General features: G+C 41.2%; 1 protein-coding gene and 1 long non-coding RNA gene across 2 annotated transcripts; both read right to left on the bottom strand.

Moving 5' to 3' along the window:
* Positions 1-12,277: 12,277 nt before the first annotated feature.
* Positions 12,278-14,145, bottom strand: LOC122978865. The gene is made up of 3 exons (XR_006402760.1): positions 13,383-14,145; positions 13,100-13,171; positions 12,278-12,934 (listed from the first exon to the last, which is right to left on the bottom strand). It is a non-coding gene; the product is annotated as an uncharacterized LOC122978865 (long non-coding RNA).
* Positions 14,146-31,612: 17,467 nt separating this feature from the next.
* xylt1 (xylosyltransferase I) lies at positions 31,613-111,163 on the bottom strand. The gene is made up of 11 exons (XM_044346366.1): positions 110,761-111,163; positions 67,757-68,348; positions 62,859-63,031; positions 61,976-62,178; positions 57,516-57,596; positions 55,743-55,959; positions 55,130-55,306; positions 51,440-51,705; positions 45,726-45,924; positions 39,827-40,160; positions 31,613-34,877 (listed from the first exon to the last, which is right to left on the bottom strand). Exons 1-11 carry the CDS (start codon positions 111,043-111,045, stop codon positions 34,555-34,557), a joined length of 2,850 nt encoding a protein of 949 aa, XP_044202301.1. The 5' UTR covers positions 111,046-111,163; the 3' UTR covers positions 31,613-34,554.
* Between the last annotated feature and the right edge of the window lie 13,287 nt (positions 111,164-124,450).

Raw genomic sequence — 124,450 nt, 5'->3', positions numbered from 1 at the left:
TAAAGTATGAAACGTGGATTCAGTCAAAAGAGAGAAATTTCTTTTTACTCAGCTCTACATTGTCCTCTGCTGCCATAAATCACTTAGCAGGTCACAGTGAAATGAGGGAGAAAAACAAAGACGATTAGAAAAGTGGACGTGCAAAAGTGGATAGAAGCAATTCATTTTTGGATTGAAAATTTAAACATTAAATATACTTTTAATTTTGATTCAAATATGCTGAGAAACTAAGTTTGGTGGATTTTAAATTGGACTCTTTGACAGGTTCTTTACAAGAGTTGTTTCAAGAAACAATAGTGTGAGTAAAATCTCACAGTACACTTAACAAAAAAAAGAAATACAGCTCAGTCAGGTAAAACGGAGATAAAATGAAAGGAATTATTTCAACTTTGATCAGCTCTGTCTCCTGTTGCAATAAATTAGTTTTTAAAATGAGAGTCAGGGAAAGAAAAGTAGAAATTAAAAGCACACAACAATCTTTTCTTCAGTGTAAACAACATGGAAGTGATTCCTTTTTATAGGCAAGGCTGCTTCTGCACCAACCCAAACACATCTTGTTTTTGTAACTACACCGGTGTTGCATGAGATCATATTCTGCATTGCACTTCTACTTCCAGCCATGTGATTTATTCCACCACCCAACACAGCTCCGACAGACGCCGTATCTCCAAAGAGGCGAGGAAATTCTGGAATAAATGGGCGAACAGCTGAGAAGAAGATATGAAAATGTATCTTTTGTAGAGAGAGAGACAGAGAGAGATGAGGACTGTTGTCACCACCAATGCGAATGAATTCAAGGTGAAATAGAGGGCTGTGCATTGTCATATGGTCATTTCACTGATATACTTATCTCATGTTTTTCACTCTCTGCCCTATCTCTGTCTGTATGCCTTATTTACTAGGGTGAACCAGCTAGGGAGGTAGGAGGAGTGGTGGGTGGGAGGTATGTGTATATGTGTGTGTTTGTGTATTCACGGTGCAGAGGAGTCTGGTGTGCATATGATGAATGAGATAGTTAGGAAGCAGTGAATTTATGGCTGTGAATGCAGCCATCCATTCTGCCCTGCAGTCCCTGGCTGTCCTCAAGGGCATCATGCTCCTCCGGGTCCCATCTTAGGTGGCTCACTGGGGATACCACTACTGCTGCTGATGCTGCTGATGCTGCTGCTGCTGCTGCTGCTGCTGTTGAGGCAACACCTGAGTCGTCCAGGTAAACAGCTTGTGTTCATTGCTTACTCATTAGCAAGCAATGAACACAAGCTGTTAATGTAAATATAATAACAGGGAGGCCAAGAGGTGCCAGCGAGAGACTGCCTTTATTAATCAGGCCTCTCATTTGTCCTCTGTAGATCACCTTGAGCATTACAGTGCAGTTTGGCCTCTTATGTGGATGATATACAGTATGCCCAGCAGTAAGTCACAGGGTAAGAAGTGATTACTGTTGTGGGTTAAATAATTAATGATGAGTGAGTGTGTAATGTTACTAAAGGCACAATTATCATGTCACATCACATCAGCATTTGAACAGACCTAATATGGCCTCAAACTAAATGAAACAGGCCTTTTGTCTTTGCCTTTCAAAACAACCCACATTCGTGTTTTCTGATCTGACCATTACAAAAATAATTCTCTTTAGTTAGGTTTAGGCACAATTCAACTTGGTATGGGTTAGGGAAAGACTGTGGTTTGGACTAAAGATTGTTTTTATAAACTGCAGTTTCCCAGGTCAGGGACTGAAAAAGTGCTCAGAAAAAATGAAGATTTGAACAATCTACAGTTCAACATCTGCTGAGGAAGATCATGTGATATGATCAGAAACTATTGAAAAGCTACTAAATGGACTGATATTATTTAAGCAGCACTAATCAAATGACTGTGTGTATTGTAAAAGAGAATTATCACCCAATGCTGTGGTTCCCCTAAGCTCTACAGAGGGTTTTTGCTTCTTTTAACTTTGGTTGCAACTACTCAGATAACCACTGTGCACTGCCTGCCCAGAACCAAACAGCAGAGAGATTAAGTTGACAGCCAACTGGTGAACATTGCGAAGCATTTAGCAATGAAAGAGACAAATTTTTTCCTCAGGACTTGGAGAAGACCAGACCAGAGCTAAAAGCAGAGTGAATACCTGACTTTCATTCATCAAGTGGACAAACACACGACTCCTCAACAGCTTTATAAGGTGAAAATATGTCATTGTTGTGTTTATAGCTTGTTTCTCTGCCCCAAAGGGGACAAAAATAATAATAATAATTAATAACGCTTTAAGGTACAGTCATCATATTACATCACATATGATTACTCTGGATTCAACAAATCCAGTTTAAACAACAACATAATGCATACGACTGTTTCCTGATCTGTCACCACTGTGGTCAAATTTTGGTTAGCTTTAGGAAAAAATACAACTTGATCAAGTTTGGGGAAGAATTGTGGTCATATTTAGAAGAAAACAATGTTTAGTGTTGATGGGAGACGGGATGCGAACACTGCTCTCCCCTAAAAAGCTTTGTGTGCCCAACCTTCAACCCCGATACTCTCCCGAGGAGGTTTCATGCTAATTTGCCACAAGAGGTCCTTGTCAGGCAAATGTTAATTAAGTGTGCGTTGTGCATTTGAACAAATGATCAAGGCTTTTTGGAGAGGACAGTCTCATTGGATCAAATTGCATCGCTTTTTATCATATCATATTGTTTCATATGATACCTATAGTACTGTATTGTATTGCATCACTGCATTTCATCAAATCTTTAAAGACAGAATGAGTAGGATTTTCCTAAAAAAAACAAAAAAACAATGTAAAGATTCATACAAAAAGAATCCCTCTAAATCATCACTTATGACCCACTAGAAGTGTATGCGGTGTCTGTATCTACAGAGACTCTGCCCTCGAAAACTGCAATCTCCATGGTGACTTTAGTAACACTACCCAATCACATTGCACGACAAAATATGACTGTGTCCGTGACATAACTTAATTCTCCAGGTGTGCGACATGAAAGGAAAGTGTGGAATGACACCTTATTTTGTCAAAAATACGTCATTTCTGTTGAGCGACATTTATCAAAAGTGTCGAGCGGCCTACCATAAATTACCCTTAACGGTCAGGGGCCATGCACTCTGGTGTTGTTGAGCCGGGGAGGAGGGGCCAACTTTGAATGGTGTGTTTACAAACTGCAACTGACAAATCCTGCTAATTCTACCTGTAAATACGGTGTTCCAATCTATACTCATCTTAACTATTTTATTCTATTTGCTTTGTTCAAAAGTCTAGATGTCAAGTAATCAGCTTCTTCTTGTATCATATAGACATTTTCTGTGCAGTCACTGCTGCAGGCCCCCATCTGCCTACATCTGACTCAGTTTATTATTCGCAGGTGGTGAATCATCCTCTTTAAGGACGTGTATTCTCTGTATCTCAAAAAATAAAACCTTTTTTTTTCTATTATGCCCTCCGTACATGAGCATTTCGTTTACAAAGATTATGAAAATGCGTTTTGAAATAAAACACAGCCTTCCGAAACCCAAGGTTTTTTACTAAATATGTTAATAGTCTTCAGCATTCCTCTGAGCAATCCGGGGATTCAGGGCCATTACAGAATAAAAACCTTACTGCACATAAAATCTTATCTCAAAAGGCACCAATAGGGAAAGACCTATTTTCCAGCTTGGCATTCCTCCTTAACTTCATTGTCTTATCTTTGCTTTAGAATAATCAGCCATGGGTGCACTTGTTGCTGTTTTGGCATTTACTGTATTTTGCAACAGTTATTGTAGAAATTAGTTGATGCTTTTATCAAGTTACACAGTGAGTTATACAGCTATACAGTTAGACTGACAGTGGATACACAGAAATTGAACCTTATGTTAACTGTCTCTAACCACTTAGCTGCACAGAGTAGAGCTGCTGAATCTATTTGTGGTAAGATTTTTCAGTTAGGATGCCTGTGTAATTTGGCCTCTCAACACTTTCAAGACTTTGCAAAATGACATCACTTCCAAATTACATCATCCTGCCTTTATGGGCAAAATAAACATATAAATGTCGCAGGCCATTGAAGTCGATGAGCACTTTGACTTTGTGTCTGATGAGAGTGAAGAACACTTGTGGTCTCGGGGCCCAGCTTGACTAGATGTGTGCACGTACGTGCATGCCAGCAAGCACGACTGGAAGGATGTTAGTGTTCTGGGGTGCATGTCTGTACTTTTATGTGTTTTTATGGAAGTGTGTCAGTGTATATGTATTTGTGTGTGTTTGACAGAGAGAGAGAGAGAGGTAGCAGCTGTAGGAGCCGGGGGGCCCCAGGGCTCTAGAAGACGTCAGACCCAGCTGGACGCCTCCAGGGGAGGTCAGGATGTGTTGACAGCTTCCTGAGGCAGATGAGAGAACAGAAGTGGCTCTGCCTCTCATCTCCAGTTTATGTGGATGCCTCTGAAGATGGCACAACACAGCACATCAGATTTCTCTGTAATTAACACTTTTCAAGGGTTTGTTGAGGGGTCGGTGTGTCTGATGTGTGGGCACGTGTCATCAATTCATGTAAAAATGGCTGAATTTATTTGTGTGTGTATGCAGAACAGATGTGCTTCCTTACACCCTCCATGTTAATGACATTCATAGAACAATGCCCTCTGCATTCATGCTTGCATGTGAAAGTTACAAAATGGACAGCACTGCTATCAAAAAATCATTAAGGGGGGCCTTTTATGCCAATTTTCAGCTCTACTTTTTTATTTCTGGACCCCACTAGAGTAGCTTTGCATGATTCACAGTTCAAAATACTCCTCATTCATCTTATACTGGCCCTTAATGCAGCCCTAACAGGTAGTCTTAGCTCCTGTCTCTTTAAGGCCCCCAAAGCCGGTGCTTTTTGCTCACAAGGATTACTTCTACATACATAGGGTAGTTTGGTACAGGTTAACATTGGAGATGATGATGCTGGTAGTTTTCCAGTCACCACTGATCTGCCACAGCCAACATGCCACTCTAAAATCATCACCCCGGTCAAGACCATAGGTTATACCTTATATCAGCTCAGGTCCTACTCACAATCGTATGGCACATGAATATACATGCATACATACTTCCGAGTCAGCTTATATTTCTATATATTATTCATGTATTCTTGAGTATGAGTCCATGGAGCACCTAGCCCATTATCATAGTCTATAAAGGACCAGTGTGTAAGATTTAGGGGGATCTATTGGCAGAAATGGAATATAATATTTATAAGTATGTTTTAATTGTGGTTTTGGGACCTTAAAATGAGCCCTTCATATCGACATAGGAAGTGGGTCCTCTTCCACGGAGCCTGCCATGTTGCACCACTATATTTCTACAGTAGCCCAGTACGGACTAAAGAGGAACTTTCGTGTTTTTCGTGAGTTTCACAGTCACCGTAGGCTCTCTTACATGCTTGAAAGGGGAGGGGGAGGGAAAGAGTATTCAGTTGGTTGCAATCTGCAACCTCACTTCTGGATGCCACTAAAACCTACACACTGGTCCTTTAAGGGTTGAGGCTGCACTCTCCATCAATAATAAGTCCAAGAAGTCCTTCAGCCAGTTATGTTTATTATAGCAGTCCGGTTTACAGATTTTCCTGTTCATAAGTGTTGTCCTTTTTACAGTGAGAAAGGCTAGTGCGACAATATGTTGTGTAGTTCTTGTGTGTATATTTTCCACTCTATTTTCCCAATATGCATACAACATGACATTGAGGAATATGAACATTCATTATCATCTGTAAAACATCAATTACCTCAGTCCAGAATCTTTCTACGATTGGACAGAACCACAGCAAGTGCATGAGTGTGCCAATCCTACCGCAGCCATGCCAGCACAATTCAGAAGCATTTGGGTCCATTTTTTTTAACTTATGTGGTATAATATAAGCCCTATGTGTGACCTTCATTTGGATAATTTTATATCTCACACAGTTGGAAATAGATGTTGAAGACTTCAATATTGAGTCCCATTGATCCGCAGTGAGGGGTGAACCAATGTCTTGTTCCCATTGTAATTTGGTGGGCATAGTGCTGTCAGGGAGGGATAGACTTAATAACTTACATATAGCTGAGACAGTTCCTCGCCCAGTAGTAGCATCCCTCAGTTCGCCATCAAGGACACTTCTAGATCCCAGTATGATTCCTTTAGATGTGATTTTTTTAAAGATAGATATCAGCTGTAAGTGTTGAAGGAATGCAGAATCATTCAGACCAAATTGCATTTTCAGCTGATAGAATGGTATAATATCTCCGTCCCTTATAACTTGTCCAGTCTGAGTGATATTTTTGTGTTGCCAAGTGCTCTTTGCCAGTGTTATATTGCCTGCAGTAGATTATTTCATATTAGACATGCCATTAATGAATTTGTGTATGCCTTTGCAATTTTACAAGAAATATCAATTAGCTGATTATCTATGTTAGCATTATATTAGGGGAGGTATCGTAATGACATTATAGAGATCGATTTGTTGTATTCAAATATGATCAAATATGAATATGATCCAGCCACTCCCAGCTACCTACTGCATATTGATTCTTTGTATAGCCATAACAGTGGGAATCTTGCATTGTATGCTAAATAGTAAAGATGAGCATTAGGAACACCCAGACCACCCTTGTTTATGGGCATGGTCAATTTTTTATGGTTGATTCTAGGCTTCTTCTAAAAATATTTTTAAAAAAATCATCTTTATCACCTCTGCTCTACCCTACAGTGATAAAGGTAGGACTGTCCATCTCCTTATATCCTCACTAATTACTTTTAAAATGCTAGGGCCATTTAAGTTGAATATCTTGCTTATTCCAAGGTACCTCATACCTTGAGGTTTCCAGAGCCAAGGTGGGCTGCAAAGGTGTATTGGTTAAGAGGGATAACTTCACTTTTACTGCGATTGATCTTGTATCCAGAAGTTAACCCAGTGGTTCTATGAGTTTTAACAAGTGTGGTATTGAGTGAGTTGGGTTAGATAATGTTAATAAAATATCATCAGCATTTAGAATGGCTTTGAAATCATATCCGTTCAGATTAATACCAGTTTTATTTTGATTGGTTTGAATGACACAAGCCAGTGGTTCTGGTGCTAAAATGAAAATGGCTGGTGAGACAGGACAGCCCTACCTTGTGGATCTGAAAAGTTGGAGGGAATGAGATATTATACCATTTGTTTTATCACAAGCAGTTGGTCCATGATATAGTCCTTGATCCACTGCATACCTGTCGGCCCAAAACCAAATTTAGATAGTACATGAAATAAAAAGGCTGCTCTATCCGATCAAAAGCTTTTTCAGCATCCAGTAATATTGCTACCGCTGGATGCTGAAAAGTAGAGACTCTGTACATCACATGAAGCAGACTCCTCATATTGTTAGAGGCCAGGTGGCCTTGAATGAAGCCCACCTGGTCCAGATGTACTGAAGATGGGATTACCTTCTCCAGGTGCATCACAAGGATCTTGGCAAGCAATTTATAATCATTATTTAAAAGACTTAATAATCAGAAATTGCTCATTTGAATGTGATCCTTGCCCAGCTTTGGAATTAGAGAAATGATAGCAGATTACATAGTCATTGGCATTGACTGGTCGGAGATAATATTATTGAAAATCATGGTGAGAAGTGGAGCCAATATGTTCTGGAAGCAGGGCACAAAATTAGCACCAGCCACCAGCCAAATGCTGGTAAAATATGCAAGTGGCTGGTATTTTTGCTTCACTCACCTGCCAAAAAAACTATGGTAATCTATTGAGTGGTAAAATTTGAACATTCATTAGCCATTTGGCTGGTGGGCAAAAAAGTTGATTTCGCACCCTGCCTGGAAGCTTTTATAAAACTCTATGCTGTATCCATCATCACCTGGTGTTTTCCCAGTTGAGAGAACATTAATGGGAGATTTTACTTGTTTCCAGAACATGTCTCTAGTGTCTCCTTTTCATTCATCTTTAGGGTGGGTAGAGGTCATTAAAATGGTATCCATGTCCTCATTATTGGCATGGCATTCAGATTTATATAAATGAGAGTAAAAGAGAGTGCAAAGGCTAGATTAATTTGTTTTTGTTCACATGCCACGGTCCCATTACAACTGTATATCGCTGGAATAGAATGTTTATTTTCCATTTGTTTTAGTCAGAGTGTTAGCATTTTTCCAGCCTTGTCTCCAGATTCGAAATATTTCTCGCATTTTTGATACAGAGCAAATGATGCCTCCTCATGTAAGATTGCTCGCAAGTCCGATCTTATCAGTAAAAGTGAATTCCTGAGTCCAGGGTTTTTTGGGTCAAGCATGTGCTTCTAAAATCTTAAGTTCAGTCATTAGATTTCTTTTTTGTCTAGCATTTTCTTCTTTTTTTGCATTGGAATAGTCTATTATCCCCTCTCTGCATATGGCTTTTAAAGCTTCCCATACTATTTGGACACATAGACCTGAGTTTAGATTAATGGCAATAAATTCAGACATTTCCTCTCTTATTTTAGAGAAATTCTTCATCTTTCAAAAGAGAGTTATTGAATCTCTATTGTTTTGTCTTGTGTATATTGACTAGAGGAGAGAAAATAACTGATGGAGGTGCATGGTCAGATATAATAGTACTATGTGCCTGAAAATCACAAACACATTCTCCATTAGAGCTTTTGATATGAACAGATAGTCTATTCATGAATATGAATTATGAACCTTGGAATAAAGGGTATATTCGTGTGTGTGGGGTTAGATAGGCACCAAATATCAGTCAATGGCAATGTACTTTTTAGTTCGTTAAAAGCTGCAGAAAGAGCTCCATCTGATGGAAGGGGGCGGCTTGAACGCTGGGGTCACGGTGGGGTCACTGACCATATATAATTCTCCTCCCATCAGAATGGGATCTCCAGTAAACTTTGATAAAAGTACATTCAGGAATGATAAAAATACAACTTGCCCAGAGTTGGGTGCATAAATGTTAACAAGGATACACGTTTTGATTTTGTAAAAAACCTGAGACTGGGATATATCTCCCATCCTTGTCAGCTATTTGTTCTATTAATTTAAAAGAAATTCTCTTTGCGATCAGGATGCTGACACCCCTAGCTGCTCCGCTGCCTGGGGCTGAGAATACTTGTCCAACCCACTTCTGTTTTAATTTAGGTATTTCAGCCTCTTTAAGGTGTACCTCTTGTAGCATTGCCAAACTGCATGCTAATGATTTCAAATGTGAGATGATCTTATAGCATTTGACCTTATTTGGAACCCCATTTATGTTTCAAGATATCGATTTCATTGTGTTAGGACCCATATGTATTCAAACCGAATATATTCATCAGTGTAGGAACCTTGCCTGAGAGCATAACATTAATATTCTGTACTAAGGGGCGGGTTACACATAATAAACAAATAACATGCAAGATGCCACAAGGCAAATACACACAGAACAAAAAAGAGACCGATACCATATCCTTCTCTTATCCATGAGCAAACACGCATGGGTGCAGTTATCTGCAATATTCAGACCTTTTAAAGGGAGATGGGTCATTCAGCTCTGAATGAGCTCTTCTGGTCACTCTCTTCTCCAGCTGCAACATTAAAGTGATATTACTATATTAGTAATATTACTAATTATAATCAAAATGTTTTGTTTTGTGTTCACAGGTCAATTGAATACAAAAATTCAGGGCCATACGGATCAGACACAAGTAAGCAGTCGATTCAGGTAGACGTAAAAGTGGCCAAGGGCGGGTAGTCTTGCTCTTTTTTGAGCTCTGTCAGTCCATTGGGGAGGACGTCTTGCTACTCATGCGATATCCGACCGTATCGAGACTAGCGACATGGCATTGAGGGCCATGGAATCGATTGCGAGTTTGCCTGACACTGGGTTGTTGTCCATGCTGGGTGGGGACCGAGTTGCGGAGGATGCAGAGTCTGCAGAGATAGTGGTGAATCAATGCCAGAGACTCAACGTTACCCTGAGTGATTACAGGAGAGAGAAACTCAAGAGAAAACTCTCCACAGATTCTGTTGCACAGGTGGGTCTGAACATTAAGAGGCGGCTCCTTCAACGATTAGAGGTGACCAACCACGAGTTTGTGCAGACAGTGGGCAGGTGATCATCTACGATGGACCGTCTGAACTCTAATATCAAGCTGCTAGTGCAGCATATTGTGGGTTCAGGTACTACTCATTATATGACTCCACGCTCACCGCACACCACTCACCAGAACACCTATTCATACATACACATGCCCACAAGAAGGCCCCTCCAATTCAGCTACGCATGGTGAGCACAGCAGTTCACTTGCACTGAACTGAGGATACAGAGACTATACACATCTACAAATGACCAAATATCTCCTCTGGCTGTAGTTCACACTTCAAAGCAGCATTCATGTTTGTGCCTTACTTAGCCTACATTCACACCTTTTGAATCCTTCTGTGTTTTGCTCTTTTATGCATGTTTATAGTTATTTGATACACATGTATACAAAGTTTTTGTCATATTTGTTTTTGTCACACTTTATATTGGACACTTGTTTTCATATCTCTATATAGTTGTTTTTTATTTGCTATTATATGTCACAGATACCAGGGCTGGTACTAAGACAACAGATAATAATTTTTCCTGAAAACAGGACAAATATGATGAGGCAGGGAAATGTGACTGTTCTTCATAGAATACTCCCGTATAATGCTATTCTTAATAAAACATACTCCAAATTCACATTTGATGCTTATAGCTTGCATACACATGTACTCTTTTAGTTGGGCTTTACACCAAAATCACTTTTTCTCTTTAACGTGTTATTACTATACCAAGTTACATACTTGAAGTAGATTTTGCTGATAATACTTACATACATTTCCTTAAGTAACGTTTTGAATACAGGTTGTTTACTTGCAGTGGAGTATTTTCACAGTGTGGTACTAGTATTTTTACCTAGGTAAAGGATCTGAATACTTCTTCCACCACTGCAAATGGCTGAACACACTAACAGCAGGCTAACCAAGGCTATCATATTTTAGCAAACTTTAAAACATTGATGCATCAAACAAATCCATTATCCACACACACACACACACACACACACACACACACACACACACACACACTGTTTCCTTTTCTTACAGTCACATAAAACTGATTTGAGCATCTTTCTAAAGAAATAAAATGATGCTCAAATCAGTTTTGTGTGACTAAAAAGTAAATAGAAGTTTTCTAGTATATGGTTATTTTTACTTCCAATTGTACTTTCTATAATAAAAGGTCTTGTTTGATACTTAACCTAACATCTTCCTCTATCTTGATCACATATGCACTGTCACTCAAGGATGAACTTAGTAAAAAAAAAAAAAAAAAATCAAACGCAGTTACAAACATGATTTTATTCACAGTAGCCACAAATAAAGATACTCCAATACAACTAGGCTGCTACTAGGGTTATTATAGCCAAGGTCTTGCTCTATCTCTCTCTCACACACATCAAATTTACTTAAAAAAATTAAGAATTTTGGTCAACACACATCTCACTCGTTTCCTCTCTCCTCGTTCTTCACAAACTAGTAGCTCTGTTAGGTGGTTGGGAGTCCCTGTTGTACTCTAGAGTAGCATTTATGTTTTGTTCGTTTATAGTTTCTTTGTGAACTTCACAATAGTTGTGCTGAGCAAAACAAGCATAGGTAACAAAAGGAGAATCCTCCATGTTTATGTCAATTGTCCTAAAAGCCGCAAACCATGCCTTCAAACATCCTAATGAACACTCGATTACCATGTGAGCCTTGCAAAGTGATAGCCCATAACACTGCTCCTGTGGAATAACTCCACCATTTGGGGTATTCTTTCATGAGGTACCTCATCAGGGGATAGACTGGATCACCCAGAAGAAGCAAAGGGACAAGGTACATTAAAAGAATGTTTCCCTTTCCTGTAGATGTAGGGTTATTTTACTTTGATGTGTGTGCAGTCAATGTCTCCCAAGCATTGTGGCATACCGTGTGTTTGGTAGAAGTTGACAAGAAGATCCTTCACTTTGGGTTTTGTGCTCAGTGAAGATGGTGATGGCCTTACAGACTTGTCAGATCATGACTGAAACAACTTGCTGGGATAGTCCAAATGCATCAGCGTTTTTTCAGTCTTCCCTCGTCACTCAGGTAATACAACGTGCATGCTACCTTTGTAAGTACACCCACAGGCGCCCTCATTTTTGTTGTTGCTCCTTCCACATACAGACGTAGTTTTTCACTGAGGTGCATCAGGGCTGATCTGGACATTCAAAGTTTTCTTCAGGTTCCTCAGGAACCACAAGTTGCACTGGTTCTTCCTGGCCTCACCCAAAACCAACACCCCATGTAGGGTTGATAACGCTGCTGGACACGGGTATTGTCACAAATCACTCAAATAATAGCTGTGCAGGTAGGCAGTAGTGGCATTATAAAAGGTGGAATTTAACAGCACAACAGCTGCTAGCATAAACGCTTGTAATTCGTTATCTATGTTGAATGAACCACTGGTAGTCAAAGCTGATGTTTGTTTTCTTCCGGAAAGTGTAATAGAGGCATGACAAATCAGGGAAGGGCACGTCATGACTGATAAGACCCAAACAGGAAGTAAATGTGGGTGTCTGCTTCATCGTTTCCAAAAGTATCTGTTTCTGCCCGTCCAGTCTAAAATGCAACCCCGAAACCCTGCAACTAAAACGGGGTCCGCAGCATTTTCGAATGTCTCCGTTTTAGGTTTTTGAAAACACCAGAGTAGTGTGGATGCTAGGCGTAATCGTAGCAAAAGTTAAAACAAAAAACATATTAGTGTGGATGTGGCCTCATATTGATTAAGTATATTAGTCAGTGTAGTTTGTCTGATACCCCTTCTCCCCAAGACCCCCCAAATTTCACACCCTGCCTGTATGATGATTTCACTTTGAGTAAGCATGTGCATGTCTCTCTCTCATGCTGCCGCAGCATTTCACCCATCTATGAGAGACAAAACAAAAATACAATCCATTAATTGAAAAAAAAACAAACAAACATGAAGGTAAAAAGGCAGGTGGAACATCTGCACACATACAGGTGAATTCACATTCTTCTAGGCATTTTCACAATGTTTTAGTAACCAAAATAATCCACTACAGACTTTACCATTGTGCTGATAGGTGTATGTTCTACCTGACATAGATTTCGGCACATTTTGGAGAGGATCAGATTCTCATCCTTGGGTTGCAAAACAAGAGAGGAAACATCTGTGTAACTTAAAGCTAGCTTGTTAACAGTTAGCTAACGTTAGCTAGCCAGTATATTTCATCCAATGTTTCATGTCACATGATATGGGGCACATGTTATGACATTCTAATGTTAGCATGACTGAATAGTGGAAATTAAAAGTAGTAACCTACATTATTTGTACAAAATTAACGTAACTCACTCTCTCTCAAAACTCATGAACATGCACTCAGAGTACGGGCTGAGAGGGTCATGGAGCTCACCAAAGCGTGCACTGCTACGTCCTGCAAAACCACGCCCATCTGGGTGAAATACCAAGTTTTTAGGGAGTCCCCCCAGGTTTTATCCCTTGGTTTAATTACCTTCGCCACTGAAGCAGCTGGGTAATGCCAGACATCATTACCTCGCCTCTCTCAGAATCACTCAATCCCTCTCTCACAAAGAGATCTACCCACCATCGGCACCACTGGCCCTCATCATTCGTAGCCTCCAGCTGCAAAGGTCAAAGGCAGCTGTGATCCAGGCAGCCATCCCACGATAGGTGCCTTCCTCTTCGCTTGGCAGGCTCCATATTGATTTGATTAGTTGCTAATTAAAACTTGGCAGGCTGGGCCGGGCACAAAGGAGATCGCTCAATTAGCGGGGTGTCAGAGAATCTAATTGTCTCTCTTTCACCCTCTCACTCTGTCTTTCTCCCTCTGCCTTCCTGCTCTATCACACATCTCCATTCTGTTTAATGAGTATAAAGGATGAGTGAAAAGGGAGGGAGGATAACTCTCTGAGGCAAGCGACTGAGCACGCTCAAGGAGCTAAAAGCATCCAGCCCTGTAATCCTTAAACTAATCTTTGCTTAAAGATGCAGTTTGTAAGTTGTAAAGAATGCGCCGCCTGCCAGTGGACATTTGTTTGGGCATGTTGCCTACAGCACGCCTTGATGCCTGCTACCTTCTCTTCGTCTGGCAAGACATCCGAGTAACACACAAGCTGTTGCAGTTTTGGTGGTGCGCCTCTGGGAGAAGGAGTTATGAGCTCCAAGATCCTCTCTTTGTGTCTGTCAAGACACCAGATTTTCAAAGCACTGTTGACGGGAATAGTGTTCCATTACAAAGGCTGTTGTCACGAAGGAGTTTCATGTGTTGATCCTGCTCATTTCATGATGACATATGAGATATTTTTCTGAACTTACATCTTTTAAACTGCATCTCTGAGGAAACATCTCTTTTAGAGTAACAGGCTTCTGCTCCAGGTAGTGATGTTACACTAGGAGCAGACTACTTGACACTGTAGTGACCTTTCAAAGCAAAAGAATAGCGCCAAAAATCACATCACCACCCCAAACTAGGCCGCGTTGCGTCACACTCATATCAGAGAGGTGCGGTGCTGGTTTTGAATATGGGGTGTGCCTCTCAATCTGCCACGATATTTAAAAAAACGGAGCTGTAGACTCTGTTTTAAAACTGATCCATTTTAATAATATAGACTTTATTGAATAAATAAACAATAAAGAAAGCAGTAAGGCCACTTATAATCTGACTAATTGTTTCATCTTGGCCTCATTTAATTCAGCCATACAAGTGCAATAACAATAGTTGCCCAGCAGATGTCGCCATTTTGACTGTATCAAATGCTTTGAAACAGTGAACCATTTTCAATGCAGTTGTTTCATATTGATTCAGTGCTTCAGAAAGCATCCCCAGAAGAGTCCCCCATCACTGGTTCCAGGTCCTTTTGGGTTTGAACGTGCTCCTTGCTGAATTCATTCTTTGATCCAAATGACTGACTGTCTGCTCTCTTAGATCCTGGTCTGTCTCTGTCTGCAGCCTACAGAGAGGAGATGACAAGAGAAGGGAGGTAAAATCTATAATAACATTTGTTGCTGCAGTTGCTACAGGTGGACACATTTTAGCACATATAGGCTCCATCAACTTTTTAAATGTTTCCTCTAATTCGTTCATTTTGTAAACCACATACAGTCGAATATAAGATGCAGAGAAGAACACAAGAGGGATGTATAACCGAGACTATTTGTTTATGTTGTTATCAGTTAGCAGCAGGAGTCTTGGCTTTTCTGATTCTTCTTTGCTTCTAGCGGCTCCGCGTCTCCAGAGTCAGCTCCCACATGGACCTCGGCTTTTCAATCAGCTCCCCACCAGCTTAACGGGGAAGTTACCATTGTCAAAACAGATTTAGATACTGTATGTGACTCTAATACATGTTGACATATGCAGGCACACACATGCTCACAGGCGATGACTTCCATAGGAAGAAAAGCTGTTAGAGATTTCCACACGGATAAGGAGAAATTCTGGAGACTATGTTAAAAGAATGAGCCTCAGAGAGCAAAAAGTAGCTGATTTTTAAAATAAATGGTCCACCATATCTGGTTTATGTAACATATGAATTTCATTTTGCTCTCTTTACAAGCCTGTAAGGCTGCAAATGAAGAACACCTCCCAAACTCACACCCACACAAATACATAACAGCTTTCCTAAATGTCCGTATTGTTAAGCTTGGCTGTCATCATCCTCCTGCTCCTGGCAAACTGGACAGGGCCTGCATTCATTAGTCAACTTCATACTCTTATATAATATTTACAAGCAGCAGTTTATGTGACTGCAGAGACCGGGTGCTTCCAGTGATGCTTGGTCGGGGCCCTTACTGCAGGAGAGCTGGCTAACCTCGAACCTGATTGACTGTGGCTTTTATGCTGTTCCTCCATTTACAGTACGGCAGTGCAAGCTAAAATGTCAGCACTTGCCAGCTGCGGGTGCCAATGGCAATCGCTCATAGACTGGCACTGATTAGCTTTGAATAAGCCTGAGTGGCAACCTGGTCTGTGGTGTACATAGTAGGCCATTGTCTGATGGCTGGATGCACACTAGGAGGATATCCCCTTGACATGCATGGATAATGTGAACAGATTAGTCCTATCATTCATACAAAAGGACTCAGATTATGCTACTGCCATGTAGAGCTGAGGGCAATATACCCATACTGTCTTATGAGACTATCTGGCATCCTGGTTAGTGTAATATTGAGATGTAGCATAAATGTAATGTTTTCTTATCTTAAAGGCCCTATAAAATGATTTTTTTCAGTCAGCTTCTTGCTCTGAGCAATGGGCTCCTACATAAATACATTTTTCTGCCAAAGTCTGAACAATTTCATGAGAGAGATTTCGTGTCTTCGTCTGTGGTACTCTCATGGGTTTGAAATGGGTGGGGCTCAGTTGGAAAAGTGACATCACATACTTCCTTGTCTGGGTTTTTGGCTCTTTTTCTTTTATTTATTTTTTCTTTTTTTCTTTACAATCTTTAACTATGATTGTTGCTTATTTAGTCTTTACTAATCAATTTTATAAAGAAATATTTACAATTTGAGATCAAGTTTTAAAGGGCTTAGATGACCATAATTAGACCTGTTGCTGCTGTATAAAACCAATAATGTTTCAAAAATGTATTGTGTGCTAATCATGAGCTCTGCTATGAAAAAGATTTGTTGTTAAACCATTGCATCACAAAAGATCAGTTCACCCACATTACAAATCTAGTCATTCTAGTCAATCTAGTATCTAGTCATTCAAATATCTTGGGTTTTATTTGAAATGTCTGCCCTTCAGATTTTGGCCTTCACCCCAAAACAGCTGAGATGAATGGAATTCAGTTTCTTTTGCTCACTGCATTGAAAAAACAAATCCACAGCAACATCTGTTCTTAGAAACAATGTCTCCTTTACTCTGGATAATCCCCAGAACATGCCATCGTCAAGTTTCACTGAACTATTTCCTTAGCAGAAAGCGGTTCCAATGAACACTGTCCACAGTGAGATCGTTTTCTCTTTTCTTTTCTATTTTAGGCCAGTTGTGTGTAAATGTAATGAATCATAAAAACAGAGATCAGAACACAGGCTCTGTAATGTCATTTATCTTAGTTCAAAAATACAATCTCTAAGAAAGTCAGAGTGCGTGACAGGGAACAAAAGGACATGTGAAAGGGACAAGGAGTCTATGGGTGTAATGGAGATAGTATGAGAAACGGCGAGCCACATACAGAAAGAGAAACTGATAACCCACACAGACTGTGTGTGTGCGTGCGCATGTGCGTCAGGTGACAGAGAAGGATGGGGACATGGGCAGGTCCTGGTAATGAAGGACTGATAAGTCCCTATTTCCTGGGCTTGGGTTAATTGTGCCTACAGATAAAGGGTAATAAATTGTCATGGGGTAATGGCAGGAGCCTGGGCTTGGCCCTGTTGCACATTCATCATGACTGGCTGGGCCTGTGAGCCGGGAGAGCAGACAGGATTGAAGGACTGGTACAGCCTGGTGGGGGGGAGAAAGCAGGGAGAGGAAAGCTCAGAGGGCTGGAAGATGATATGTTGGTCTGTCTCACAGGGCTTCTGTAGCTCACTGTGAAATGTTGGAACACGGACTAAGAGAGTGGGAAGTGCAGACATTTTTAGGGCAGTGGCTCAATTTTTTAAAAGAATGGGCACCTCTCGCCTACCGTATATTGTCCCCATGTTCCTGATGTTGGCACACTATATGAAATTGTATGCCCAAACAAACAAATACACACACATACACATGCTTGTGTGCATGGGGAGGAAACACTGATTTGATGATGCACACATAGAATATGAATGCCCATTTCATTCTTATGTTAGAAATGCACCTTTTGTCAAAACTACATCCAACTTGAACAAAACATATGGAGGCAATCATACTCATTAGGTATACTAGACCTGGATGTTGGATATTTCAGTATTCATTCAGCTGTTGGCTGACTGCTGCTTTGAAACCACTTTTCAAAAGAACTACTTCCCTTTGCTGCCTCCTGCAGCTTTCTCTCCCTCTGTATCTGTCGCCTCTTTGAAGAGGGCATTGTCGCTGTAATGTGCGACACTCAATACGAACATGATTGAACATTTACAAAACTGCCAACTTGCTTCCAGGTAGATATCAAATAACATAACTATCCTACAGATTATAAAGGTCCATATTAGAAGGAAATCAGTAGTACTTTCCTAAAGATGTGTGTGTTTGTGTGTCTGTTTTATATTTTCATCAGTAAATTCAATCAAAATCAATAAATAAATCAATTAAATTAACTAATTAGATTAAATTAAGAATATTAAATCAAAGTAAACTAAATTGAATTGAGAAAAATAAACGATACTAAAATAAACAGGAAAATAAAATAAGATTGATAAAATTAAACAAAATCAAATAATGAAATAATATTAAATAAATAGAATAAAATCTTGATAAATTAAATTCAAAATAAGATTAAACCAAGAAAAATAAATTATATTAAATGAATTAAATAAATTAAATTATTCAAATTAAATGGTTCCAGGTGCAACAGAGTGCAGTCATACACTGTGTTTAAGCCTAGTTACTCTTTAAGTATTCCTAATCTTGTCACTTTTCCAGACACTGCTTGAGACTTCTCTCTAATGTGGAGTCTGAATTCAAATCATTTTACTGGCACAATGAAGTCACACACTGGTTTTGTCCTGCTTTTGCTGTTGCAGAGATGTATTCACAGCATGACAACACGACACATGGTGCGACTGGTACAAAATAGAAAGCAATACACTACAACATGTTTATCTGTAGAGAATCGGTTGTAGCTTACTAGTTACTCTCATCTAGGATGTGATTGGTGTGTGTATTTAGGCAGCGGTATGTTTGCAGCTGCAGGGAAGGATAATAGGTATCTATCAGTTCACAGGATGCCATATAATGATGTCGCTGGAAACCTTGTGCTTCCAGTTTCTGTAATTGTTTTCAGGTTTTCACATGCTGTAGGATTTCTTGTAAGGAATTTATGCGACCAGCTGTGATCATTAAACATTTGCAAGGCTCATTTAATGTCAAAAATGCATTTTCATCCAGCTCGGGCTGATTCTGAGTTGCTGAAAAGTTGATTTTTGGAGACAATGATTAGGAGCTACGCTTGTATCACATGTGCTGATAGATGATAAATATATTCAGAGCAAACAGTCACGCGTGGCTTCAGTGAGATGCAGTTCATCACGTAAAGAAACAATTCACAGTGCATGTTTAGTGGGACTCTATGTGCCACCTTGCCAGCATGACAGATCACTTCTTCACACTGAGAGATTGTGGTAGTTGGAAGTTGGTGCAACAGCTGAGGAATGATGCATCTCACACATTATACAGCAGAGCTGCTCCCACGGAGGAAGTTGATGTCCCCACCATGCGATGATGACACTCAGTGCGGCGTGACATATGATGTGTGTACAAACAGTAAGCACAAGGGCTGGGCCGTCGTTCCTTCTGACTGTTTTATGTGGGTCATACGCGGAGCACTGGGGCGCAGCGGGGGAGAAAGGACGTTTTTCATACAACCCATAAAGGAAGGAAAAACAATGCCCTTGAGATGTGACTTCTCCTCTCACAGGAAATCACCACGCAGAGTTATGTGGTACACGTCCATGACATTGAACCTATGAGACGAGTTGTGCTCTTATGTATTTTCTACCCATGCATTTAGTTACATTTTCCCCTCTTACTGCTCATTGAATCTCATTTCACTAACCAGGAATGTTACGAGAGTCATTTAACAAGGAGGAAAATGGTGTGTAAAGCAAAAGCTTTAGATTTTCCTGTCATATGGTTTGTATTTCTCCCCAGGGAATGAAACAGGGCTAGGAGAAACTGATATGTGATACGCTGTGATCACAACTTCACTTTCATCACTTGGACTGTGACTATCAAAAAATGGTCAGGAAAATGTGGTCATGTAAGGGATTTTGAAAAGAAGCAGTTCCTGAAAAATGGAGAAGAGAAGAGAATCTGAAAATAATCAAAAACAAAAAAAGGAAAGAGAAAATAAAAGAAAAGACACGTGAGAGAATAGAGACATAAGCAGAAAAAAAGACAAAATAATTTAAGAAAAAGGTCTGGTCACACCAGCATTTACAACGGTGAGATTTTTCAGTAAAATCTATTTCATAGGAATCGCCTTGATTAGTGGATTCGCTCACCCAAGTTATTCATGATGAGTTCAAATTAAGTGAACTTCACTAACTTTTGAGGGGATAGAGAGCCAGAGAGTCCTCAGTTTTATTTAACCCTCCTCTGTTGGAGTAGAAACTGCTCTATAAAAGCAGAATGGTTTGCAGACAGTTGAAACAGGAGTGGATGATAAAAATTGTTTGAATGGACTGTGTGAACTTATTGTCCTAGTTAGTGACCGAGCTAGCTATCTTGCTAACTAACTGACGGTAGTGAGATCCCCTGCTCTTGATTTTTTGTCTATATTTTACCCCATTACCCCATAAAACCCCATTAAAAGATCAAAGGCCAAAGTCTACTACAGCTATTGCATTAGGTGACATGTTTCTTCACGAACACAGACACTTATTTAAAAAGATCCCACAAACACCTTCCTGTTGCTCTAAATACTCACCAGCGCACACAATCCTTGGCTGAAAATAGTCCCTAATAAATGCACGATTTACTCCTGTTTGTGTACAGTTTGCTAAAAACTACAGCGCCCGGCTGTTTTAGGAAATTATTAAGCCTTTTTTTGAAACTGAAAGTAAATATTTGTGTCCTGCTTTTAAAGATATTTTATTCAAGAGGAATGAATTGGCTTTGGGTGCCACAGCAGAAAGGGGTAAACCATAAAATGCTCACTTTTTCTAAGTAATATGACTAATATGATGAGAGAAGAGAAAAGAAGAGAAGAGAAGCTGAAACATAAGATGAGAATCGGTTGTTTTGGACAAAAAAAAAAACCCCAGCTTGACTGAAGGGAAAGAGAATTTCACAGTACGGAGGAGATGACAGTAGATATCAAGGGAAGGAGGAGATAAAGTTAAAAAAAGAAAGCGAGAAGATGGAGAACCAATGAATGCTCAAATTCATTCGTTCTCTGCCTCTCTCTACCTGGTTGCGCGCACCTTCTCTCCACTCCACCAGTCAGTGTTCACAGCTATAAATCTTGGAGTGACATTTTGGCCGGCGAGTCTCACGTAAACACGGCCGGTGAAATGTCAGTGCGGAAGGCAGACAAGCCTGACTTAAGAAGAGGGAGAGTAGAGGCAGTAATGTCACCACACTTTAACACACCCGCCATCAGTCTTCATGACATTTAAGAGATCTATCGCTCGATCCTTCTGGCCGCAGCACGCAAAGGAAAAAAGTTTGGAGAGCATGCTGCGAGGACCTGAGTTAGGGGATTTCAATAGTTTGATCTGATCACAAACAACACACATTCCTCTCACTTATGTGTAAATGTTTACAGTCAGCAGCTTTCCTAAAGATACGCGCTCTGGATGGTAAACCCATGATGCATTTTTACAACCGTTTTTTTTTTTTAACAACCCTCTCCCTAATCCAAGCAGGTCATTCGAGAACACATTCCTCACACACGCTCATGTTGTTTTGTCTTTCGATCGTCAGCCTCCCAACAGCACCGAGGACATTCTGACCTCTCAGTCCAAAACATCCACATCCTTTTCTCTAATGACTTGTCAGAAAGTACGGGCTGTTTGGAAATCACACGCATCGAAAGCTAAATAATTGATTGCAAATTTAAAAAACGAAATCACTTGAAATTCTACCGCTCTTCTCCGCTGACGTTGTTTCTTTAACCTCCCTCGCTGCTGCTGCTGCTGCTGCTGCTGCTGCATGGGGGTTGTATTGATTTCTAAATGAATAATTGAGAAAGTCGGCTTAACTGCCCTTTTCAAATCTCCCCGGCCTCCTCTCTGACTTACTTCGCCTCCTTTCTTCTTGTCTTTCTTCTCTGATCTTTCCCATATCATGTCATCTCCTCCCCTCCTACCTACTCCTCCTGTAGCCGTTTCTCTCCTCCTCTGTCCTTCCTTCTCCCTACTTTTCCCTTTCTCATCTCATCTCATCTCTCTCTCCTCTCCTCTCTTCTCCTCTCCTCTCGTGTGCTGCTGATGTGGATCCTATTCTGTGACGGGTTGTTCAGGAGGGAATGGGTTGCTCGCATGGCTGGCCAGCCGGCCTCTGTGTATCATCTGTCAGCAAGACACGCTGTTGTTTTAGAGTTCTGCTGGGAGCTGTCTCCTTGTCTCTGTCTCTTTCTCAGTTGCTTTACTCCTCCTCTTTCTCTCTCTCTGTCTCTCTCTCTCTCTCTCTCTCTCTCTCCCTCTCTCTCTCTCTCACACACACACACACCTTCCCTGTCTCCCTGCGCTGACTTATTTCCACTGTACATCTTAACTCAAACACACAGCTGATCAGCATTTTAAAATCGACCTCGGGGCTCTTTGCTCTGAGTGAATCAATGGCTGTGTTAGACTGGGGCTGAATAATCCTAATATGTTAATTCAGCAGAGTGGGCTTGGGGAAAATACCTGCTTTGTTTCAGGATAAAAGCTGCTGAAAAACAACATTCTCTCCTCTATCTTCTGCACAGGTGTTTCAGTTTAATAAGCAGCAGCATTTTTATTGATTTTTGTCAGTCTATTATTGTGTTTCAGTGTCGTCTATAGAAGGCTTTGTCTTCTGCTTCTCCCTCGCACCAGGCATCAGGCAGACATGGCCACACTTCACAATAGCATGTATAACTCATTATAAACTCATTATCCATTAATTAATAAGCGTCTTATATGTAGCTCCTGAATGACTGAATCAAGGACTGAATAATTGAGCTAAAATAGTAGATAATGACAGGTTACGTAAGAACAGAATTATTACTGTATGCATTCATGAACAATTCCTCTAACCCAAACACCTGAATCACCTCATTAGGATGATATTGTTCGACGGTGCCTTATAAAACCTTTGTAAATGACTGTTATACCAATTCATTTGAGCATTTTCCAATCTGTCACCTCTGGTTAGGTTCAGGCAACTGCAACAACTCGGTTAAAGTGAGCCTATGTAACTTTTGCTCAACACTGTAGCTACAATGGCAATTTTGGGATAATAAGGTGAATGCTGAGACATGCTGTAACAGTTGCAAAATGAGAGAGGAGTCATGAAGTCAGTGAACTGACTAAGTATGGCAATAGTCATCTTAAGTTTACCAGCATTAGCTGCCAAAAGATACTGGTCATACCAGACAAATGAGTGTTATTAATTGAGCATGGGTGTGGTTTTTCTTTCTTTCTTAAAAAAAATTTAAAAAATCATATTTTCATTTGTAAGAGTAGGAATGTGTTATTTCTTCTTTTAAAATGTACATAGTTTTGCTTTAAGTTCAGGGAAAGATTGTGGTTAATTGACAAAATGAGCTGTTGATAGTCCACTGTTGATTAGTTCCTTAAAACTCTTAAAGATTATACGGTACGTGCTTTGTTAATTGTTCCTGATAAACTCTAAATCAGGCACTAAATGCACAAACCAATTCCAAATCATTACTTCATTACGTCAGTTACCTTTAATGCAACCACTCAAGCAAAGTAGTGTATCATCCAACCAAACTGAAGAAGCTACTGAATTACTGATAGTCCAAGAATGACACCAGCCAGCTTGAATTCTCAAAAAATTCAAGCTGGCATCATATTCAGCACTAAGCCATGTCTCAAGGGAAGGATAGAGCTTTACATTGTTTTTATTGTATGTCTCTCCATCCTGAAAGAGAGCTTTTCCATTACAAGGTTCTAAGAATAGCGTAGCCACTGGTGCTTAGCTGCCATGTAGTCAGTAAACTAGCCAGTGTCCCTTGTAAATTCTATGCAATTGTCGAAAACTGCAAAATCACTTATGTGTTAATGAAGTGTCACTTTAATATGGAAATTTCTCAAACCCCAACTGTGATGTCTTTTTTTCCCCCAGCCTGGAAATAACCCAAATATAACAGATCATAGTGCAACATAATACATTACACTTTACTTTATATCTGTCACCACTGTCCACAGGCAGACTTATTATAGGAATATGTCAGGCACAAATATAAATGTGTATTTTTCCTTCATCACAGAGGTGCAGTTCAGCAGACTTCTCGCCCTGTTGGAAAGAAAGATCATCCCAAGATTAAGGTGGCACAAGCTGGCCTCCCTGGACTATGTGATGATGATCCAGGTAGCATGTGTGATCTCTGCATGTGTGAATGTGTGTGTGTGTGTGTGCAGGCCAACTTTGAACTTTCTGGGCTTTCATGGGGCACACAGGGCCAACTCTGAGTGAAGGATTGGGGCGGTAGGGGGAATGAAATTACCAGAGATGTGTGTTTGTCCTGGCTTTCCTCACTTGTTTTCATGATTTGGGTTCAGAGTTAGAAATGTATGACTAGCACTAACCCAGCCAGCATGAAAATAAACGTCAGTTGCTTGTATTCCTTCAAAGAAAATAGGATCTTTGTCCAATATTCATAAACCTTCTCCACTGTTTTTTTTTTAGATTTCATGTCTGCTTGATGTACAGCAGATATCGGCGGACACTTCCCATTCTTCTTTTCCATACATACATTTATGAATCCTGTGTATGAACTCACATTATTCTCAGCTGGGCTTCCTCACTTGTGGTCATGTTGTCTGTGAGAATAAGAGCTTGTTTCTTCCTACCTCTCTCTCTACCACTCGCACACACCTTGTACCAGCAGGTGTGTAAGTGGAGACTCGATGCTTTCTTCCCCCAGCCTCTCTGATCAATGTACCATGTGACCTTGGCTCACTCCTCGCTCTTAATGTTCCTGGTGTTGTTATCCGTCCGATTGCTGATGTTTTCGGACAGTTCCTCATGTAACACCGGCACCAACCTGTCACCTCTCCCTGTTGCTCCCACAGCGTCTAGCACCAAGCAATGCTGCATCTCATGCTCGCGCTCTCGTTCTCACTGTCTGTGAGCTGTTATTGAAATATTTAGTACCCACTCCAGCTCACAAGCATGTACTGCCATTCTTCTGCCTGGCTGGAAATATATTGGCTTGGCAGTATAAGTTGGATCTGTGAAGCATGGAGGTGCTTGAAATCGGATTTGACTGTTAAGGATCTTTTTCTCGCATTCGGCTTCTCCACAGAGAAGCAGGAGCATGCTGGCCCTGAAAGATTATGTCATTATTCTGTCCACTGGGAAGAAGATAGGAGAGATAAGTGTCATTACCAGCCAGCTGGTGATCAAAGTCTAACCATTTCCATTTCGTTTTTTAGTGGCTGATGATAGCTGCTTCAAATAGTAGTTTCCCCAACCCGCAGTTTCAGATCGATTCTCATCTCAGCTTGAGTGTTTCACTGGCCTCAGTTTAGATTTTTAAAAGTCACGAGGAAACAACATTTTCAGCATTGCTGAATGTTGCAAGGAGCGATTGTTCAAGAAGGCATAACAATGGGGTTGGACCATAACCAAGACGCAAGGAGAAAAGTCAGTGAAGCTCATCGCATATTCGGTGTAGCTGATGAAAGAATACATGCATACCCTTGAGCTGTCACAAATTCTCCAAACTGAATACATTTCAGCCACTGGGATGCATCAGTGGTGTCCTTGGAAAAAGAGCACAGGTTTTTTGGGGGGGGTTCAGTGAAAAATGCAGTGTCACTTTAAACCTGCAATAACTGAGTTTTTGGCCAATTTGGGCAAAAAAAACAACAATAAAAAAAAGCTGTAAACACAATCTTGACATACAGTATGATCACCTTTTAAGTTGATATGGCAGACGTGTTTTTCACTCACTCACACACACACACACACACACACACACACACACACACACACACACACACACACACACACACACACAAAAGCTGATGCAGGCTGGGAAACCATTAAATAGAGCTGAGAGTCAGGTGATGAGTTTCTGTGAATTTATCACATTACACTTAGTCTTTTTATGTGATGAGAGGAACAAAGAAGGGGCTGTTAGTGGGAATGACGTTTACATTTACATTTACAGGAAGTTAATTTAAAGGTATTTTGATGAAATACAAGAAAATAAACATTTTTATATGTGTTATCATTGTTCAACAGGCATACTTTCATAGTTGGGTGAATAGCTGGGTTAACTTTATAAGTTAAACTCATTTAAATAGTGTCAGATGTTCTACATTTTGTAGACCATAAAACATTTTTTATTTTAATGTGAACCTGTAATCAATTTTTTAAAAAATGTATTATTACCTTGTTTTAAACTTTGAACTTTCTCCATAAGTTATAGATGTTGGCTATTTGATGAGGAAATAAACTGAAAGCGCTGTGAGTGTAGTTTTCCACCTTCACTCCATCCACTCTCTGTAAATGAGTTCTATATTCAATAAGTTTCATTTCATTTTCAGAGTGTGTTGGTTATAATATGAGGCAGCATTAAAGGTGCACTATAGAAGAGTTGACCACCTGCACCAAACAAATAGGGGGCAGCATAGCACCAGAAAGCACAGTACCCCCACCCTTCTACCCTTCCCCTTCCCCCCACATACATCACCCCACCACCAGTCTGATAGAATTATCACTCACTGAATATGGCCTAAAGCTTACTGTTTTCAGTGAATCTGTGCTATGGTGTTGTCAAAATATCAAAATTCTATGGAGACATTAGAGTCAGCAGTAAATTACCAAAGAGCAGCACAAATCAGTTCATCAGATCATGCAGCTGACCAGCTGTCTCACCCAGCCAGCAGCTGCCCAAATTTCCAAATAAGCATTATTTGGATAAACTGACCACATATTGGGAATCGAAATGGTTATTTTCAAGCCTGAAAAAATATCAAAACTTAAAAAAGTGACATATTAACAGTCCTACAGTGAAACTTACAACACCTCTCAGTCCACCACTGCTGCTATGGTGACTTAGCGCTACTTCTTTTTCCTCTCATGTTAGGCTGAGGGCAGACTGGATGCTAGTGACTCACTATCACCTCTTAAGGTACAAAGTGGTATTACGAGACAGGATGGGCCAAGGCTAGCTGGCTAGCATGCTAACTTCAGTAGATATCTCTGCAACACAATACATAGCCATCTTTGATATAACGTCAAAACTATGACTTCTTACCAATCTGTTGATAATCCTAGCATTCTGTAGTTAATCTTTGAATGTTTTACATTAAAATTCTAGTCGAATTTTACATAGTACACCTTTAATATGCAGCTTTGTGCGCACCGAGGTACACAGTAGGACACAACCCAAACAGAGTCTATGATTGGTATGCATGTGTGTGCGCTTTGAGATTCTGTCGGTTATTGTCATGCAGTGTTAGGTGAAGAAAAAGGAATCTGTAATTTGTGTAATGTAAATCTGTAGTTTGGTAAAAAACCAGTAAGGTCAAAACGCAAATTATCAGTTGTTATTAGTAAAAAGAAAAAAAAAAGAGGAGAGAATCTAGGATATTTGTTGGGTTTGGCATAAGGGGTGAAGGACTCTTCAAACATGGAAAAGCTTCAAAAATCGACCATCTGTGTGTTGGCAAGCTGACTGCAATTAATGGCCAGATGGACACTTGATGCTTTCTTGGATTGACACTTGACTTGGCTGTGAGCTTCAAGGTTAGATGGCTGCAAGCTTTTCTGATAAAGTCTTCATTGTTTCCAAACACAAAATGGCTTTTTCAAGTCTGGACATCAAGCAGAGCTTAATGTCTGTGCTAGAGTCAATATAATATTGGAACACTGCAAGCTAACTTACCTGTTCGCCTGTTAGTTATTAAATTACAAACACTTGTTGTACCACTTAGCTTTGTTTCCATTGAAACTGTGGGCTACTGTATAGTTGTTTACAATAAATATTACAATAAACATTGTGCTACTTTTTTGCCATGAAAATCCAATTTGTAATTGTTGTAAGCTTGTGATATTTTGCATTCAGCATACCCTGATGATCCTGGTGTGGTTTAAAGATAACTTTCACTGCAAAATAGATTTGCCAGCTGGGATGTGAAATCTTGATGCTCAGTATCTCAGAACTGCAGGCTACACAGAAAGGAGGGAGGGATGAGAGGTGAAATCAATCATCAAGTATCTTACAATTAGATGTAATTTAGTGACTTTAAATATATCATATGCAATATGATTGCATTGGATTGAAGTATATCAAATATTATTAGAGAGAGAAGAGGAGTGATATAGGAAGAGGAGTGTTACTACCGTATGTATCAAATTTATAAATCTTTATATATTGCAGTTATGCAGAAAGACAGAGAGAAGGTAGGAGAGACAAAGAGAGATGAGGGCAGGGGAGAAAATCAGAGGTAACAGAAGAATTTACGTGGAAGAGGAGTGAAGAGACATGCAACACATAAGACGTCATCACTGTAGTCCCATGCAGACTGCAGTTTAAACTGGTTTACAACATAACAGTATGTATGTATTTCTATGTTAAACTCAACTTCTATATTGAAAACTGTTTTGATAAGAGGATGTGCTGCACTGCAAAATATTCAAACACGCACTAATAATAATGAAGACCAAACAAAATACTCATAAAAAAATAATTTGGGTAATTTACACAGTCCACTTCAAAGAATAAGGCTGGTGATCTGCTATATTTTTGCTATTGTCAACAAATCCCATGAATAGACCAAAACTGTCTCTCAATACTCTACACTTTCCCCAGCATGTCTGTGGCTCTAAGCCCATTGAGTCCCACTGAAGACTAATATCTTTAAAATGGCTCAAAAAATATATAATTTCTTTCATTCTTTTTTTTTTTTTTTTTTTTAAAAAAAGGCTAAATAATTTCCTAAAACAGATGGGCACTGTGGTTTTTACATCACTATTTTCAGTTGTGGATTAATACACACTTGGTGTAGTAAGTATTTATGGAATCAGGACATTGACTCAAATAATCTACAGTGTCCATGTTCATCACAATGAAGGAACAGGTCATCCAGTGCAACCGTGTTACTCACTGATGTGTTTTCAATAGCTCATAGTTGGACGATGGCCTCAGGAACAGGGGCGTGAGCTGTGTCTGGCTCTAACATTTGACAACATCTGGCAATTTTTATAGGATTTGTTGACAAAAAGAAAAATATACAATATCAGACTTATGCTTTAACCAACTGTGAGAGAAACATATTTTTTCTTTGTTATGAATAAAAAAAATCAGAATTTCTTAATTCTAAATACAAATTTTAACACTGAAATCCTTAAGAGTAATAATATTGGGTGTAATACAGATGTAAAATGTACAGCTGATTCATCAGTATGGCATTTTTTAAATAATGTATTGTGACTTAAATGTATTCAGTGGTGATTCTCCTGCTCTCTGTGTGCAGATGGCCGTGTTACAATAGTGAGAGAGATGCCTACTATCACTGTTATTACAGTCTCTCTTCGTTTCAGGGGTGCTAATTAATCAAGCAGCATGTGTGTCAGTGAGCTAGAGTTAAAAGCTGAAAATGATCATCAGTGTGTTTATCTGCCATTAATCCGAGTCATTTCCTTCCAACATCAGCAGGATAGCTTTTAGTGTTTCACATCACACTCCAACAAACACCATGCCGCTCATCCTGCAGTGGGTGAATTCAGCAGCAAAAGGCCACACATTTCTCTTCACATCTGCCTTCACCCACACACGTAAACCTGCACGATATTTTTTCTTTTTTCTTTCTCACTTAGTGACTCTCGCTTACTCAGGAAACACACGCACACACAGCTAACATGACTAATTAGGCTGCTTGTCCCAAGTCTTATGGGACAGTAGATGGGATCTGTTGGCACCGTAGTGTTCCTTTGATCAGGACCTGTCAAACACTCAACAGTGCTGCCTTGTGTGAGGGAGCCTCCGGGGAACACACACATAAAGAGTGAAAAAAAGAGACTTATTTCTCTATCTAGGTCTCGTTTTTGTTGTCAGATACTATAGTACATAAGTAAAATATCAGCTACATAGACTTACAATATTTCTCAGTACATGTGTCACTGTCCATAGATGTGTTTATGAGAGCATCATACGATTTGGATCATCTCGTTTATTTATCATCATTTATTTGAAATGCTTTAATTTTCCCTGTAGCCGCACATTAAAGAACTCTGTTACGAAGTGGGTGTTGGTTAAGAATCTCTGTGAGAGGACAATTGTTGAAACTAATTTGGTGGAAAACATGTGGGAGCAACTAGGTGTACCCACAGTTAACGAGTCAAGTACTTCAGTTTGACTGAGGAAAATACTTAGAGCATGAAGTGATGGTTAAAGACCAACATAATTTCCAACTGTGACGCATATAGGGATTAGAACATCTTTCAAGTGTTCAGTTTACTAGAAAATCCTTTTGAAAGAGGTTTTTTGTTGTTGTATAATTATTGTCATTACTATTGTTTCTGCACTAATGTTTCTTATCCTCATCCTTTCTTGCATTAATAGATTTTTTGGCAGAATGCTAAGCTAAAAACACAACACTGACATATTATCACCTTATAAAGTTGTATGGCAAACGTGTCAGCAAAAAGTTGATATACAGCAGATATGGAACAACATTAGCATCAATTTGGAGTCGCGTTTCAATCTTAATCTATATTATATAGATGATATATTATATTAATCTATATTTTTTTTATAATAAAAATGTGTAAGGTCAGAGGTGTTGCTATCACCAGACTCTGCTCCCCCCTTGGCTTTACAGAGCTTTATAGCGAGTTTCAGAAACACCACTCCAAAGAAATGCTAATGTTGCTCCATAACTAATGGATGTGTGAATAAGCAAATATTTGTTAACAACATATCAACTTAAAAGGTGATGAAATGACAGCCTTGTGTTCACAACAAGCTGGTAGTTCCGGGTCTGAAAAGTGACGGCAATGGGGAAGTGCCTTAAAGCTGCATTCTCTCTAATGGCCAGCAGGGGGTGACTCTACTGGCTCCAAAAACAAGTCAGATTGTATGGAAGTCTATGAAGTCATTTGGTTGTACTAAAAGACCCTTGAAGGAATCTGATGTTCAGTTTTCCTGGTAAATACATTTTCTTTTAATGGTTTTAAGTGTTCTTGCTGGTGAAAATTGACATTAGCACTAGTATTATCACAGTTAACTATGGACTGTAAATGCACCGTGCTAACCAAGCTAGCAGCTAGCGTTAGGGTCAGCTCCACCCTCTCGTCCAAGTATGGTCACTTCTCATCACTTCTGGCTTCAGAAATCCAAGATGGCGATGGTCACGGTGGCTTTGTCCACTATTTTTATACAGTCTATGGTTCACAACTTGTTTTTGCTGCCCCCATGTGGCCAAAAAAATCAGTTAATGCAGGTTTAAATTATTTCAGCTTATAGCAATTTATATACATTTTCTTGAAATGAATATGATAAAATAACATTAACATTTAATGATCAATGAAAGTGAATAAAAATATGCTTTATTAAATTACCCAGTTAAATTGACTTTGGCTATATTTACTAAGCTAAATGTGTTTAATGCATAACAGGAGAGTAATAGTGGAAAAAATCTTCAGTAGTAACAATTTTTATCAACAATAACATGATCACTAGTATGTCACTGCTGTAGCACAGAGTCAGTATGTTGCTGTTTTTCCATAGAATTTTATTTCCAAAAAGCAGTCAGAGAAAAGTAAAACAAGCCAGTCAAGTACAACAAAACAAATCTCCCAAAGGGAAGAAAAAAATAAAAGCTGATAAAGACAGAAGGCCTGATGATATATACAACAGCAGACATCTTTTTGGTGTTGCAGTACCAGTGAATCACTTGACAGACTCATGGTATTCTTCACATAAGGTCAAAACAAATAACAAAATAAGGATTTTTTTTCCTTAAATGGACAGAGAAGGTTCTAAAAGTCAGCTAAGGCACACAGAGCCTCCCCGGGAAAAAAAAAAAACAAGAACGGGGGAAACGTCAGTTCAGAGAAATTTGTGCAACAGTTGCTCGACAATACATTCCAGCAAGAACAACAACAATCTGGCATGAGATTTTCTCTGAGAGGCAAATATGACAAGGTTGTTGTCACAGCTGTCCAAAACACTGAAACAGGTTATGTACTTTAATCAAGAAACACCATCAAGTCACTCTTTGTGCCCAGTTATTGACACTTCAAAAACTCTGAATAATTCAATATCATTTAACCACATTTGTATTTACATGTACAATACCTTTTAAACAATATTTCAATACAAAATACCTATGTACATTTTCTTCATTGTTAATCATTTTGTTACAAAATAGGACTTTCACATTGAGTTACATTTATTTAATTCACCTTTTTCCAAAACTGTCATTGAACTTACATAATAGCATGTATTTTGTGAAGTAATTGTTCTGAGCACGGTGGCACTATAAGTTAAAAGATGGCAACAGAAGCCGTCCACTGGGGAAACAAATTGTCCTTTACAACCCGACCCCAGAAACAGTGTATGTTTGAGAGGGAGGGAGTGGTAGCAATCATAATAGACACATCCGACAGAGAGGCAAGGTGAACTTGACATTAACGAACAGTAATGTCTCTTAATTAGCCTTTGCAAAAACACTCACTTTGCTCGTGTGGTGGCTAAACAATGTTGACAATCGAATTAAAACAACTGAAACCCTAATTGGCTTCAGACAAAACTTATTTCAAAAGTAAAACAAATATCTGACCATACCTCTTGTTCAGGATGTGCTGTGGTGCAGTTCAGTGCTACCCTCAGTGTAATTAACTTGTTTGAAACGTCCAGAGATTGTCTTGATGGCAGAAAAGATACTTCAAATGTAGATAGAGTTGAAAAGGTGCCATAGATCCGATCTAATAAATTATGCATTTTGCAATCAAGACACAATATAATATTCACTTGAAATTGTACATTATTGTCACAGCATGAAGAGCACTACCACTCACTATCACTCTGAAACTGACAGGAACCATAAAACACCGAAAAGCACAGTTTCTCCTCCGATCCCAGACGCTGTCCGGTGTGTTCGATGTGAAGAGTGTTTTTGTTCACCTTCTCTGTTTGGTGAGGTTGTTAGGTAGCTGACCTCTGACCCCACAGGTCAAGGTGGCTTTCTCTTGTGATGCACTTGGCAAACAGCCATGTAGGAAACCAAGACAAGAAGATCTATTCAGACAGGACAACACTGACTAACACACACAGGTGCGGGCCATAAAAAGGTACAGTATAAGTTTGGGGTGTTGGCCTTTGTAAATAAAGGCGGCTTTCTTTACAAAAAAATATTTATCATGCTGCCAAGGCAGCGTTGCAGTTATTTAGTCACTGACTAAAAATATCAGTATTAATATAAACGTATAAATAAATAGCGACTCATGGACTCACCTCCTCTCATTCACACAATTTTGAGACTTTTTGTATAATTATGTACAACATAAAGTGTCATTGAAATGACTGGAAGAAAGTAAAAAAGATGACACTGAAAGCAAGGGTGAGAATTTTAAGGTCAGCTTGAAATAATGTGTTTCAAGTTTGAGGCAGGTTGGTAAGAAAACCGAGACGGACAAAACAACTCTTTCTTTGTCCGCTGCCTGTCACAACATCTGGGTTTTTATTAAAGAAAACTACACTATGTGAATGTTAAATCTCAAAATACTATTGTACAACAACCACAGATGAAGAATTTATAAATTTAGAACACTTAAGTGTCTATGTTAAATTTCTATTATAATCCAAATAGTTGTAATTATGCTGAGAAGGCCTCTGTATTTGCATTTCTCTTTTTCCATATTTACGAGATGTGACTGCAGCAGATGGTTAGCCCAGCCACCAACAGTTCCACATCCTAATCAGGCACTGAACTGAAAGAAGTTGTGCTGCTGTTACTGATTTAATCTACTGATTTACAAACTGAGTCACAGAACTACCAGAAACTCAGAGTTTTGAAGTAATTGAATTGGCTTTAAAATGATAAAATATTTGTTCAAAATTCTTTCACAAACACTGGAATAATTTGCTTTTATTTTTTCGCTGCTTTTGAGTCGTATCAAAATAATCTTTTCCGTTGTTTGGGTGTATCTGAACACACAGATATCATGTCAGTTTGTTTATGCTGACATAAACCTAAGGAGGCACATCAGTTAAATCAGTACCAGGTTGCCTCCTCATATATATCTTACAGCTAAGGCCTTTTTGCAGCAGAGGTTCGTCTGCTACCAGTGTCGACAACACACGCTCACATGACCGCCGTGCCCCATGCAGGGCTTTAAAAGCTGACTTCATAATTCATTCAGCAGCAAAATAAATGCTCGAAATTGCAACGTTTGATCACAGTAAAACTCAGCCATGAGAAGAAAAATAAATACACTGAGAAACTGAAATAGCAAAGCCAGCATAATCCCCTAAAAGGTGGAACCCTGTGGGAGGACCTGAAAATCATACACTTTGCTTTCTGTCCAGACTCCCTCACCAACCTCCGAAAAATCCAATTTTTCTTTTGTTTCCTCCTTCCTCTTAGGAAGAATGCTATCCCCTCCCCCACCTTTAACCTTAAATAAATAAAAATCAACAGTGAATCTCTCTCTGTGCCGTAGCCTCCTGTCCAGCTGGAGGCCTCGCTGCTACCTGATGCGCCCGTCTGCACGCGGTGCTCCCAGCTGCGATTTGGGGTCTGGGCTCAGGGAGCTCCAAGGGTTCTTGGGGCAGGCCTGCATGACAGGGCAGGCAGTAGGGCCCACGGCGCACACGTCAGCCGCCTCCCACAGCTCGCCCACCAGGCTGTCTAGCCAACGCTCGAGCTCCAGGCCAGTTAGGGCCGCGTTTCTCTTGGCTTGCTCCACGTAGCCCAGGCTGACGGGGATGTTGAGCACCGGGTTGAGGCCGTGGAAACTCTGCTCCATGTAGCTGTTCTTCACTGGCCCGTTGTGGAGCCTTAGGGTATCCTCTGGAGAAACGTGAGAAGGAAGAGAGAGAGAACAGAGAGGAAGGAGATGATGAGGAGGGGTCAGAAAGAGAAAGAGGATTGAAGGGGGAAAAGATAGAGGGGGAGGGAAAGGGATAAAAGGAAAAAAGAAGGAAACATGAATCAAAGCAGGGAATGTGATTTGCTTTATCATTATCTGAAAACCTGCTTGCTAATTTGCTTGGGTTGATTTTCATGATTGGGCTCCTTAAATCCATTTTCATGATTGGGCTCCTTAAATCCCATTCATTGTAGTGATTTGACATAGCACATGTCAAATCACTAACTTTTTAGTCAGAACATACTCAGACACACCCTCATTCTTTCTTCCCATGATGGTCAAGACCCGCAGAAAGACAGAAAATGTAGACACAACTTCTCCTTAAAACACCCTCTCCACCCTGAGCTCCAGTGAAGCTGTAAATTCCTCACTGGTCCTCTAACTGGGGCGCTAGCCATCCCTTCTAAGCGTGGCTGTGGAACACAAACTCTCTCGCACCCAGATGTGAGCAGACATAAGCGCTTTTCATGCGCTGGTGACAAAAAGATGCAGTCAGACACGAGGTGCTCCACCAGGCGAAGAGATGTCCAACCCATGCCAGCTAGCCTGTGGTAGCAGTGCACACACTATGAAGTAATGCGTCTGTGTAGATTTTTGTGTTTGTGTATAAATTTGTGTAGTTGTGGATGTGAGTGTGTGTATGTGTGTGTGTGTGTGTGTGTTTATGCATGCGTCTGCTGCTGCCAATGCGGGAGGAAGGGAAGGCCACGTCATTAAGTTTTACTGGCACTGCATGTAGGAGGGAAACCTGGTGCCAGACATGGCGGTAAATTATAGTCGGTGGACGGAACAGCTTAGATGAAAGCATGCATTACAGCACGCACACACACACACACACACACACACACACACACACATACACACACACACAAGCACACACACACACACACACATACACACTAATATTTATGTATCCATACAATGGATATAAATATATATTTTGTTTATTATTTGTGAGTTAAAAGCACAAGTTTTTAATGTCTTTGATGCACTCATGTGTGAAAAGACAGCAGTAAAATGGGCCTGTTTGTGGACTATGATCAGTTAAGAAAAAAATGCAATTTTGAGTTGCTTGTACTTCAGTATTCAGTATTTCTCTGCTGCTTTATAGTTATACTTGACTACAACTCAGTGGGAAATATTTTGCTTCACTACATTGATCTGGCAGCTGGAGTTAGTGGTTACCTTTCAGATCAAGATATTAAAAACAAAACATATAATCATCTAATAAAACATGATCCACTGCTCTAGAGAAGACAAACTGTTTGTACAAAGTAGTCAAAATTAGCTCCACTTTGACCAGATAATTGCTGTTAATGCATTAGTAACAATGATTCAGTAGCATTTATATTATTACAACATTCTGAAATGAGAAATTCTGCATAATGGCTTATTTTACTTTTGATACTTTGAATGGATTTAGCTGATAATACTAAGATAGATGTATTTTGAAGAAAGAGCTTTCAGTTGTGTTTTTTTTTTTAAACTTAATTAAGGGATATGAGTGCTCTGCCAGCAATAAATCCTACTTTCATGAAGGTTATAATGTTCAGGTTTTGTTGAAACAGTTTTAATATGTGGGCAGTAGTTTGTGGTGGTGTTGAATTTTATTGCTTTATGAGAGGTTTTTCTAATAATTTGTCCATCCCATTTATATCAGTGAATCACCAATAAATTAGCACCTCTCTGAAACAGTTTCAACAAAAACAAGTGGGATTTATTACAATGCTGTTGTATCAGAATGCATTAATTTGAGCTAAGTTGACTTAATAAACTGGCAACTGAGGTTATCTGATACATCAATAGAGAGCCAGAACATTGTGCACTTGAAACGAACCTAAAAATCCATAAACCAGTGATGAATACTTTACCCACCAGAGTCCTGATGAGACTCGGGTTAAAGACAAAAGCTGTACCTTTATTTGTTGTTTCTCCTCATCATCTACGGCTCAGTGAGATTATTAAAACGCAGAAAGACGTGAATGTGCTCGAGCTAGTGTCTCAACTCTCATGTGACTTTCAGAGCAAACTGGCTGCTTATGGATGAGAACAATGCAGTCTCGCCTCTTATCCATGCTGGCTGATTGATTTAATTGTGTCATTGTTTTTGGAGGGCTAAGTGCGCTGTTGTTTAACATATTGTTTAGTATGTATGAGCAGCTCGCTGGGTTATTAGGGTTGACTTGATGACAAACAACCGAGGTCTGCGGAGGCCCAGAGGCTTGATTAGAAAGGGCATCACTGCAAATACAAATTCTCAGTGTGTGTAAGTGTGTGTGTGTGTGTGTGTGTGTGTGTGTGTGTGTGGGCGCAGACATTTTAGAACACTTAAACAGGCAATTGTTGCTTTACAGTGAGGAACAAATTCACAAAGAATGGATAGCACCGTGAATTGCGCATCATTTGCAACTGCTTTCTGCCTCATCTCAAGGTCTTATACTTCATAAAAGATTTTGCGCTAAACACTCATAAAGTTTTGCAGCTGAATGCACTTTGCCCTTGTTTTGCATCTGATTGAGTGAGTGAAGCGGTTTCCAGTGTGTCAGGCTTTTCTCAACATTTCAGCACACAGATTGGTCCATAATGAAAACTGCACAGAGCACAAAAGCTTCAAATTGCATGTCTTTAATTAGCAGACATGCACACACACAGTCCTCCACACTCACAAACCAACTTTGATGTATTTTTGCTTCTTTTACTTCTCTAGTATTTCACATCTATAACATAATCTACTGAAATGTCCATCAAAACAGGCTACAGGTATTAATGTGACTCAGGAAGGTCTGAAATGTGTTAGATTAAAGTCTGAATCTTACAATAATGTTATTCAGGTGTCACTGAATGTATCCGAGATTTCACAGAAACATCAGTACTGATGTTCTCTTTGTTGCCCACAGCTGGCTGTGTGTCACAGCTGGCTGCAGCATCACACAGCAGCTGAAACGATAAGTGTGTCTCCGAACTGAGAGAGAGGCTGTGTGCATTTATGCTCGCGGCACAGCAGCGGTAACTTCATTAACTCCGGATCGGTCAGGATCTGGTGATAATTAATGTTCTGTGTTCTGCTACACATCTACACAGATCAGCTGTTACACACAGATTCCAGCTTTATATGGTGGAACTGTGTGTAATAATGCAGCTCTTATGGATGAATCCTGAGCTCCACCAGAGCTGTCAGGACATTTTTATTTTTAAGTAGCTGAAAGTCCAAGTTAAGCCTATGTCTGATTGAAGATTTCACCCTTGATATCATTTAATATCAATTCAATATCATTTAAGCCTCACAAACTTGAAGATTTGAAAAGATAGAGAGAGAGAGAGAGAGAGTGAAAGAGTGAGTAGGTGAGTGAGTGAGTTGCCACCAACTCTGCAGAAGCTAATAATTTCACTCTAACTGCGTGTGGCTATTATCGCTGGTCACTGTGAATTGGACTGTTTTTGCAATGAGGCTCATTTGCATAGAAAGGGGCCAATATTGTGCAAAATGTCTGCATATTATCCAATTTACATATGTGCAAATAACAAAGGTTTAGTGGCTGCAAAAGCCACACAATCCTCAATCTAATCTATAATTGATAAAGTTGGACAGTTGGTGTTTCAAAGCTAAAAATGAGCCAGCCTGTCCATCATGGATTTATCAGAAGTACTAGTAAGAGGGTTTCTTCCAATGTATTTCAAGCCCAGCGGCCAACCAGGCCTGCGTTGACCCCCCCGTCGGGCCTAAGCATTGGGGAATAAAATTTCTTTTTTTATACAAGTAGTGTAGCTCCTTTAAGGAAAAACAAATCCCATATGTGGTCATGAGAGAGAGCGAGAGAGAGAGAGAATGTGTGTGTGACGGTGAGGCTGCAGCGACCGGAGCAGAGAGTATGAAGTTAGTATAGCTGTGAACAGTGCGGTGTGTGCAGAGTCTAGGCTATTTGTTTGTGACTACATCCTACAACTCTTCAAGACCCAAGCCAAGTTCCCGTGTCCTGCTTGTTTCTGCTGAAAACAAGCACCGAGACATGAGAGCAGCTGCTCACTAACAGCTACGTGTGTTTACAGCGGAGAGCAGGAGGGAGGACAGACGTCTTTACTCTGTGCTACGACTCTGCTGCTGCTGCCGACAGTCACGCAGCAAACACTTTCAGTTTATAATTGTAGCATCAGATGTCTGACTAAGTATTGATAACATGCTTAATATTTTACAGATTAGAGTTTTTTTTATTTGATGAACATGGGCACTGATATGCAAAAATGAACTAAATGGGTTTTTATTTCTATTTAAAGAAAAGCAAAATGACAGTGGGGGCGGTGGGCAAGTAACCAAGTAATGTAATCGGTGTATAACACACACTAAGACATTACTCTCACCCCCCCCGCATGTAGTGGCCTCTGCTCTGCAATAACCCACAACAAATACTTCCTCTGTGAGGCTTATAATGCTCAATTTGCGCTCAGACTGTTGTGGATTCATCTCTTAAGAATTTGTGAAGTCTTAGTTTGTGGTGTTACAAGAACCACAAATTACAGCCTCAAAAATGACCACAGTGTTGGAGCAACTCCTCTGTGACACAGCGTCAACAGATAGTCAACAATTATAAGCTTCCCAAATATAGGATTTATTGCAGAGCTGCTGTATTAAATTGCACTGTGCACTGTGCAGATTTTATTTTACATGCCATGCAGGAAACCCATCAAATCTAGCAATGATGAATGATTATCTACTGAGGAATGGCATAGCAGTGCAATAACTTTCGCAAGGCTATTTGTACAAATAACACCATCAATAGTAATTTTCTGTTATGCTAAGCTAAAACGAATGGCAAATGCTAGTTACAAATATGCCTCATGAAAATCACAGAGGCAATTTGAACCTCTTCCTCACCTTGTCGTATGGGCTGGTGCTTATTAAAGGCCAAGGGGGCAATAAGGAAGCGCATCTCAGCCACGGGACTCCAGTGGTGCAGGATGCGGACACTCCACACGCCTGGCCGCAGAGGCTGGTTGAGCGGCGGCCGGTAGTGGGTGAACTCAGCGCTGGCGTCTATTAGAATGTCGTAGGTTGCTGCGATGACGTTGGTGGGGTCGATCCACACGACTGTGACGGTGACGTTAGGCCCCTTAGCCCACTTCTGCATGCCCACCGTCTCGTCCATGGGGCCCATCAGGCCGCCGAAGTTTCGGAACATGCGTTCTTTTGCATCCCACTCTGTGCCAATCTGTCAGTGGAGAAGAGAAGGAAAAAAGATAAGAAAAGAGTGAGTGACAGAATGGGGTAAGAAGAGAGACAAGCACATGAGATGATGATATATAAATTCACTCCAGCTGTTGTATATAGTGCACAGAGAACATAAATAAGTAACACACTCTGTGCACGCATCACCATTTGACCATACTATGAAGATAACCAATATCTGCACTGAATTATCATGGGAAATAATCTTCGGCATGCATTTTTCATCAAACAGCACCACACTCTAGCCCAGCCCTCCACACAGCCGTTATATAATATTGTATGCAGAAGCTGACAAGCCTGATTGTTTCGTCCTGCACATTTGAGTCTCTTTGTCCACGGTCGCTGGTATGTCTGAGTTTATCTTTAACAAGGAATATGAGAGGCAGGCTGGGGAAGGCGTATAACTAGACCCCAACCATTATCCCCTTGGGGTGAAGATCAAATGCATCCCGTTTGCTCTCTGAACACATATCATAGAGAGAGAGAAAGAGACGGATGGCAACCAGTATCCAGTGTGAACAGTATTTGTTCAGAATAGAAACTACAGTGGAGGAGAATACAACCTGACATCACAGGAAAAAATCCCAAACAGAGGAACACACTGATTATATGCAGACGCAGTGACCACAACCGTTTGGCAGAAAAAAGGGAGTCTAGGGAGGAAACCTCCAGTAAAATGAGGTTTCAATGCTTCCACAAAGACAGAGCTGCATTCTCTGAGAAAATGTTGAGCTAAATAAATATAAATATAAAGATGTAACAGATAATATATAAAATAAGTAAAACATGCAGTATCTTTGGTGAATTATGAGACATATAGTGCCTCTGGCTACAGAGCATGAACTAGCTGCTAGCCTGCAATAACGAGCCAATTAAAGATCATTATGGCCTGTAAGGTTACATAATAAACATTTAGGATACATGTTTATTTGTTTGACTGAACCCACATGTACTGGTTATGTCTTTTGAAGTCAGAATTGATTCAATCACTCTGCAAAGCTTCTTGAATTGGTATGATATGAAGCAAAAAAAAAAAAGAACAGGAAGAAAGAATAAATCACAAGAACACACAAGGGCACACAACAGCTAATTGACTTTAATGTCTTCATTGTGGTCAACACTGTAACTGAAGAGGTGTGATGTGTGTTGGGTTGCAGAGATTGCAAAACTGTGCTGTATGCAAAATGAGAGGCGCAGAGTGATCGAGATTGATTGGGGAGACAGAGTGATAGAGGAGGAGGCAACACACACACACACACACGCACACATGCATACATTGACAGTGAAAGATGTCTGGGGTGTTGGCAGAAATGTGAGAGGGATGGCGGCTTTAGGAAGCGCTCATCCTTACAATGGTAGCTGATTAACACAGCCTCACCCTGCTGGACGATCAATGGCTGACTGGAACTGACTCTGTATTACATCCTTTGAGAATTGAGATTGCGACGTACAGTATAAATAGACGCAACTTGCATAAATGAGACAGAGAGAGAGTGTGTGTGTGTGTCTTGGCCATCCGTAAAAGACACCTCACTTTTATCTCCATTATTGGACTGACCTCTGCCATTTCTGCCCCTTGGACCTTGGTTCTTTTCTCTTTATATTACTAATCAACTCTCTTGTCTGGCACCGCTGTAGCTCATTACTTTATTCAAGGCTGACTCGCTGGCACACACTACATCCCTGATTGATTGGCAGCACTCTCGCTCTAAAGCCTGTGAAAGAAATGAAGGGAGTATTGACAGAGGAATCTCACTGTAATCCACTGGGAAAGAGCCTACAGACGTCCGATTTAAGTTGTGCGAGGGAGATTCTGACATTGTTCACATGCTCTGAGACTTGCCTCTGGTTCTTGCCTATGGTTTATTCAGCAACAAACATCGACTAAGCGCAAAATAAATTATGCACCACTGGTGCTGCCGTCCAAGGTTCACTTTTTCGAGGTTCAGTCTGAACAGTCAGCGTAGGAGCAGCAGTTCCAGACCAGACGAGTGGGCAGCTTCCCTACTTCATTCCACCAACACACATATATGGTACACACACACAGGGGTTAATAAGGTGCACATGCACTTGTTGACTGGCTGACCTCTCCTAGCTGGTGCTACATGTCCAATCTTGTTAACTACAGGGATACTGGGCAGAAGAAGGCAATTCGTACCAAAAAAGTATAAAATACATACCACTGTATATTGACCTGCTTATATTTATGCAGTGAGCTTGGGGTGGTCTGGATCCAGCTGTCCTTGTGCCCACACAAATACATAGTATAGTTTCATTATGAGCTAACAAAAAACACATTGTTTCAAAGTTTGCTGGAACATTTTAAACACATTCACAAAGTTTATTACTTTAAATATTGCAATATTCTGTGATTAAGCTTCTTGGTGTAGAAACTCCAGGTATCTCTGCAGGTAATGAAGGAAGCCACCAGTAGCAAGAAACTCTTTCTTCCAGTATGAAAGTGGGCCAAACACGGATTAACTTCTGGCCTATTTCAGCTTCAGCCTATGGCTTACGATGACCTCCACAGTGAACCTGTCCCTCGGTGCTCCTACCCAATAAGCTTTGGCTTAAGACCAATACCCAATCAAGCCTTACGACTGCTCACCAAGTCGGAGGCTTATGACCTTCTTTCACTTAGAAGAACATGCTTCTGTGGAACTAATGCTGATCTGGCAACCTCATCGTGACCTCTACCCCCTTTTTTTTCAATTGCTCCCTTTTTTTTCTGCAGGCTTGGCACAGTGTTTACTCACGCTTTCCACTCACTTGAAACAATTATTCAGATTTTCCATTCATAACCGCCAATTATTAACAGACACCATTTATTTCAGCAGGTTTAACCCTCAATTATCCTCTGCTGTAGACGGAAGAAGCTCCTACTGTCTGACCTACAGTGAGAGCATCTGCTAATGACTCGTACATTATACGTTTTACTTTTATTACTTTTCCTCACATATGCCTCATCACTCATTTCTATAACCCATATTACTTATTAAATCCTGCTCAATTCCCTATCTGACTTAATAGAAAACATAAAATGCTCCCATCTCGTAATCTAGCTCTGTTCTATTTCTTCCTTATGACCCCGCGACCCTGCAAACCTTTTCTCCATGTCCCCAGCTTGCCGGCGCCTGCAGGCTGACACCTCCTTTAAATACGGCAGGTCAGTTTGATCAGGCAGCAGCATGGTCAGTCCCAGTCTACATCTGGGCCGACTTAAAACCATAGGGCATGAGTGCCTCTCAGGGCTCCATTCGGCAGCTTATTAGTGGTACTTTTTGTGGGTGTAAGCAAACACAGGTGTTCACCGCAGCACCACCGCAGTTAACCTTGTTAACATGTCCATGTGGTGTTTTTCATATGCTACAAGACATATGAGGAGCGAAATAAGCAGTCGACGCTATGGCTGAGTATTTCTGCTTTAAAACTGCAGTGTACCAAGGACAGTCTCAGAAACATGTATTCAATCAGGCAGGATTTCATACGTCACAAATCTAAGGAACTAACCCCTCTTCTGCTTCCTTACACACCACTTCCTCTTCTCATTGTAGTCTGCTACACCAGTCCTGTGTCCAGGACCTGCAGTCTGCTGAGCGGAGCTCTAAGCTTCGGTGGAAGTGAGGCGGGCGAGTTGTTGATAATGTTCAGAAGTTCAGTTGGGCTGTACCTCCTTGGCCTAGTTGCACTGGCTCTGTTATCTGCACACTTACTCACGTTAAGAGGAGAATCCCTAACACTCTTTACACCACAATCGGGAGCCAGAGAAGCTGTTGCACTGATTCTCGCCGCCATGAATATGTTTGTATACTTAATTTTTAATGACGGAGAAGGAGTAGTAATTATATGATATGATATGATATGATGACACACATTATTGTTCCATGCAGAGTATCTTTATACATCTTAATACATGTCTGGAGAGGATCTTTAAACATATTGAATATATACAGATGTCAGAAAAAATATTTGTATTGATATTGTAATATTACATTTTAGTCATATCTCAAACCCTTAAAGATATAGTCTGACCTTTCAGGTAATACATCATTCACTTTCTTGCCCCCTGCTCCCTGTCTTCATGCTAAGCTTAGCTAACCAGCTGTATGTGGTAGCTTCATGTTTACCAGACAGACATGAGAGTGGTATCGGTCTTCTCCTTTTAGCTCTTGGTGAGAAAAGAAAGCGAAAAAGTGTATTTCTCACAATATAAGTAAGTAAGTTTTGAGGTTTCTGTTGTTCTGGAGGTGTTTCTGTTATTTCGTTACCCCCTGTACATCTTCTTCCGCAATATGCATGTGTATATACAGCACACTATGGTGGAGTGAGGACTACACCATCGGGCAAAGTCAGTCGTTCTACTGTATAAAATGTATCCAACATACGGTAATATACCTCTCAATGTCAAGTCTGACTTGAGGTGAAATACTAATTTTAACTGTGTGAGCTGCAAGTAGTCCTACACTAAATCATGCTGTAAAAGGGCCTATAAAGGCAGCAAGGAGGCGGCAGTAGAGGAGTGAAAGGAAAGACATGTCTGTCTTTCTTAGGACAGGAAACACATTGTTAAACCAACCTTATGGTTTATCTTGCAAACTCCTGCGTATAGCTTTTGTATAATGGGTCATATCTGCTAAGATGACAAAAAGCACAGAGCTACTGCTGCTACAGCCGCGCTGTCTTATTTAAGCTCTTTCTGCTCTCGTTTTGAATGACATATGGACAGACTGACTGACTGACAGCCACTGCACAGTGCCAGACAGCGAATGCTTTCTCAGGCTGCACATCCAGATAAAAGCCACAGCTCACATCACTTCTCTGTCACTCACAGTTTCATAGGCTAGGGCTTAGTGAGAGGGAGCTGCATGGCGACTGGGTGTCTGGGTCCCACTGAGACCTCTGGAAAAGGTTAAACGTAAACGGGGGTCAAAGTGTGTCCAGGTATGTGTGGTCTACAGACACAAACAAATTTATTCACAAACTTGATGACATTTCCGACATTTAGAAAAAGCCACGTGGAGAAAAAGGTCAATTTACATTCACTCAGTTAATTTTGTAAAAAGTCTGTGTGGCTGTCGCATCACAGCCGAGCTGCTGTATCCTAAACAGGCATTGTGGTAAACAGAAACACAGATTAACATAACAAGACAATCAAGAGAAGCATTCCAGTGTGAAGGTGAGAAGACGTTCTATTAGGAAACAACAAATAAGCAGCACATGAAGCACTCATCCCTATAAACTTGGATGAATTCAATCAATTTACATTTTACAAGGCCATTACAGACACCGGTTTAATTGTGTGGAGATCCGCTGCTATGAGTCTTGGCAAGGTCGCCATAGCGATGAGTATAAGGTCACCATGGCAATGAGCTGTATATCTCACCTCTAATTATATGCTGAAGAGCTGTGTTTTTCCTATGTGGTTCTTAGGCTTTTAACAGAACTCATTTCCTGACACTGGCCATAGCTGACTGATTTGTGTTTTCATGCCAAATAAGTGACTTCAATATAAGTGAAATGAAAAATAAATGCCAATATATTGACTCACCTCCGCAAACTGCAACCTGCTGAATGTACCGGCGGAAGGATTGGTTAGCTTGAAGTGCTTCTTGGGTGCCACCCAGGTTTCCATGGTCTCCAGCTTGCTTGTGGCCAGATTAGTGGCATGATGCTTGACCAGGTAGCCCTGGAACTGGTCTGCCTGGAAGTAGAGATGCACTGACACCGGGTGGCCCATGGGGAAATACCTGGCAGAGCATTGAGGGAGAGAGAGAGAGTATTCATTAACAAACCTGATACCTGAACTGACCTACCAAAGCTGTGCCGCTTTTAAGGGCCAACAATGTAAGAGGAGAGGAATATCTAGATTCATCTGGATAATGTGTGGAAGGGCTCCGGCTTTGGACATGCTAATGTAGCTGGATGTTAATGTATGCTCGCAGTTAAGGTCACTGGGGAGTCAATGTGCGCTGCAATCGTGTGACACGATGGGCATTAATTCAATGACCTTTAACGGGAAAATAATTGTTCAAAGACATGTGTTGACCATGCTGATGATTCCCTTTCCTAGCTTGTTGGTTGCTATGTCAGTGCTTGAGTAACTGGGGTTTTTAACTATTTTTATTCTTGTACATGTGTATTACAGTAGATCAAAGAAAAGTAATGGACATGTGAGCAGCTCATTAAAGCCCAAGTACCTTTGACAGCCTCTAAGTAAGTAAATAACACTCTTCTTGTATCTTAATTATTGTTTTCACATGTGCTGCTTGCTTCAACATGTGCTCTGGTTCTGAAGGGGGATGGTTAACGACGACATGTGACAGTTGAGACCACAGCAGTCAGAGAGCTACAGAAAATTACAGAATAGTCATGGGCTGTATTGGCAGCGGATTCAGATTAGTCAGAGCTCTGAACACGCACGTACACAATCTAACTAAACACATTACAAGTCTGCGGAACAAAGTTGAACTGGGTCACTCAGTCAGCCTGAGCCGAATGAAGGTCTTGCCCCTCTGATTAGTCTGTTGTTTGTTTGTGTGTCTCTTCATACGTGGCAGAGGGCCGGCCCTCGGGGCAGTCAGTCCGAGTGACTTCTGGAAAAACAAAAAAGGGGCCAGGGTGGGCACTGCTGGGAAACACTTTGCAGCTGCTCTCTGCACTCCTTCTCGCCCAGATTTCTCATCCTTCATCTCTTCTGCTTCCTTAAACTTCTCTTTATTCCTCCTCTTTTACATGTGCAAGATTAACACACACACACACACATACACACACACACACTGTCTCTCTCCCTGCTCCCCTGTGCCCATGGCCTCATCAGTATTCCACTAGAGGACCAGGAGTCAACCCGTCCCGGTAAATGCTACCCTGACAAGCAGAACAGCAAATATTTACACCCACAAGGATAGCAGTGTGCACTCTTTTCCACTGTCTCTCTTCCTTTCTTTCCCCTCTCAACTATTTTCCCATCTGCCCTTTCCTCTTTGCTCCTCTTCTCTCCTCTCTGCTCCTTCTATCATCCCCCTTTCTGTCTTCGTCCCTTGGTTCTCATTCCCCCCTGCCCCATCTTTCCCAAAAGAGACGTGGCTGCCAGTGTGAGACACAGTGAGAAGGGGCTGGGGCGTAGCCTGCACAGAAGCTCCATTCAAGGGCTGCTAAAAGAGCCAAATCCCCCTCCCCGGCCTTTGCCTCTCTCTTGCTCCAGTCTCACACCGAGGCTGCCACATCCATCTGTTGGTAGCACATCTGAATTCTACATGCATGCAAGATATGTGGCCATTCACACACCATATGTGGCTGTACTTGAGACTTCAGGCCAGGACTTGAATTTAACTGAAGTTACTAACTGCTGTGACTTAGTTTAGACTAAAAATCATAAACTTGATTGGTTTTAATTCCTTGGCTTGATCGGTGAAATTCCAGATCAATAAAACATAAATACAATGGCGCCAGGCCCGCCTGTGTTCAGCCATGCTGCACACATTATGTATTTCATCATTAGGCCTATAAACCAGTGTGGCAGAATTAAGAAAATCACAAGGCACATTTTAGTTTTTATTTCTCCTTTTTGTTCAGCATGATGTGAGAAACGCCTCACTGCAGCTGTGTGACTCATTGTAGCTCACATTATTTATCTGTGAGTTTCTGATATGGTGTCTGTATATTACACCAAGAATTATGAGAAATAGTGTATTATTCATGGCTTCCAGCCCATAATGCTGCAGTGATCAATTTATGATGGAACAGATCATACTCCAGGCAGGACTAGTGCATCTGTCTGACACTGTCTGAGTTTTATTATTATATCCTACTAGGCCTTGGAAAATGTAGATTACCACATTATGTCATGCATATGTTGGGTAAGCTAACGGTCTATTTTCCCTAATTCTGGCATTCACTGTGGAAATACAGTATATACTGCAAGTTATTGTAACATTTTTTGAGCTGTATCATTTACTGAATATAGTCCTAACATTATATACCAATCCATAATATCTGCTAGCCACTAGAGGTTGGCCCCATATTGTCAAATATTGGCTTATTGCAGAAATATTGATATACAGAAATGCGTAAGATACCGTACGAGTCAAAAGTTCAGACAAACCTTCCCATTCCCTTTAAGTGTGTCCAAACGTTTGACCTGTTTTGACTTAAGATGCTGACCATGAATTGTAATGTAATCTTTGTTGCACCTTTCTCTCCCTTGTTTCCTGTCATCTCTCTACTTCTGTCTACAACACAGGCTTAAAATGCCCAAGAAATACTGAAAAATGTTTGTTTTTGGTTAGCATTAATGTGAAAAAAATACGTAATATCATATCAGATTTTCAGTCTCAGAAGTCCAGTATCAGTCAGGTTATATTATCCACATATTCTGCTGTGCTATTTGTCATTGCAGAAACCTGTGCACATACCATCTCTTGTTTATTGTGAACTCTTCTTCTCATCTGTGTTCAAGTGCAAATAAAATGTGTTCAACACAGTCAGCTTTGAACAGCTTTGAAATAAAACCTTGCAATCCACTAGAGGTGCAAGTATTCAGACACCTTACGAATTCATCTTGACTTTCAGTTTGCATTTGAGGGCTTGAGACTTGCCCCAAAAGGCTTAATACAACTCACAAACATTAAGCTACACTTATCTGTGTGCAATAACTGCATATCATAGACTGTAAAAAATAATAGACGTGGCCACCGTGACATCACCCATTGGTTTGTGGACTCCTGTTTGCATTTTGACCATAGCCATCTTGGATTTTTGGAGCCAGAAGTGACCATATTTGGACGAGAGGGTGGACCCTAACGCTAGCTGCTAGCTGCTAGCTGCTAGCTGCTAGCTTCTAACTTGGTTAACATGGTGCATTTATAGTCTATGGTTAACTGTGATGATGCTAATGCTAATTTTCTCTGGCCAAAAACAGGCTTAAAACCATTAAAACAAAATGTACCTACCGGGAAAAAACTGAACATCTGACTCCTCAGAGGGTCTTTTAGTACAACCAAACACTGAACAAGACTTTTTTAGGCGACTGAAATGTTACAATTAACCTTCATGAACTGAAAACACACTGAAATAGTGACGGCTACGCCTATACTCTATAAATCTAGGGTTACGCCATGGTTATGTTACCTAACCAACATTGTCGCCATGGTAGTGACTTGCCTGTGTACACACCTGTCACTCAAAGCGGCCACAGCCTTAATTTTGCACAACTTTAAGCTTTAATAAAATTTAAACAGGTGAGTTATATAAAAATTCAACCCCTGTACAGTTGTCATGAACGGGGAAATTAGCTATAGAGACCAAAACCGTTTTTTTGTACCACGCTGTAAACATGTTTATTTCTGCTGTAAAGTTGGGCATTTTAACATGGGGGCTATGGCGATTGACTCTTTTGGCACCAGCCTCAAGTGGCCATTCGAGGAACTGCAGTTTTTGGCACTTCTGTGTTGGCTTCATTTTTCAGCCCAGGAGGTTGCCGCTTGGCGTATATAGATCTGAACAATTGCAAAAACACTCATCACATAACACAATATGGACAAACATACTTAATAAGAAACAATAAATCCATATGTATACAGAGACACAATAACGTGATCACTCCTACACACTTTAAGTAGTTCTCTCTGTTTTACTGCTTTGTGACCTTTGGCCTCTGAGCCATCTAAAACTTTTACTTGTGCAGTACCAGTCAAAAGTTTTCTCATTCAAATGAAAGGGAAAGTGTGTCCAAACTTTTGACTGGTACTGTACATGTTAAATGTTGAGGTTTGCTTGTTTGCCCTGAGGAAATGCTTTTTCTCACAAGCTCATTTCCTGGCAATGACAGAGATGTGGACACCCCCTCTCTACTACACGCACACACATTTACACACACACACACACACACACACACATACGTGCATGTCTCCACCTTCTCCTTGGTGTGCTGTTGCTCTCACTTTAAACAGATGCAGGGCATGAGCAGAAACAGCTGTAGGCCATAGATGGTTCTGAGGTTTGACAGATGGAAACATGCTTCCTTTCTGTACTCTGCTTTACCCGCAGGACTTTACAGAACACCCACAATGCAGCAGGGGAAGGAGCACTGGCACCGGACGCCCTGCCAGACTGGAGCCCTGCTTATGAGGAGTAAACCATCTCAGCTGGCAGACTGTGTTCCAGCTGAGACGCTCAGTTTTATGTTGCCTCTAGATTTACTTTATAACAGCAAGCGAGACTGCTCTCAAAGATGTCATCAGTCGGTTTACTTGATGATGTTTGAAACTTCCCTGAGTCGAAAAAGATAGATGGATGTCAGCTTGGATGACAACCAATGGAAACTACAGCAGATTAGATCACAGTGTGTATCCAGACGCAGGTGAAACTGTTTTCCTCCACGCTGTGTTCCATTTAATTTCTTTTAACCCGTCTCATTGTCGGGGGTCATATTAACTTTTGCTGCAGTCATTGAGATTAACACAAAGATGTCATCTTGATATTTGTTACTATTGTAGGTGTTTTGTTTGTTTATCAGCATGGCATCAGGCTTTCTGTCACACTGTACTCAAATTAGCAATTTACACCTCTGCTTTCTGTTTTGCATCCAGTCAATTTATTTATTTATTTAGCAGCATATTTAATTGTCACTGTTTTTTAATAACCTTCCTTTCTGAGTTTCCGTGCAAATAAACTAAAGGAAAACTAATCTAAAATGCTCCTGCACCAGATGCTGCTGAGAACATATGCTGTTGAAACCTGTAATGAAGCACACAAAGCTGAAATGTTCCACTTGGCTATTAAATATGAAAGCATAATGTGGTTTTCCCCTTTTCATTTTAACCACATACTATGTTAACAGCACTGTGGAATTCATACATTTCCACCAATAATACACTGGCTTGAAGGGAAGGCTTTCAATGCTATGACCTATATAGCCTCATTATCTCAGGGCTAAATTGACAGAGTGTCATATCATGTTACAAAATGAATAGCATTACCCAGAGTTCCCAGCTGCTGATTGGAACTATCCATTGTGTTTCCATGTAGTGTGACCCCAGACGCAGACGTTGCATGATCAGAGATACAAAAGCTTTTTATATTTTATAACACGGGCGTGGCTAGAGTAAAAACAGCCTGAACTGCACCTGTGGATGTAGCTGCAGGTGTGTGATGATGCTGTGATGTTAATGATGTGTGTCTGTGTTTGGAGATAAAGAGTGGAATAGATATATAAAAAGTATTTGCATATGTGTTTGAGTACATGCGTTTGTTTTTAAAACTAACCTGCAGCTGTGATCTTTTGGGTTTCCTTGCAGCGAGGCAGCAGCCCTGGCCAAGCCCAGTCGTGAGAAGGAGTGGTAGTACGTGAGCTTTGTGTCCGACAGACTGGCCACACCATCTGGCTCATCATACACGTTCTCCCAGTATGAGTTTAGGCCTGGTGTTCCCTGGGGGAACGGTCCAAACAGGTAGGAGTCCAGCTGGTTCACTATCTCCTGGTTCACGCTGGCTTCAAACTTCCTGGCAAAGAAGGTGGGCCGCACCGTTTGCTGCAGAGGCATAGTGAGGAGGGAGGGAGGGAGGAGGGAAAAGGGGTGCGTGCACGGGGGGGGGGGGGTCGCAGATCAGCAAAGCGGGGACGGATAAAGAAGAGAAGAAAAAAAGGCAAAGATTAAGAAATGGTGGTGTGTCAGGTTGGCAGGGGAACAAATATGACAAGTGAGATGTGTGTGGAGGTGAAGTGTGGGATGAGGAATTAAAGATGCAGAGGCTAGGGGAGGTAACAACAAATAACAAATATTTAAATCTTTGGTTGAATTGGTCAAACTGGTAATGAGAAGTCACAAGCAGACATTGCTTCGTTTTAAGGTTGGAAACCACCACTCTGTTCGGTTCCTATGTGTCAATTACTCATATATTACCCAATCCAGTGTTTGAATTAACTACCCATCTTATATCCCCTGTTTTACTCCTGCAGACAGGATGGAGGAAAAACAGACTGTACATTTTCTGAACTTTGCGAAAAAAAACAAAACAACAACAACTGGGGATTTAGTCAGATTTTGTGATTACAATCTCATATGCAGGGCAGGGTGTCAAATGAACAGGGGAGGAGGTTGAGGAGAACTTGGGGATATAATAAATGATAGGCCTTTAAAAAGTTAATCATATCACAGTGCAACTTTTGATGAAAGGATTTTAGGGGCATCGCTGGAGTTGCAAGTCACTTCAGGCATCTGTGTCAAACAGCCTTATTACAGGAATTACAGTCAATGTTAGTGCCCAAAGGTACTTGACTAAGAAAGGTGATGATATGGCTTAAGATATCTTTGGAGGCATAAAATGATACCTCACAAGCACCTACATGTAAGTGGATACAGTAGCTGTATGATCTCTCAGTCCTTTTCTGTATTCTTCCATCATCTCTCCTCTCAACAGTTCTTTGTATTTGTCGCTCTGTCTAGCCTCCTACTTTCCGCCCATGTCTTTCTCACCCTCTCTGTCCCTGCCATACTGGTGATGCTTGTGTGGTTGAAGGTGCATCATGAAATCTACCGCCTCCACAGCTTGGCGTACACACAAAGACATCTTTTCAGCCCCAGACACAAAACTATTTACCGATAGTTACCCAGCACTGGGCACCTTGGTGCTACCTCCTAAAAAAAAAAAAAAGGAGACTTAATCAATCTGCGGCACATTTTTGTGAGTTCAGCTTTTTTCGACTGTGTTTACACATGCCCAGATGTTGTGCGTTCTGACAAGCCCTTTGGTGTAGTTATCTGAAAGCGCCAACCTGTGACAGCCTGTCTTTACAAAAGCCTTTCTCATTCTGAAACACATTACTAAACAATGATGCACTAAGACAAAAGATGCATCGCTATTCTTTGTCTCCAGAGTAACTTCTACTCTGTTGAGGACACTTCAAAATCACCATGTGGGAAAATCAAAAGTTGTACCTTGAATTATTCTTCTCATCTGCAAACCAAATTGACGCATACTTTCCTTGTCTCTATCTTACCCTCTGCTAAGGTTCAAAGGGAAATTCGGATTGTATGCTCAATGGGATATTAAGTCCTATTAATACCGGGGCCTAGCTGGATTCTGGAAAGGCTGCTTTGTTCCCAGGGTTGGACTTCACTGATACCAGGGTGCCAACCAGACCCAGCAACTGTGCCAAGGATCTGTGGTAATGTGCTGGCACTGAACTGCAAGAGACTGAGGCGAGACAGACGGCAGTCGGGTCTGGCAAAGGGGGAAGTGAGGTCGGTGTGACGGCTTTTACTGGTATGTGAAGGACAGGAGAGATGAAGTGAGTCACAGCACTAAAAGGATATGACTTAAATAGATGTTTAACTTTGGCAGAGCCTTTTCACTTGGTGCTGAGACTTTCACTTTTTAGGAGCACATTAAAAATCAAACTGCCATACCGACTTTCTCTGGAGTGCTGGAGTCACTGCCACTCATTCACTTTCATTTTGCAAAGCTAACTAAGCCTCTTCTCCCCCTCATACCCACGGAAAAGGATCTAATTACTATTAATATTTTTTCCCCCCTGTAAGGGTCATATGAACGGAGACATAATTTTGCACGTATTGATTGTGAAAGCTGTGGGAACAGACTGGATGCGGAGGTCGAGAGGACAGACCTTGAGGGCAGTGAATTAAGAGATTGACTGCTGCTAATTTCCCACAAAACTCTGATGTGTGTGAGTGTGCCGCAAACATCTGCCAAAAATGACTTTTCATTTTCATTTTGTATGTTTATAGATATACTGGCCTTTCTTGTATCTTCTTGAAGAGACAGCCTTTCATCTAAACATTTCAAGGTTATGCCCGGGGCTCAAACTTATCAAAATGATAAAAGTGAAATGTTGGTTTTTAGCGAAAGATACAAGAAAAAATCAGAGACTGAAGAATAAAACCTGTTCAACATATTTCATTGGCTTTAAAAATCATCATAAATTGAAGTAAGCTTCAGGGTTCAAGTTGCTTAAGTTGCCTTTTAGGGCTCCAGTTAGCTGTGATACAGAGATAAAGGAGAGCACACACCAATAATAATATATTATCTGAAACAATATGTGTGTACTTGTGTGTTTGCCCTAAAATTGGGACATTATATTAATCATTTCCTATCTTGGATTCTTATTCTTTATATTTATTTTTCCTAATTCATATTTATCATGCTTGTGTTTTAATACAGTCTGAAGGCCACATTGTGTTTCACTACACATATTGTTTGTGTACGTAACAAATAAACCTTTCCTTGAATCCGGGGGTGTTTCATGCAAATAACATGAATAAAGCAGACATTGATTTTCTTTTCTATCTCTTTCTGTGCATCTTGTTTGTTTGCATTTGCCTATGGATTTTCCTCATTATATGTTTTCTCTGATGTACCTTGTTGACCAGCAGCAGACTTTACCCAATGCTCAAGTTAAGCTTTCTTTTTGTTTCCATTTTGTTTCCTTTAATTTCATTTCTTCCTTTATGGTTGAAAGGACACCAGTTGTTAATGTCATGTGCTAATAGGTGCTGGTGATATTAAAAAAATCACACAAATAAAATTGACTTTCAAAAACATAAAAATCATAAGCTTTTGCAGTATAACATTTGACTGAGAAACTGTAAGGAATTTTTTATAAGTATGAAAAATGGGATAAAGGAATGTAAAATCCACGTGACCTCTGATTGGTTGTTCCTCTCTGAACATACTTGTGATTAATCATGTGATCACTTGCTCTTAAATTTTACTCCAACACTTAACTGCCAGTAGAAGTAAGCAGCTTGCTAAATGTGCCTTATTCTTTGCTTTTAGCAAACAACTTTTTTACTCCTAACTTTGCTCTTGAGAGCATTAATATGTGTAAATATGAGCCTGACCTACTAGCGCCACTATTTAGCCGTCTGTGGCTAGTTGGTAAATCATAGAGCAAAAAGAGTATTTCGCCATGTTAATGTTGTGTGTTATTATTACCTGGAAACGGTGGAAGTCTGCGGGCTTGAAGTCATTTGGGGAGCATCCACACCAGTCGACGATGTGCTTGTACTGGCACTTACAGCCCAGTTTACGGTTCCAGTTGGTGATGCGCAGGTTGTTATCCACCATGCTCTCACAGTGGGCACTGTTTTCCAGCACTGTGTGGAAGAACGACTGGGGATTGAGAAACAGGAATGGATAGGGAGAGAGAGAGAGAGAGAGAAAGGGGGAGGGTGGGGGAGCAGAGACGGAGAGATGAAATTAGAAAATTGTATACCTTTTATTTTTTACACCATCCAATTCACGAGAGGAAATAGAGTAGCAGCGCAGAATGGAGATTCACAGTAGCTTATGATAAACATTCAATTTCCCCTCAGAGATCATTCAATTCTCATCCAATCCTTGTATACGGGTGGAAAGTCAGGCTTTACATCTTGCCTTCACTTCATGATTTTTCTTTTTTTTTTCCTTATACAGTGATGAAAAGAGAACAGTGTATACTGTTTCTATAAGCGATGCAGTGTGAGTACAAAGCAGTGCTTACTGTCAGTCAAAGGTTAAGCAACGCTTGAATGTGTGAAAACGATGTCTCTTTGTGTGTGTGTGTTACCTCGGCAGGCAGCAGAGTGTAGGCGTAGAAGCGCTTCATGTTGGTGACCAGATTGTCCTTGGAGTTGATGACATATTCTACGAACATGCGGTTGAGAAGGAACCAGTCGGACCCGCCGTCCACAGAGATGCCTTCTGGGATTTTACGGTCACCCAGCCTCCACATGTGGGTGTCGCACTCATAAAACAGACGATCCAGGCCTTGCTTACGGATAAACCTAATAAACACACACAAAAGGTATGGTTATATCACTGTCTATTGAATACATTTAGATATACACAACAGTCAGGGCTCATTTTTTCAGTGAATTTATCAGTATTTATTGAGAAGTCTTTAAAAAAACAAACACAATCATACAAAAATCCAGGTGGAAATCCGACTTTGCAAAATACCATTTACATAAAAACAAGCACTCTGTGTTTCTTGTTTTCATACTTAGAGGGACTCTTCTGCATAATGAGCAGCTCATTTTAATTTTTTTTCTTTACTTTCTCTAAACAAGATTTTCCAAGCTGTGCTTGTCACAAGAGGACCTTGTTTACTGTAAATTTCAGTGAACATTGTCTTCTTGCAGTAGGAAACACATTGTGAATCCGTGTAATACAATCTGGGTAAAAATCTGCTCAACAAAATCCATTTGGTAAAAAAAAATTGCTAAAAATTGAAAAGATGAGCTAATAAAAGACAAAAAAAGCCAGAGTACACATTGAAAATATGCTCTGCTAGATGTAGAGACAACAGCTTCAACAGCTGACTAAATCAGATGAAAACAGATGAATCTTTTTAAATAATATTCATCATTAGTTTAGTATTTAAAAAGTTATAATTCCTAACACTGCTTTCCTCTGCATTACAGCAGAATAGTCTTCTACCTTTTCCTTAAACGACTCGACAAATGTGTCGTTCGCACTTTTCACTACACACTTCTATCAGCAGCAACAAGAGTGACACCCCGCATACATAATGGATGGTGTTACTCTTGTGAACGTATCGAGTGTTAGATGGAGGGAGTCAAGTTCAGGTCAACCAGGTCAGACTGTTCCCTCTGTTCTCGGAGCGATTGTTGGTGTTTTGACCTTGTGGCTCATACACACGCGTGTACATGGATGACATTTTAGAAATATACTTGTGCGATTTTTATAACTCGTGTAAGTAAAAGAGCCCAAATATTTCAATACATTTCAGCCGTTCTAAACATATGTATATATAATAGTGTATTTACAAGATTATTATAGTTAAAACTGAATTAAATTAAGAACAAAACAGCTTCACTCTCATAAAACAGCACTGAATAAAATACTGTGGCTGCAAATACACAAAGGTACTGCTGAGTCATGCTGAGTCATGCACCCATGCAGGGAGTTTTTTTTTTTTTTTTTTGTGTGTGTGTGTGTTATTTTTCATGTGTTTTTGGATATTTTCCCTCAGTGTTGAGTGATGACTGGTTCGCCACCGGGGCGTGATGGGGCAGAAAACACAGGGCGGCAGGGTGGCGGCGGCAGCAGCAAAGACGGGTGTTCTGGCAGCGACCTCGCTAGCTCACCCCACCAAGAAGGTTAATTAATGAAGCCACAGATGGGAGCTAATTGTATTATGATTCAGTGACCACGCCGAGCTGGCAGGAGTGTGCCGTGTGTGTGTGCATAGGTGCTGCTGTGTTTGTGTGTTTGTGAGTTAGAGAGAGAGAAACAGAGAGAGCTAGCCAGAGAGCGAGAGCCCGGGGTGAGGTGTTGAGTGGGAGATTAAAATGAAGATTAAACATTTGCATCTTACCTGGCGTTGTCTCTGCCATGGGACTTGATGAAGTTCATGTCTCTGTATTTAGACAGGAAGGCCACCAGCTGGTTATTGGTCCTGAAACGGGGGGAAAATTATTTACTTTTAACAGGAAATTGGCACATTATTATAGGTACAATATGATTTTTGCAGGAGAACTATCACCTGTTAACAGATGCTGTTTTGGTTATTTCACATGAGAGCTTTTCTGTATTTTGGCTCAGGTGGAAAAAGGTTTCAGGCGTCACGATTTAGCGAAATTTAAATAAAAATGAAATGACATCTGTAGAGATCACTGTCAATCAAATATAATCAAAGCACACCAACGGAGTCCTGATGGAGCAGCTTAGCTGAGCTTTTTTCAGTGTTACATTTTTAATAAACAATAACTAATGATCTTTCCAAACTTTCAACTGATTGTTTCTTATTTAGTCATGAATATTTAAAGATCCCCTCCAGGCATGTTTTAAGTGAAATATGAATTTGTGCCTGATAGGGTTTTCTCACAACAAAGTTTAATTAACTGATTAAAAATTCTTAAAATGTAATCAATTCCTTCTTCCTCACTGGAACATCCAGGATCTATGAATATGCATATACTTGGACAACTATTGGCTTCATGCTGGTAAGTATAGTATATGTTTTAAAGTCAGATTTAAGCAGGAATGTGAAAAAGAGCCAAACGGAGAAATACTTCCAATGTGAAAGTTCTCGGGGGCTTTAAGATCAATTAGAGACCTCAGCTGCTCTCAGTGTCAGTCCCTCAGTCCTTACAATCCATTAAAACTATTTAGGATTATACAAAAGATCGTGCCATCCATGAATTTGATGAATGACTTCATGCTGGTCTTACATTGTAGAGGAGTCTTCTCCCTCATACACAGGCCAGACAGGCTAAAAGCTTTGCTCTGCAGGCTACGCCCCAGTCAATGGCTCTAACATTTCATCTGTGGTGGAGCCTTTCATGATGGCTTGGCTTGCCTTTCTAAAAGAGCAGTGAGGCCCTGGTAAAAAGCTCAAGGATCAGTTGGGGGTGGGGAGGAGGGACAAGCGCATATTAATGTCATTTTCTCTTGAAGGAGCAATTTCACAGCCTGGGGGGCTTATCTTAGGAGGTCCTGAGCCATAAAGCCTAACTGATGATGTGCTGTACAGACACATGCAGGCGTCTCTGTCTCTACTTCCAGCACCCCCCAACACACACACACACACACACATGCATGCTGCTAGTATGCACACTGATAATACAATATACATGCAGAAAGATGCACAAATGCTCACACAGACATGCACACACACACACACACAGAACAAGGGGAATTCATGTCAAGCTCCAGCTTTGCCACCTGAGTGGTCACCCTGTCCACTGGGTCTAGTTTGCTTACTGTCAGCCCTGTGGCTGCTCTGTCTCGCCGTGGTATTCACACGCACACATCAACACACACACACACAGGCTTCTCTGCTTTCAAACCCCACCTGAAACCCCAAAATGTGCACCTTTTCAGTATCAATTACACTTCATCGTTTTGCTGCAGCTTCACTTCTATGGTCTTACTGTTAAATTCATAACGCGCCCTTTTTATAACAAGGACTTAAATATATTATTCCAGCGGGAATAGTTGAATGCTGTGGCTATAACACTCAATCAGATGAGGGATGGATCATGCATTCATTATCTCTGTCCTAGAAAAAAAACAAAAAACAAAAAATTTTGTAGCTTCAGTATAAAAATGCTGGTGAAGTTTATTGTGAAGTTTTTAGAATGACATTTTTTTAAAATACTTTGATGGAGGCCTTTTTCACAGCAGGAAATGACAGCTATCACTTACAGAACAAAGGGTGACAAAGTGAAAGAGATTAGAAAATATGAAGTATACAACTATTACTATCATTGTCTCACAAAGCTCCAACTTCTTAAAAGCTGCAGTAAAGTCTATGAAAGGGGCTTTAAAGAAAAAAAAAAGAGGTGAAAGCAAGGAGACCGTGTAGATAAAAGCTGGGAAAGAGGGTTGTACTCTCTTGACAAAGCAAGCGTGTAACTCATCCTCTGGCCTTTTTGGACACACACACACACACACACACACACACACACACACACACACACACACACACACACACACACACACACACACACACACACAAACACACACACATAGTATATCTCCCCCTGGACACACAGCCCCTCTGCTGGTGTGAGGGGCTCTGGGTTTGCCTTTGAGAGCCATCCATGCGGCAGGACAGACATTATCAGGGAATTAGAGGGGAAATAATGCTTGTCTCCAGTCCCACTGATAACAACAGCAGTAGTCAGGGCAGTGCGGGGCAGGGGAGCCCCCTGCATTCCTGCCTGCACCAATGCGGTACGGTCACAACGGAGGGACTAGTGACCAAATATATTCTAACTTAAAGCTAAATCAAGGGAGGCCTTGTGCAGGTTATTTTTGTTGGACGGTATTATCTGAATAAATTGAATAGGATCAATATAAATAATGAGTTTTAGCTTGTAATCAACTGACAAAGGAATTGGAAGAATAACACATGTGCTTGCAGGGGTTTGCAGTCTGGCAAAAGCTAGCCATCTGCTTACTCCAGGATGTTTTTCTGTGCTGCTGCACTACACCACAGTGTGCTGTAGTAAGTCCATACTGATAATGTAATGCTGATGTGTTTATTTCTGTGGGAGAATGTCTCTTTTCGCCTGATCCCCTTCCAAAGAGATCAGAAAGGATTGTCAGCTACAAAACAGCTGAATGATTTTCAGTTTCCTGCTTGAGGAAACTCAAGTAGCATGCATGCTCCCTCTAGCAGGGGCTCCAACCAAGGCCAAGCACATAAAAGGACCATACTTGCAAGTTCAACTTGGTCAAGCCGTGGTTACAAATGCACTTGCTGAGCAAAGATACAAGAGTGCAATTTACATATTTCCACATTGCATGGATCCAAAACATCAAGTTCCCTCTCGTTCCTCTTTCCTAAATGCTTATTCTCGCTCGCTTCTTTCTCCCTGTCATTTCTGCTTCTCGGCTCCCACTTTCACTCCATCAGTCGTTTCGTTTCCCAACAGATGGGGCTTAAAACCTCCACTGTCAGCCCTTTTCTCAACAGCATCACCCTCATGCAAATGAGGATGCAAAAAGAGGCGAAGAAAACAGCGTCTCGGGCACATGCACACGCAAATACCTTTAATCATGCGCCGACGGACAGTCAGACAGCACAACAGGCGTACAGGCAGGATAAATATGCACACACATGTACAAAGACAGGTGCTTTGAAACACTGAGCTATGCAGACGGCAAGACATAAATTCAGACATGCACACACACTGGCGCAGAAACACAGACACACACCTGCACAGACGGCATGTCAGCAGCGTTCATCGATATGCTGAAGACAACTAAATACAACAAGACTGAACCTGTCTATGAACAAAATCCACATTTGCCCCTGCATCTTGGCTCCAGCTGTGGACACATCAGATCCAGCTTCCTTTTACCCAGTGGCCATTACAGCTTGTCTAAATTCAACTGGTGGACATCTGGCTGCGCAGAAGAGATAACTCTCTCCTTAATAGGAGGATTTTAATTGGCTGCTGCAGAGCTACATCAAAAACCCAGCAGACCCTGAACTCCCAGAAGGATCATAAACTCACATAAAAAAAAAGACTTGAGAAATTTCTCCGCCAATAGCCCAGTTCCATGACTTCATGTCCATTTCACGTAGACTTTGTGGCTTTTAATTACCTTTTACAGCCTCTTAAAAGGGATGTTTTTCGAGTGGAGAGATGACTTTCGGACATACAGTACACAACAGGCCTGGAAAGTCAATAGGTATTGACCCTGGGCAATTAAATTGTAATCAGTTCACCATGTAACCCATTCAATGGAGTGCAATCAAGGAAACAAGGACTTGGAAGAGAAGGTGTGAAGGAATAGTGTTGTGGAGGTTCTACTTCATTGATCTGTTTGGTTTGGAGTGACTCTTTATTTAAAGCTCACAGTTAACCACAGGCGCCCAGACCAGTGTGTATTGAATTTCCTCCATGTTGGCTGAGAGCCGTCTGTTATTGTTGTGCATGTCTGGTTCCTTCCTTCTTAAGGAGAAAACATTATCCTATGTCACCTAAATTGGATGCCTTCCTCTAAATCTTACTTCATTTCCTTACAGGTCAATTCTTTTTTTTTAAAGATATGTTTTTGGGCAATTTTTGCCTGAATTCAACAGTGGAGATCAGATAGGAAACAAGGGGGAGAGAGAGGGGTATGACACACGACAAGGGTCCCTAGGCGGATTGGAGCCAATGATGTTGCAGTTATATAGCATGCACCGTAACCATTTGGCCACCATGGCGCTCCCTTACACGTCAATTCTTCCTCCGCATGCTCTTGTGATGAAAGAAGTCACCTGACTGCCCTCCCTGCAGGCCTGCCCCCCTCCCCTTTACTGAACTCCTCTATTACCTGATGGGGTAGTCGGCGGCACTGAGGTTAATGAAGAAATCCCAGTTCCAGTCCCTCATGGCCAGCAGGTCAGCCATACTGCGAAGATACATGGTCAGCAGACTGGCACCACCCCAGATGGTGGCCATGCGCCACGGTGTCACCCTCACATTGGGATACTGTGCAGCCAAGGCATGCACCTGCCTGTGCAGGTAGTTGGAGCGCTGAAACAAAAGAATTGATCAAACACTGATTAATGTCTCCATCGTGTTAATTGGTGGATCGACTGTGAAAATATCAGAGACAACAATGGAAGTAAGTCCAGCATCTTATTGTCTATCCCTGACAAAGTCTGATATTTTGTATTTTATAATATATCAGAGTGTTGTCAAGAAACCTAAACCTAACTATTATGTTTGACATCAAGTGATTTGCAAGTTAATGAAATCAGAAAAAAACCCAAAATGGGAATATTTTAACACAGCTTCCATTGATAAAACACTGGATTTAAAGGGCTTGCCATGTTTTGCAGTAAAGGTACCCAATGTTTTTATGAGTTGGTTCCAGTTTTGTTTGTTCTTGTGCATGCACAATATATGTGTAGGTGACACAATGATTTCACACTATTCCACTGAACCACAGGTGGCAGTAATGTACCAAAAAACTCAGCAATGCACCTACAAAGGCAGGAAAAAAGAAGACTGCAAGCAAGCAAACATGGTTGACAATGCAAAATGTTTAAAAATGGCTTTGAAAATGTTTTCTGATGAAGGAAAAGCATTCAACACCTTTGTTATGCCTCAAGGATACACACAATGTGTTATGGTGAGTAACACTGAATGTAGAGAGAAACTCCACAGGGCGCCTTTAATTACATCTTGTTTGTCAGCTCTCTGTGGCTCACCTGATCAACATGTATGTAGTAGTAGTGGGTGGTGTGGTAGATGGCTTTGAAGAGGCGTTGAAACTGGCGCGAGGCTCGTCCATGGACCACCAGGACAAACGCTATTCTCACTGGTTTTGATGGAAAGCTCTCAGCAGAGTCCTCATCCCACTGGACATTAGCATTGGCTTTACCTGTGCAGGTATAAAGACAACGTCTATATTCATGTACTCATTCCAGTGAATATAAATCTTATATTAACTGCATTTAATTAATTTAATTAAATTCACACAATATTGCATGGATTCTTCATCGGTAATATATTCAGTGCTTATTTGCATGTTTGATTACAAAATCAAATCTGTTATTCATTTGATAAGCTATGAGAGGCTGCACAAACAGCGCTATTAGTCACTATACACTATATGATAGGGAGCTCCTATAATGCCTTCGAGGCAGAAAGAAAGCAAATGCAAAAGCATAATGAGCATACTTATTAATGATAATTAAATGATATTCTTTTATTAAACAATGAACTGAAATAGCTAAACAACAATGTTGCTAAGCAACACAGCAAGTAGCCATTTGAGGGGTGATTAGCATATTCATAATAACTGACTGCTAAGAATCAAATGAGAATTCACTGGGTATTTTACATTGTCTGAGTGTGACTCTGAACTGAGGAAGTACCTGTTTTATAATTACCAATCAAGATGCTTTCTTGGTGACAATATTTGACTTTAATACAACCATTATGCCTTAAACAACACTGATTGCAACAGGCAGAAACAGCTTGCTTTCCACTGTGTCATGAAAATACATCCGAATCAGGCGTTCTCGGGAGGCCAAATTGGTCAGGATTATGCACAGAGACAAAAAGCCACGCTATGGCTGACATATTAATAAATAACTGAATAAATAAGAACAAAAAAGTCACACAGCTACTTAAGCCCTGCTGTGGAGCAAAAAACAGAACCACAAAACCATGACTCACTCATCCATTTTCTCATGTGATTGAATTGGAACTATGACAATTTCAACCAGACGCTACACACAGTGCAAACACTATCCTCATTGAGACAGGAATCCTATAAGTGATTCCTCTGGGGCTTTCAGGGTGGAGCACAACTTGACAATGTACTATCATTCTTCTTAGGCACAGGCCCCAGAAGATGCCTTAGATTTCACACAAATGACGCGTGCCCGCAAACACCTCCCTGATCATGGCCTACAAAGCCAATATCAAATTAAACAATTCCAATCATCTCTGGAGAGCCATTGGTAACCACACATAACTCCATTGTGTGATTTTGTACCACCCTTAACCGCTCAGAAGCAAACACTTGCACAGCAAACCAGTTCTGCACTGTGAGGTCCCCTAACGTTATCACATACATTGTTTGTTTTTAAATCTTCAGTTATTACAGGAAATGTGCACACGCAGCTTATGAGACATGTTTGTTCACACAACGTGCCTTAAGGAGATTAATGACTATAATTTGGTACTTCCTTTCCCAAGAGCCTGTCTCTGCTGAAGAGGTAGGGGAAGCTGAGGGAATACTGAAGTGGGGGCTGTTCATTCCCCTGAGGTTAGGTTTCTCAAAAAATGTCCCTCCCGGCTCCAGTCTACGTCTGGCCCTGAGGTCCTATAATTACTCAGATTTAAGGGTAAGTGACCAACTTGTCTTCTCTTTATGAATTGTTAGGGATGGGCTAAGAAGCCTTCATCCCTCCCATTTAACTAATCTCATTCATTCAAATTTAAGGGCAGGTGTCCAACATGGCTTTATTTAAAGGTTGACCACAAAGGTGAGGTTAATGACACGCTCCCTTGACTCCAATTGGCTGTGCCTCCTGTCAGTCACTCATACTTATTTCTGTGTGTGTGTGTGTGTGTGTGTGTGCGTGAGACAGCTCAGGGGGGAAATCTGCTGCGGGCTGTATCAGATTGAACAGTAATTGGTAGCCAGCTAAGAAGGTTCACTGGTTTGCTTTGCACACGGATAATTGGCCAGTCGCTTCACAAAGCACTTTGAGAGTGTGCGCTATACTAGCTAGCTGAACTAATGAGCACTGCTGTGTGTGTGTGTGCGAGCGAACTTAAATTTTACTGTCAGTTTTGTTGAGCATGTGTGTTTATCCGCAGAAGAGCTTCATGTGTAGTATTTTTTTGAGCAGACTGTGCACCTGTAGAGACCGCAGGCCCTGTCGCAAAGAAAAAACAGAAGCCCTCCTTTTGAACTCATCACTCTTCATCATCCCTCCCATCGCCATCAGTCTTTTAAACTGCCTCTCCCTCATCTGCTATCACCCCTCTCTCTTCCTCTATCATCTTGTGTAACTTCAGGCTCTTACCCACCCTCCATCTCAACTGCTCATATGAGAGGTTAGAACAAGAGCTGAGCCATATCCCAAAGGGCTTGTACCAAATCGCATTAGAAAATGTCTCAGGGATGGTGTCTGTTCCTTGAAACCATCCACAAAGCCAGGTTTGCAGACATATAAATCACTGTTTGATTTGTATGAATGCGATACCAAATCTCATTTCCTCATAGTAGGAAATGTGTGTGACCTTTTTTTAAACCTGCAATAACATTGATTTTTTGGCCACTTGGGGGCAGCAGAAACAAGCTGTGACACAACGCTGACATGTTGTCGTTTTTCAAGTTGATATGGCGGCGCAACATTAGCATTCGTTTAGAGTCATGTGTCTGGTGAATATTCACTCTCCTTTGCCGCTGGTTTAGCCTCCACCAACTCCTAAATATCTGGCTCTTTAGCTGTTACATGCTTTACTATGTTCTAGTTGCTAACTTTTCTGTTTGTTGTTTAGTGCTGGGCATGTAGTGTACAGTCAGTTTTTTAGAGCTTTTTCTGTGGCTGAAACTGATGCTATGAGACTGGTGAGAGTGAACCAAAACACTAGATGTGGGCCAGAAAACCCAAACAATGAGCTAAAAGATGCTAGCTCTATAAAGCTGGGGGAACTTTAGAGTTGTTCAAAAACTTTGATTATTGCTGCTTTAAATATGATTTATATACAAGAATTTTTCAGTACAAGGCCATTAGGTTAATGCCATGTGGTGTTCAAGGTCACTCAGTGCCAGCTAGAACCCCTGCTGGAGCTTCACAAGCTGGCCAAATCATACTTAGCCAAGTTAGCATATGGGAGGCAAAGAAATTGAACATGTTCCTCCTGTATTCAATGATGCTAATGCCAGAGCTAACACAATTGCTAATCTAGCCAAGGCCTCAAGGACAGAATACCGATCAAATCAAATTGGACAACTTTCAGCTAACAAGGTTAGGACTTGAATTAGGATGGGGAGCAGAGGAGGGAAGAGAGAGAGAGTGATAGAGAGAGAGAGAGGGAGCGAGACAGAGAGAGAGAACACATTGGCAGGCAGCAGGCAGGCAGACGGAGAGTAAGAAAGAAAAGTGATTTAATTTAGCTGTCGTGTTGTTACAGCCCAGCCACCAGGGGAAAGCCCTTTTCAATTTCTTTGTCTCTTTTGATCAAACTGTCAGTTTGAGTGGGATGTTGAGTTGCTGTTGAGATGACAGGAGCTTAGGCACAGACAAACGATACTGCTTCTCTTGGGAAGGGGAATGTACAAAAGTTGCTAAGTCACTGTGCCTCCTTGAGTTCTAATAACATGAGCGAGGGCCGGGAAGGTATCTGACTAGAACAGGCAGGATGTATAATAGCTTTCTCCTCCTCCCCTGCTGTCCATGCTGCATTCAGTCCACTCCCATGTGTTTTAAATGCATGTGTGTGTGTGTGTGTATATGCGCTGTTCACTTAAACACGGTTGCTGATGCGTGCTGCTCACCGATGGCGGCAGCCACAACAGATTTTGTTTACAAAATCCACAACCAGACTGCAGATGCCCATAAATTCTTAGAAGAGAGAAAAGTGCACACGTGTGTGTTTGTTTGCGTCTGTTTGAGGAGGAAAAGGAGAACCGGTGTTCTGTGGCCAGTTTGACAAAACAAATGAAAATTGGAAACCAATTGGAGAGAATACAAGCAGCATCCCCATTTTCTCCAACAATTTACTTCACCAATTACACATCAGCAAAAAAAGGCATTTCTTGGCTTTGACAATAACTGAAATTACAAGAACAGGAAATATTTTACCATCTGCTAAAGCCTGACTGGTCAGACTTGGTCTGACTGGCCTTTGTACTTAACTTTGCGGATATTACTTTTCTTTTCCTGTAAAAAAAAAAAGAAAAAAAAAGCTTGAACAGCGGAGAGCAGAAGGAAATAATGTGGAGAAAATAAATGTCACTAAACTAAAGTAAGGACACTGACAACCTGTCAGCATTATTTATAGGTTTGTTTTGTACTAATAGAAGAGTAATCTCAAGCAAAAATCATGATTATAAACCACATGATTTTGAAGTTATTTGTGAAGATGAACAAATGTTTAAAGAACACTGCACTCTTCACCAGTGCTTTCACATACAGTACCATACTGCATACTGTACCACATGGGCATACATACAGCGTTTGGTAAGGGAGGACTAAGGACTCAGTGTGACACAACCTCTATCCCAGGGTTCCTTCATCCACTGAGCAAAGACCGAACAGTCCAAATCTGCTTTTCTACCATACATAAGTGTGATAAAACTAAAAAACTAAAGTAAACTGAAAAAACTAAAAACAGCGAGATACGAAAGCATCTATGTGGCATCAAGCATCGTATAAAAACATGCCTTCACATTAACAATAACACAACCATTTGGAGCCTACTCAACAATCTTAATTCATGCTGGGAAGCTTGATAGATATCGACCCATTCAGTGAGACCGTGTTTGCGTAGAATACAAAGTGACTGCACTGACTCCACAGATAACAATTTGTATTAACCAAAATCAAATAATCAATCAAATTAATTATGGTCACGGACTCACCCTCAAGGGGGCAGTAGCGAGTGACCTTCTCAGGCATTAATTGGCCCTCCTTGTGCCTGCAGTACACCTCTGCGATCTGTTGCCGGCACTCCTTGCTCTTGGCTCTGGACAGAGCAGAAATGGCTTCCTTCCCACTGATCTCGCACTTAGGTGGCTGGTCGTAGGTCACCTCCAGCGGCGCTGCAGTGGCCTGCTTCCGGTGGGGGTGCTGATGTCTGTGCTGTGACTGGGCCTGCTGGACCTGCTGTGAGGCACGATAGTGCTGCTGCGGCCCTCCTGCGACGCCCTGACCACCTACGTAGGAGGCGTTGTTGCTGACCGCCAGCGGCTGGTGCCCTACAGGCAGCACTTCGTTCGAGCTGCGGCCCAGACTCGGGGAGCTGTCCCGCCATGTTTGCTGCTGGGCGTGGGCCTTCTCCTGCAGGTGCTCCCGCTGCTGCTTGCTGCTGGTGGCCCCTACAGACTGCCGGTGTGGCTGCGAGCGTGCACCAAAGTTACTATTGTCTATGTTCTCAAAGTCTTTTGGTACGGAGTTCTCGTTGTTGCTGTCCACTCTGTTTTTCTCCTTCGGACGATGGGAGTAATAACCATCCTGCAGGATAGAGTAGAAATAGAAAGACAAGGGAAGTGTTGGGTGAATGGGGGGGATGAGGAAAGAGGAGGAGGAGGGGCACAAACAAGAAAAACAAGATCAGAATTGAGTGAGCGCGGTGCATATCAAATGTCGGATTAACAATCAATGTGGCATGTATGAGTGGGCAGCGCTGCATTGAACCATGAGGCATGAAATGAAGTAGCAAGGTATTGAGTGTGAGGACTACAAGGTGCAACCTAACTGTAGGTGATGCAGGGCTGAAGACTCTGCCGCTCCGTGCCATCATCAGATTAGCCCCGGTTTCAATTAAATTCTCCCTCAAATGGGCCCAGCTCTCCGTAAACAGATTACCAAAAGGGGATAAAGGGCCAGAATATGACTGTGAGTCTGTGTGGGTGTTTGTGTTTATGCGTGTGTGTGCATGCATGTGCACAATTCCTTTTTCACTGGAGCCACACGAGAATGTGAAGAAATTGTAGTAGTGTGGCGTGTGACTGGAGAGGCTGCACTTGACAGGCCTGTGTGTCTGCGTATGTGAGATAATGCGTGCGTGTGTGTGTTAGAATGTACAATTTCCCTATCTTTCCGGCAGAATAGGCCGAAAGCGAAGGAGGGGCACAGGGGAGCGTAGAAAGAGGAAAAAGGGTAATGAGTGAAAGTGGGGAGCACGAGGCGAAGGAGCGCTGACACAAGGCATGAGTTCTGCTCCCAGAAAGCGCCGGCTTGTTCCAGAGAGATGTGCCGCGATGCATCACACGGAAAACTAAGAAAGCTGCCTGGCTACCACACCGCTGTTGCACACCTTGCTAGACGCTACACAAGAGAGAGACAGAAGGGAATCGGTGGTGGGTGGGAGGGGTTCAGTATGACAAACACCAGTGAAGGAAAGATAGAGCTCATAACAACAGGGATCCCTGATGTATTTCTCCATTTACAAGACACAGGAAAAAAAAAAGGACAGAAAAGGGGCGGGGTGGGAGAGGACTAAGTGCAATATAAGGTGTTGTGAGACAGAATGGAAGCAGGAGAGGTGAGAGATGCAAGGGAAGATGCTATTGTGAGCCAGCCGCTCAGCATGGAAATGTCTTTCCACCCCTAAAGCCAGACCTGTTATCAGCCCATCAACCTTCTCTCTCTGCAAACACCTTGTACTGGCACAATTACAAAGGTGGCTGGATGACACACTTTCACACTCAGCGAGACAGGAGCGGGGTGATATTATGGAAGTGAGACAACAAGAAACAAAAAAACTGGATGAAAAACAGAGGGAGAACAATATTCTCATTGTCAGCTCCTTTTTAAACTGCTTCCTTGGCAGGGTCTGATTCTCACAACAATGGATACCTTTAAGCTTTCTGCCTCTCCTCTCCTCCTCTCCTCACCCATCCTCTCCTTTCTTTCCTTCTTCACTCATTTCTCTTTCCCCTCCATTTTCTTCCCTTCACACATCCCTCTGCTCAGCTGCTTTCACCTCTCCTCCCTTCTGCTCCACATCTCACTCCCGTTCTCCCATCACCTGTTCCCCATTTCACGTCTCTCTCGCACCTCCTTTTCTCTCTGCCCTCTTTTTCTTAGCTTCACCTCCCCTCCGACCTGTCGTAACCTCTCCCTTCCCCTCACTTCCTTGTCCGTCTCTACGTTCCTCATCCTGCCATCCTGCCAGTTTAAACAGACCATGTTGTCTGAATGGCATAACCTGCTAATCCTGCGTGTAACAGCTGCTTAGGCCAGTGATCACCTAAAAAGAAATCCCCTACTTGCGGAGTTTCAAAGGGAATGCTTTAGGAGGCTAATCCATGCAGTGCTAGTCACTGGATGTTTGCAGAGGTAAAATGAGTCTGTGTGCATTCACGATTAAGTGTGTACAGTGTATGCTTCCTGTAGATTTTTTTTCACAAAAGTGTGCACTTGTGTATGTGTGTGTGTGTGTGTGTGTGTGTGTTTTTAAGGGAGGGAGAAAGCAAATAAAGTGGAGACAGCATGTGTTTGCCCTGGAGAAACGGATACTCCCGCTTTGAGTCCCACTGCGAGAGACATGAGGAGATGGGGGACATGGTTAAATTGGAAAAAAGCCCAAGTGAGCAAACGATAAAAACAACAGTCCCTCAACTCATCTTGATGGAACAAATCGACTTTGCTTACAGCAGGTAGATACCGGATGTTAGCTGAAAAAAAGCTAACATATCACTGAATTCATGCTATCCTATAAATACAAAATCTTAAAAGTATTCTAAGCTCTGCTTTACTTAAATAGCCCCATTTCCACAGCAATTGAGGCTCAGCAGAGGCATGTCTGTCTGTACTGCGTATAGCAGAGAACAGATTGCTGCAGGGCTGCAACGAATGACTATTTCCATTATCGATTCATCTGTTTAGTCTATAAAAGATCAGAAAACTGTAAAAAAAAAAGAAAAAAAAATGTTGATCACAAGCCTGATCCAATACTTATAATTATATAGCAGCAGATTTCTTTCTAAATTTAGCACACTTTATTTTTTCATGAGCTACTTGATCCAAATAATAAACTATAACATTGATCTTATTATTGATATAGTATGTTTTGACATTTAACTGGGAGCTACATGGTTTTACTAGAGAAGAGCTTTCACTCTATTGGAGTTGTTGGAACCACAAAATCCAGTTCACTCACTCAGGTAGTCAATTCACAATAGTACAGCAGTGTTACAGAGTGGACTTTTTCCCCTCGTAAATGTTTTGTGCACTGTTACTCATTGCCAAAAAGAAAAAGGGAGGAAATACGACAGATTTGATACGCGATTATTTAGCAGTTAACCAGTAGAATTTAGTATTTTGTCAATCTGTGTCCAGAATTTAAAGTCACTCGCACCTATTCACGCAAATAATGTTCCACATTTCTGCTGTTACTGCAGATATATAAAGGAGAGCAAAGCCACAACACTATAGCAGGCTGAGGTGGATAAAACACAGCACAGTAAAGACAGGATTAGTATTTAATTCTGCCTATTTTACTTAGATATGTCCAACCAGATAGAAGACTGACAGAAGCAGCCAATCCTCACACAAGGAGCTGCAACCAGCAAATACATGACAATTTTACTTCATAAATGACAATTTTACGACTTCTAAGTTGTCCTGGTTTTAATTTTATGTTGATCGACTGACAGATTAAGCAACTAATTGTTTCATCATGAGATTACTGTGACACTGCTTCTTTGAAAGCAACCTAGCCAGCTAGCTGTAATTATTTTGTTTGGGGGAGGAAAAAAGCAAAAAGCATCACAAAGATGTTGACTCGTTGCAAATTAATTGACATGGATAAGAGTCAGACGAGGTTAGCCTCATGTGGCCCTGAAGTGGAAATGAGTAGTGAGCACTGAGGAGATTCCTCTGGATAAACAATCTTCACACTGTGCTCCCTTCTCTCTCCTTCTCTCCCTCCTCCTGTGAGCAAAGGACTTCAGTGGCTGTGTTGCTCTTTAATCTCAGTGACTGGGCTCTAAGCAGGAAGCGGTGGGGCACAGAATTAATAGTGGTGGCGGCCATTGGAGATAGGGCTGCGTTGGACTGCAGATGGGGCTGGGAGCTAGGGGCAGCTATCGATTGTTACCGGGGATATGTTTTCTACTCCCTGGGAGTGTCGAGGAGGCCAAGCCAGGATTGCCTGGCATGTGGTGTGCCTGCTTGCATGCACACACACACACACACACACACATAAACTGCCCTCCCTGAGCTCTGCTGAGGAGTGAGGAAAAAGCAGAGGGGGTAAACGTTAATATCATCCATCACTGGTAGGTACACTTAGAGAGCGGCCTGTGGGGCTGGGAGTTTCAGCACCCCCTCCGGGAATGGTTTAGTCCATTTCTCAATACAGAGCTGGCCCTTTCCACTTTCCCTCATTTCCTCTGCCACAGGGGGAAATATTTCACCTGTCCCTTTTCTCTCTCTCTCCCTTTCTCTCCATTTCCCCCCAATCTCCTGTGCGGCAAAGAGAAAAGCACATATCTCTCTCTCAGCACCTGTCCGGCTTCGACCCCCCCCCCCCCCCCCTTCCCGGCCCACGTATCATCCCTCTCGCTCTAGGAAGGAAAGCAGTTCATCTGCTCCGCCCCCTCCCCACCTCCCTAATGCCATCATTTACTGTTGCAGTCCCATGGTAGATGTGAGGGAGAGCAAGGTAGCAGCACATATCAGTTTCACCCCACCCTCCCAGCCCGCTTCCTTTAAAAGACATCATTCCTATGGGGCTGAACTGAGATAAGCTACTGCGTGTGCCAGCAGTATGTGCTCTGTCAACACAAGCCGGTGTATGTAAAGCTATGCAGACATTATCGCCGCGTACATAAACATATAGTGAAGTTTACTAAGAAATACACTGCACCATCTACAGCCTATTAGTGAGTAGGTGGGTGTTGAGTCACCTCAGCAGCATACAGGCCAGCTTCTGCTCCGACCTGCCTGCCATGTGGCTAACAAGCTCAGATTAATTACCTGGACTGAATCCCTGTGATTCTCCGAGCAAGATGTGGCGTCTGGCATGACACAGGAGAATGATACACTGACAGACTTAGTTCACAGCTGCTCCAGCACCTCAGGACACCTCGTGGAGAAATGGGCCCGGGTGGAGAGGGAGATGACCTAAATGCTTAGTGACTTCGTAGAAGTCTTACTTATCGTAGCTTATCGTCTGTAGAGTTGGGGGTGAGGGCAGCTGCTCTTTTCTGCTTTCTTAAGATTCACAGTTTAGGTGTCAAAGTCTTATCGAGAAAGTATGGTAAAGTGGGCTGAGGTAACTGTAGTTGCAATCATGCTGGAAAGAACGTAAAGAAGTACAAAGATGAGTCACGGAGAGACATTTTATGATGCTTCAGTCAAATGTATTTCATAGGAGATACTGTGGGTGGGTGCAGTATCTAGTATTTTGTTGTATCCTGGCTTCTAGTTATGAATATTCCACATGTTTCTGCTACCTTTCCTTTTCTTTTGCTCCCTTTGGTCAATCCCTTCAATCCCTCTCTCTCTCTTCTAGAAGCTAAAACTGGAGGAATGCTGGTCACATGTAATGTAAGTGTGTGTGTGTGTGTGTGTGTGTGTGTGTTTGTGTGTGTGTGTGTGTGTGCGTAAATGTACGATTAGCGGCAGCTCTGAATGAACAGTCTGGGTTTGGTATGCACAGAAGCCTCTTGTTGTGTGCCCTGCGACAAGCCCCGGAGCGAAAGTAGAGAAAGGGGAGTGTGTCTGTGTGTGTCTGTGTGTGTCTGTGTGCAACTGTGTTACAAATACCTATAAGAGACAGAAAGTGAGAACCTCTGAAAAACTACTGAACAGCTTTCAGTTTGGGAAATTAAATTTGGAGAAAGGATGCACTATGTGAAAAGAAAGCGAAAATATGAAGTTTTTAAAAACCTCGCTTCGCCTCCGGGAATCCTATTAAACAGACAAATGATTGCAATCTGTTACTTCTGGTTGAAACAGCTAAGAAAAGATCAAAGTCTTCCAGAGACAGTGAGCCAGGGGTTGAGAGCTGTGGGCATTCACTTCGAACAGAGGGCAGAGGTGAATTCGCAAACTGCTGTAGAATTTACTCTTCTTTCTCCTGGATATTCTTGCATTATAATTATATTGCTTCACTGCCTATATTTACATGCATAGCTTTCTACTGGGCAAGAAGACAAAAAAACGCAGACCGTAGCTAGAGACACAAGGAAGAGAGGAGTTCCTCAATTAAAAAATACTTTTAAACACATCCAGGCTCTACATAAAAACTAAAGAGAAAATAACTGTGGGGGATTCTCTGAGGAGTTAAATGGACTGCATTTATATAGCGCTTTTCTAGTCTACCGACCATTCAGAGCACATTCACCTATTCACGCACATTCACACACTGATGGCAGAAGCAGAACCTTCTTATCAGGAGTGATATAGCATTTTTTTATCCAAAGCGCTTACAATGTTTCTAATGCTCACCCCCATTCACACACACACACAGCCATCAGGAGCAGTTTGGGGTTCAGTATCTTGCCCAAAGACACTTCATCATGCGGACTAGAAGAGCCGGGGATTGAACCACCAACCTTCTTCTTGACGGACAACCCGCCCTTCCTCCTGAGCCACAGCCGCCTCTAAGAGTTCTCGCAAAGCCACAGTGGAATTAAATAAATACTTTTGCTGCCCTCACAATGTGCTTGCATTCCACTGCAATACTTTTGTGATCTCTCACAATAGTTCTTCCCAGAGCACTGCTTGTGTGTACATACAGTACTGTAATGCTCAGCCCCCTCAAAGCATCGATGTTCTTTGATGGCCCGTTGATATATGAAGCCCACACCGGTGCAGTCTTGCTGAAATTTCAGAAGGATATTACAGATATGATATTAAAGGCTCTGCACACTCGTGCTAAGCCCACATGGCTGATTTTAATCATTTTGGCTGATTAGACCTCTTCTCAGGACTGTATGGGTGTGTACAGATTATGCTTGATTGATATTTCCCTCAATTTCTTGTTAGCATTGTTGCAACTGTTTGGGCAGGACTAATAATCTTTATTTAGAGAGAACATTTGAAAGTTAAATTTTGAAAGTTAAATGCCAGGGTTCTTCAAAAGGGAAACTTTTAGTAACAGAAGACATTACCAGGATCATAATAAAATAGTTAAAAACAATCCCGGTTATTAATTAATTCAAGTAAAAAAAAAAAAAAACTCAATTGATCACTTGATAAAAGTATCTTTTAAGAATAGATTTAAAAAATGATACTTACTCAGCCAGCCTTCATTCCTTATCATTAAATGTCATATTTACAGGCCAATGTCAAAGTGCCTATTTCACACTTGAACATGTTAACACGTAGCTAACTTTAAACCCAGATTAAACATAACCCTGGATTATCTATGTATGTTTAATAGTCTGTTGATGGTAAACACCAGTAAACATAAGTGAAGCTGTCCAGCTTGCTATGTTGCTAACAGGACATTTTGACATGTGACAGGAAGAAAAACACAGATGTAGATAATAAATTTAATGATGGCTGAGTTCCATTTAGCTGTTTGAGTTTCAGAGTCCTGGTATTGCACATGCTGTCTCACTGTCACTGTCATGGCTTACTGAGACACTTAAATATAACAGAGCTGTAATTAATGTCATTATTAACACCTGTGCTTTTCATACTATAACAAGTCTGCTGTGAAAAAGGTCTGTTACAATTCATGTTCATCAGCTAATTTTCCTTCTATTCCATGTCTACATTAATTAGACTGAAATATACATCTTGTTTGATTGAAAGCCATTAACTGAATGTGCATTTCATGGTGTGAAGTTTGTACATTTTAAAATGAGGCAGAAGTCTGACTTCATTTTTGGCTAAAACTAATGTTAGTGATACACTTAACTCTGTTCTCACACATCAGCACTTTGGATTGTGAGCAATGTAAATGCTCTGTCGTTAGGAAGGTGATAGCATCTGTCAGCATGTTAAACATGATGATTTGCTGTAGCTGTTGCTGAATTGTATCTTAGGTTTTCTGTGAGGAAACCAAAATCTATTACCAGAGAATGCAAAAGTGTTGTGAGGGAACTGAAAACTATTGCAAGAGGATGTGAAAGTATCACTAAAACACAATAAAAGTTTGGTTTAGGGATAATGAAATAAGGTTTTTGGGAAATTCCTTTCCTCTCCACGCAGTTTGAGGAATGTTACAGCTGTTCATGGCATCCAGTGTGCTAATGCTAATACTTCATGTACTACGATCATACATTAGTATTCTCTGCTGAGTCTTGACCATTAAATTCATTACTCCTGGTTGTTTTGAGGATAGTAAATCTTGGAATTTAAGCTAATTCATCTATTGCAATTATTATAAGCCACTTTGGATAAGAGCATCAGATAAATGCTTGAAATGTAAATGTTTCACTTATTGGTCATAATTTAATAGATTCTGCTCACTTGTGGAAATTAAATGATATAAATGCAAGAGTGGAAAAATAAGAAAATACTATAAATGTGTTGATATCAAAATGATTCTCTTCTGGAACTTTCCCCTAAATTGGATTATGGAGAAATAGATTTAAGAGATGACCTCAAATAACCTCAAAGATTTATTCCGAGTGTGTACCAACAACAAGGAAACTCACACTGAGAACAATATTAGAGCTAAAACCCCTAAAGCATGTGGCAAAAGTGAAGCCGGCCTGCCTGAGTCTCACGAGGTTTGGTTTGCCTTCTCCCCTTAAAAATCTTTACTTAGCATCCCAGCAGCTTACATAGATGGATTACTTACCACACACACACACGCACACACACACACCTGCGTCTACAGACTCACTTGCCCTCTGTTTGTAATACACAAAAGCATACTGTGCACACACAAAAGTCTGCACGCATGCACACACAGTCACTTGTGAGACTTTAGGTTTAGTGAAAGTCACATTTATCCTGGGGCCTGTGTGTGTTTGTGTGTGTCTGTGTAAAAATGTATGTGTGTGATTGTGGAGTAATATACACTCACCAGCCAATTCATTAGGTACACTTGTGCAATCTAATGCAATCCAATACAACAGCTCTGCCATATATTCCCCACTTACCAAGCTTATACATTTTCAGTTTTTGTTGACAGCGTCAGTAAGGTGATAATTCTACTTTATGTTTATTACTGAGGCGATAGTGGGTGGTGGTGTACTAGAGTGCATTATATTGAATGGTGTTCCTACTATTTTGTCCACTCCATCAAAATACATAAGGGGGGAAAATATTGGGAGCACTTTAAAAGTGCAAAATGGTGTTTGAAATCTGAATTTACTGCTCACTATTGAGTGTCTATTATATTGGGAGTAGAGAATGAGTGAATGGGGGAGTGATTTCCAACACAACTGTAGAGTTGCCTTAGAGTGGAAACATTCCTGCTTCAGTGATCAATCGCTAACATTCACTCTATGGAATTTAATTAAAAAATCCTCTCACACTGGGAGCCATGAATAAATAATTAAATGTAAAATCTATAGGTCAATATTTTTGATCTAAGTTGTGTAAAAGGTGGGCTAACAATGCTTCCTAAGTAATGAGTGCTACACACTTGTGATAATTTGCAATGACAGGACTAGCTGGGGTAGCAGTTTTAAATTAGTGACATTAGTGACAGATGACATCTTTCTGACCTAGCGCTTGGGATTTTACATCTTCTGATTAGCAGCTAGTCATGCTAACATTTGCTAATTATACTCCAACTCCACCTGCAGTACACTCTATTTTAGTACTATTTCACAGTGAAATCTAGGCTATATGTAATCATTGAAAAAACATTAAAGATTTAAGAGGGGCTGCGGTGGAGACAGTGAACCAGGTGAAGTTAAAGATAATGTTTTATTTGAGTTGATGACAGCTACGCCTGTTACTTTAAGTGCGATAAAACCTTTGCGAGTGAAAAGCCAAAAAGTACTTTATCAAACTACCTGTTCAACAAGCATAAACATGTAGAAAAGCGGTGTTTTCAACTGTGTCAACTTTGTCCACAGTCTCCCATCCACCGTTGGGATGTTTTACACAACCACAGCGCGCTGGTTAGGCTAATAGTGAATTCTAATGAACAAGCTAAAACGAAAGCTGTCCGTATGTAGCTGCTGTAAATGTTTAGCTTAGTTTGCCACGTATACGTATATTGTCAAATTCTTGACTAGTTTTAATATCAACATTAGGACTGAATCTTTTGTAACACTGCTTGTAGCCAGGGCTATACATGATTCAGATTTCTGAATAAAACTATTTCAACCGAGAAACCTCACTGGTTATGATCTGAGGTTTGCAACTCTGTACAGTTCCCACAACACAATGCTTTCTCACTAACCTCACTACCACTGTAGTCATTGTCCTTTTTTAGGATACGGTGATATATGCCTTCTCACTCTTTCAAAACCATCCTCTTTCATTCTTTTTTATTCTTAAAACCACTTTCTGTCCTCTTTCCTCCTCACTGGGTGGACCCTGTGTGTTTCCAGCTGACAACAGAAATCTAAATCATACGCCTTACATACAGTATATTAGGTCTATATCTCCCAAGGGCATGAAAGCCCTTCAACAAGCAATGAGAAGATACTGGCAATTGTCCTACTGTGTCCCTTTACCCCCTCCTCTCTTATAGCGGCCTCTTATTTTCCACCGTGAATAAAACCCAGAACTTCACATCTCCAGCTTTGAATGGGGCCCATCAGGCGATTTCTGAGCCATATCTCACAAGGGCATGAAAAAGCCTTACCCCCCCTGCTCTCTATCTTCGCACACCTCCCTGTTCAGCCATGAAATGACACCCCTATTTAATCAATTGTGAATCATGAAATTTTGCACAAGAGACCCCTTTTCTTTGCAGTTGACAGTGATTGAACTGCACAGCCATGCAATTCCATTCACCACGGCGATGAGAAGAAAAGAGAGCGGGGGAGGGGCTGCGTCTCTGTGCAGTGTGTGAGATGAAGGCGATTTCCCTGTGACATCATGGGCCCCTGCTAAATGGCACCAATACAGAGGGTCTCTTCTGTGCATTGATGCCACGTGGTTGGATTGCACAGTAGGATCCTACAGCTGATCTATAGGGGAGGGTAGGGTGTGTGTGCGTGCATATGCATGCGTGCATTTGTGTATGTGCCAAAGGCGACGAGCTGTTCACACAAACTTTTCACAGAGGCCCCCAAAAGACCATGGGTTAAAAATAACAGAGAAACAGGAGAAAGGGGGTCTACAAGAGAGAGATAACAAGTGGAGGAAGGTGGAGGGAAGGAGTAAAATAAAGAGAGAAAAAGTAGTAACGTACAGAAGAAGAATAGAGGAGGACATGATAGAAATGGCAGGGTGGACTGATGGGAAAGGCCCCAATCCCCTGTCTTTCCTCTGCATGAATAGGCTTGTGGGAATGTATGTGAATGTATGATGTAAGATCTGTAGTGAGTGTGTCAGGGAACATAGCTGAGATTCCTGTCATCCGTGTGACATAGCCGTGCCACGGCAGGACCTCAGTGTGACCCCGACGCAGAGGTCAGAGTGGGTCAGCTCCTCTGTCTGCAATGGCAACACATTGATGAAAATGACAGGCTCTGTGTTTATGCAAGATCCTTTCAGTCACTTCATCACTAGGAAAAAATAAATGTGTTTGTGTGTGTGTGTGTGTTAAGTCACTCATGCGCCTGTGTGTGAGTGAAGCATACTAATGCTGTGCAAATATAACACAGCAGTAAGAGCTTTGGTTTCACTTCCACAATGCAGCCACAAATTCTGTCAGCAGGACAAGCCTCCAGAAACTCATTATTGTGTAACATGCATACATAATATGGAGAAGTGAAAAAAATATTCCCTGATGACCATACTGACCAAAAACAAAACTAGTTATTAAGGTGCCAAGATCACAAAACAAATTGGGACAAAAGAGCACCCACAGAGCAACATGTAGAAAATATTTTAAAATTTTTTTAACGTGCATTGGGATCCACATCTTATTCAAAAATACACATAATAATAGTCACAGGGAATAACAACAAAATTCACTTTTCAAGTGTGTGCAGGGCACGCTTCTATTTTAATCAATACAGCTGTCTACACAGGCCGCATAATGGCTTGTGCTATACGTATGTAACTGCGACCGGAAGCCCACTTTTATACTCCAAGTCTATTTTCTTCTGTTTCAGACAGAAGACTGAAGCTGCTGCTCTTTTACTTGCAGCTTGTGCACCAAGGTTCATTGAAACCAGTCAAGAGATTTCTAATTTACTGGCTTTTGTCTGGAGACTGCCAACAATAATGGGAAGTTTGAACATCTACGGTTCTGAGCAAACTAAATTTGCTGATGAGGACTGTGCAATACGACCAAAAACTCTGAAAGAAGTAAATAAGTGGACCTTGAGCTTCAAATTCTGGATTTCAAATTCAATTCATCCCTGGGGCACTCTAAAATCTAAGTTTTTTATTGAAAGATAACACAAATAACATAAGACAGCTCAGATAACTACACGACGCAAAGACAATGATTCAAACAACATGCAGCTACGTTGTTGCCAGCAACATCCGTAGCAACCACTACAGCAATGATAGAAAGCCTGCAAGAATCTTCATAATAACTGACAAACTAAACATCATATACATTCACTGAATGAAGAATATGAAAATAAAATGCACATTTTTCGCTAGAAATGCTATCAAAACTAATTTGAATTCCAAAACAACTTTAAAATATCCACCGAGAATAAAAGGAATGGCAGCCTTTTTTTGTTTTTGCAGACAGAAACCTGACAGTCATGTGACGTGGACGCTGGCCAATAGAAAAGAATTGGCCAAAAAAACAAAAAACAATTTTAGAGCTGTTATTATGAAACTAATACGTTTTGCACTGTGGACCAACGTAGCTATTACACATTTTGATGTGAGACTGGGTTGTCCAGGGGATTGCAATAATCTGTTTTGATGTATTTCCTATTACGTCTCTGCTTTCATGGGAATGTAAGTCACCAGTTAATTACATTATCAATTATGTTTTGGTGTCCAGGTATGTCTGGTGACTCAGATGTATATCATACATCTCAACTTGGGTTCAAATGAGGCTCACGCCTTGTCACACATCATCCTTCTCTCTCTCTCTCTCTCATCTGTATGCAGCGTCAAAAGGAATTCAGCTCGGGAACAGAACACCACCTGACTACATTACAACCAGGCAATAACAAGGAGCATTTTTCTGGGAACACAATTTCGCAAATGACATAAATTGTCAGTGACCTGTGTCACTCTGACAACAAAAAGAACACATGTGCCGTGCACGGAGGTTAGGACCCTATCTGCTCTGTTTATACTTGCAGAGGAAATGAATTTCTGTGCACTGACGGTGGAGTGAAAAATAAGATAAAAGGATTGGGAAGTAGTACGATGTTAATCACCTGAGGCTTATTTGTGTAAGTCTGAGCTTGTCCTATGCGCTGAAATGCACAGACAGCTCCAGATTACTTATGGCGTTTTCAAACCTATAGTACGTTTGTTCTGGTCTGAATGAATGAATGAGTTTAATGAGTTGGTGCTTGGTGCGTTTTCTCCTTGATTCGGTTTCTTTTCACACAGAGAAATATCCAGGTGACTCAAAATGTATCACTACAAACCACGTAAGAATGTTCACTCCACTTATTGGTCAGATGTGTCTGGGGCAGGAGCCAGAACATAAACACAGGAAGAGGGTCCTGAGGAAGGTCCACTGGCCAAATACAACGTACTATGTTGTGCTAGTTCAGGACCTCAATTCATTCTCTGACTAGTTGTTAGAAACTGTTGTTAGAACTGTTAAAAAGCAGAGGTGTAAAAATGCCCTTATACCCCCTTTCCACCAACTGGAACCTAGTACTGGTGCCAGTTCACAGTTGGTTAAACTAGTAAACCTTCTAAGAACCAGCTTGCTTTTCCACGGGCTAGAGAGCCAAGTCGTTATGTAACTGTACATGCCTCTAGTTTCCTAGCAACACTAAGGCCAACTTCAAGCGCTCCAACATAGTAGTTGGCGGAAATGTACCACATCGCTGGTTGCCACCCGCCATAAAATGGAAAAAAGAAGAACTTCAAGCACAACAACAATGGTGGACTACATCACAGCTTTTTCTCTTGTATCTACTGTATACTGCCTACTAAATTAACGATTAAGTATGCCATTACCAGCAGACGGATCACACTGAAGTATACTCAAGCAAGACATGACTGTATCACATGACTGAAGGCCGTCTTACCCGGTGTTACACTGTTTTTGGTGACCCATCAGATTCTGTGACGTGCAGTGTTGGAAGAAGTACTCAGTTCCTTTACATAAGTAGAAGTAGCTTATCATACCACAAAACTTAATAAGGTGACATATTAACAGCTTTTAGCCTGGCTGGAGAATGTATTTTGGTTAATCCCGACCTCAACCCCTGACGTAAGTGGTTCCTTTTTCTAGACCAGGAAAGTGTTGGTGCTGCTCTGGAACCAGTTTTCCTGGCTGAGAGCCGGTTCTTTAGCTGTTGAAACGTGAAAATTGGTTTAAGATTAGTTACTGATTCTGAACTGGGTTAGTACCCTACCCTGGTTAAAAAAGGGGTATCGAGCTACAGAAAGAGTTTGAACTAAGACTGCACCAACAAGACAGACATTTAGCTAAGATTAGATGAGATACTGAGCTAAGAAGGAGGAAAAGGAGGAAAAGACTATGTGAGTTTCTATGATGAGTGTCTCTGATGAAACAGAGCTCAGGATAGTTCAGTGAATCATCAAAATAGTTAACTTCTTGATGCATAAGTGTAAGTATACACCAGTGTTCCCAATGTAAGCATTGGGGGGCTGTGTCCAACCTTTTCTGTAACTGTAACAGCTGTGCAAAGGTTTACGAGCCAGGGGTTGAAATTCTCTCTCTAGCTCTCTTTTTTTGTTCCAAGACTGTCTAAAAATGTGCACCGTTATCCTCATATTTAATGATTGTTGAATCTCCTGTTTCCCTATGATGATTGGCATTTCACACTGCCTTTGAATGTGGCCTTTCAGAACAGCTATAAAGACTTTCCGATGAAGTTGAATGTCGTGTGACCTACTTCTTTTCTAGCATTACCCAGCCCTTGGTCTTAGTGCTGAGGAAACATGGGTAGTAATTTGGCTTGCTTTAGATGTCAACCATGAATATCTTCGATCAAATTTCTAGAGACATTATAAAGAACACAAACATGACAAACAATTACAAAATACCTGTATTTGTATTTTCTGTTTGAGCCAACCACAAGGCTTGTGGGCCTTTAATCCGGCCTCAAGGTAAGGGCATGCTTGAAGTGTTGAACACCTACAGTTCTGAGCAAACGCAATCTGCGCATTTGTAAGATCCAACCACGTCTATAAGCAAAAGTGTTTGTAGCTGCTCTGAATGCCCCCACTTGAAGGTGCAGCAAAAAGCCTGCAGTCATTAAGGGACGGGATGTGATAATCTTACAAATGGGGATAACTGCGCACAAAACTTGTTGCCTGCAGCTCTCCGAATTCTGATGCTGAAAAGGTGTGTTGGGAGTGGGTTTCAGACACTGTTTAACAATCTAACAAACACTTCTTTTGAAGCAACACTTCTCCAGAGTTAGTCAAGGATGTGAGGTGGAGGGACCACGTAAACAATTCTGGTCCTGATGTACTTGATAGCACTTTGGGGCCATGAGATCAAAGGTAAGGCTTCCTCAATGCTATAAAACAGTGAAATAGAGGTCTATTCTGTGTGCACACCTCCATTGACTGCATATTTCACCACAATAGTAACTCTCTTTTCTGTAGTGGGTCACACAGGCAGAGGTGAGGGTCACAGTAAACCAGGCATTTAGCTAAATGCCTGAATGGTGTATAGTGTTTGGCCATCATTTAAATAAGGGTAATACTGTGGTACCATTCTTATGCTAACATGGGATTCATATTGGCACAGGAACCAGGACAAGACACATACAGAGGTGTCATGTATGCATAAATGGATGATGCATTACAGTGTAACGGAGGACTCCTCTAAGGGTCCAATTATTTCCAGAGGGGATATTTTGAGTCTGGTCACAGTCTTATAATCACTTCTTGTCTTTCAGACAAAACGGTTCAGGCTGTGTTGCACGACTCAGAAGTAGCCTGTGGAGACAGTCGTTGGTTTGGTATCCGTAGAGAGAATTGGGGGTGAAAATCTGTCAGGAAGTAGCACAACTGTTTACTGAAGCAGGAATACTCTAAAAATGACTTTTTCAGAAGTGTGAATGTTCCAGTTGTTACATTTACATTTGCTTAATGCATTTTGCATGCTGAGAAGTTAAACATTTGTCTTGAATATGATTTTCCAAATTATTTTAGTCAATTCATTTGGAAGTCATATCATGTGGTCAGATTTGCATTTAAACACCAAATGCAAGCAACTAATGGCTTTTCTCCAAATAACTGTGATATTCTCAATACTGCCAGTCATGCTTGGCCACCACAAAACGAAAAAAAAAGGTAAACTCCTATACCAATCTACAATTTCAGAGGAATGTGGTTGATAACTTTCCAAAGTCTCAAAAATCTACAGAGTTATCTGTGTGATGCAATGACAGAGAGATAAAGATCAGAGAAAAAACAGGGAAGGCAGGGGGAGGAGGAGAAGTGAAGGTGAGGAGTTAAGCACCTTAGCTAGCAATAACGAGTGGAGAGACGGCTGATACAATCTTTTGGTCTGACACCCAGATCATTAAAACCTCTAAATGATTGAAGGGCCCACTGTCCAGCACAGTGGATCCTGAGGCAGAATGGAGATTTCAGACTTTAAGCAGTTTTTTTTAGTTTTAAGGACCTTGAATGGATCCAAAGAAAAATATAAAAATATGATAATATCTGTCCAGTGAAAATGCTACAAATTCACTTTGCTATAAAACAAAATGAATCATAAGGCCCTCTATGACAGAACTAGTTTCTCTGTTGAAACAATTACAATAACTGTATTCATCAAAGCAGCTATTGATTCATTCTAATCCTGTTTGCAACCAGACTGTAAGAGATTTCCCTGCTTGACCCCAGTATTAATTTTGGCACTGTTCACCTACAGTTCTCACAACGCTGCTACTGATCAAAGTTGTCCTTTCAAAGGAATAGACCTCAGAGGCTCATGTTACTTGCACATGATTTGGACATCATGTCCTTTATTGACAGAGTACTGCTAGATTACCAAACAGAGCACTGTTTTGTCTGAAAAAGAAGACAGGCCAACCAACAAATACTGCTTTTAGGATTTTCTGAATTTGACTGATATCAGTGAGAAAGAGGAAGGAGAACTATAACAAAATCTGCAAAGCTCTTATTCAAACATAAATGTCTTTCTAAAACATTACCTAGCTGTGCAAAATGAATGTTGACGTCACTAGGAGATTATTAATGATTTCTTATACACTCTTGTGAGTCTGTATAGGCTGCTAGCGTGACTAAGAATTTCATTTTTTGGGGTCATTTTCTTTGTTAGACATGGGTGAAATCGGGAGCGAGGGACTGGCCAGCTGGAGACATTCTTGCTACCTCCACCCTGTTCAGGAACAAAGTAGCATCAGAGCAGCTTTTCCCTTCTCTCTCACTCTATCACCACTCTTAATCTCCTGGCAGCTGACAAGTGGCTTCTTGCTAATGCCAAGCCCTGACTGGACAAAGTGGATCGTCGTCATTAACCAGTAGGTCACATGTTAATTTTTTAACTCTTGTTTAACCAGGTAAGTGGACTATGAGCACAATCCTTCTGTATTTACAGTTTAGGAGACGACCTGAGGCCATGTTGGCGACGGGAATGTACTGTTGTGTAGATGAAGGACAAGACAGCAAACAAGATGTACAAAAAGTTTTTCACCATACCATGTGGTCTTGTTTGTTATTAGCAAAAAAATCAAGGTTCCTACATTTACACTGAAGGATGACCCATGTACTGCTTCACCATAACTTGCCTTCAAATCATATTTTGCAAGAAAAAGCTGCCGGGTCGGAGGCATTTATAGCTGATCAGCTCAACTCCTAAGGTGTTGGTGGAGAACAACAAGTACTATGGTTCACTTCCCATTGTTAACTTTCCAACACTAATCCCACCTCAGAACAGCATGGAGTCTCTCCAAACATCCCACCAAACCTTTTAACCCTGACATCAAAAGCCATTTGTTGCCAGCAGGGCTGCCGGACCCAGCCACGCCCCAAAACAAGTTGCAACACAATCTGGTCAAATTACAACGTTCACCTCCCCCATTTCTACCCTTAAAGGGCACCTTAATATCCCCTCAACCACCTGGCTGGCATCAAAGCCTAGAAACCCAGTGCTTAGCAGGGAGACACATCAGCAACATTTTTGGCTTTCATTTCCTTTGCCGCAGCGGGGGTGCACAGGGACATGCCAGGGCCCCAGCTCAGTCTGAAAGAGAAAGAGACGGAGGTAAACAGGGAGTCTCTTTTGCAGCCAATAATGTCTGTAATTTGTCCACAGATTGAGTAGAGAAGAGACAAAGAAAAGCCCTTAGACACCACTCATTCAGCTGAAAGCACATTTATGCGCTTGCGTGTATGTGTGTGTGTGTGTGTGTGTGTTTGTATTCATGTGTGTGTGTAATTAGAAGCAGTGTGTTACAGCTCCTTTTCTTGGCTGTAGGGTTAGTGGACCCCAGGACTCTTCCTCCCCCTCCTTCATTGCCACCCAACTTCCATCCATCAGCTGCAGATGTTGGATTTGGCACGACAATGGACCAACACAGAACTAGACAGATGTTTCCACGCAGAAAGACACAGAAACACACAGATGGATACATGATGTGATTCCCTGCATACAAAACCGCACACAGCAGAAACACACACACGTTATCTCTTCATAGTCTCTCTCCCAGTCTTGCCTGCTGGCCTTACATGGCCTCTATACACCCAACATAGGCTAACTGCTGGAGGAAAGCTGTAATTTGTAAATGATTTAACCTTTTAATGGAGAAAAGATGAGGTTGGCTACAGCTGAGTCCCTCTGTATGTGAAGCCAGAGAAGAAAAATAAGAATTGGAGCTGTGATTTAGACATCATTTAATTATACTGTCCAATTATCTGTGTATTTCATGTACTGAAGTGATTTGTCTGTTGTGTGTACGCCTGAGTGTGCACTTGTTGGTGAATTCTTACTTGTGGATAAACGTGTGTGCATGCGAGTGTGTGTTTGTGTGTGTGTGTGTGTGTGTGTGTGTGTGTGGCTTTCAAAACAAGCTGGTGCCAAGGCTTAGCTGATAGGCTAATTAAGCTCACCACAGGGAATAAATGTTTCCTCTCTGCCTGCCATTTGTCACACCTGGCACAGAAATGTCACTAGCAAAAGAAATACACACATGCACACACACCAACGCTAGGAGCAGCAGATGCACACAGTGGAAGAAGTGCTGAGGCAAACAGAGCTACTGTGTGAAGAGGGAAACAAAAAAAAAAAAAAAACGAAAAGAAAAGAAAATGAGACACAGACATACAGCACAAGAGAAAACAATGCAGAGAATTGCGCAAATGAGGAAAAATGACTAAAAAAAAAAAAGGCTGGTGAGAAAAGGAAGGGAAACTGGATAAAGAAGCATGCAAGGAGAGTGAACAGGAAAAAAACCCCTCAGAGCTCCGCCAGACAACAACATCCTTGATCAAACACTGTTGAGCCTCACTTGTTGTGTTTTCATTCAAATGAAATGTGAATTATGTGATGTTTCCTTCAACTGTCTTTACGTTTATACATTTAATACAGACATGAATGGAAGTAATAGCAGAAACATCGAATTTTATGTTGATATTGACAAAGAAACTGTATACGATGTGTGTTGGTCACATCACAGCAGATACTGGATCCCCTTAGGTCAGTATCAGTTGCGAAACCAATCCGGCGTGTCATATCGGTGCATCCCTCATCAATCGCTATGGTGACAAGAGAGGGGAGGTGACATGCAACAAGAACCACCATCAGGACTTGAAGCGGGGATGCTGACATTAACATTCAAGTTGCTTTTACTCTTCATTTTCTTGCCTGAGGCAGGTTCCACAACTTCATTGTCTATTCAGAAAAATGTCTTTCTGTCAGAACTTTATAGCATTTCTTCACATTATCTTAGCAGAATACTCACATGCCATATATACATAAATATCTACATTACTGCTGATTGTATTCTAAACTTCAGCCAAAGCTCATTATAAATTACAGCAGTGTAAGTTAGCTAATTAGCTAAGCAGCGAAGTTAGCTGGGCCCTGGCAGAGGGACATGTCTTGGGTGTTGCATTTCATTTGTTGCCATCACACAACACCAGCAATAAATCTATACACCACTGCCAGAACGGAGATAACCTTTTGATTTGTCTAAATCAAACCACTGAAGCCTTAAATTAGCTTCGGATCAACTTTGGAATGCATTTTTTGCACAGAACGAGCACCGTGGTTTACACTGTCGTCACTCTACAAAAGGGTCACTTATCACAGCCAGTATAGACAGGAAGAAAGAATACGGAGACCAATAACTCTTGTAATGTAGTTATGGCATGCAAGTATTGTTTTAAGTTAGAAAAGAACAAGACTAAAGAGTCCACAGCTGGGCTAACAGCTCTGTGAGGCTGTACCTAGGTGATCAAAAGGCTAATGTCAGTATGCGAGTTTAGCATGTTATGTTAGCATGTTCTAATTAGCACTAAACACAAAGTACAGCTGAGGCTAATGGGAATATCATTAGTCTGCAAGTATTTCCTAAAAAAAACTAAGTATTAACACATTCTGACAACATTTTATGACAATGCATCCAATGTAAGATATTTCACTCAAACCGACAACCTCATGGTGGCTCTACGGGGGAAAGTCAAGAGATCATCTAAGTCATTAGGATTCATTGTTTAGAAACCATGAATGTCTGTACAGACTTTTGTGGCGACAGTTAGCACAAACCAGGTGGATGGAAACATACCGACTGAAGCCACAGCCGTTGGTTAGACCCTCTCCCTACCAGGTACCGAGTTTGCTGTGACATAATTCAGCCTCCCCTTTCTTTTTCTCTCTTTCAGACTAACACACGAACAGATGAGCTGCTTCACACTGAAATCTGCTGTTCATTACAGCCGTGACAGCTTAAGTAGAGTGTAGCCCCACAGCCATTGTTACACTATCACCAATAACCACCAACACAGACCCGCTGCTGCACAGTAAAGCACAGGAGAGCAGAGCACCACACACCTAACAGTCCACAGGAGATTTAAGGTTGAGATAAGGAATGATGGCAGAAATTATGTAAAGCCTCCCCTGGCTGATTCAAGGTTTGGAGAGGAATTGAGAGTGAGAAAACATTCTCTTGTTGCAACCATCTCTTGTTAGATTGAAACAAATGACCTGCTGTTGTTGTTGTTGTTGTGAAGTGCAGCTCTGAAATGGACGCCTTCTGAACAAACACTGCAGGCCTGGATTACACAGTGTGTGTGTGTTTGAGTGCTGGAGTGTGGCACGCAAGCATTGAGGGGGTGGTGGTGGTGGGGGGTGACTTTCATTTCTGCTCGCTTGAAAATGTAAACTAAAACTGCTGTTCATTTGCGAGTGATCATTGTCCAAAGGATTAGATATAACATCCATTTCAGTGCAGAAGTTTTTCATTGTTAAAACTTTGATGAAACCCAACTTACTGAATTGATTGCAGTTGAAAGTAAAGAAAAGGCTTATTGCACCATCAGTGTGAGGGTGCAAACTAGTGTGATGTTGTCAAAGTATGTGTGAAAAACCATGGCTGCGCAAGTCAATGACGACTGTGAGACCTCAGCATTAGAGATGCTGCACCAGACTGGATTTTTTTTTTTTTTTTTTTCCATCCAATGCTGAAATTCATGCATGCCACATGGTGTTATTTCCATGGATGACTTCAAAGGGAAGTAGAATCAAAGATCTTGTACTTTACTGAAGCATAGTGGCTTCAGAGGCTGCCTTTTTCATCTTTGTTCCACTGCGTCCCTCTTATCTGTCTCTTGTCAACATGTCACTTAGTCATCCTTAACTAACACCGATCTTGGTACCAGCTGTCCTTCCTTCCTTCTCCTCCCTTCCTCCTCCTCTCCTCGTTCTCCAGCTCGGCTCCCCTCTCATTGTTCATCTCGTCTCTTTCCTTCCTTGTGTTGACAATCGACACATTGCCATCGCTGTCATTTGCTCTAATACACGCTACATGCGGTCCGACAGCGTCCGTATGGTCCCATCCTGCCCGGCATGGCACAAACATGTTGGCCCCATATGGAGCTTCCCCACAGGGGGAATGGATCTGGGATGGCTGGTGGAAGTCAGCGAGTATGCTAGCGAGATGATGCTAACAGACTGGCGGCTTTCTTAGCGCTACTGTACAGTGATGATGTGGAAACTTTAAGCTGCTTAGACTGCAAGGTGGGACTATGTTGAAGCTCTGTAGCTTTCTGTCTCTGCTTCTCCATCTTTCTTTTTCATTCACATATTTTCATTTCAGTTTCATCGGGGAGGCTGAAGAATAGAACATCAGCTGTGCCGGACTAGTTACAGTCAAGTCAAGCTCGAAACTTTCTGATTAATTATATTCACATATGTCATTGCAAACACCCAACATCTACTCAAATGGTTAAGGGCAACATCGACTCACTATGTTGTTGTTAAAGACCAATGTTCCATGTAGCAGTGATAAAAGAGAAGAAGAGCAGAAATCAGACAGTATTCGAGCTTGCGCCTCTTAATCTCCCCTCCTCCGGCTCAGCCTAACTGACATTTTCCTAATTTATTCCTCTCAGGATTCCAACATTTTAATTAGGTCACTCCAAATCTCCTCCCACGCAGCGTTATTCCGAAAAACTTTTTATTTCATCATGTTTGTCATTTGCCTCCTTCGTCTCTCATTCTCTTTCTTTCTTTTTCGGTCTTGTCAGTTTTGCTCAGCGGGTTATCTTACTAATGATGTACAGTGGTTTTCCGACCAAATCCTGCCGCTGCCAAAAGTAAATACTGCAGAGGTAAATATATAATTGAATCGTGGGATTAAATAAATGAGTGGGTTTAAATAAAGAAATCTCTTTTCTGTTTCTCTGTGGTGGAAGAAAATGACGAGAATTGTGAACAAACAGAAGCGCTACTGTCAACTTGAAGATGTCTTGATTACGTGTGTGCCTGATGTCAGCTGACAAAGTGTCTGTGCTGTGTATGTGAATGTGTACAGCATGTGGGTGTTTCAGTTAATATTTTGCATGAGTGTTTCCTTGAGACTAAGTTCCTTGTCTGAGTGTGTTGGTCTGTTCTTTACAATAAGAGAAAGTGTGTATAATCTGTAAATTGTCCCTCAGTGTGCCAGGAGTCCTGGCTTATCTCCAGACTCAATGGAAGCAAGAGGAAATTACTTTTCTACAAAGCGTCTGACAAGGCAAAATCTTTTACACGTTTTCCATTGGCACCGCAGGACATTTACTATGACTTAAATGCTTTGCTGAAGGGGTCTAACATACAACCGTGGTGGTACCTTTGCGGTTGCAATTCTTTTGTTTTACGACCAGTCAGTAGGTGTAAGCGCCTTGACACACCCAGCCGACTGTCGGCTGCCACTGGATCATGGTTGTACGTCTCTGGCCGAACATTGCCTGTAGGTTTCTTTCTGGATTAAGAACACCGTCTTCTGTTATGCTCTTATGCATAACCAATACATGTATTTTGTGTAGGCTACAAAAAACAAACAGTAGTAGCAAGATTTCACCTCTTCTTCTTATTCATTACTTGAAATGGAAACCTCTCAAATACATCCGTATGTGTTCGAACCCGAATCTGATCCGAAATAAGAGAGTGGACGACGTGAACAACCCCTGGAACAACCTTAGCAACAAAGACTACCAACGGACAGCCATTTGTGGACATTTTTACATACGTTCACCTCAAGTTTTGAACCTTTGACCATGTTAAACGTAGAAATCCGACATCATAACAGTATAAAAAATGACATGGATGTCAGAAATGTCAATCAAACTAATTGAAAGCTGATAGGAAACGAGATGAGGAGTGTTACCAGCACAGACATCAATTTCACATTCTTGAGGCGCCATAATGATCACACAATGCACAAATTGTAAGTTTGTAGTTCTATCCAACTGCTAAACCACAGAATAACATCAGAGCAGAGCTGTCCATTGTATCAGTTCATTAAAAATAATTGCTGCAATGTTTAAACTGAGGGACAAAATGATGTTTGGGGACAAGTATTGTAACTTTATAGGATTTCTTATCTTTGTTTGGTCTACCTATTAAAGGCTACATATTATATTCGATTATCTCTGAGACTGAGAATCAAATGAATGCTTGACAGCATTAGATGTCGCAAGCAGTATCAACTATGGGGATATAATTATAGTAATGTCATAGTTGCTATAGAAACCCTTGGTCATCTTTATCTCAAAACCAAGCAGTATCAGCTCCATCTCAATCCCAGTCAAGATGGGTTTGGTCTGACCCTTTCAGACGGACAGCAGATGCAGATTTACATCACGTTGTGAGATGTGTGGGTTTGTGTTTCTGCAGCAAGCGGATGGTGAGACACTGAGATCAAGCACAGAGATGCAGATAAAACAAGGCGATTAAATTACAGGGAAATAACATCTCATTTATTTAGCTGACACACTAATCCAGTTCTTTTAGATCTTACATTCTTGGCGGTTCCGCTCTTATGCTCTGATTTATGCAGCAGGAAATAACATAAGGCTTAGGAAGTCCCTATGTTTCATGAGTGAGTACACAGAGAGACCCTCGATTTAAGTCTTTCCTGGCTGAGTTTTGTCTACATCTTCTTTTCCTGTTATGGGGACGGGATGTAGGCAGGGGAAATTCGTGTCATCCCATGTCCACTTGCGCATATCTACGTACTCTATACACAAATTGGGGATGAAAAGGCACAGGAATACACACCCAGGCACACACATGCAAATACAGACACACCTGACATTCCCAAACACCCAAAAGTCGTTCATTAGCTTCCTCAGTCTGTCTGGTTTAGAGACAGAGTGACTCTCCAGTCCTCCAGAGGAATGCCAACAAGATCCTGTTCCACCACCGTCCAGCCACCACCAATCCGACTTTCCTACCACAACTCCGAGCAGTTCATAATGCGATACTGGTTTGTGGACTGTGCGCCATGCTTATACATACAAATGAATGAGAGCTAGGCTACTTTGCTACAAGGCCCAAGGATTGCTAATCCATGACCTTCTGAGAAAGATAAGCGGGGAAAGTCAGCTCTATCTTCCCAACACTGCAGTGAGGGTTATGACGGCTGAGCTCTAGCTTTGTAGTCTCATGTGTTTGAGGGTTCGGCTAAAGCGGCTCTCTGCAACTGCAGGATCATGCTTCTGCGCTGCATTGAGAAGAAATTCGGCCAGATGTGTGTAGTAATTATGTGGTTACCCTTGGCAAGTGGTGGAGGCTAGTTGATTACTGGTACAGCTGATACTTTTGGTACTAGTAGGCTATAGTGGTGCACTGTGTGGCAAACCCGAAAACCAGGCTGGAGCTAAACTCCCTCTGTCTGAGAGGGAACTGTTAAAAAGCCAGACAGAGCCCCTTCTGTGTGTGTATGTGAGTGTGTGTGTGATGCAACGAGGAGGAGTACCTTTACTGAGGAGTGTAGGGATGGCTGAGGTTCACTGGGTTCAGTCACACTGTGAATGTAAAGACTGCTTTGTGTGCATGTGTTGTGTGGGGGAGTGTGTGAGATTAAACTCAAGAGTGCCGCACTGTAATGCAGCCAGAAATCAAACACACATTTACCAAAACACTAGCCAGTATCCCTCCAAATACACATGCGTCCACACCACAGCCATTTTTGACCCCCAAAACAATACAGACTCCAGATTTAAGACTTAAATCACCCCGAACAATCATTTGCAAGTGTATGTATGACAATGAAACATATAAACATTCCCTGTTCCCTCTGTATTGTGGGAGAGATTTAATGATTATATAATGATGTAGAACAAATTCCAATACAAAATGACACATCAACCCCAATGCTTATTTGCACATACAGAAACCATATGGCATTGTCACCCTAGTAAAGACAGCTCCTGCTGCGCTAATCACTCCGACATAGCAGATGCACAGACTGAGGCGTTATTGGCAAAATTAAGGCTACTTTCCCCCCTTTTCACAGTGTGAAACAGCTGTCCCCAATTGGAAAGAGTCGTCTAGAGAAAGAGGAAAAGAGAGGGAGAGAGGGCAATGAGGAATGGAGCAATGGCCAATAGCCAGACCCCCGAGCGACTCAGATCAGATCCCCCAGAGTTGGGGATTAGGTTTTTGATCCAGATTTTAGGCTGGATTTTGGGCTTTTTTTTCCTCAAGCTGGGCCAATCTGAAATTCGGAGTTTGCTCGGTGATGTCATATTGTTGTGTGTGTTTGTGGGAAACAAAGAGACAGAGAAAAGTGCTCACGGCCATCGCTTGGTATTCAGAGTACGTCGCAACCAGTGCCAGCCACAGTTAGCCAGTCCGAAAGCCCAATTTGTCAGCATATCCCAGCAAAAAAATCCTCTGGGACCCCTGGGAGCCAAAGCAGGGCACTGGCAAGAGCGCAGAGGGCCTGGGGTGACCCAGCAGGCGCTAAAGTACACACAGCTGTACACTGATATGAAAAGCACATAAAGACGTACATATCGTTCAAAGTGAGTGCATACTAATAGTGACAAATGTATGATAAACGTAACGTATTTCGTTCACATGGCCCTCTCCCCTCCCGCAAAACACCATAAACAAACACACAGCTGCAGCGTTATATTAACAGCTGCTGTAGAGAAGGGTCAAAGACAGTGCACGTCATGCAGCCTGTGTCCTCTGAATCATTGGGCCCACTGCAGGCTGGGACGCCATGTGGAGCACAACACACACTCACACGCACACACTCACATACACACAAAGAATCAGAGAACTCTGTCACCTTCCCTGACCTTTGATGTTCAATGTAGCATGCACATATCTCCTCCACCCCACTTCTATACACACACACACACACACACACATACAGACACAAACACACACGCTCACAACCCTTCATCCATTAAACATAAGTAACATAACACACAGGATTTCTGTACGATACAAATATACAGCATGCGGTGCACACGTCTGACGGTGTGGTGCCTGCTGGAAACGGTTTGATCTCAGGCATCTCTGACACCCAACACATACGCTGCATTTATAATTCAGCACATACAGTAAAGCAGCTTCCCACAGGGAAAATGTTCTTACTCGATTTCTTAAGCCAAATTAATGTAAAGGAATTTGCCTTGGTGTCACTGGTGTATACGAACACGCATGCTGTAGGAAAAACAAAATCAATTTGGCGGTGTGTGTACGGAGAGCGCTGCATGCAATAAGAGTTGAAGACATATGACTAAGAAATGCAGTGAAGAAAATTCCGCAAATAAATCAAGCTTCATACTGTTGCTGTTCCTTCACCAATGTATTGTGGCTTTACTGCATGGGAGGAACATCAAATAAGATGATATGATATGAAACCACTAGGTCTACTTCAATATTTATCTTTATATAAATATTACAAATCTGAGTTCAGGTGGTGAAAACAAGTGTCATGGCAACTTCAACAGATGTGTAATACTCATACCAGTGTTTACTGATATATACTGTATACTGGTATTATCATGTTTCTGGTTTTTCTTGTTTACTCGTTGACACATGTAAATATCGCATCCTGTTTACAAAATTATCTCAGCTCATGGTCCACTTAGTCGCTTATTCCGGAGCTTTCGACCGTATCGCACAGTCCTCATTAGCAGATGGTGCTCAGTCTGATGGAAAGTTTGGACATCTGCAATATCCATGGCTGAAATTAACTCCTTCTGCCGATGAGGACCGTGTGATATGGTTGAAGGGTCTGGAATAAGAGAGTAAGTGGACCTTGAGCTGAGATCGTTTTGTCAAGAATTAACCCTCAAGCTCAAATCAGGTTAGAAACCTGATAATCCCTTAATCCTGGTTTTGAAAACCCCACCATGTCGCTCTGTTAGAAACTGAGACACTGTGAGATCTGAGCACTTTTTTTTTTTCCATGTTTCTGATCTGATGTTATGTGTGCAGATGCATCCTCAACTTGAATCATGTAGCAGTCAGCCAGTAATACAAATAATATGATGATGAACAATGTAATGACTCTGAAATGAAAGCCTGACACTGGTAATGTTGGAGGTTCAATTATCAATTGTTATTCTTATCTCAAATTGCCAGTGATGGAAAAAAAAAGACAAACCCACCAGAGTGGTAAAAAAACACAGAGTCCAAACAGCCAGAAACCAGCTGAAGAAATGAAGAAATACCCCATTTACACCTGGCATTAAAATGCGATCTGTATCTGGATACATTATCTGGATAAGGAAAAACACAAATTGATGCAAGGTGTAAATAGACTCCGAAGTATTGTGATCGGAATGCGACCGGATCAGCCAGACCATGTTTGGAGGTGTAAATGCAAAGATCGGATGTCATTATCCAGATAACGTATCCAGATACAGATCACATGGTAATACCAGGTGAAAATGGTTGCCAAAGACACAGATGAAACTCGGATAATGACAGAATAATGCATCCAGCAGGGTCTCTGTGTTCCATATAAACATCATCAAAATTAACATAAGTCTAGTGTGAATGTAAACATACTAAATATCTGTATCTTTGTGGCATCATATTTCCTGCTACTGTTGCATACACCAGGCACCAGGGTATCTTTAAAACCACCAGACTCCCCATCAGGTGTCAAATGAAATAATTTCAGCAGAAGAAACATATAAGCCTTATTCCGAGTCTATTAAGGAAAAAAAAGAAAGAAAAATAATAATGAAAAAAAGGTAGCAGAATTATTTTGAGGAGCTAATAAACCTCACGCTCATTAATCTCCATTGCTGCCACTGGACATAATGCCAGTGAAAATATAGTCCTACTCCTTTGATTATTCTTCCCACCTTAGAGCAACACGCTCACATCAGGCAAATAGTTACCAACTCATTACAGTCCCCCTCTATTGCTGTTAAATTGCAGTCATTTGTGTCTTTTAGGCAAATAGACTGAGCGCTAAGCAAGCAGACGTGCCCTGGCTGAATTATAATTGCCTTGACCAAATCTCTCTCTCAGCAGTTAAGACAATTATGTCTGCATACTCTATATGCCTCTGGAACACATGCATACGAGCAGGAGGTCAATATTAAACAAACAACACGGTTTGCTTGCTGAAGTACATCCAAACAATTAATACTGCTACTTGCTACTATTTAGCATGTACAGGTATATCATGTATGTTTGGTGTACTCACATTTCAGCCCCATAGAGGCAACTAAGCCTCCACAGAAAGACCTCACAGAAACACATATGAAACGTTAAGCTACTGGCAGAATGCGGTGAGACCTACTTGGCCCTCAATAACAAAGACATATTCATCTATCCACTGGATAAACTGAGAGCTGCATAAAAAAAGATTTTTCTAGAGTCTATTTGCCAAAGTAAAACAGACTTCACTCGTGGCAGTTAAGGGGAAACTCGAGGACAAAGAGAGAGCTAAAAAAAAAAAGCCCTAACCCCCCTCTGAAAACTAGAAAAAAGAACAGTTTTGTTCTTTATTAGAGCTCTCTCTCTCTCTCTCTCTCTCTCACGCACACACACACACACACACACGCAAACACAAATAGAGTGCTGAAACCAATAAGCAGTCAATGATTTTCCTAATGGTTCTCCTCCATGGAAAGGCAATTCTCATGAGGATGGTTAAAGCACTGGAAGCCATGTGTAAACTCCCCTCCGACTAGCAGCTCTCTCTCACACGCACACACACACACACACACACACACACACATCTTGGCAAGCCCTTGCTTTCCTTTAACCTCTTTCTCTCTTTCTCTCTCTTAACATCTGAGCCTGTGTGTCTCTGAGTCGATTAACACTGTCTCAGTTTTTTCCCCTTCGTGCCACAAAAGTCTTTTTTACTTTCCTCTGTCTCATAACTTAACCAACTTTCCAATATTGCTCGGCCACAATTTAAGCGTTTCTCACATTCGTACACATAAATGAACGTGCACACACGCTCCCTCACCTTTAACATACTGCCTTCAACTGCTGTCGAGGGAAACACGGAGGCCTTTACAGCCTATTAAAGTTTAATGTGTATGTGGGAATACATGAACATGAGAGTATTTTGATTTATAAGTGTTCAAAGTGTAGGAAATCCAAAAAGGATAAAAGTGAATAATCTCAAACTGTTGCACAAAAAATGATCAAGCTTCTCTAGTTCCAACCACAGAAGCATGAATGCCCTAAGTATGTCGCAGAAAGGCATTTGACGTTATGCTCACACGATCACCCATCCTAATTATCTTCTCTTCCTATGCCCGCCCTCCTCTCCCCGCTCTCTCTCTCTCTCACACACACACACACACACACACACAAATACACATTTTTTTTTTAGTACATTGTAATTTCTGTATACCTTTGAGGCATGCCGTCCAATGAAATGAAACAGAAATGGGAAGGATGGTTGGAGACAGATGAGAGGAGCGAGTGGTGGTGAGACGGGAGCCACAGAAAAGTGAGAGAGAGGAAACGGGAATAAAATAAGTGGAACGAGAGCAATTGACAAGAGAGGGAGAGAGAGAGAGAGACAGACAGAATCGAGTGAAAGAGCAGGTCAACTCCGGTAGCGGCGTGGGGAAGCGTCTGCCGAGCGTTGCTGATGTGATGGCACGATGATGATGGTGTTGATGATTCACCGCTGGTAGGAAATCAGAGAGAAGAACGTATTATTATCACGCAGCTCAATTACAGCGCAATTTCTCCCCGGCAGCGACAGCCTCTGCAGGGCTCCTCGTTGAAGCTGATTCGGGAGGCCTGCGGCGTCTGGAGGACCAGTGAACGACTCAGCGGTGCGGTGAGACATCCCCACTCGAGATGGGAGAAGAAGTGGAGGCAGGAGAGGACGACCCGGGGAGAGGAGGAGTGGGAGCACGCGGGGATGAAGAGGGTGAGGAAGTAGACAAAGAAAAAAAAGGATGCAAACACGGAGGAGTATGTGTGCGTCTGCATTAAGACCTCGTGAGCACTTGAGGGTGTGCGAGGCGTTCGGCGGAGTGGAGACAGGCAGGAAGGACAGACAGGATCTAAATGCGCTGCTGATGGAGAAAACACCTGTTCAGTAATGAGTATGAGCTCTCTGGCTGGTCCTGGTGGTTTAACATGAATACTGAAGAGCAGCTATTCATGTGGTGCAGAGAGTGTTTTATAATTGTGTGTGTGTGTGTGTGTGTGTATATATATATAAGAGTGATTGTGTGGGTGGAGTGTTTTTGTGATGCAGGAAGGAGAGTATTTTATGGTTTTTATGCATTCTGTAGGTGTGTGTCTTCAGCGCCGAAGGGACGTTTCAGTCTGTACAGTATGCGTGTGTATGCAGGTATGTGTGTGTGTGTGCGTGTGTGCATCTTACAAGTACATCACGGCTGTCTCCAACATCCCGTGCAGTGGCAGCCCTGAGGCAAAGGCAGCCTCAGCTGAACTGCTTCACTGACCTCACGGCGAGGGATTACTCAATATGACCTTGACTGTACACCCAAACCATGATTCTCTCGCATACAATGTACCGGTAGCTGTGTTATGAGTATGTAATGGTTGAAATATGAGGTAATTCTGTAGCTATGACCTGCCAGGTCAAACTACTGCTACCACATTTAAGATATTCTTGCAGTAGACATTAACCACTTAAGTTCTGATATTACCATTGTTCCCTTTAAGTATCTTTAAAACTGCACTGTCTTTCAGCTCTTTCAGCCTGAAACTCTGCTGTCTTTGTTCACTTTCTCTGCTCTCATCAACCAGGGAGTAGTTTTCAGTGTAGAAGTTCTTTTACACACACTGTATGCTACCTGTCTAGCACCAAACGGCAGACAGCCGAAGATACCAACCAGTTGGTGAACACAGTGTTAAAAGCTAAAGTGCCAGATATTTCCCTCAGGAGTTGGTGGAAACCAAAACAGAGCTAAAAGGAAAGTGAATATTAATTCATCAGGTGGTCCGAAACATGACTCCAAATGAATATCAATATTTCCCCATTTCTGCTGGATGTGTTAATAGGATACTGTTTGCTAACATGTTCGCCATAGCAGTTGTCTTTAAAGCTTATTGTGGTGCCCCTAAGGGGCTAAAAAGTCTGTAATGCAATGATATCATGTATATATACTTTCCATCTGTTCATTCCACATTATGAGTGAAATATTAAAATCCAGAATTTTTTTCTTGCTATGTTGTATCACTTGACATTTCTATTTGAGTGCGGGTACCAATAATACCCAAATTATTCCTTTTTTTCAAGATCTGAACAAGTTTTTCTACAAATACCCCTTCATCTAACAAAAGAAACCAAAGTTCTAAACACAAGCAGCCATTCATGAAGTGGAACTATTGGATTAAATATCCGACTAGATTGAATGGTAATTGATGGTACAGTTTACTAATGCTGGTAACATTTTTCAATGACACAAATCTTGGGAGTTTTAATTTAAAATAATAATCATGGGCCAGTCAAAGAGTCTGTTGAAGAGCATTATGAAACTTAAGAAAGGTCCTCCTTATTATTAAGGCAACAACCACTCTGTTATGTCATCCAGATGTGGAAAATATAAAGAGATATATGTAACAGAAGCAATAATAAAAAATGAAAAAAGGGTGAAAAATGAAACTGGTGAAATCTCAACCTGTTTTAAGGTGCAACAAAGAATTGGGATTATTGGACAGATTCCTTCGACCATCCTTTTCAGTGTAATCCTAAATCAGAAACCATTTAGAGATGCTTGATAAAACCAGTTTGATCAGTGTCTTGGCATCAGCTTACCTCTAAACCCTAAACTTCACCAACAGAGGGGAAAATTACAGACCTGATCCCTGTATGTGTGGAGCCCATTTGGACTCAGGTTAGTTTCCAGAAATGTTCTCAAACCACGTAGTCTTTTGCCAGCCGGGCCCAAACTACACTAACAAGCCTTCAAACCAAACCGGGTTCTCTCGAGGATTACTCCAGGATTTGAGTTGACGTCGGATTTATAGAAGGGATGAGACGTTTATCTTTTCTTCCCCCCCAACGTTTCTTCTTCCAGCTTTCTTCTGTCTTGCATATCTGTCTCTCTTTCTCTGCCTGTCTCGATCTCTCTTTCATTCTTTCTCCTCTCACTTTCTCTCTTAATCACAGATAGAGACAAGTCTTCTGGGCTGTTGGCATTCAGCTCCAGTAGTGAGAAGAGGGGAAAAAAAGAGGAGGAGGAGGAGGAGGAAGAAGAAAAGCGCCGCTGTCAGTTCCTCTCCTCTTGCTCCACAGGACTGGAAGGACAAAAGCTTTCCCTGACAGGCTGGATCGCCCCTATCGCTACCCAGCCGATGTGTCATCACCCTGTGTCTTCATCATACTGCCACGTACTCTTTTCTCCTTCTGTCACAAACCCCCCTGTCTTATTAGACTAACACAATACAAGGGGATTAGTGTATGGTGTGTTGAGGAGGAGATAGCAAGGCAGTGGCTCATGCTCAGTGTCATTAGTCTGTGTGGGTGTGATTACATGTTCTTGTGCATTTGCGTGTTACATGTGGATCAGCGTGTTGCATGTCAATGTGTAGCAGCACTGCAGCTTTTTCAGAGAAGTGGCCAATCTGCCGTATGCTTCCCCTACAACGAGGCTGTCAAGTGTTTTTCAATGTGATGTGGCCATTACGGTTGAGAGACAAACACACAGCATACTGTCTAATGATCCCCTACAGAAGTCTATTCATGGTGAATGCCGCAGGGTTGACAATATAGACGCTATAAGTAAAAACCGACTCACGCTGTGATGAAAGCTGAAAAATCAACACCGAAAAGGATATATGACTGCCAGGCGTTCTGACCTAATGGGAACGTGCTAGTGCAGCTTCCCATCATGTCACACCTCTCCCAGCCTGGAAGCCTACACCAGAAGGAGAAAATTCACTTATGTTCCATTATAGAAAAAGCAAAATGATCCTCCCTTAAAAATCCAAGCTGCCACAGAACTTGTGCATCAAAGACAATAAATAAAATATTGTACGTTTTTACTGTTGCTCCTCTGCTGGCTATGGAAAAAGATTAGTGTCAGCAGAGGTCGTATTTTGGCTTTCACGGAATCGCTGAACTCTAAAAACATTACTCGTTATTTTAAAGTATAGATTCACAATTATTCAAGTCTGTCTTAGAACAATAGTCACGTGCCCAAATGAACATTGAAACATGTTTTTCTTGCTGTAATCATTCCTCCTCTTCATTACAAGATCCATTCCTGACATGCTTACAATGTAAGTTAGTCAAATCAAGTGGATATCTTTCATTGTTACAGTCTTTTTAATAACAAATTCCCTTTCGTTACAATCGTTCCACTGCACGTTGAAAGGGAAAAACTGTCCTAGGAAACACAAAGATGGAGTTTTATACTAAAAATCCTGTAAATTTGGAAGATATCCCCTTGGTTTGACAGCTGAAGCTTCATATTTCACGTTTGCTCAAAACAAGGACTATGGATTGTTGATCCCCATTACCTAGAAGAACATTAGGAAGGGATCTTTTAATGGCCAGTGTGAACTGAACAAATTTGAAAAGTTGTGGACCTACACTGTAAAAAGAGAGTATATAACTGCAGGCCTAGCTATGGTATCAAACTGTAAACCCCACATTCTACAGCAAAGTACGTCATCATTCTTACAGTAATTAACTGTTAAATAGATTACAGTAGTGACAGTAAAACAACAGTAAGATACTAGTGACCACAGCTGCCAGTAGTTTAATGTAATTTTTCAGGGAAATTTGTTACAATCTGAAAGTTGGTTGCTAATCTCTTTTAGAAAATACAGTAGATCCATTTAAAGGGATAACCCTGGCAACAGCAAGGGAGCACGGCAATTGGCCTAATAACCCCTCCATATGGCAATGGTCTAGCCCCAACCTGTGTGTGTGTGTGTGTGTATGTGTGTGTGCAGACTTTTAAGGTCTGTGCTAAATATCAACATGGATACCAGACTTAAGATAAAACTAATTCAGCTCCCCCCCACAGCTCCGTCTCCCTATCTCTCTCTCTCTCTCTATGTCTCTCTCTCTGTCTCTCTCTCAGGGCTGTCTGCTAAGCCTCTTACCTATGGGATTATTGGCAACGCTAGGTATTATATAGCTTCATTCATCTGGATGATGCGTTATTAATGTGTTGGGGAATGAAACCATCTGTAACGGCGGTAGAGGATGATGGGAGGATGAGGGGAAGACTTGGGTAGGGTGGGTGGGGGTGGGGGGGGGGGGGGTCCAGCTGTCTTACAGAAGCAGGAGAGATGTCTGGGCTGGAGTTGTCATGATGTGTGTGTGTGTATGTGTGTGTGTGTGTGTGTGTGTGGTCGGGTTGACACAGAGCGATGCAACTCTAATTGGTGGTAATGGTGAGGTTTGTTTGAACAGACTTGACAGGAAAGAGATGAACAGTAGTTATGATCTTTGATTTTGCAGTTTTCCAGATGAGGCATACAAAGGCATCAAGCTGAGCACAAAGCGCACGCAGACACGGAGGCATATACACAGTCTAACAGACGAGGAAGGATAGTTATACGTGTTTGTTAAGCCCCTTTCAGACATGCACATCACCCTGTACATTTACTGCCAAAAAAATACCCAGAGTTAATTCTCCATGAAGGTCTTTCTGGTAATATGTCTACTTTTCCCCTTTCAGACATCCGTAACATTGCTGGGTTCATCTATCTGTTAAAGTAATACCTTTTTTATATAACTTTATTTTTCAAGATGCGAGGCAACATAGTGATATATAGTGACATATAACCAAAGTAAACAACAAAGGAAAAAAAAGGATAAAAGAGGGACAAACAACAGCATCAAAAAAAGGCTACAAATAACAGCAAAACTAGTAAAAGATAAGATAACGTACAAAATACACACATTTATACACCCGCCAACTCCCCGCATCCTCCCACACTCACCTCAAAGTAATAGCTTTTGAGCTTTCAAACATAGAGAAAGGCAACAAACAAAAGAAGGAATCTTCAATAAATGCACAAATAAATGGAGAAACATAATGAATGCATATGTTATGGCCTTCAGAGTCACCAGATCTAAACCTAACTGAACACCTCATACGACATTTTGGACCAACAGCCATCCACCACCATCATCAAAACACTAAATATCTTTTGTAAGAATCTCAAATTGCTTGTTTTGTCCAACAAAACCTGTAAAACCCAAGACATTCAATTGATATAAAGCAGCAAATCCTCACATTTGAGAAGCTGGAACCAGTGAATCTTTGGCTTTCTTCCTCATTATTATGACATAAACCATTCACCAATCATCAAAATTGATTGACAGAAAATTAATCGGTAACTATTTTGATAATCGAGTAATTGTTTCTTATTCATTATTTAAGCAAAAATGCCCCAAATTTGCTGGTTTCAGCTTCTCAAATGTGAAGGTTTGCTGCTTTTCTTTGTCATACATGACAGCAATCTGAATATAGTTGGGTTTTGCACTGTTGAAAGGGACGAAACAAAACATCTGAAGGCTTCGTCACCTTTGACTTTTGCAAATTATAACGGTCATTTTGATCGAGTATGATGGCAACCCCATTAACATTAAGATGTTGGTTAAGCAACCTCAATACCTTTTTTAGGGCTGATTAAGTTGCATCTGTAACAATGAAAGTTGACGGTGAAGGTTCGGCCTTATCCTTATTCTTCAATCAGACAGGCTAAAGAGATGCAGAGAAATTTCTTGAGCAGCTGTTCCATTCGGAAATTTCAAACAACAGCGGCCCTACTTTTCATGACTGCGTAAATAGAGAACATATTGTGCTGATGTTAAACCCTCAACACACTGTTTGCTATTAACTTGATGATGCAGTTACCCATTTGCCCTATTAAAGATAATATGATAATGTAACTTGTTCTACTCTCATCTCCTAAGCAAGAGTCAACATAATTGACAGGACTGTGTGAGTCATGCCAGGATCTTCTCTGCTCCCAAGAGAGAGAGTGTGTGTGTGTGTGTGTGTGTGTGTAGTATTTCTAACATCCCGACACCTGTTGAATCATTGAATGGCTATTCCTCCTTTACACAAAGTCAGCAAAAGAAACAGAGGAGGACACAGAGAGCGAGACTGCTGCCTCTGCTCTAAAGAGATTACATGGATACCGCGCTGAAAAGACCTGCACTACATTCAGCACCTGTGCTAGAAGGAGAGTTTAGCGGGGACGTGTCTGTGTTGTGGTGTTTGAGCTGCTATGGATACCCAAACCCTCAGTCTACAAACTACACATAGTCTAAAGTTTTAAGATTCCATACTGACACTGATATTTTACATATGAGTGGGATCAGTTTGGTGAAATAACATGACAGGCTTTTGTACGGTAAGCTGCATTATGATAATAATGAAATGTTTTTTTCCCTGTTGCGGGTTTTGAAGAGAGATGGTGTCATGTATACAAATTACACTTCAACATCAAAGTGTCTTGGGTTTTTTCGATGTGTCTCTTTCAAGTCTGAGGTGCGTAGTTCTTCCCTCAGATCTGAATATGTTTCCACCTCTCTCCGAGACTAACGGCACTTGAAAAAGAAGCTCTCCGTGTGCACGAGCACAATGACAGATGGACGGACTGATGGGCAGGCTGTGCTTTACTTTTCCCTCATTACAAGTTTTTTTTTTACAAAATAACACTTTATTGATATAGTGATTGGGACGTTTGAAAATTTCTAAATCACACAGTGCATCTTCTGGGTGTCTCTGGACTGTAATTACGTATGTTCAAAGGCTTGTTTAAGAGAGAATAGTTCACACTCCAAGACGATTTACTTTGGGAAGTGCCAATTTTACCGTCAATTACAACTGCTAAATAGGCTTTGCTATGATACAAAAACCAGCACTGACAGTGACTGGCACATGAAATGGCGCTGGAACAAACTACACTGCCAAGGACGCAACGTGAGAAACCGGATCTGAAATGTGTGGGAAAGCTTCTGTTACAAAGTGAATAAGAAGATGTTACACCATTAAAAATGTTACAGCACAATAGCGTTTTTTTGTATTACTCCTTTATATCTATATTACGTGTTATGCCTGTTACATCAAAACTCAAGTTTGAACAAATGAGAGCTAACAGATTGTTCAAATTAATTTGAATGCAACACATGTAGCTTAATCCAAAACTAACACTGTAGAGTTGTTTCTCCGCTACACCGTTTGGGGGAGGTTAAGCTAACGTTTTACATACCTTCCCATCTAGATAGATAGATTGACAGATTAGATTTCATTAATCCCGAAGGAATTTTAGCATGGTGTTAAATCCTAAATGTCACCTCACATTACTTCCCAGATGTTGTGATGATTATCCATTCACTGCAGCTTGCTAGTTTAACCCATTTTACATTAACAGAGAGCAACAATAGCCAAATTTGCAAAAAGCAACAGGGCATGCCGTAGAGAGCCAAAGCGAAACTGGAACTTCTTGGTTCTGTTTCAGAAAACCCCACTGACAGAAATAACTACAAATCCAGCCTCAAAACCTTTTCTTGCTCAGCAGTATGGTGTGTAATGTAATATCACTATTCTTTTATTGACCTTTAACGAACTCTGTTTCCCATAAGTCCAAGACCATCGCAGGTTTTGACAAAAAAGGCGAGTCCATGAAGGGTTGTGGGTTGTTCAGACATCTATGTAATAACAGCAAAACAGAGAAGACTGAATGGTGAAGATGTTTAACAGCAGAGTGTTGGTGAATTTATGGGTATGGTATCCACACTGCTGCACTGTTTTTTTTATAAGTAATCATTGTTGAACTTTAATAGTAAGTGCTGTAATAGATGCAGACTTGTCTTAGAGCAGTAGTTCTTAAACTTTTTCACATCAAGAACCCCTAAACTGACACAAATTAGGAAAACTAATGTTACGTGTATTTGATATAATTTTGTCCCAGGGTCCCCCATCTCATAAGATTTTTACTTTTAGATATTTAAATAACTGAAAGTGTATAAAACCCAAGACCAAAATAGTCATACATTCTGTCATTGTGTTACTTATGAATGGAATTATAGTGAAAATAAATGATTCCCCTTTTTGCTGGGAACCCCCTGGAACTCCCTCAAGGTCCCCTGGGAGTCCCCGGGCCAAACTTTGAGAGCCTCTGTTTTCATATACTGAATGTAAACCCTGGAAACATGCTTCATTTTTTCAGAAATGCTGGATGAGAGATTGTATTGTATGTAACCATGAGTACTCCATCTGCTATGACTGCACACCCCCTCTTGTCACAGCCTTTGTCGTAGGACTATGTGTTGGTTCAACCGGGCACAAAAAGAACTTTGTCTACATGAGTGTGTGTGTGTGTGTGTCACTATAAATATGTACATTTATGTGGGTGTGTTTGTGTGGAGCTGCTTTCCCTGCATCTACGTACATGATTCGGGGTATTTGTGCAAGTGTTGATGTGCGTGTGTGTGTGTGTTTGTGAGTCAGCGCTGTGATCATGGACACAGCAGAATGAATCATAATGTGGTTGTTGTGGTGTTGGCTGGAGAATAGACTGGTAGCAACAATGGATTTCTTGAAGTTGTCTCAAAATGTAAAACGTGCACGCTGCATTTGTTTAGTACTGTGCATGATTACAATTCAAATGCTAATCCAGCTTAATCAGAGTGTGGTTTGTGTTAATAATAATTATGACAGTGTTTTTATCAGTTTTACTAAATATCAGAGGCTCATTTATTCTTATTCAATGCCAAAAAAATAACTTCAGGGATTTTTTTATAGTAGTTACTAAAACTTTCGTAAGAACATTAAAATTAGGCTATTTGTGGTCACATATGGAAACCCCCACACAGCTGATCAGACAGGATTTCCTTCCACTTTTTGTTTCTCTAATTTTCCACGCCGTCACAGAAAGTACACTATCTTCTGTCACTCAAACTATTCAAGTGAAATATCTGCTGGCAAGATACGTCTGCAGCAAAGCCAAGTGTGAAAGAAAACGTCTTTATAATAAAACATAATTTATAATAATCCGTGGTTTATGTTGTCATAAAATACATAATCACCCTACTATGCAACAATGTAGAAAACGCAGAGGAAAAACGTGTATTTTCAGATGGCTTGTAATTCCATCTTTGCCACCGGAAACAGTTAGGAAAACTCAGTGCAATGGAAAACGTGTACATCAGAGGTAATGTTACGTGTATTACTATGACTAATGGGGAAACTCTTTACAACATGTGTGAGCTGGACACTCGCTGTGCACATGGGGATCATGACAGTATATGACTACCGCGGCAGATGGAAAGAAAAGTGCTGAAAAACCAGATGTGAAGCTTGGAGCCAGACGCCTTTTCAGAAGCTTTACTCAGTCTCCTGCTGAAGGTAGACTGGTCTAATTCTGGCACATTAACAGTTTTTCACATCCATCACCAGGACCGCCTTAATAAGCACCTATTAGTAATAATTGTGATGCTATCTCCTGTAATAAATTGATGTCAGGGACAACAAGACAGACTAATAAGTGTAGAAATTTCCGATGGGGAATCTGCAACAGGCAGCCATAGTCTGTGTGAAAGCACTGAACACATTTTTATCACTCATGTGATTATATCCAGATATATAAAGCAGTGGAGATGTAACCGACAAGCTGTGGTGTCTGTTGGACGAGAGAAGAAAACGTCTTCGCTCTCAAGCAGCATTTCCCTCAAGAGACACAACAGGAGACAACCACTAATGGCAACTGTAGCTCCTGCCTGTTGGGATGACACATCCAAAGCTATGCATAATGTTTCCATCCGACACAAGTTATCACAGAAATTCTGCTATTGTCACACTGCAGCTTCTGGCTAATTCTATTCTGGATCAAAGTGCTGCTCTCCCCTCTCTGAGGCGTGGTGCCTCATATAGCATCACTTGGCGCTTATGCGTCACGCTTTAGGCTGGACAACTCTGCCTTGCCAAGCCACACACTCACACACACACACACACACACACACCACCCACAAGCGGAAAAGAATAAAAATGCAGTGATTAACCAGTTGAGGGAATGCATGTGGCCGAGGGTGACCAGTTGAATGTTAAGAGTCCAGGGGCCACAGAACTGCACAGAGCGAGTCGACAATCTGACAGGCGGGCAGCAGGCGAGCTGACTGGCTGGTGGACTGGCATCAGGCTGAGTGAAGCGCCTCGAGGTGATGGGGATGAAAGCCCTCCTTAAAAGGTCATGGGTGCAGATCCATGGGGTGTTTTAATAATAATAATAATACACATTTGGACGAATCAGTGTTGACGCAGCGTGAACAGGTTCTGACACGACTGATCCTTTAAGAGGTCCCTGTTAGTCACTGTGTAATTAATTTATCTACAGTCCTTCTAGGAATATTACAATAATTCCATCCAACAAATAACATCAATACCCGAAAGAGTTATAATGTAGTCACTGACGAGTTCCTACAGGACTATTACTGGGACATTACAGTGATATTTCATTAGAGGGGTCTTCAATTGTAAAAAAAAAAAAAAAAAATAGATAAATGACTCAAATATAACCCTGTCCTTGGCATGACTTTGTATTGTGAGGATGCCGGCAGGTGGGACAAACAGTCCTACCAGATGAAGTGAGTGAGTCACTGTAAAATCTGCGGAGGAGACAGATGATACAGTGCTCGGCTCAGAGTGACTGACTGTGAGCGGAGGCCACAGTTTATCATACTACATCACAGTCAGTTATCTGTTGATTGCACGGTGGCTGAAGAGTAGGCTATCATTGAATGGGTGGCAGCTTTATGAAGGGAAAATGCTTCCCTGCCTGCCAGAAACAACTGCGTCCAATTTCTTTAGGGCACCCTAACTGCTTGAGAGACCATGCGAGCGAGAAGCTCAATTTTCGAGAATTTAATTCCAGACATCAGGTTGTGAAAATTAATCACATGCTGCGCAGAAGCCCTGTTCAAATACAAAAACCTGCTCAGTGTGAAGCCTCCGGGGGCACAGGGCACAGTCAGTGGAGTCTACAAATAAACATTTGGATTCTTTGGCAGCCAATTTTTAAATTTTCAGCAAGCAAGGCACGGCATTAGCTCCTCTGCCTCTGAAAGGGCACAGTTCCACAGGCTATCTTTAACTTAATTTATTCATTTTGTGTGCAAGATGTTCATTATGCAGGTCTGCATGTTTGCTTTGGCTCCACACTCGCATCTATCTTGACCTTTTGTGTTTCACGTTGCCACTACCAATAAAATTGTTAGTGTTTTTGCATACAACAGATGACTCTAATCTTTGTACACTCATCAAAACCAACTCTGCAAATTAGGTTATGTTTCCATTTGGCCTTGCACAGACAGTGCTGCTGAGCCATGCAGCTACTGTATTTCACTTAAAATACCAATAGACCATGACAGGTATAGGCTAAGATCCAGAGTCAGTGACTCTGCTATTTAGGCACCTCCTCAGCTGCTATCTTAAAGGATTTGCCCTGCCATGCTATCATTCTGCCCTACAGTGAACTACACGCTGAGTTCAGATTTCATACTCAGCTTTGGCATTTTAATCTGGAGTCTGAACTGGAGTGCGTTCATTCAAACGGCGCAATGAGGCTCCTGTCCTCAGCGAGCATTCCTCCCCAGCATCGGAGGAGTGAAAAGAGCTCGCTTGCATCTGTCTGGCTTCAGACATCCTATCATTTCCCTCAGAGGCAGCCTCCGTTCAAGTGACAACAATCAAACACTCATTCATTTTGAGGCCCGGCCGTGTGCTTGTCTCTAAAAAAGCGCACACTGGAGATGTTTTGACCTGCCTGCCAACCCCTCCGGGTTTCATCCCCGGAGAGACAGTCTCTTTTTTAGCGGGGATATGAATACATTACCGGCTGCTGTATGTGGCGAGACGCCCCCCTCCCAGGCGGGGGAAGATGCTGCCGCTGCTGCCGCTGGTCCCCGTGCTGGAAATAGTCGCTGCCAGCGGCTTTGTTGCCCGCGACCCGGTCCCTCTTCTCCCGCACGTTGGAGCCTCCGTTTTCCCTGTCTTCGCCGGAGTCGAGGCTGCTGAAGTTCCACACAATCAGCGTCTGCACCAGCAGCACCGTGAGGGCTGCTATCAGGGCGGACCGCGACCGGCGGGCCAACCTGCGAGCACACAAGCCGCCAACCATCTTCGCACCGGGCTGCACGGAGCTGGAGGAGCGTCTGTGGCTCTGCGCAGCGCGACGGGAGCAAGGAGTGGAAGTAGAGGGTGGACGAGGAGGAGGAGGAGGTGGTAGTGGTGGTGGAGGAGGAGGAGGAGGAGGAGGGAGGGAGGGAGGGAGGGAGGCTGAGCTTTACGGTGGCGGAGGCGAGGAGGAGCATCGAGAAGGAGAGGCACAGGGCCACCGTGTGGTGAAACTTGGTGAGAGGATGATCAGCGACAGACATGCTCCAGGCTACTGCACGACTCCTTTGTCTCAGACAGCCTGTCTGTTCTCTCTGTGTGAGAATTTTTAATCTAATATTTTATCTTTTCAGGAGGGATTTTGATAATCACCACATGGCCAATCATTATTACAAGAACAGTAGGAATGAAGGGCTTCCAGAGGTCCTTGACAGATACACTGGCCCCAACAGGGGCGTAGCTGTCCCCTGACATAATACTGCCTTGGGCACCTTAATTCTTACATACTAATGTAAGTTTCACTAATTTTGCAAAGATCTTCATTTTACACCCTACTTGGATCCTGGCAGGAATCCAACAGTAAAATTAACATTTTCTTCCGTTTTGTGGAGGTCAGTAGCTGCACTGAGGAGCTGATATGAGATTTTCCCTCTCATATCATTCCCTCTCCTGGTCTGCTTGGTTGTACCCGGTCAGACATTCTGACTTGTCATAGCAGTAAAAGCACAGGTGTTACTAATTACATTAATGATGCCTCTGTTATATTCAAGTGCCCAAGTAAGTCATGACAGTGTGACAGTGCATGCACAATACCAGGAATATTAGGAAACTGAAGCAGCTAAATGGGATTCAGCCATGCAACCATTATTATTCACACCTGTGCTTTTCCTACTGTGACATGTCAAAACGTCCTCCATGACAGATCTATATTTGGAGAGCTGGTGGCAAACATACAGATGGTCTCTTTGAGATCAAGATCTCATTTTGTGGGAGACTCAGCAGAGACAACAAACACACATTGAAGAGAATAGACAATCAAAATAATACAATAAACATCATAATCTTTGAAATCTTCAAAAGGATTGAGAGATTTTAATTTCAATGTCTTTTTCGTTTCTTATTGGATTTGTAATAATCATCGTTTTTAAACAAGATTTTTAATAAGTTTAGTTTGCACATGTATTTCAGCTAAATTTATAAATATGTTTCATGACCTGACATTAGTATTGAGACATGATCAGAAAACATAATTAATGGAACTCATACTGTATTTTGTGTGGAAATACAAAATATAGAACAAGAACCTTTTTTTATATCAAATAACAAACTTCTTCAAAGATATTAATTGGCGTAAAAGTTCTTTTGACTGATATTATAATCACTTCCACAATTACTCCACAGAAAACATGTTCTTGCAAATTAGACTTAATTTGCCACAAGAAAATACAACGACAATTGCTGTGATTTGGCTCCTTCACAACTGTAATTGGGTTTATTGCACCTGAAAGCTCTAATGCCACAGATATTCAATCATTTCCCTGCAACTCTACATGATTAAAAAGATGCAACTCAAACTAGTGGTCTCCTCGGGTTTGTCACTGAATAGCTCACATAAAATAATTTGTCCAAGCATACCCGAGGACACCTTCTAAATGAATCTATGCAAAAAGCCAAAGCACTATCGCATTTAATACTGACTTCTTAGAAACCAAGGGGGAAAAAATCCTGCATCAAATTACCCGTATATACAGAACTGTATGTCTTTGAAATGTGTTGACTGCATACAACTACAAGACGTGTTAAAACTATGATGTCAGCATCTACCGTCTTGCCAAGAGTTTGTGTGGGAAGCATCATAAATAACTCTAAAGTGTACACTGAGGTGGAATATTTTTAGTCCAATTAAACTTGATTTGGAGATGCTCGTTTAACACACTTCCTGATGCAAACACCATGAGGAAGAAAGACTGAAATGTAGATCTACGGCACATTATTTCCCCAGCACCAAGAAGGTACTTTTGGTTTGGCTTGCTTTGTACTGTAGCAGGATGATGTTGATGTAACCATAAAACTTGGGCCAGAATTTATATAACACATAAGAAATAACGGCCTTAAAATTTGGCAATGAGTTAAGAAGTTAATTGCAAAAGTAGATCTTATGCCCTTTGTAAAAAGACTTTAAAATGAACTCATGGCTAAGTCTAAATGTGGTTCAAGTACTGACGGCAGTGACTACTGAGTGTTGTAAAATAAGGACTACTGTGATGTCTACTAAATGTTCTCCCTCGGGCATTGAATCAGCCAATCATGGGCCTCAAAAGGTTATGTGTCAGGGCTGCATCACACCATTCATCATGGTTTAGTGCACATCATATCAAGTGTTGCATATGCTTTGTTGCACTGTAGCACGAGAAAGTATATATGATGTCAAGATATTTAACCTTGTTAATAACTATTATAATTTTTTTTATTCAGTGTGGGTTAAGTGTACTTGGCTTGCCAACTTAGCAAGTGGCTCATGAAGACGAAGAATATTTCTAATCTTTTAACAATGTAATGTCATAATGCATTTTCAAAATGTCTTTTTTTTACACTGGAAAGTGTGGGCGTGCTTCCTAACTGGGTTAGGACACATTTTGTGATCCCTTAGGTCATTTAGAGACTGATACCAAATCTTAACGCTTAGAAATGCTTATGCTTATGCGTATTCATTCTCAATTCAAATGAGACTAAATGATGTAATTTTTGTATGCAGTAGAGACCATAATTTTAGTTAGGTGGCTGTATACAGTACATACTGGCCCAGGGAATTAAATCCACCCTGAGAGGAGGCTGCAGTCTTTGCCAGCCTGAGTGACAACACTGGTGGTGTGACTCAGAAGACAGAGAGCTCTGCAGCTTGGCTTACTGTTGCTACACTTCAATGCAGTGGGTGCTGGAGAATTGGAAAATTCAACTAAGGCAACTCATTTTCATCAGTCCACTTTATATTTGTGTCTTCAATATGCCTCTCAAGTATCAACAAGCACCTGACTATATATTTGCAACAACTATAATTATATTATATAGTATGTCATACTGTGCCTCCATAATACAACTCCCTGCTTCCTCATCTTGTGTCTTTCCTCCAGTAATTAGTTGGCACCGGCTGTTACCAGTAACTATGTTAGTAACTGCTGTATATTTCCAAAGTCATTCTCCTCCTTAAAGTAGCATTCATTCATTTTTGGTCACTTGGGGGCCACGAAACAAGCTTTACCACCACTTTGACATATTATTACCTTATAATGTTGTTACAGTGAATGTGTTAGCAACAAGCATCGACTATCACGGCTTCAGGGGAAAGTACCTTAAAGTGCAGTGCCACCGATGGCCGGCCCTGGCTCCAATCGACTCATTCAAAAAGTGTCAACTTCTCCCCAGAAATACTAAGTCATTAATTTTTTTCAACGAGTCACTATGGTCTCAATCACTGAATTCGGGCCCTCAAATAAGTGTGCCGGTGGTCATTTTGGAAATTACTTCTCCATTAACAAGATTTGAAGACTTCTAGTAAGCTTTGATGTCTGCCATGTGGGCGTTGATTGACAGCTGTGATTGACTGTTTGCTTAACAAGACCCTCACAGGATGCTGCCACACAATATATTGGTAAGTTTAATGTTATTTGATTATGATACCTGTCCTGTCAGCAGAATTTAGCTAAAATAGCTAACGTGGGCCTGAATATGCACCACTTGGTGTTCCCAGTCACACCTTGCTACGTCCATCTATATATACAATGTATGATAGCAAATATTGTTAAATCCAGCAGATACAGAGCAACAATAGAATTTACTCTGAGTCTGCATCTGTATCTTGAATGTAACTTTAAGGCCCCTTTTAACTCTGTTTTGGTCTCCACCAACTCCTGAGGGAAATCTTAGTTGCTGCTAAATACTTAAGTATGTTCAGTAGCTAGTTGCTAACTTTTTCCACCTACTCTTTGGTGCTCTGCAGGTGGCATAAAGTGAGTTTATCTTAATTTTTTCGCTGAAAACAATTAACTGCTGTGGCTGAAGACAGCACTGATGGGAATGGAATGTAAGACAATATATTGCAGAGCACTGTAGAGCTGAAGGGATCTTCAGAGTCTAAATCACCCCATAAGGAAGCTATTGAGTGACAACTGTGACACTGTGGTAAATAAGACCCATATCCAAAGGTTTTGAGCTTGCTAACGTCAAAGCTCCACCAACTGTAACATTGGTTCACCTAATCACTCAAAATACTGTTTGATGTTGAGGTTACAATTTGATCTGCCTCTTATACTGAAGCTTTTAATGAAAGCTGCTGTATGTGCAGGGAGTGTTTTTCATTTCAAGATCTGACACACAAGGGATAGTTCCATCAGACTCTGTGTATTGGTAAATGAGAGAAGAGGCTGCCTACTCCAAACACTTATCATGTTTACTCAGTGGTGTTGAATAAGTGATGGAGCTTTAGGCAACTAAAGGCTGCAGATGGGATAGATGACTATTAGCCAACAAAAAGTTTCTGCCTAAAGCGGAATTTAAAGATGTCTGACTGCAGAATAAAAAGTTTTCTTTTATTTACTTCCAATTGCATGTAAAGCTGCAACAACTAGTTGCCAACTATTAAATTAATCAGCAACTATTTTGATAATCGATTAACTGCTTTGAGTAATTTTTTTTTAATAGAACAATGGCAAAATTCTCTGGTTCCAGCTTCTTAAAATGTGAATATTTTCTGATTTCTTTAGTCTTCTATTGCAGTAAACTGAACATCTTTGGCTTGTTGACAAAAAAAGACGTGAAGACGTCACCTCTGGGAAAACAGTGATTGATATTTTTCACCATTTTCTGACATTTTATGTACCTAACAACTAGGACTAAGGATAACACTCAACACTACAGAGAGAGAATAAACCCATACACACATTTTGATAAAGCTGAAGAAGCACATTGACACTCCTATGAAGGCTATTCATGGTTGAAGCCATTTTGGTCTTTTTTTTCATTATTTCAGCGCAGCAAACCATTGAGGTGAATAAATAAGATTGTAGACCTGGCACAGACAGTAGATATAACTTTCTGACAAATTTATAGTTGGTTAGATGTTGAATAAAGGGCAAAACAAGATGAATGGGGTAGGAAAACAAGACAATTGCTAGAATGTGAATTTCAACACCACAAAGTTTTGCATACTGTATATCAAGCCTTGGATTGTGGGAATGAATTACATACTGTAGAAGCTGTTGACACAGGAAAAGAAGTTATCATTTTGACCACCGCGCTGTGGTTTTCATCTTCAGGAATGCCTTGACTGACACGTAGACAAAGCATATTATGCAAAGCCCAAAACAGCTCTATAGGAGACAAAGGCAGATATTTTTCTGTGTGTGTGAACCGCTGACCTTGTTGTTCTAACTCAACAAGGCAGTCAGACATTCCTGCCATTTTCATTACATTACATCTGGGCTTTTTTTTTTTTTTTTTTTTTTCTTTAAATTGCTGCTTATTTTCAGCTTAACTGTTTGTTAAGCTTATCCCTGCACATTTCTCGCCCAGCACAGAGTTAGAACAAGGAGCAATTGAGCTTGTCTATCCAAACTTAAGCAAAATGAGGGAGAATAATTTGTATATGTCAGGGCATCATCTAGCAAGGTAGGCAGGAATATAATGCTGTGTGAGCTTGAGTGCAGCACTTGTCACAAAGGAGAGTTTATAGTATTCTGTCGTCCATGCTCGAGTGTTTCATCTGTATGCTCATCACAGGGCTTTCTTGATGTGTTTTAGCATTTGAATTGTGGCACAAATTATTAACTTGGTGGTATTTCTGCCGGCAAACAGAGCCAACGCTACAGAGATAAGGCTGCAGACCACAGACAGATAAATGTTGCACTGAATTTCAAAATGTCTTTATGCTCGCAGACACTCCAAAGATATTTGAGCATCTTATAAATGTTAAGTCTTACTTCATCAAGGAAAGTGAGGGACAGGAGGAGGAGGAGAAGGAGAGAGGCTGCAAATGAAAGAAATGTAAAGTTGTTAATTACGGCAGAGATGAGAATGAAGAAGAGAGGAGGGAAGGCAGTGAGGGAGGAGAGGGCGGAGATGCACACACTGCCATAAATGAGAGCAAAATGAAAGAAGAGCGAGATAAAGAACACTTAAAAGACAAAAATAGATGTAACTGGAAAGTAGGGGTGTGAAGTCAGAAAATGGGAGAGAGAGTAGAAAACATAATCAAAGCATGGCAAGTGCGCCCATAGGTCTACTAAATTAGTAAAGAGCGAAAGAGAGATGGATGAGGATGGAGTCAGAGGAGGACAGAGAGCAGAAAAACAAAACCATTTATGAGCTCAATGTAAAGAGATTAAAAACAGAAAAAGGAAAGCAGAGGGAGAGTGTGGAGAGCAGCTCATGCTCCTCTGGCAGCAGAGTCACTCTTCCCCTCTCATTAGCTGTGACTCTGTTGCTTAGGGGACCGAGTGGGCCGCCTGTCGCCACAACGATGGTTACCATTCCCTGTGGCAACAAATGCTGATTTTAATTAGAGCCGACCTCTTTGTCACTCAGACAGACACACACACATAGACTGACCAGAGTAACTTGCTAGGATTCAAGCCAGCATGCAACCCATCCTCACAAACACCCTGCTCATGTTTTCTGAGGTAGAAATAACAGACACAGAGACAGAGACAGAGACAGAGACAGAGAGGAAAAGAGAGAGACAGATGAGCAGCCAGCTGGTGGAGAGAGTCTGGGACAGAAGAACTTGGGCGGGCGCAGCAAAACATGACTGTTGAGGCCTTAGGCGTCCTGCTGTAGGACACTCATGCATTCAGTGTTTTATGTAATCAGGCAGCGTGCTGACTGGAGTGCAGTAGAACACAGCGAAACACAGCGGCAGACAGGTGTCCTTGACAGCGATGCCCCAGGGGACCGGTGGGAGCCTTTTTTCTCCCACTGTGATACGACAAGAGACTAAAGTAGCAGACGTGGTTCGTACATGGCTGATGCCGCTGCACATGCAGGAGTGAGGGAGATGTGCTGACTTTTTATGCAGCTGTAGAAGCTGCTCAACAGTTTATGTAATGTTGAAATTGTTCTATAAGAAGTCTGGGGCACTGGTTGCCTAGGCCTCCATTGTCAGATGAGCTTAAGTATCCCTTTATCAACACCACCCGTCATGTTACAGATGTGTTTCTTTGAATGGATTTTAACACCATTCATTATATAAATGTCCATATTACAGCATTAGTGGAATTATCTGTGTTTAAGCTTTGTCTCTTTTTTCATATTAGTAGCACTTGTGCTGGCAGAGGCTGCATGTTTTCAACCATTTACAGATTACTTGTACTTACCTATTTAGACAATTTGTAAGGTGTTATGTTTATTCATATATATATATATATATATATATATATATATATATACACACACACACACACACACACACAGACACACATATATATATACATATATACGCTGTAAAGACACACCTTCCCATTCACTTGGATGAGAAAGTGTGTATGAACTTTTGACTGGTACTGTATGTGGGTGTGTGTGTGTGTGTGTTGTAATTTATTATTATTATTATTTAACAAAATCCTGTTTGCTTTATTTTTTCCCCACATTTTTTCTATATCCCCCTGGCAACTGCAGAGGTTCTCCTGTGGTATCCCTGGGTGGGAATCACTGGCCTTCGGCACAAGTAATCTGTACTGCCTGTGTCAAAGATTGAAAATATCACATCCCTTAAGAGTTGAAGGCCTGCTGGTTCTGGTGCAAAACTATTTTAACCAACTAAATGACACTCAGACACCAACACAAACTGAGATTAGTACTTACCAGAGTCAAGGGTCACAAAGGTCACTGCAAAGTTATTAAAAGGTCAGGACATGGAATATAAATATTCCTCAGTATGTGACACATGCTTGATGTGACTGACATTAGCACATTAGTGACAGCTTGCTGTTGTGACTGGCTCGTGTGGTTGCTGGGCTGCTCTGTGATCTCAAGTCGGCTACCGTATGGCTGTATGTCAGTTTCCACCGTGCGGCACGTGTGCACATGTGCATGAATGTGAGCGTGTTTCCTGGGGAAATAGATGTATTCCAGGATACTAAGCTTTTCTCACATCAGACAGCTTATCCCAGAGGAACACAGCACTTCTTATCAGGTACAAAGCTGAAGTCACCACCAGGGAAAACAGACCATCCAGTACAATGTGATGCCACAGCTTCAAAAGGGCAAACGGATAAGGAAAAATGAAGTCAACTGAAAGAACATTTCTACAAAACAGTGCATTAACACCATATGGTTTGTAAAGTGGAGGACCATCAAAAGCTGTAGAAACATACAGTATTTGCACATCACAGTGGTAATGTGACATGTTGTTTGGAAAGGGGCAGATTTTCATGTTTGTGGTATTAAGGAATTTTATGCATCTGTGCAGTTCTGTTCCCTGTTCTCTGTCCACTCTGACCGCTGTCAAGTCAGTAGAAGGTCAGCACATCATTGTTACAGATCCATAATGTGTTTTTGTTACTAAGCAACAAAAGCAGCAGATGTTGTGTACACTAACAAACATTCTGCTATTTGCTTTCATTAAAGTTGAGTGAAATTTCTTCTTGACTGACTTGGATAACAAAATTTATATTTAGAATGCTATACATAGCTGAAGAACAGCACGGTTTAATTTAAAGGACCAGTATGTAGGATTAAGTGGCATCTGGCACTGGCAACCGACTGAATACTCCCCCCCCCCATTCTGGACGTAGTCGTTCTGGACTACTGTCGAAACATGGCGGTGCAACATGGTGGGCTCTGTGGAAGAGAACTTGCTCCCTATGTAGCTCATTCCAAGGTAATGAAAACACAATGATTCTTAGTTTCAGGTGATTACACACTAATTAAAACATACTTATGAATATCATATTCCATTTCTGCCCAGTCTGTTCTACTAGATGCCAGTAAATTCTACACACTGCACGTTTAAGTGTTTTCCTATTGCTACTATCAATTTACCAGTGTGTTTGCTATATTCAGAAGCTCCACTGCAGGTTTATCTTATCTCCTTAAAGTCATGCACCCTTTTTAAAAACACCCACCTGCAAAAATGTGAAATTATACATGTGTTGCTGTTTTGCGTGCTTTCTCAGCTTTCAGTGTTACAGTATTTCTGGTAACCATATACACATGACTTATGTTACAGGTGCGCTCAAAGCATAATAACATGTTACCTGTATATGGAGTTAATAAATATAACACAGTGGAAGCAGGATAAACACTTGCAAACTCTATCTATTTCATTTTCAGTTATGTTTCTGTCCACCTGTGAGGATGTGGGATGTGTATTATTCATCTTTCTTTCAGTTTCACCTTTTGGCTTGGCTTCACACAGTTAGAGAGTTTCCAGTGGCGATGAGTGAGAGAACAAATAGGCACAGAAATCTTCCCACATTCAGTCCCTGCAGACTGGATCTCCTTTTGAAATGATTTCCACTGAAAAAATAGGAGCTTTATTAAAATAACTAGATGTGTTATTTAAAATGACAGTTGCTCAAAGCAGCATCATACCTATGATTTTGAGTGCAGAGCAGACTGTAGCGGTTTTTGAGAGAGAAAATAAAGAAAAATTAGGAGCATGGCCTTCAAGAGAAGAGGGTGTTTCTAGTTCGTGTTCTATTCACATAATTTAATTTGTGGTGGAGGAACATCATCATATGTAATCTGTACTCATTTAAAAAAAATTATAAGGGGCTGGACTGCAAATACATCAGTGGGTTTAGTCTTGTCATGCGTTAAGAGTGATAGGAAGCAAGTAAAATTACACTGGTATTGTCCTTTGGAAATACTCACCGCATAGGAAATGAACTGTTTCATTCTAATTTAATATCCGTACATATTATACAGTATACTGAAGATGGATTTAGGGTGTGAAATAAAAGCTCACATTTGTTCTTAAGAAAGGTTAATAAGTGAGTGTCATTTTAAAAATAAGCAGATATCTAAATCTGGAACGAAACTTAACGATCTGAACTGACCTGGATTCCTGACTGTGATGTCTTTCAGCGTGATAGAAGTAATCCATGGTTGTCTTTTGTTCTGATAATTGATTTGTTCTTTCTCCGTGAATAATTTTTGTCCATGAAGCAGTGACATGCAATACTTTTTCCCTGCCTTAGAGAAACAGTAAGCACAAAAGCTGCTCATGGTGTTTCTAGTGTTGACAGCAGCAACTTGGACTAGACAGTTTCACTGAAATTATGTGGTGGTCTCCCAACATGCCAACCATCAAACATTGTTTCCTGTTATATTGCTGTATTAGTGATCTGTTTGAGAGAGACAATACTAAGATTCTACAGCCATGCTAGCTGCTCTGTGAGGCTGCACATTTGTACTTTGAGCTAAAGGCTTACTCCAGCTTGCTAATATGCTCACAGTGACAATTATAACATTTAGCAAGTATATGTTTATTATGTTCACTATCTTCCTGTTAACATGCTCACATTTGCTAATTAGCTCTAAACACAAAATATAGTTGAGGCTGATTGGGATGTCATTTGTTTTGCAGGTATTTGGTCATAAATCAAAGTATTGTACAGATTTTTACCTGATGATGGCACTAAATAAAAAGTCAGGGGATTACCAAAGTTGTTATAATTCATCAGATTGTATCATGAATGTCCATACAAAATTTTGTGCCAATCCATTGAATGGATGTTGAGATATTTCACAGGATAAGGGAAAATTTTGACCTGCTGGTGGTGCTAGAGGAAAAGTCAGGTGATCACCAAAATTAGTAGGATTCATCCTCTGGGGACCATTTTTGAACAAAACTGGCAATCATGGCAATCCATCTAATAGTTGTTGAGATATTTAAGTCTGAACCGAAGTGATGGACTGACCAATGCTAAAAACATTTGATCGCACTTGATTTGTGAAACCTATGAATATCTGGAATATGTCTATGTCAACAGTTAATGAGATTTAAGCATTTTGTCTGTCATCGCTCGTGTGGTCTCTTTGGGATGTAACTGGTCATGGTCCCTGGTTGTCACCATGATGGAATATAAGCCACATAAAGAGGGCACAATAAATCCAAATTTCCTCTCTCCAAGCCCAACTGTATGGATGTCGTGTCATGTAACCTGTCAGTAGCATTAACGTTTGGGGAACAGTACAACTCTCTGTAGCTTTACACATTAATATTGATATTCAGTGAACATACAGCTCTTCTGTTTGTCTTGAGTCACTCAGTGAACTTCCTCTCCCAGAGACTCACCATTTTACAGAGCAAATTTACCCCTGTGCACCTTCATTAAAAGCACAGAATTACTCATCCCTCCCAGATCCAGCCCCTCCTATTTTTTTGCTGACTAGACATAATGTGAAGCACAGTTAAATGGGTTTAAATGAGTCTCCATGTCTGACAGACAGAAAAATGACTTTGTACATTGACATCTGCTCCTGTCCTTTGAGTATGAGTTATTCATATGACATGGAAGCCAGTGGATTATATCAAATGGACTGTGTGTGACCTCTATGTAAATAGGAAGATATTGGATTTCAAACGACCTGGCCCCTTCAGAGCCTGGCTGTGCACAGTATTTCTATGAAGAAGGAAATCATCACCCCATACGGTGGGGATACTTTGAACTCAAATAAGGTTTAGGTATTTTTCTCAGAGTCTCCCGTCTGTTAGAATTGCCTTGGACACAGATATTATACTATGACATGATATAGAGGAAGACAGATAAACCTTAAAACATGATGCAATTCAATACAACAAACTACAACCTCAAGAATTGCCCAAAAGCTTAATTTACATTGTATATTGGGCAATGTAGCTCAATGTGTGGCAATTGATTTAGGTATTTTGATTAACTGACAGTTTTTTTGTACATGGTTCCAGCATACTGGAGTGTTGGTTGCACTGGACTTAATGGGAATTAGGAGGTGACAAGGTACATACACACTGCAGCTGCGGCATCAATGGGGGCCTTAGTCAACAAAACCCAAAACTGTAACAATATTTAAATATGTTTCTGTTAGCTTCAAGCTAAAACTTAGATGTACTGTATGACACTAGTTCAAAACAATCATTAGATCAACTGGCGCTTCTGGTTAAAGTTAACATGGTGAGAGGGTAGCACTGGTTCAAACTGTTTCTCTGTGGTTCTACTTTGTTCAGCAGTTACATCAAAGTCTTTTCTCTTTTTTGACTTTTCAAAGGTTCAACGTCCCTTCCCCAAACGACACCACACAACCCTGATTTAAACCCTGATTTTCTTCATATTCGCTCAGCTCTAGGCAGATTCTTTTCATCTGTCTTCAAGGTTAAGAGCTTGTCTAACCATCGCCTGGACTGCAGAAGCTTTCGCGCTTGTTCTGCCTCCTTTTTCTCCCATCTCTCTCCATCTCAGGGGGCTCTACTTTCAGCCCCAGGGCCCTTTTCTCTAAGGGCAGGCGAAACAGAAGCACTCTGTCGGCATCTTCGATCTCAGAGAACATTTCTCTCCTCCACCGCTCCCCACAGTCCTCTGTGACCAAGCAACCTTGTTAAATTGGTAAAAATAGTAACACTGGTGATGATTTGAGAGAAGCAAGAGACTGTGTTTATAAAAAAGATGAAAAAAAAGGGAGAGAGAGAGAGGGGAAAGGAGGCAGGTAATGAGGAAGAGAGAGCCTGGGAAATATGTGCCAGCTACAGAAGCCCTCAGAGCGGCCCAACTTTCAGCTGCGTAGGTGGGAGAGATTATATGCCCCTGCTGGTTTGGCTGATTAGCGGTGACCCCTGCTACAGAGGCTGCGACATCAAACGAATCAAACGAATATAACAGAATATACAACAGATGGCCTGAAAGACAAACCTTGATATTTACAGTAAGTACAACCTCGAAGACAACCTGCTTTTGAACACATGAGGGAAATATCACACCAATTTTCAAAGTTCCATCTTAAGTTGGAGGAAACTTCAGATGGAAGGAAGATCAAACTTTAATGCCATATGTGATATTTTTGGCAGAGGTAGTGGTGGAACTGAAAGCCCTGCTGAATTCAGCATTAAAACTAATAGCTTCCACCCAACTTGTCCTCAATCAATAAGATGCCAATGTAAGTGTTTGCTCTCGAATGAATTGGGAATTCATATTGTTTTGTTCCTCCTCCTCCTCCCCCTCACAACTCCCTGCTGCTGTTGTGCTCCCGCTGTTGGTGCTGGTGGTTAACTTTTCCGCCCAATAATGGAACAGAGTGGACTGCCTATCGATTTGTTTGTCTAGATACAAGTCAGCGTACGCTCTCAGCGGAGCGACACTGTTACATTTCTTTGCATTGCGCAGCAGCCTGCAGCATAGATGCTTCAAATTAGGGAGTGACAAGGGGGGCTGGAAAATAGG

This window comes from Thunnus albacares, chromosome 3 (genome assembly GCF_914725855.1).
Source record: "Thunnus albacares chromosome 3, fThuAlb1.1, whole genome shotgun sequence".
Lineage (NCBI taxonomy): Eukaryota > Metazoa > Chordata > Actinopteri > Scombriformes > Scombridae > Thunnus > Thunnus albacares.
This window is presented reverse-complemented; position numbering and strand designations above follow the sequence as displayed.

Coding starts and splice junctions, on each gene's coding strand:
- xylt1 (XM_044346366.1), bottom strand. CDS start 111,045: ATGGTTGGCGGCTTGTGTGCTCGCAGGTTGGCCCGCCGGTCGCGGTCC. Junction 55,960..57,515: donor CATGGCAGAGACAACGCCAG/GTAAGATGCAAA, acceptor TGTGTTTATTAG/GTTTATCCGTAAGCAAGGCC. Junction 55,307..55,742: donor ACACTCTGCTGCCTGCCGAG/GTAACACACACA, acceptor CTCAATCCCCAG/TCGTTCTTCCACACAGTGCT.